General features: G+C 49.1%; 3 protein-coding genes across 10 annotated transcripts in view; all 3 read right to left on the reverse strand.

Annotated features, from left to right (window-relative positions):
* Positions 1-220: 220 nt before the first annotated feature.
* On the reverse strand, positions 221-39,449 carry IGDCC3 (immunoglobulin superfamily DCC subclass member 3). Its single transcript, XM_057303598.1, is given in 16 exon segments — positions 221-583; positions 826-1,036; positions 1,179-1,317; positions 1,838-1,942; positions 2,098-2,289; positions 2,573-2,737; positions 2,923-3,170; positions 3,496-3,661; positions 4,802-4,960; positions 6,238-6,376; positions 6,786-6,926; positions 6,928-6,940; positions 7,241-7,385; positions 36,125-36,430; positions 38,685-38,909; positions 39,368-39,449. Coding segments are annotated over 16 exon segments (2,661 nt in total). The 3' UTR covers positions 221-358.
* A 1,843-nt stretch (positions 39,450-41,292) lies between these two features.
* Positions 41,293-79,816, reverse strand: IGDCC4 (immunoglobulin superfamily DCC subclass member 4). Of its 2 annotated transcripts, XM_026478605.4 has the most exons (20): positions 79,738-79,816; positions 70,552-70,896; positions 69,744-69,885; positions 62,937-63,073; positions 61,450-61,590; positions 57,822-57,977; positions 56,623-57,036; positions 55,927-56,091; positions 55,247-55,384; positions 54,190-54,363; positions 52,957-53,193; positions 52,703-52,804; positions 50,636-50,819; positions 49,783-49,910; positions 48,093-48,263; positions 47,745-47,882; positions 46,903-47,008; positions 45,946-46,174; positions 44,991-45,152; positions 41,293-44,235 (listed from the first exon to the last, which is right to left on the reverse strand). In XM_026478605.4, exons 1-20 carry the CDS (start codon positions 79,805-79,807, stop codon positions 43,825-43,827), a joined length of 3,750 nt encoding a protein of 1,249 aa, XP_026334390.3. In that variant the 5' UTR covers positions 79,808-79,816; the 3' UTR covers positions 41,293-43,824. The 2 variants fall into 2 exon arrangements, 1 of the variants encoding a protein (XP_026334390.3); XR_008956126.1 differs by lacking the exon at positions 46,903-47,008 and having other exon boundaries at positions 44,126-44,235.
* Positions 79,817-95,175: 15,359 nt separating this feature from the next.
* DPP8 (dipeptidyl peptidase 8) overlaps positions 95,176-143,004 on the reverse strand; it is a 69,801-nt gene continuing 21,972 nt past the window's right edge. For 6 of the 7 annotated variants that reach the window (XM_044392027.3, XM_048222194.2, XM_048222187.2 and 3 more), the window contains 17 exons: positions 140,231-140,404; positions 138,297-138,465; positions 132,639-132,749; positions 130,718-130,846; positions 130,084-130,145; positions 121,845-121,945; positions 120,957-121,134; positions 119,988-120,147; positions 115,931-116,010; positions 112,971-113,123; positions 112,354-112,489; positions 110,726-110,871; positions 105,700-105,846; positions 104,306-104,458; positions 102,898-103,040; positions 102,130-102,241; positions 95,176-99,322 (listed from right to left, as the gene is read on the reverse strand). In XM_044392027.3, the coding sequence (XP_044247962.3) occupies positions 99,200-99,322; positions 102,130-102,241; positions 102,898-103,040; positions 104,306-104,458; positions 105,700-105,846; positions 110,726-110,871; positions 112,354-112,489; positions 112,971-113,123; positions 115,931-116,010; positions 119,988-120,147; positions 120,957-121,134; positions 121,845-121,945; positions 130,084-130,145; positions 130,718-130,846; positions 132,639-132,749; positions 138,297-138,465; positions 140,231-140,404 (2,277 nt within the window). In that variant the 3' untranslated portion in view covers positions 95,176-99,199. Of the gene's footprint in view, positions 99,323-102,129; positions 102,242-102,897; positions 103,041-104,305; positions 104,459-105,062; positions 105,249-105,699; positions 105,847-110,725; positions 110,872-112,353; positions 112,490-112,970; positions 113,124-115,930; positions 116,011-119,987; positions 120,148-120,956; positions 121,135-121,844; positions 121,946-130,083; positions 130,146-130,717; positions 130,847-132,638; positions 132,750-138,296; positions 138,466-140,230; positions 140,405-143,004 lie in introns of those variants that run through there. The other variant, XR_008956077.1, reaches the window with a different exon arrangement.

Consider the following 143,004-nt stretch of genomic DNA (forward strand, 5'->3'; position numbering starts at 1 on the left):
GTTGGTGGAGGGTGACAGTGTCAGGGGCCCAGCCACGGCAGGGGCGTATTTTTGGAGTCTAATTCACCTTCCTCTCCTTTTTTCTTTTTTTAAAGGAAAACATTAGTTCAGTTCCAAGTCATGTGGATACCGGGCAGAGGTGAGGGGGGACATCAGTCCAAGGGACAGTCTCCTGCAGGAACCCCTCCAGGTCCTAGGGGGGGTCCCTGCTGAGGCTACTTTAGGTCTTGACCACCTGAGGGTCAGTCAGGACAGAAATGCTGGGAAACCCCCATCCAAGTCCCACATGACAGGAGAAATCTTGCCTTTGACCTGAGAATGGGGGGTTTGCCCCCCTCCGGAGCCTGCCAGACACTGGCTACTGTCCCAAGCGAGCTGGCTGGGCAGCTGGTGCCGTGGGAGGCCGGATGGCCTGTCCTTTGCTGAGGAGGCCAGGGCCTACGTCCTGGGGTGGCAGGGCGGCCACAGGGCCTGCGCTGGGGGCCTTGGCTTCTGACATCATCTCCTCCAGAAGGCTGAATCCCTCGAGCGGCAGCATGGAGAACTGGGTCTCCTCACACAGGGCAGGGTCCCCCGGATCCTGCTGGGGAAAGGGCCAGTCACACTGGCGTCAGCATGAGGGTCAGGCCCCGGACCCAATCCCACTCAGGACTCCGGGCCACCCTGCCTGATTCAGGCGCTCAGAGAGCAGCATCGACCATAGTTCTGTGCCTGGAGCTTGATGAAGGCTGATGACCCAGGCTTGCAAGCAAGGTGAAGGGAGGGCAGGACCGGGAGGTGGTCTGAGCCAGAAGCAGGAGGCTTGCTCGAGGTGGGGGCACTCACCATGGGTCTGAGGTCAGGTCTGGGGTCTGGCCGCCCCGCTGCCCCAGCTGGGGGGAACAGCTGTTCCAGTTCTTTCATTTCCACACGCTGCTTATCTCGGCCCCGCTCTCCCCGTCCTGCCCCATTCAGTGCCAGGATGCTAGGATCCCTTGGGCTCCGGGGGCCCTGAGGAGGGGAGAGCTGGTTTTCTACATCCTTACACAAGAGGACCCTAAGGGGTGAGCCAAGAATTAGGGGGAGGGCTTGGGGGAGGGGAGCAAAAACAGAAGGCTGGACACAGTGAGCCCCCACTCTGCTTTCCCCTGCAGCAACGCCTTCTCCAGGCTACTCCCACCCTCCTGCCCTGGACCTACCTGCCCCTTTGGCCGAACAGGAGGAAGAGGACGCAGAAGATGATGCAGGTGACCCCGATGTGGATGCCAATGACGATGCCTGTGGTGGACGTCTGGTTGGCGGACTCCTCCTTCCGGCAGTCACACGGTGGGCTCAGGGCTAGGGGCAGGGGCAGGTTGGGAGCGGTGGCTCTCCCGGCCCGAAGCCCCTTTGGACACCCAGCCTCTGGGGGCTGATCCCGCCTCCATGTCTACATCCCCTTTGCCTTTGGGACCCCAGCCCCACTTTTTGTGGTTCTTTTTACCAGTTACCGAGTGCTAACTTTGTGCCAGATATTGGGAATAACACTTTTACACAGACCATTTCATCCTTACCACGGCTTTATAAAGTAGGTATTATCCTGTTTTATAGAGAAAACGGGCTCAGAGAGGTTAAGTAACTTGCCCACGGTCACACAGCTAGAATGTCATACCGCCGAACTTCAAACTCAGATCTAGGCCTATGCTCTCAAGCCCAGGGTGAGCCGCCCCCTCATGTCACATGGTTGAAGAACGGAGAGGTGCTGGGGCCAGGAGGCCCCACATGCGCTGTGATGTTCTCCTACCTTCCCTGTGTCCCTGCCCCCCCCCCCCAGCGCCTGGCCTCCATATCTGAGTCCAGCAACCCCTCCCCAGCCTACCTGTCCTCTCCGACGCCCCCCTCAGAGACACGAAGCGGACCGTGGCATTGCCCTCCCCGTGCTGGTTGTAGGCGAGCAGTTTCACCTCGTACACTGCTGCGGGCTCTGAGGGAAAGGCAGTGCTGTGCTGAGTGATCTCCCAGCCCCCACCGGCAGGTCTGCTGCAGCCGGGGAACAGAGGGGACCCCTGCGCCCCACCGCCCGGCGCCAGGCACCGCACCCCTGCCCAGCTCCCCACACGCAGTCCGTGTCCGCCTCACCGAGCTGGCTGAGGTTGTAGGAGGAGACAGTGGCGGGCAGCAGGATGGGGCCAGTGAAGGAGGCCCTGCTCGCTGGGCGGTAGAACAGCTTGAAGCCGCCCTCGTGCTGGGCCAGCCGGGGCCAGAGCTCCCACCGCAGCTGCAGGGAGGAGCTGCCCAGGACCCTCACCGACAACGGGGGCGGGGCGGGAGCTGCGGGCAGAGGAGGCCGAGATGTGAGGGGGTCGGCCACCTTCCACCCGGACCCCGAGCCCCAGGAGCCCGGCGGCTCTCTGGCCTCTGACCCAGGGCCTCTGTTTGCTCAAAGACACCTTTACGTGAATTGGAAAAAGGACGCCCCTTTCTCCAAGTAGACCCAGACCCCACTCAGCCTCGGGGCCGGGCGCCCGCTGGGGGAGTGTGGTGAGCAAGCATGCGCGCTCTTGGGCTCGGATTCCTGGCCTATGTGGTCGTACGCTCCGCAGCCAGGCCTCACCTTCGCCCAGGGTGCTGGTCAGCACGGGGGCAGAGGCTGAGCTGGCCCCCCTCGGGGTGTAGGCCTTGACGTAGAAGCTGTAGGCCGTGGAGGGTTCAAGGTCGCTCACCAGGTGCTGAAAGGTGCTCTTGCTGACCGCCTCCTGGTACTCCAGCTCCGGAGGGTCTGGGGAGGCGAAGAGTAGGCCAGGGCAACGCAAGGGGCACGGGGGCGTCCTACCAGCACTGGTGAAATGAGAGCATCCAGGGTGCAGGGGGCACGAGGGAGGAAAGGGGCTGGGTCAGGACACCAGGTTTGAAAGGGGTGATAAACAGTGAATAAAAAGATGGGGCTACGGCGCCCCCGCTCACCAGCAGCCTTCCTGATATGCAGGACGTAGCCAATAATCTCCTTGGTGTTGACCAGGGGCTCGTCCCAGGACACGCGGACCGCAGTGGACGACACGGAGACCGCCTGCACGTTGAGGGGGGGCCCAGGCAGCCCCTCAGCCCATAGCACGGTCAGCCTGGCACTGGCCTGGGAGGAGCCAGCACTGTTCTCGGCTACACACTGGTAGATGGCCTCATCCTCAGGGCCGATTCCAGAAATTGTCAGGGTGCTGCAGGGGTGGGGGAGAGAGCGTCAGATCCCCTCCTCCTCCCAGAGTATCCCTGAAATTTGGTCAGATCATCGCATTTGAGAGATGGAGAAACAGTCCCTCCAGAAGACAAATGACTTGTCTGGGGTCCCTCAGTAAGTCCGCGGCAGGCCTGGAACTCAACCCCAAGCCTCCGGGTCCAATTTAGTGCTCTTTCCTGGCAGGAGGGGCACAGCCCGTGCAGGCCGTTCGTCCCGGCCCCTCACCCCACACGTCCCCTCACCCCGCATCTTCCCCCCCCCCCCCCCCCGCCCCGGTCTCACCCCAGCACACACCCTACACATGCCTGTTGTTATTCCTGAGCCTGACGTGGCCTCCCGGCCCCAGCACCTGTCCGTTCTTCAACCATGTGACATGAGGGGGCGGCTCACCCTGGGCTTGGCAGGTGAACATGGCTGTGGTCCCTGCTGGCCTGGAGATGGACTGGGGGTGCTGGACAAACTCGGCTGGGGCTGCGGTGGGGGGCAGAGAGAAGGACGAGGAGCCATGAGGGGTGGGGGGACAAGACAGCTGTGAGTGAAGGGCTGGGGTGGGTATGGGGACAGGGAGAACTCACATGTCTGCCCCTTGGAGAATCCTCCAGGTGGGGCCCACCCTCCACCCTAACCTGGGCTTCAGGAGAGGACGGCAGGCCCCACCTCACTGGCCCCAGAGAGCCAGACCCGGGAGAGGACTCCATTTTAATGACTATTTAAAAGACTGACATTTGTATCCGAAAGCAATCAAGCTGAGCTCCCTGTTCAGGAAATTGTTAAATAAATAAATGTGCTAATAGGTTTGGCCGCACCTCCAAGGAGGTAATGACGGGAGACGGATGAGCCCTCAGTACCAGCTCCCCTCGCCCCTACATTCAGTTCCCCCTCCTCCACTCCCAGGCCTCCAGCTTGCATTAACACCCGAGAAATGAAATGCTCCATCACTTTCATTTGGACAGATGAACGGCACACGGAACACTAAACAAACAGGCGTTTACGTTCCTAATTCCCTTAGCTCCCCCCCTTCCCCAGCTCTCTGGGAGGGAACCACCCCAGAAAGCCCCTGAGAAGGGGATCCCAGCCCAGTTCATGTGGACAGTTGAGCCCCCCGTGCAGGAGGATGGACAGAAGGACGCGGTCAGCCGCAGAGGCTAACCCCCCCCTTGCCCCCGCCCCCACCCCGCACATTGGAGACCAGCTGTGCGCGTTGGCGTGGCAGGAGCTGAGGTGTGAGTGTGAGAATGACAAACACCTGAGAGCGTGCAGGCAGGTGTGAGCGTGCAAGTGCCACATGCGTGTGAAGGAAAAATGGCACGTGGGGAAGAGGGACACGTGTGAAGAGCACAGGGTTGTGGGAAGCAGCGGGGATTGTAAAATGGGAATGACTGGGGGTGGGGGGAGGGATGGCAAGGGCACCCATAACAAGAATGCGTTCCCCTTCTCAGCACTGCCTTCCTGGGGGAGAGGTGGGAGCTGCCTTTTGGCCTGGAGGCCTGCGGAGGGGCAGGCGCCAGGGTAAGGAGGAGTCCAGGGCCCTGAGCCTGGGCCAGGGTTGGCGATGAAGCAAGGAAGGAATGGGGCAGGAGGAGAGGGCGGTAGGGCTGGGGAGCTCCATACCTTGCACCACCAGCCGGCCCTGCGCTGTTCTCCTCACCCGGGTGCCCGGCTTATTGGCCGCGCAGACATAGACGCCGGAGTGCTGGACCGTCACGTCTGAGATGATAAGATTTCCGGTGCCCAGCACCTGGATGCCCTCCACCCCAATGGGGCGGCCATCTGAGGAGGGAGGGAGGGAGGGAGGGGGGAAGAGTGGAAGAGGGCAAGTGAGGAATGGTTCATATGGTTTGACATTCCACCAGTGTTCCAGGGAACCTCAGTCTCACTCTGCAGCTTTCCTCCCAAGCACCAGGGCATTGTGGAAGAAGCAGGATCGGCACTGAAAACTTGCCTAGCAGCAGAGACCTGGGCTCTAATGCTAGCATTTTCACCGATTCACTGGCGACCTTCAAGTCCCTTCCCCTCAGGAAAGTTAAGAGGCATTTCCCAGCCTGGTTTGTCTCTCTTGAAAAATGTTCCATGCTCGAATTTTCATTCCACTTGTGGACTGTCACCTTGCCCTTTAATATAAAGGCTCTGAGAAGTCCCGCAGCAAAAGGACCTGGTTAAATCTGTTTCCCAAAGTTGTTAGACGTTAGGCCACCAAGCCATTCTTTCCTCCCTGCAGATCACGCTTTGGGAAATGTTGGACCAGATGGTCCTTGCAGTGCCTATGGGCTCCTCCTAATGGTGAGGCCACTCTTTCCAGCCTCTCCCAGGGACTGGGCCCTCCCCCCACCCCAGGATCAGATTAGCACAGTCAGAATGCAAGGAGACAGCTCCCCATTCAGTCGCTGAAGTGGTGAAATCTACTCCATTATCCTGCCTGCTGCCCCCTCCTTCCCCGATCACTCAGCTGCTACAATGTGGCACAGTCTCCTTGTGAATGCGACCCCACCCCATCCCCTCCACACTCTCCTTCCCCTAGTGACCTTTCCGCTCAGACAATGTGGGCCCATCTGCACCCTTTCATTTCTCTCCTTCAGCTGCCTAGGGATTTAGGCTGGGGATTTAGGGGGCCAGGCTAGAGACTGGGGGGCCCAGAGACAGGGTGTGACAACTGGCTGAGATTTTGAGGGGTTTGGAGTTGCACTGCTGGGGAGCATAGCCAGGGTGTAGAGGGCAGGGACAGGCAGGAGGGAAAAGAACCTGGGAGAAGGAGAGCCGCTGAGGGGTTCTGGAGAGCCTGATGCCAGCAAGGCAGGACTGCCCAGACTGGATGAGGTAACCCAGGGAGCTAAGCCATCCGTGCAGGGGGAGGGAGAATGTAGTGGGCAGGCCGACCTCCCCAGTCCTGCCAAGCTAGGGAAACTTACCCCCTCCGTAAGGCCCCAGAGTGTACAGACCCCCATGGAGAACAAACAGGATTCAAAGTCCCCCACAGCTGGGTGATGAGACTGCCCTCCCAGGGGGTGGGACAGGGGTGGGAGAGGCAGGGGCTGTAGGATGAGGCTCACCCAGGCGGCTCCAGGACACAATGGGGCGCGGGTTGCCCGTGGCGACACACTCAAGCACAGCAGTCTGGTGCACCGTCAGGGTGAGGTTCTCAGGCCCCACGAGAATCATTGGCTCCTTGTAGGCCCCCGAGCCCCGAGCCTGGGAGGAAGAGGCCATGTGTTTTCACTTCAGCTGTGACCCTTCCCACCTCATCCCACCCACAACCCAGGACACGGGGAGTGGGGGAACAAGATCCAGCCCCAGAAACCAGGTCCTGTGGGGCAGAGAGGAGAGGCTAGGGGCCCCAGGGCCTCACACACCTCCACCCCCTGCTCCCTCTTGCAGGGCCCTCTAGCAGTGGGAGCGCCCGGGGCTAAGCAGACGACGGGCTGCCCGGGTTGAGCTGTGCCAGAGAGCGGCCGCATGCCTCCTGAACCCTCCCCGCCAGGCGCACAGAGCCGTGAGCTTCGGAAGTGCCCTACGCGCACTCGGCTGACAAGTCTCCAGGGCTCAGCTGGACAGAGATTGATCTGAGGGTGAGAAGTCAGGGGGCTGTTAGGGGCAGCACTAGTCAGAGCAAAAGACCCTCACCTGACACGGTGAGCCTGGCCCCGTGGCTGACCCGGACACTGGCGACATTCGAGGCCACGCAGTGGAAGACGCCGCTGTCCTCAGCCCGAAGTCCTGTGATCTGCAGGACCCCCTTTGGGCAGCAGCGTGTACCTGTTTTGGGGAGGCACAGTTGGCCACCAGCACAACCACAGGCACCATCGGCCACAGGGACACTGACATCACAGGCACGGCGCTGTCCCAAAGTCACCGTGGTCGACGCAGACACACACTGGGACTCTCGCCATTCCAGCCTTGACCGCAGTCACACACAGTCCTCACGGATAAATCACCAGCATCAAATCTGGGGCCTGCCAGCTGCACGGATCCTTAATCTCAACACAGCTGGAGAAGCACCACCCCGAGGCGGCCCGCCTCTCCGTCTTCCCTCCAGCCTTCCCAAGCATGGCTCACCTCTCGTTGTCTGTGTCAATGGGGACTCTGTTCTTCTCCCATGTGATCAGGGGTTTGGGAAGCCCATGGATTTGGCACTGGAAGCGGGCCACACCGCCCTCCTCTCCCACGGTGGCCTGGGGATGCACGTGGAAGTCCGACATGGCTGGTGAAAAATAGGGATGTGTGTAGGGAAGAGGCACGCTGCTGAGGTGTGAGGGGCGGAGGAGGGGTGAGGTGTCACAGTCCCATGTCCTGGAGGCCCAGACCTCTCCCGCCACAGGGGCTGGGAGTTTTCCTGGAGCTGGCAGACACAGGGCAAAGTCTTGGGGGGACACATCATCACCGATGCCGCCTGCCACCATAACAAACATCTCCCCTAAGGGGTGGCATACGGCTGGGACATGCCGAGAGAAGCCGGGGGAAAGTCTGGACAAGCCTGTGACAAGGAGGTCTTGGGCTGGTGATCCACAAAGACCAGTCAGAGACGGCGCTGTTCCCACGTCCTGCTCCCCGCTGTTTCAGCTCCTTTCAGATGTATTTTTATGAACTCTCCCTAAGATATTGAAGGCCTCAGTATTCTGCTGCCTGGTTTACAGAATAGGGAACGGAGGTCCAGAGAGGGGAAGCAGTTCGTCCAGTGGTGCCCAGCAGAGACACCAATCATTAGACCCTGCTTACCAGTGCCCAGCGGCCTTTATTTTATTTTTTTGCCTTTCCTCTGCACCCCCATCCCCACCTCTCCTGCAGCGTCTCAATGCACCCCAAGAGGGTGGTATATCCATCCAAGGTGACAAGCCTCTCAGAAGACTGTCAGACCTACAATCTACATTTCAATGTGTCATAAATATTCAGGGACCCCCTCCCCACCTTTTGGGGATCTGAACTGCTTGAACTCTGGTCTGACGAGGCCGGGCCAGAGGGGCTATGGTGCACCCCCACACACACCCCGTTTTAGGCTGGTTAAGTGTCCCCACCCACCCTCCTTCCCACCGATCCCCAACCCTCCCTGTGAGCCCCGGGAAGGCGCCCCTCCCACGCGGGTTCCCAGCTTCTGCACTGGGGCTGCGATTTCATTAAAATCCACTTTGCTTCAAGTGCGGGAAGGCGGCTCGCCATCTGTCCAGGCAGGCAGCCCCTCCCCTGCGGTACTCCATCAACTGGGACAGTTGTCCCCTCCCCGGAGGAGCCCTCCCCCCACAGCAGCATGGGCACCGGAGCTTGTCCCGGCTCCTGCCCCTGGCTCCCTGGTGTGGGTGGGCACACCCCACCCAGGCCCCTCAATCCCCCCGCTTGTTCCGGACTCCAGGGCAGCCCCAGAAGGCCGAGCCTTTGTGCCTTCTTCTCGGAGCCTCTGGGGGCTGACTCTTGCAGCGCACTCTCCAGCTCATTTGCATGTGGTTCATTAAATATAAACATGCATAAAAATCCCCCGCCCTGCCTCCTCCTCTTTCAGGGCCTCCTGGGAGTGCAGCTGATGGGTGTGAGCAGCTCCTTGCACACGTGTGCAGGGCTGTGTTTTCTGGGAGGATGTGGCTGTCTCCATGTATGTGGTCGCGCGTCTATGGCTGGATGTGAATGGGGTTTGTGGTCTCAGCTCCCGTGGCTAGCGTGCAGACAATCCCCCATGTCCCATGGAGGGAGAGCCTTTATAAAGTCTACCTCGGGGGGCCCTTGTCAGAGCAGGAGGTGGGGGACAGTGCCCCAGCTGGTGACCCCGTCAGGCTTGGTGAGAAGAACCCCAGAGAGCACTGCGAGGTCAGCCTGCCCTGTCTCAGGCCAAAGGCTGTGTGTGGTCAAGGGCCTGCAGGTCAGCCCAAGGGCTGCTGGGTCCCCTCTACCGCCTCCTGGCCTCGGCCTCCAGGAGGGCAGGGCTGGATGCGGGCCTATGGAGTAGAGAGGGCACCTAGGCTCCTGGCTCGGCTGCCTGTGCGCCCTGGGCTCTGCCCACTCAGGAGCTGGGGAGCGGCCCGCCCCCTCCTCGCTCCAGCTGGAGAAGAGCTCGCAGCCCCCCAGGGACCTGGGGCGGGGCTTGGTGGCTCTGCCGACTACAGATGCCGACTCATTAAGGAACGGACTCCTTTTGTGTTTCTAGCCCCAGCCCGGGCTCCCTGGGGGCGCCTAGAGCTAGGAGCTGGCCTGAGTACCAGGGGTAGAGCTGCTGCTTCGCAGGGTGCTGGGGAAGGAGAAAGTCTGGCCTCTCACCCCCTCCTCCTCCCCCACCCAAAACCAAACAAGGACAACAGCATGGGTGGAACATGTGCCGGAGGGAAGAGCTCAAGCAGGAAGTGGTCACAGGTAAGGAGCCAGCCCAGTCTTCACACAGTGGGCCACAGGATTCCTAAGGGTCCCCTGGGGCCCCTCGGACGCAGCTGAGCCCCCTCTGCCCAGGGCTCTCCAGATCTCCCTTCCACCAGAGCAGCCCCGCGCCGGACCGCTGTCAGCTTCACGGAACTACAGTTCTCCCAGACATGTCATTCGAGGGCAGCTTTGCCTTTAAAAGTACTTGAAAACCACTCATCTGAGAGCCAACCCCTTCATTTTCTGAAGGGGGCACCGAGGCCCAGACCTTCTGCAGTAGTTCTCCAGTAACTTTGTCCCTTTGTCACTCTCCAAGGGCAGGTAACCCCAGAGTGGACGGCTGGTCAGCCCAGCCTCTTCTCATGGGTTGGGGGTTGGCACCATGTCGCAGGCTGAGGGAAGAGAAGGAGACTCAGAGAGAGGTCCTCAGTCCCACCCCTCTGAGCCCCGCCGGCCGCACAGGTGTGGTGGTGGGGGCAGATGCCGTAGGAGGGGGTGGTCTTCTTTATCTGAAGCTCCTTCTTGCCTCCCCTTCCTCACACCGCTCCCCAGCCCTTTGGTCAGCCCTATCTAGTCCTTAGATGGGGGGGGTTGCCCTGAGACCCGGGGTAGGCAGCATGGACAGCACACTCCATTCATCCGTAAATGAAGGGAGCAGGTACTCCCCGGGGCCCTTCCAGCTGAGACTCCCCTGTACTCCATAAACAGGCCCTTGTCCACATCCACAATCTTGCATTCACGCCTCATTCTTTAGGAAGTGGGAGAAAGATTGTAGGGGGCCGCTCAGGCCTCCTCCCATCTCTCAGGGTGGGGCGGGTTTGATTCACAAGTTTGTTTTGCCCTGGCTTGTGCTGGCAGGCCATAGAGTCAGAGGGAAGATGTCCTTCAGCATGTCTCTCTGGGTCGAGGCTTTCTGGGAGACCATGGGCATAGGGGCCTGAGGACGGTACTTCTGAGAATGCTGAGCCCTGAACCAGCCATCCTGGAGACCATGGCGTGACTGGTCGTGGAATGCACGGTTAGCAGTGTAGCTGGAGACACTGTCTGTGGCTGCTGTTGGTAGTGTTCTGTCCGTGGACAAGGTGGTGCTGTGACTTGTGGCCATCGATGCTTTTGGTTAGGCAGGGACTGTTTTGGGTCCCTCGCTCAGGCCAGATAATGGGAGGGGGTAATGGGCAGTGGTTGGGAGGCACTTCCACTGTGAGGGCTAGAGAGAGCGACAGGGAGGACAAAGGTCTGCTTGGGGGCCATGGTGGAGAAAGCACCTTTGTCCCCAGGCAGCCTGGGAAGGACTCTCCCAGTCCCTCGCTGCTCCCACCATGGGTACAGCCAGGCGGTGGGACAAGATGGGCAGAGAGAGCCCAGCAATCCACGGGGCGGGGAGGGGGCAGGAACGGGCAGGAAACAGCTCCTGGACACCCCCTATAAATCACCCAAGGGGAGGGGGTCTCCCGAGAGCCAGATCTAGACCAGCTGAGGGAGGGGAGGGAGGACTTGCCTCCTGGTCCAGGACCTCTGGCGAGGTCAGGTCTGGATCTGATTACACAGGCTCCAGGGGGACGCTGGGGGGCAGGGAAGGGTCGAGGCAGAGTGCTGGGAAGGAAGCTGGCAGCAACCCCCAAGCCCAGCCTCCCACTCTGACTCTAGCCACACTCCTACCCGATGTATGATGACAAAAAGATCAGCGGGCAAGTTAGGATGGCGAGTTCAAAACACAGCCTTTGCTGAAGCCCATGGCACTGGGGGTCTGAGATACCAACCCCCCCCCAACCCCCAGCCAGCCAGGCATTCAAGAGGAACCACCACAAACTACAGGCTCCAAAGGCCAGCAAGGCCATCCCCTCCTTCGCGTCCATTCCCACCAAGGATCAGGGATACCCTGGAAGCCGAGCCCTTCCTCAGGCAGCTCGGGAGATTGTGATGCTTTTCCTTACACGCCGGACATGCCTGAGTCCCTCTGCTTCTACGCACTGCCCCAAACCGGCCCCTCTAGCATCACATTTTCCAATATAGTAGCCAGCTCTCAAGCCCTTGAAATGTGGCCAGTCCAAATTGAGATGGGCTGTACGTGTACAATACTTATTGGATCTCAAAGATTTAGCATAAAATAAAAAGACCCTGAGCACTAGGGAAAGGCAGAGCAAAACCGGTAAGGGGATACTACCTCGCGCCCGTTAGGATAGCTACGGTCAAAGCAGAAACAGAAACAGAAACAACAGAAGGTAACAAGTGTCGGCAAGCATGTGGAGCCACCGGAACCCTCGTGCGCTGCTGCCAGGACAGTATAACGGTGTCGCCTCCCGGAAACCAGTGTATGGCTGTTCTTCAAAAACTGAACAACAGAATTAGCACATGACCCCGCAGTTCCACCTCTCGGAATAGGCCCGAAAGAATGAAAAGCAGGGTCTCGAAGAGCTGTTGGCCTCCCCGTGCGCGCGGCCACGCCAGTCATCGCTGCTGAAAGGCGGGAACAGCCCAAGTGTCAGTCGCTGCATGAGAGGGCGAGCACCCGAGGGGACACCATTCCGCCTGAGGAAGGAAGGACAGCCCGACACATGCCACCCCGTGGGTAAGCTAAGTGAGATGAGCCCGACACAAACACTGTGATTCCACCTCCGTGGGGCACTCAGAGCGGGCACGCTCGGACGGGAAAGTGGGGCTGCCAGGGGCTGGCGGAATGGGGAACGGGCTTTCGCTTCTGGAAGGTGAGTTCTGGAGATGGATGGTAGCGGCGGTTCACACAATAACATGAAGGGACTTAACGCCACTCAACTGTACACTTAAAAAAATGGCCATGACAGTAAATTTTAGGGACGCCTGGGTGGCTCAGTCAGTTAGGCGTCCGGTCTCGCTCTCGCTCGGTCCTGATCTCAGGGCGGTGGGACTGAGCCCAGCACCAGGCTCCGCGCTGGGTGCAGAGCGTGCTTGAGACTCTCCCACTCCCTCTGCCCCTCCCTGCTTCTGCTCCCCCCCAACGGGTGCGCTCTCTAAAAATTTTTTTTTTAAATGTTAAAAACCAGTAAATAGTATGTGTATTTTACCACAATTTAAAAATTGGAAAAATTGTAGTTGATAGAAATAATAATTTAAAATACTGGGGCACCTGGGTCGTTCAGTCGTTAAGCATTTGCCTTTGGCTCAGGTCACGATCCCAGGGTCCTGGGATCGAGCCCCGAGTCTCAGTCTCGGGCTCCCTATTCAGTGTGGAGCCTGCTTCTCCCTCTGCTTGCTGCCCCCTGCTTGTGCTCATGCTGTCTGTCAAATAAATAAATTCAATCTTAAGAAATAATCATTTAAAATACTGATTACAAGTTCAAATAATATTTTAAAGACTTGGTTCACAAAAATGCAAAAAACCTTATTAATAATTTAAAAATGATGATTACACGGGGGGCACCTGGCTGGCTCAGTCGATAGAGCCTGTGACTCTTCATCTTGGGGTTGTGAGTTCAAGCTCCATGTTGGGCATAGAGATTACTTTAAAAAAAATAATAATAATTAACAAATAAATAAAAAGTAATGATTGTATGTTGAAACAGTAGTTTAGATATATTAAGTAAAATAAAATTGATTAAAATTAACTTTGCCTGTTTCTTTTTTTTAATAAACGTGACTCCTAGAAAATTAGCTCTGTGGCTCATGTTCTATTTCCACTGGATGGCGTCGCTCTGGAAGACAGAAAGTTTTGTTCTTCGCACAACAGCCCTTCAAATACTTGAGGTCTTGGGGTGCCTGGGTGGCACAGCGGTTAAGCACCTGCCTTCAGCTCAGGGCGTGATCCTGGCGTTGTGGGATCGAGCCCCACATCGGGCTCTTCCGCTATGGGCCTGCTTCTTCCTCTCCCACTCCCCCTGCTTGTGTTCCCGCTCTCGCTGGCTATCTATCTCTGTCGAATAAATAAATAAAATCTTTAAAAAAAACAAAAAAACAAAAAAACAAATACTTGAGGTCAGGGTTGCTCCCTGAGAAACATCTTCAGAAGCAAAACACCCTTCACTCCTTCAGCCACTTGTGATATGAAAGGACGTTCCGATGCCTTGGGCCCAGAGACCCTCCTCTAGCCAGGGTCTAGGTGTGCAAGGCCCCCTTAGAGTAGGGCATCTAGAAAGGGCCAGAGCCCCTTGGGGCCGGTCTGAGCTTTTTATCAGCGGAGGACCTTGAGCAGATTTCAGCCGTCAGCCGCGGTGAGTATCCGTGTGCCGTCCAGTGTGGTAGCACCAGCGGCATATGGCCATTTAAGTTAAAATTATATCAAATCGAAAAATTCAGTTCCTCTGACTTACCAGCTACCTTTCAAGCGCTTAAGAGCCACAAGTGGCTACTGGCTACATTAAGCCGGGGGCGGGGGGGGGGGGCGGCGGCACCAATAGGATATGCCCCAATAGGATATTTGCATCATCACAGAAAATTCTACTGGACAGTGCTGATCTAAATCCAAAACGAGGCCTCAGACCCCGAGCTGCCTTCCTGCTGGCTGCCCCAGCTGCCACCCCCCCTTCCTCACCACCTGCAGCACTAGGCTGGCATCGCTCCTGCCCTAGCACGGCCTCCGCTCTCGGTCCCGTGGACTCAGACTGCGGACAAGCCCATATTTGATCATAGCCTAGGGCTAGCCCGCTGCAAGCGGAGAAGGCCTTACACAGCAAGACGTCAGCTGCTAGTGGGGAAATGCTTGCTGAGAGCTTTTTGAGGTAGTGGGACAGTAAATGGTACGGGCTCTGGAGTCCTACAAAGCCACATTCAAAACTCAACACCACCACTCTCAGCTGTGTGACCTTGGGCAAGTTACTTCACCTCCCAGAGCCTCGACTTTGTCACTTATAAACTAGGGAGGGTAGCAGCTCACGTTGTCAGCCGCCGTGCTAGGGGACCCAATGAGGTATGTCTGCAGAGTGCTTCGCACAGAGTAATCCTTGCTAGCGGGTGCCGAGGGAAAGTAGTGGAATCTTGAGTTAAAGGGAGCCGAGAAGTTACGGAAGAGGACAGTAGGCTTGTGCAGAGAGGGAGTTGAAGCTGTCTTCTGCAATGGGGTGGCCCTCTTCCCTCAGAGAGGCTAAAGCCCAGAGAGTTAGTGGGAAGACTGCAAGCCCTTTAGAGAAGTGAATAAAGACAGAATCCGCAAGGCCTGAATGGTGAGGGGGCGTCCGTTCCAGGGGAGGGGGCAGCCAGGTATAAACCAAGCTCGGCTTCTCCTGTCTCACTGGTGCCTGGGGCTTCACAGAGGCCCCAATAGGCGAGCTGTCAGCTGGAAGAGGCCATTGGGTAATTGAGGCCTTGATTTCTCTAGTAAAATGTTTATGAAGCCCATAAACTCAAGTCTTTATTGGCCAGGCTCATTCCGGGGGATGGATGTGGCTCTCTGAGGTGTAGTGAAAGCACCTGCTGAACTCGGGCACCCGAGGGCTACTCTGGCCCCCGCCCAGACCCACCAGGCAGAGTGACCCCTGGAGGGCAAGGAGGCCAGCCAAGTCCTACCTCAAATGCTCTTTAAACTCCTCAAAGCACTTGTAAATGTCCTATCTCTAAACTCACGCAGGAAGGAGGGAGGTGGTGGCAGAGAACCTTGAGTCCTGGGGTTTTGCTACAACCCCCAGTGGGATCTTGGTCTTGTCCTCGGGGTTATCTGGCCCAGGCTCACCTTCCCCAGCACGCTGTCCCTGTCTCCCTCCTATCTCAGTCCCCACATTTCTCCTGACTTTGGCTCTGTTAGGGAAGAACCCCCCACATCGATTAGCCGTTGCCATTTGGGGTGGGAGAGAGCATGAACTTAGAAGACCTGCATGTACTTCTCTGAGCCTCCAAAGGGAAGTCTGAGAGTCCAGTTAAGGTTCTGAATCCACAGAGTAGGTTTTGGGGCTGGGGGCGCTCCCGGGGTTGGGTGTTGGGTGGATGTGGGTGGAGTGTCTGCTTACACACAGCCGCAGAGGACGGCAATGTCTCGGAAGCCGTGCTCGGCTTCACTGGGGGGTGATTGATTCCTCTAGGACTTTGCCCAGTGACCCTGCTCTGAGAAGCCTCTGGATCCCTTTGTCTGCCTCCTCGCCTCCTCAAGCCCCTTACCCCCTGCCTCAGCCCCGAACCCCAGCCCCTCCCACACCCACAACAGCTCACCACGCCCCCCAGCCCCAATTCTAACACAAAAGGCAACTTTGTCTTTCAAGTCAGCAGCCATAAATCCACATCGCTCCCCTCCCTCCTGGCAGCCATCTCTGACAAATGGGGGCCTGGTTGGGGCGAGGTGGGGGGCAGTGGGAGGCCAGCCTCAGCTTGGGAAAGTCCTTGCCCAGCTGCTGGCCCGCTGTAGGGCTGGCCAGCATCGAACCTTTATGGCCTGATCTTTGATTCCAGTGGACGCTAAGGCCCGAGGCACAGCTGCAGGGGAGGCAATCTGGGGCTTCTCTGAACCTCTGGGCTGGGCTTTTTATGACCCAAGAAGAATAAAACCTCTCAAAGCCCTACTTTTAATGATTCTGCCCATAATTCGGGGGCTCCAGGTCTTCCTCCAGATCAAGCCATGAGCTCCCCCTCTCTGCACCCACCAGCCTCTGGGGGGGGGACAGTCAGCACACCTGCCTTCTGCGGCCTGGGGGACGTGCCGCAGGGCGGGGTGCCTACTGCTCTCCTTGGTGGCCCCTTACACATTCAGGGACCCCTGTGACCACCCTACCTGCCCCACTGCTAGGTTTTCAAAAACATTTCAAATATTTTGCCCTGGTTTCATCCCATATGTCAGGCAAGGAGTCAGAGGATGTGTCCCGGTTTGGCGTGTGGGAAAGAGTCACCTATTGTGTTTACATAGCAAACCCACTGAGCCCACTCGACGCATTCATTCGACAGATACTTACTGACTGCTAATGGGTTCGAGAGGGTGCTCTGGCACCCCAGGAGCAAATGCCTCCCATCCCCCAGGCCCCGTCCTTAGCGGTCCCCCCCTCCCCCCGAGTTCCTAAGAAATATCAGGAGGGTGAGAGCACAGGGCCAGGATCCCGGGTACTATCCCAGTAGTAACTGCCCTGCGGAAGCCACTGGTGGCCAAAGGTCACATGTGACATCGGCATAACCCCAGCAAGTGGGGACCGCTGCCCCTCCGGGGCGCAGGGAGGTTATGTGACACAGCCAGTGACCAACGTTACGGCAAGCGTTCGAACTTCGAGCTGTCTAGCTCCACAGCCGGGGCTCTTTCCCTGCATCACGACTCCGGTGGGATGGGGTGGGCACCGGTATTCAAATGCTGCTTAGACAGGACTGAGGACACCTGCATACGGGCTCACAGAAAAACACAACATCCTCCTATTCTCAAAGCCTTAGGCGCACAGGCCGACGCAAGGTCAGAGACACCCCACGGCAGAGAAGGAACCCCCCAGGGCTTGAGTGCCCCTAAGGCAGATGAGCACCTGGTAAGATGGTGTTATCGCCCCACTGAAGTTCCCTGAGCCCAACATCTCCTGAGTTCTACGAACACAAGTGTATAAACAAGTCAGCTGCTGGACCCAGGACAGCGCTTCCCTGAGCATTTCCAAACCAGCAGTCCAGGACACCCAGTCTGGAGACCGTGCGGCCAGCAGGGCTACGCCGGCTGTCCGATGCACCTTATAAAACACAGGAGTATTCTATTTTCCTGGTTTGGGGCGGGAGGGCAAAGCCCTGTGAAATACCAGTGGCTTCTGTGGGTTGAACAGCGGGGGAGGAGGAAGTGCTCAAGGGAGGGGTAGTTGTGAGATGGTCCCTTTCCTAACCGGATGTATGATCGTGATCAAGCCAAAGCCCCTCTCTGGCCTCTGTCTCCTTCTCTGTAACATGAGGGAGTTGAGTCGGACAGTTGTGAAGGCTCACCCAGCGTCAATCTTGGAGGCACATTTGCTTCCAAGCACGCCAGCCAGGGGGACAGGGGCCGGGCCCGGAGCCGACTGGGGAATCCCTCTCTGCCTTAGACTTGAGAATGTCCAGGCCTAGCAGAGCCCCTCTCCAGAGACTGCACGTCTCTGCCCGTGTCAGGGTCACCAATCTTCCTTGTGTCAACCTGGCCAGGCCCACAACATCCTTAACTTCCCGTCGTTCTGGTCAAGACACCGGATCTCTCTCACCTCCCGGAAGGGCGTCTGGTTCAGCGGCCCAGGCTGGAGCTATTAAGTAAATTGCTTTCACATGACCATGAGGACAACTCAACAAAAACAGATACTTCCCCCACATTTCCAGAGTCATATATTAGGATATGTAGGGACTAAGACTGCAGGGGTCCGGTAATGGACAGGTGACCTGGGATCATGCCCGCCTCTGTCACAGACTCCCTATGTGGCCTTTCAGTTCCCACCCTGTAAGTGGGGCAGGGCAGACAAGATAATCTCTAAGGTCCATACCGACATTAAGATTCTAGGATAACTGGGTAAAGTAGTCCCCTCTGCTTCCATGAAAGGACCCTCTCCTATTCTCAAACCTTGATCTGGTGTTGTTTTTGTTTCATGGCCTCTACAGAATCCCTGGGGGCTCAACACCAAACCACAATAGATTAAGGCCTGCAGTTCCCCCACCCCAACAATATTCCAGAATCAGCCTCATCTGTCTGGGGACAGAGGGAGAAGTACATTCCATAAGAGGATACCAGAGTTTCCTGGTTGATATGGGGCTGCCAACTCTTGGAAATAGACTTACTTGCCCTCTAGTTGTCAGAGGTCTCCCAAAGCCCTAGCAACCATCTTCCATAGAGGGTTTCAAAAGCTTTCCCATAAATTCAGAGGAGTCACCACACCCACCCCTAAGCTCTTCCTCTCCCTCTCTTACTCATCATCATACGCCGGCTGCCCAGGCTACAGACAAACCAAGCGGTCACAACCCCATCCTTCTCCCTACTCCCCCCCCCCCCCCACCGACCAACTGGTCACTAAATCCCGATGTATTGTCTCTTCCGCATCCCACTGCCTTGGCTTAGGCTCTTGTTACTTCAGGTGTTTCTGTCATAGCTTCCCCCCTCCAGCCTTCCCACTTGCAGTCCTCTCTCCCTCTTCTTCCCCCATCCCAAGGCCATAATTAATCTTCCTAACCATCTAATATGATCATTAAACAACTCTGGTGGTTCTCCATTGCCTTGAATCAAAGCACCGTCCTTGGGATGGCATTCGAGGTCTGCATTATTAGATCTGGTTTCATCTTTCTAGCCTCAAGAGCCGGCTAATTCTGCCTTTGGGTGGTTTGTACTCTGACCGGGGGAGACAAGTTTGCCTTCCCTGGAATATGACAGATAGATGCTCACACTTCCATTTCTTTATTTCTGCTGTCCCCTGTGCCCGGAACATTTTGCTCCTTTCTCTAGCAGAACCCCCATCCTCCACATCTCCCAAAGGAGGCAGAATGAACTGTGCCTCTCTCCTTGTCCTAACCTGTATTAGAGCCCACGGTTCACACATCAATTTACCTTCTAGCCTAGAAGTCCCTTACCGGCAGAGAACAATCCGCTGTGCCTTTCTACCTCGAGTACCTAGAACAAACACTAGGTAAATAGTGATTCCCCACAAATTGTTTCCTGAATGTTGACTTTAAGGGTCCTATGGTTTGGGGGTTCCTTCCCCATCATCCTCTCTTCCCCGCAAGTCCCCACCCCACCACAAATCATTCAATGTCTGTTTTGGGGCAAGTTACTCCTCTACCAGAGTCTCAACTTCTGCAATGAAAATGAAGCAGTTAGACTGGGCCACCGTTCTCACACTTGGCTGTGTCGCAGAATAATTTAGGAGGCCGGGTAACAATGCAGATATCTGGACTCCACTGCCAGAGATTCAGTCTTTGGTCAGGTGCAGTGTTCAGGGATCTGTATCTCTATTAAAGCTCACCAGGGTGTCTCAAATGCACAGCCCGGATTGGGAACCCCTGGTCTGGCAGGTTCTTGAGAATCTGATCTTCCCTAAGGCTCCAGCATCCCAGCCTGGCCGTGTCCTCCCCCCCCCCCCCCCCGGCCCAGCTTCGCGCGAGGCCGGCTGGTCCAGGCGGCGTGACTGCGGTGCCACGAGGCTCAGAGTGGGCGGCGGGCGGGTAGACGAGCGTGCGGGAGCCCGGCCCCCGCGGGGCCCCCGGCTCAGTGCCCGGGACGGCGGGCGGGGTCAGCGCCCAGAGCCTGGGGCCCTGAGAGCCGCTCTCTCGGCGGCAGGAGTAAGTGGGACCATCTGCTCCTCTCCTCGGAGGTCAGCGCTTTGTGTCAAGCTCCCATCCCCCTCGCTCCTCACCCGTTCCCCCCCCCCCCGCCCCGGTGCCCTCTGACTCCCGGGGCTCGAAAGAAAGAAGCCCTCGAGGTCGTGATGAAAGTGGCAGTGTGATGGGGAGCGACAGCGGCCGCCGAGCTCGGGGCGCGGGCAGCCGGGGCCCGCGGGCGGCTGGCGGCGGGCGCAGGCCGGGCCGGGAGAGGAGCGCGGGGTCCCGAGCGCCGGGCCGGGCGGGCGGGCGGCTCCCGAGGGAGGCAGCGCCGGTTCCCACAGCCGGCCGGGCCGCCGGGCCCCTTTGAAGTGGCCGCAGCTGCACACCCCGACCCGCCGCTAATCCCCGCGGGGCGGGCGCCCTCGCCCCCCCGCATAGCGGTAGTGTCCGCGCTGAATGGCGCTGGCTAATTACCTCGCTCGCACCGCCGCGGGTGAATGAGAGAATCCGGCATTGTGCGCGGCGAATGGAGAAAATAAGACAGCCATTGTCCTCACACGCCAAACGAGGGTTTGATGTCGCTGGGGCGAGCGAGGCACCATTTCCCGCCGCCCCCTCCCCCCCGCGGCGCAAATTCCCCAGCTGGGCCCGGCCCCCGCGGCCCGGGGAAACTGAGGAAGCCGTGCTGGCGCCACCGCCCCGGGCTCCCTCCGGCCCCACCACCCGCTCCTCACCTGCCTTCTCCACCCGCGGGTTCCTAGGGCGCCTACTGGGCTCGCCCAGCGCTGTCCTCCACTCCGAAAACCAAGCCGGGCCCTGCGCGCACCAGCCTGACGAGATGTTGGGAACACGAGAGACAACTGGCGCGGGAGCCGCAGCTGTGTGCCACCAACCCACGGGGCTGGGGAAGTTCGGGGGATGGTGGGAGAGACGAGTACAGAAGGCAGGAGAGGAAGACCCGGGAAAGAAGGGGAAGGAAGATGAGCTGGGGCGAGCCTGGACCGATGGAGGGGCTGGCCTCCCCAGGGAGGAAGAGGGGAACGTTTGGAAAGGGGAGGTCCGAATTATAGGGGGTCAGGATGGGGTGCCCCAGGCACTGAGCCCACTGTTCTAAGGAGGGGGTGGGCTGATGGGTAAGCCTGTATCTCCAACCACAGGCCTGTGGAACCCGAGCTCAGCATCAGAAACCCTACTTGGCCCGGGCAAACTCCCCCCACCTTTTAAGCACCAGGATGTAAGATAGCTCAGCTTGGAAATCAGAACGCAAGGCAATGGCCGGGCGGATGGACAAGCTGATGAACACACTCCTGATGCACTCAGTAGATCCTGTGGGCTCTAGCAGGCGGCCTTCTCTTTATCCTCACCACCAAATAAGGCGGGGGGTTTGTTTTGTTTTGTTTTGTGTTTTTTAGAGGGGGAAGGAGCAGGAGATTACAGCCTTCAACATCAGGAAGGGTCTTATCTTTCTATGCCTGAGCCCTTGGCTCAGAGGCAGGTAGGCACAAGACAGACGCTCCTTGAGATTTGTTAGTTTGAGCATTGAGCGGCTTTAATACCCCTCAATTCCATATATCCTTTTCCTGGAAGCACGCACCTCCTAATCCCTTCTGAGGGACTCTTAGATTCTTTCTGCCTAAAGGAAGCATGTTATACACATGTTCCAAGGCCCTATCAGGCTTATCAAATGATAAAAGGGTCTGGTCTGTTGCTCTGATCAACCGTAGGCTGTTGGGCTGACCCAGTAGCCTTAGCACCACTGATCGGACGCACACCGTGGGCTCTTTCTGAGGCTGCAGTCTTCTCTGAGTGACCACAGCTAGATTATGAACCTGTTATAAGTAGCCCACAGCCAGACTCTTAAGCAGGACCAACCATCTACCTACCCGTTCACCCCTTTATTGGAGAATAAAATTAAAGAATGGAAAACACTTGTTGAGCCAAAATTCTGCCTTGCTCTGACCAACCAACCATATTTAATGGTAACAAGCATTAGCTGTTAAGGAGAGGAAATTCTAGGTATAGCTCACTGTTGTTCTGACTCAATCCTGAATCAAGGTCTAATCTAACCCTGGTCCTACCCTCAGATGTGGTCATAATGTGTTTTTCTTTATAATTCTCCTGAATCTTTATCTTAGAGTCTTTTTCTTTCTTTCTTTTTTTTTTTTTGCCTAAGGCTCTAGAACCTTAAACTTGCTAGGCATCACAGCACCTGCTGGGGTTGAATTTACTCCCTGCTTAGGCCAATCTGCCTAGTTAGTTGATCTGCCTAGTTAATTGGTTTAGAGAACAACAAAACAAAACAAAAAGATAAAGCAGAGCTGCTGTGGATGGGGTAAATGTGGGAGGCCTGGAGCCCCTCCAACCCGGCCTCCCTCTTTCCCCATCTCCAGCCCCTGTGCCCCCTCCACAGACCCAAGGTCTCTAAGGAATGATGCTTAAAGTCCCCTGATCTAGAGGAGAAAAGGATTTATCCAAGGAAACAAAAGGTAGTTAGTAGCAGTTAACTAACTGGAATTAAAAAATTGGAAAAAAAAACAGGTGGTTAGTAGCAGACAACAATCATTCTAATGCCATGCAGGCTACCAGCTTCATTTTGAAAGACTAAAATGACCATTCGAACAGAAGCTACAAACATAATTATTACTATATGTGTGCCTTATGGTTTGCCCAGATTTCAGTAAGGGTGCCTGAATGTCTAACCCCCAGAAAAATTGTACTTTGGAAAATGATCCACTATTCAAAACCAAGAGGAGCCTCCAGGCCCAAATTAGAGACTCACTACTTTTAACTGAAAAGTGGTTTTAAAAGAAGCCTATTTCTCTTCATGTCTCTTCCTTCCCCAAACTGAACACCATAAGCAAGTTTTAAAAATGCTCCATGGGTGAGAATTCCGACAGGAAGATAATGAGTATAATAATGATGGTGTGCTCCCCCCCCCCCCTTATCCATTCCCACAGCAACATGTGAATATCCACGGCAGGCTTTGTTATCATGATATGACTTTTTAAGATAACATGAAGGCTGGCACGGACATACAGGGATAGCGCTTCCAATTGGGTCACAGGAAGCCGGAGGGCAGAGGGATGCTTGTTAGCATGGAAACTGGCCTGGCCTGTTAGCACTTTTGGGGGTGAGGCCACTGGTCTGGGATTCTGGGACTTTCTCCAGCTTGCCTGGGAGGGTGTCCCACCCCGAGGTACCTGAGTACCAACAGCCATCTCTCCTGTGCTGGCAAGACCGAGGTCTGAACTTGCCAGGCCAAGCCCTTCCAACTCAGCACTAAGGAGGAGCTCCTGTGGCTCAGCTGATTCCCTCCCCTCCCGGAGGTGGCCAGCGGCGGGACCTGGGAAGTAGGATGTTTCGAGGAAGGGAACAGAATAGGGAGAGAGGGGTGCCCTTTAAGACCAGAAGAGGCTGGGATGGGAGACACAGGATACAGTTAGATGCAGGCGGGACCACTCTCTGCTCGGGACAGTAGGGTCAGAAGCTAGCTGAGAATGGCGTAGGTAAAGCCACACCTGTAGGCCCTTGAGGAATAATTTCTGACATAACTTTGTCTGCCTTTCTCCAACCCAGGCTGTTGGGCCCCAGAGGAGGAGCCCCCAGCAGGCAGGAGGTATTCCTAGCTTCCTGTTTCACGTACCCATGGCTCCCCCTTCTCTCACGCTCCTCAGGCATCAACTCCAGGCCAAGTACTGTGCCCAGCACCGAGGATGCTCAGAGGGGCTAAGCTAGCCCCTCACCCCAAAGGGTTTGCAGACCAGTGGGGAGGGACAAACTATATATTCATTGTCCCAGAAAGGACCGTGTCTCCAGATTCGCCCCACCCCCAAAAACGAAGCTGAGCATACAGCCCCATGAATGCTTCTTTAATTGGTGTAATAAAAGCTACATCATTTCATTTCAGGAAAGCCTTGATCTCATCAACGTTACACTTCCCGGCTCGCTTGCAATGATCTTGATTTTTGTCACAGTTTGATGGGAAAATGACTGATTTGAGAAGCAAAACCAGAAACACAGGAGAGCAGGAATATCAAATAGGCTCAATCGTCAGGCTCATTTTACGTGATATTACTGGTGATCTGACACCACGGAATCAAGAATATTCTAACCCAATCTGCAAGGGAGACTAAATTAGAGCTTCTCTGAGGTGCTTGAGGTTTAAAGTACAATTTTAAGAGACCTCAAAAAATTAGGGTGAAAGGAATCATTGCAGAAAGAGGGGGATGTTCCAGATAAGCCAGGATGTAAGGGGACAAACAATAACCCAAAAAGGGGGATGAGGAAAAAACAAACCAGATGTGAAGATGGCAGAAAAAGATCCGAGAATTGTTTGTCACGAGCCAAAGACTGGATTTCAATTCCCTAAGATCCTGGCTCTGAGTTAGAGCCCAAATCCCATTATGCCAATCAGCATGTTGGAAAGAACATCAGACCCCTCTGTCCCAGCTCTGTATACCCAAGACTTGGGGGCAAGGCCCCCTCTTCTGGGCCTATTTCCGCTGCAGCGATATGACAAACATGGGCAGGAGGCTGAGGAACAGGAAAGGAGAATCAGGGTGGATGAGCAACGCCTGGAGAGCTCCCCCATCCCCCACTCCTGTCTGCCCTGGGGTGAGAACACCCCCAAGCACCCATCCTGATGTTCAATCCTGCCCTTCCGTAAAGGCTCTCGGACCCTCTCTGCTTCCTTTCCCTCCTAGAGCTGGCCTGTTTAAAGATTGGCCCACAAACTTTAGCTCCGGCCCTGTGTCAGAAATCCCCGGCCTACACCCCAAGCCAATGGGGAGGAGGGGGTGGGACCTCCAGCCCTCCGCTCTCCTGCTCCATCTTCGGGCCCCAGACCAGCTGCAGGCTCCAGGTCGACAGGCTCGAGCTCCTAGGTTCCCAGGGAAAATGTCCCTTCCCACCCTGGCCGCCGCCGCCCAGGGGGGTAGTGCCCCCTAGGCACCGAGTCCAGGAAGAGAACACCCGCACACTCACAGACAACGTCCGCTCGCACACTTGCACACTCACACCCGTCCTCCGTCACACCCACACAGACACATCGGGCGCGGAGCCTCAGCAGCCAGCGACTGCGCGGCGCGGGGTTAATTGAATGCACATTGATTCTGCCGCCCGCCCGGCCCCCCTAGACCCCGGCCTGGGCGAGAGGCTGCCGCGCTCCGGGCCGGGGGCGGGTCGTCCCTCCTCCCGCGGCCGCTCCGGTGACACCGCGCTCGGCCCGGGCCGGGGAGCCAGTCCCTGCGCGCCGCCGGGCTTCCCCGGGCAGCCGGGCTCCTGGAGCGCGCGCCCCCGAACGCAGTCCCGCAGTCCCGCAATTCGGGACACTTGCACGGCCGGCCGGGAGCGAGGGAGCAAAAGCCGGTGCGTGCGACCCGGGAGCTGTTCTGCCAAACTTGGATCCTGGCATTTAAAAAAGGAGGAGGCCAAGGCCAGCGCGCCAGGAGAGCCCGAGAGAGAGAGAGCTGGAGGAGAGAGCTGGAGCGAGCCTGGAGGGGGGCGCCAAGGGGAAGGGCTGGGAGGAGGGACGCTGTGCAAGACAAAATCGAGTCAGTGTCTCCGAACCTTAGAAGTAAGAAGGCACTTGGGGAATTTTTTAATCTGGTGCTTTTCACACTACCTCCCACCTATGAGGAAACTGAGACCAAGGTGAACTGACAGGTCCAAAGTCACACACGGGTGAGCTGAACATATACACTGCAAAAGCTAGAGGTGGGATCCGGGGAGGGCACCGAAGTAAGCATGATGGTGTCCGAGTCAATCCCCGACCCGCAGTAGTGGTGGGGCGGCAGGAGGTGTCCCCTCCAAGCCAGTCCAAGCCAGGCACCTTGGGTGGGGCCCTGTCTTCAGGTCTCCTCCTCCCTCCAGCTTCCTGCCCTGCTGACGCCAAAGCCCACTAAAGCCATAATAAAGGGTGCCTCCTTTGGTGGCCAAGGGGTGGGGGGAGTAGGCCCCAACACCCCACAAATGCCTGAATCCTACTCATTCTCTCCCCTTCAAAGGCCAGGCAGGGCAGTGCTCCCTCCTGTCCCACAAAGACAGACTGAGGCTCAGCAGCTTTCAGGGGGCACAGACTCTTGAACCCAGAGCTGATCCTCAGTGCAAGTCTATCTGCATCCTGCAGGGGCTCCTCCTCCTTAAGGGTGTCTGCAGTCCCACCACCGTCCCATGACAAGAGCAAGTGGGGTTTTATTACAGGTGGGGTCTGCGGATACATTCCAGGTTGTCCTTGATTTCTCCCCCACAAAATTGTGGAGAGGCTTTGCAGACACAATCCCAGGTGGGAAGGGGCTAGGTTGGGAGGGGGACATGGACGCATGTCCATGGCAGGCAGGGCCACAGGCCAGAGCACATGCCCCAGGAGTTATCAGCCTCCCCAAACCAAGAGCCTTCAGGCTGGGCATGGGGGCGGGAATGGAGACTCGCAGCAGAGGTCAGGTTGCTGGGGAGCGACTATGAGGACGCCCTGAGCACCCAGGGATGCTGAGGGATCCCAAGAGGATGTGTTTCGTGCTTCCCAGAAGTACAGGTCCCCTGTTTCTGGCTGTCACCCCAAGACCCAATGCCCGCCCTGATCCAAGGACCCCAGCAAGAACTGTCCCCCTGCCCTTGCCAGTAAGGCCCCCTGCACCCTTCTAGCAGGCACGGCCTGCCCCTCCCTGCTGGGCTGCTCAGGTTACCAAGAAGCCGGCTGCATGTGAAGCCTGCCATACAACCCATTGTTCAGTGGGGCCAGGAGGGCAGGGGCCCAAACGCAGACCCCTCCTCCAGGTTGGGGTGGGGGCAGATTCTCCCAGCCACCCCAGCAGGCAGGGACCACAGCCTTGGGTTGTGGGAGAGAGGCATCCAACTCCAGGAGGCCTTAGGCCACCTTGCCCAGGCAAGGGGACGGCACAAGGACAATCAGCAGCCTGGCTCGGTAGGCTGATTATGGCTCTTCTTTACTCCCCCCCCCCAACAGGACCCCTGGGGAAAAGGATCCTTCTCTAGCCACACCAGTTCCTCTCCTGTGATTTGTTCTGAATTTTCAAACAAAGAGTAATTATGACAGATGTGGAGCAATCAGCGTCATTATGCGGAAACAAGAAAGGGAAAGGGAGCTGAGGGGGCCCCACGGGGGAGGGGAACTTGTCTTTCCTCCTCGGGAAGAAGCAACTCCCACCTCCACCGCCAGCAGCCCCAGCACCTCTCAGCTTCCTTTCCTGCCAGGAACCTGTATCCGCACTCAGAGTAAGGCAAGCCTTCTCAGTGCAGAGCCTCCCCGCCGAACCGGCCCTCCACACTGTGGGCTCCGGCAGAGGCTTGGGGTGGGGGTGGCATGTAGCCCAGCCTGGCCCAGCTGGAAGTGGCTCCCACTCTGGCCAGGGTTCAAGGCTGTGCTCCCGACACTCCTCATCTCCACCCAGTACGCGCCAAGGTACCCAGCTCTGTTTCTGAGGCATTAATTCTGATTATGTTCTTAAGGGACTCTAGCCCCCTCTAAAGACCCTCAGGCCATTGAACTTTGGGTCAGGCCGACCTGGGTTTAAATCCCAGCTTCCCTGCTCACACTGTGTGCCCTTGGGCAAGTTAATTAACCGTTCTGGGCTTCTGTTTACTCATCTGTAAAATAGGGCTAGTAATACCTATTAATGGAAATGTTGTGGGAATTTAGTAAATTAACACATCAGGGGCTTAGGACAGCACCGCCCCATATTACTAGGAAGACTTCAACGAGTTAGTTCAGGGCAAGTGCCAGGACATATGTGGACTTTGAATCACAAGGCTCAGCATCCAACGTGCTTTGAAAGCTTGGAGGCCCTCTGAAACAGGCCGTGGACATCAGGAGCCCACACTCAGCGCTCCCCGGTCAACACTCACATCTAGAACTGCAGCCACGAATAAAGCCTGGGGCAGGGCAGGGCAGGGCGCAAGAACAGAAGGATGTGTCCATTGTAGCGGCTTCCCCTCGGTGCCGGTGCTGGGAGCAGACAAAAGATCCCTCCCTTCCCCAACGGAGAGGCACCAGGCAGGTGAGAGGTATGCCGCAGCAGAGAGGCTCTCTTACCTGCCCAGGCTGGAGAGCTAGCCGTGTCCTTGGGCAGGTCACCTACTTGGGGACTCAGTTCTCAAGTCTGTAAAATGAGAAGCTTGGACCAGATGAGCTCCAAAGTTCGTCCCACTGCTCTGGACGCCTGTGGTCCCACTGGAGGCTGGGAAGCCCTCCAAGGTCCCAGCCAGACAGGGATTTGAGGGTTCTTTTGCTGCAGCCCGCAACTCAGTGAAAGGGCAAGGACTCGGTTCTCTCTCTCTCTCTCTCTCTCTCTCTCTCTCTCTCTCTCTCGGTGGTCTGCCCCTCCTCTCCATTTAGGTGGTCTGGTCTCTGTCTGCCCACCCTAAGGCCCTGGAGCCTCTCGCTGGTCCCCCCCTCACATTCCAATGGCCTTGGGGCAGCAGCCAGACCAGAAAGTCCAGTTCCTGCCCATTATCACTGCTCGCATCTGTACTGCAACCCAACACCAGCATTCCAGAGCTCGGCCTGGGGCTGCCCCCACCACCCACCGTGGTCAGTGTCCGGGCTCAGAGACAGGCCCCAAGCAGGGGCCAGTGTTCTCAGATTCCTCCCAAGGAAGGTCTGCCCCCAGGGGGCTCCCGCTAGCGGGGGAGGCCATGGACCATTTCCGTGGGGGTCATCTTTGAACCTCACCCTCTGTCTCTCCTCTTCTTATCTCTTTGCTCTGTGCCCAGGCCTGAGCTCACCTACTTTTGCTCCTCAGAGGGTTCTCTCTCTCCCAGCACAGCGGAGGATGGTGGGCACAGAAGTTGCCATGATTGGAGAAACAGGCAGGAGGGAGAGAACGGTAGAGAGAGGAGCTGGAGAAAGGACAGGGCATGCGAAACAGGGGCTGAGGGATAAAGACAAAGATGCTAAGCATGGCCTCACAAGAAGGCAGGGGTGGAGGGCAGTTTGTGGGAGAGTGTCAAGGGAACCCAGATCCAGAGAAGAGATAGAGAAAAGTGCGTGGGAGAACCCTTTGCATCAAATTTTTCTCCCCCTGCCTGAATTGGGTGGCTGGCTGGCTGGCTGGCTGGCTGGTAGTAGGCCCATACTCCCCACTCCCTCCCTCTCCCTGGGGTCTGGGGTCTGGCCAGGAGCTCCTCCTGCTTGCCCCTCTTCAGACCTTTGCTCAACCCCTGCCTTTCCCCCTCCACTGGTCCCAGCAGCATGTGTCCAGGCACCTTCCTCAGGAAGCCACTGGGACTGCGCCCATCTGTCTTCTGTCCTCCCCTTATATGTGAGGGCAGTCACAAAGCCTCATAAATAAATAAGAGTATGGCCTCGACTCCCAAGGTGCCCTGGCCAGGACCGCACGCCGGGAGGGAAGCCCCCACCCTCCACCAGTGACCTAGGGCTTGTCTCCCTCTCCTCTCACCTCAGCTGGCTGCATAAGTGCCAGTCCTTGCAGGACCTAAAAATCATCTGCCACCGCCTCTCGCCCTGTGCCTGCGCCGTCCACTCTGGACTTTCGGTCTGGCCACAAGGCCCAAGGGAAACCCTTGGAGAAGAGACGGACCCCACTCCTGGGCCCCATGCACCTCCTTCAGGCACACACCTGTCTGCTCAGGCCCCCACACGGGTCCACGTGGCAGCACGCACACGCTGCCGGTCTCCACATTCCCGGTTGCAACAAGGCTACGGCCGGAGAATCTTAGGGTGCCCTCGGAGATTTACACGACACAGACATTTTTGGAATCACTCGGTCCGGTCTACACAAAGACAGCAGTGAGCTGTTTGGTTTTCCATCCTGGGTGCCCTTCTGTTCCATTCTACTTTGGTGAAGCCTGTGTAGAACAGCCTTCAAGCTGCTGTGAAAAGTTTCTCTCTCTTTTACACACACACACACACACACACACACACACACACGCCGGCAGGGACTCTGGAGAGAAGAGAGAAAGGCAATACAAGAAAGCCAGGAGTGAAAAAGTCCTTTCTCGCTGGGGGTGGGGAGGGGACAGGGGGTTAAGGGGGGCTGGGGGCCTGTTTCATTTGCAGGCTGCAAATGCCTCTCCTATTCACGGGCCCACATTCCCAGCCAAGGCGCCGGCCACGGACAATGCCGGGAACAGGAACAGAGGAGATTTGCACATTGTGTTCAAGGGGCCAGCTGGCTGCCTGCGACAGTGGAGCCAAGGTGTGGGAACCAGAAGCATTCGACTTCCACATTCAAGTCCTGCGGGTGGGGGCGAGTGGGGCCCTCCCCCCTCAGCCGGGGCCAGCGTGGCTAGGGACAGGGGGCCTCCCCCAGCCGGGGAACGAAGTCCAAGGCAGGAGACCCCGAGACCCAGGCCTGAAGGGTACCAAGCACTTTGGTCTCCGCTTCACGCCCCATCTGGCGAGGAAGAGTCTCCGTCCGTCTGGAGATAAACACGCACAACAGCCGCCCCACGACCGTGCCCTGAGTGTGCTGTATTCCCCTGCCGATCCGCCCCACTCACAAGCTTCTGTCCCTTTGAGCTATGCTATCAATTACAAAGCCAGGAGACACACACACACACACACACACACACACACACACACACACACAGAAAGCAAAAGAGAAGCAGCAAGAGAAACAAGAGAGAGAGAGCTTTGCACCCGGAGGGCCACATGTTCATTTAGTTTTTACCAAGCTCCACAGGCAGGGGACGTGGGAAATACAAAAGAGAAGCCCTTTAGGAGCTTAAAATCGAGTTGAGGAGACAGATGGAATATCCAGCCACAAAACAGTTACTTAACAATGTAAGCAGCCATCGCCCAGAGGAAGGCTGAGCCTGAATGCCACAGACCGCAAACACTCCCCGCCTTACAGGGGAGAAGAAATTGCTGTAAGCTAAGTGGCCTTCGGGGAGGTACCGGCTAAGGGACAAACAGGGGCAAGAAGAGACCGGGAAAAGGCCCGCAAAGGCAAGCGCGTCCCAAGGAACGCTGGATGGCAAGCAAGCCTTCCCACCTTAGGGCAGAGAGGACCCGAGTCCAAGCACGGCTCTCACAACGAGGAACGCAAACCCCAGAGAGCGTGAGAGACTGGCCCAGAGCCACACAGGACCCCCGGTGTCCGGCGAGGGGCCCTTCCGTCACACCTGTCAGCTGCTCAGGAGTGTCAGAGGAGCGCCAGCGTGGGGTATGGACCGGCAGGTGAAAAGGGCCTGACCCTCACGCGTTTGCCCGACGCTGGGTTATGCACAGGTGAGCTGCCAGCGAGGAGAGCCGGTCTCCGCACTGCCAGCCGCTCCTCACACCGGTGACACGTCCGCGGTGACACCTGCTTCCTGCTCTACTCCGGAGGCAGATATGTGAGTCTGAGAGGCAGTGGGGAGGCTTCCTCAGGGCCACCGCAGCTGAGCTGCCCCTCAAGGAGGAGAGAAAAGCTTGGGCTCCATATGCCAGGCCTGAGGGTCCAACCTCCAGGTGACATAGGCCTCTGGGGTTCCCAGCCACTGCGCCAGGAACCACTTCCCTCCACAGCCCACTGCCCTACCCTACACTCCGGGGTCCCCTCAAGACACTGAACCCCCCCACACAAACTGTTCTCCCCATTAGCTCCAGCCCACGGTTCCCTGCCACCCACCTCCGACCTGGTTCCTCAGATCTGTGTCCAGACCCTGATCGCAGAGACACACAACCACGGATCTTACTGCTGAAAGCGGGTTCCAGAGTAGCTGGTTAAACCGCTTTCCCTCCGACGGGTTGAGAATGAATTGGACTTTAGAAGTGGGTATCTGAGGGCCTGAGAAGTCGGTGGAGGCAGCAGGAGACTCCCTCTTGCCACACCCCCAGCCTCTTTCTAGGAGTCTGGGTTCACGGGGGTCTTCCTGGAATAGCCACAAGAGGAGCTCAGCACTTCGCCTTTCTCAGAAGAATAATGCTAATATTCAAGGAACCCTTCCTAGGTGCCCTGCACTGTGCTAAATTCTTTACCCAGACTATCACAGGTAATCCTTACAACGTTCTTTGTTGGTAAGTACTATTTCCTGCATTTTGAAGACTCTGAGAGGTTAAGGGGCGCCTGGCTTGCTCAGTCAGTAGAGCATGCAACCCTTGATCTGGGGGTGATGAGTTTGAGCCCCACGTTGGGGGTAGAGATTACTAAAAAATAAGTAAACTTTAAAAAAATAAGTGATGTGTAAACAACTTGCATTGGAACTTAAAAAGATTAAAAAAATATTATATATATAAAATAAAGACCCCAAAAGGGTAAGCGACTTGCCCCAGTCCATCGAGGGGGGCATATTTGCCTCTGCAGTCCACCCTCACAGCCGCCGCGGGGCCCGCCCGGCCAGGACAGCCCCACGCGGGGAAGGAGGCATCCCGGCTCCTTGAGAACCTGGCCACCATCTAGACAGACTGAACCCCGCCCTGAATGAGGGGCCAGTACCTAGGCCTGACACCACTACTTAACGACCATTTTCTAGAGGCCAAGCCCCCGTGCCAGGTTTTACACCCAATCAGTTCATTTCATCCGCCAACAGCCCCGACCGGCTGACGGAGTTATGGCTGTTTTTCAGTTGAGGGCCCAAAGGCTCAGGACGGTTAGGAACTCACCGGTGAGCGGCAGGGCTGGGGCTCCAACCCACATTCTACCGACCTCACCGTGCCGCCCGCAGACCCCCACGCCAGCCATCGTGGGCTGGGGGTGGGCTCTGCCCTAGCCCCTGTGGGCCAGCAGCAGCCGTCGGCGTCGCCTGGGCTCCGGTGAGACACGCAGACCCCCAGGCCTTGGCCTAGACCTGCTGACCCAAAATATGAATTTTATCAGGCTCCCCAGGTACTGCACGGGCACAGTAGAATTGGAGAAGTCCTGTTCCAGATGACATATATCTTTGCTCTGATTCTCCAAGGGGCCTGAGACCAGGAAGTGAAGGGCAGGGGCTGAGGGCGTCTGCCAGAGGGGAGCTAGGGGTGGGCCCCCCAATCATCCCCCCTCCTTGTATCTAACCCATCTTTTTTTTTTTTTAAGATTTCAGTTTTGGGGCGCCTGGGGTGGGTCATTCGGTTAAACGTCCCACTCTTGACTTCAGCTCAGGTCATGATCTCAGGGTGGTGGGACTGAGCCCAGGGCGGAGCTCACTTAGGATTCTCTCTCTCAGGGGCGCCAGGGCGGTGCAGTGGGTTGAGCACCCGACTCTTGGTTTGGGCTCAGGTCATGCTCTCAGGGTCCTGAGATCAAGCCCTTCCTCTTTGGGGTCATCCAGGTGCACAGACTTTAGCAGGGATGAGTCGATGCACCTGTTCCCACCAGGTCAGGTGATGCACATACCCCCCGCGGAGCCCTCCAGAGAGATGGCAGAGGGTCTCACAGGCCAACCCAGCTTCAGCCCATACTCTGAGGCTTGGCAGAATCCCCAGGCCCTCCCAGGAAGGAGTTAAAACAGAACAAGTTGCTCTCTGGCTCCAATAATTCCACTCCCTGGTAGATTTCCCTGGTGTACTTCTCACCGAATCCCAGTGAGGGAGAAAGCTGGGGGCTGGAACGGAGTCAGGCAGTTTGCTTTTGTTGGCAATGTCAGTAAAATCACCCTTAAATGAAGAATGAAGTATTGGCTCCCACGTGCCTCCTGTGTACTAGGCGAATCGTGGGGTGTGTCAGGCCTTACAACCAGCCCACAACGGTAGGAGTATATGAGCATTTCACAGGTGAGGAAACTGGCCCACAGAGAGGTTAACTTGTCCAGGGTCTGTCTCATTATTAACAAGTGTCTCAGTTTGCAGCCTCCAAACTATAAGCACATGGGACTGCAGGGCAGAGAAACCAGACGTGCTAGAAGCATGAATACTCTTAGGACCCTGAGCCACTCTGTCCTAAAAAGGAGATATTGGGAACCGAAGCCCCCAAGGAATCAGCCAGCATTGTAGCCCAACCTGGTCAGGCCATCTTTCAATGACAGCATCTGAGACCACTGGGATGGAAGAGGGGGCGTTCCTAGCTGTCGCCTCTGGCCCAGAGCTCAGATGCCCCAGCAGGACTGCCCCCACAGACCCGGACCCCCGTGTGCCCCACTGGCGAGTCCACTGGGTGGACCGCGTGTCTGTGAGCGGTGCTTAGCATGCCACTTCCCTGTCAGCCCCCAGGGAGCAGGCAGGAGAAGCAGGGGCTCCGGAGGACTCCTCGCACCTTTCAGCACGGCACCCTCCCATGTCACACAACACCTGCGGTGCCTGTGGGCACACGGGCAGGGAGTTGTTACCAAAGGAGAAAACTCGGGCGGCTAATCAGCTTTGGAGGTTTCTAGGGACATCGGCTTGTGAAGTGAGAAAAGGAGATCCAGCCACCTGGTTGCTTGGTATCCAAGCATTTCCCCATGGGGTCACAAGCCTTGCAGGGGAGAGAGAGGCCACAGCAGACTGTGGTGTTTAGAGGCAACCCCCCAGCTGTCCCCAGGACCCCAAAGGATTAACCAGGCTGACCTCACCCACTGGCCCCCTTCCCCCAGCCAGAGCCCACAGCTGAATTTCTTATAATGTAGGAGTTTAAGGAAACCAAACATCTTGAAGGTATTACCATTTATAGAAAAGCACATTTACAATTAGCTATATATAAACACCTGGGATTTATCTCCCAGAATTCTAGGCTGGCGATGCGGGGGCCAGTGTTGACACAAGCTGGGGAGAGTGTGGGGGTCCTCTCCCTGAGAAATCTCATTTCTCTCCGCGGCAAATCTTCCTGGGGGCCCCACCCTGCGTCCACGTCCACGCTTCTCTTCCTCACACCCGGCCATCTGCTCAGAGGCTGCACCAGCCTTCCCGGCACCACCAAGGGCTGGGGGTGAGGGGTCGCTGAGCCAGAAGTTATTCGGTCTCCAGGTCCAGGGCTGCCTCCCAGAGAGCTCCATATGGGGGCCTGAATCAGCCGTCTTTAGAACAAAGGGGCATCTTAAACTCAGTTGAGAGGGCTCCTGCCTCAGAACGATTCATCACTCACCAGCCATTCTGAGCGACTGTGCAAATGCCCTCAGAGCCAGGAAGAAACTCGCCGGCCATCAGCTGGGGAAGTGGCGACATGCCATAGGAGTTAAGCAGGAGGGGTAGGGTTCCGGCTGCTAGACTGCAGTCCGGCTCCTCTGCCTACCGCAGTGTCATGGGATCCCTCTAAGTCTTAGTTTCCTCATCTGTCAAAGGGGGGGGGGCAAAGACTGCCTATTTGCCTGGGCCACTGTGATGACTGAATGAAATCATTCATGCAGAACACTGAGGCAGGGGACCCAGCACACAGCAAGGGCTTGGTAAGTGTTAGCTGGAATTACATCGGGCAGCTGGGTGGCTCAGTCGGTTAGGCAGCTGCCTTCGGTTTGGGTCATGATCTTGGAGTCCTGGGATCGAGCCCCAGGTCACCTCCCTGCCCAGTGGGGAGCCTGCTTCTCCCTCTGCCTCTGCCCACCTCCCATCCCTGCTTGTGCTCTCTCTCTCAAATAAATAAATAAATAAAATCTTTAAAAAATAGAATTATTACCAACACCTTTAAGGTGTGGCCTCTTTAAGCAGTGTCTTTAAGGGACACTCCCCCAGAAGTATGAAGTTGTGGGGTAGAGAACACTTACCACTTGCTAAAACTTTTGCCTTCTCTCAAGAGCAACGGTTCGCAAGCATGACACACACCCCGCCCCCCCGCCAGCCTGCCACCTTCAAGATTCACAGAGAATTCGGGTTTACACACCACAAATTAGAGAACAAACAGAATTTTTGCAGGACAGGGCAGCAGAACGCAGCCATCATCTCATCACAACAACTGGCGGTCCATCAGTGTGAGCAAAGCACTGTTCTAGCACCGAACACCCTGCCTGGCCCTTCCTCTCCCATGCAGAACACATCAGCTATCAAGTCACCACAAGGTACACTTTAAACACTTGCAATTTTATTGTCAATTATACCTCAATAAAGCTGAAAATTTGTTTTAAAAGTCACATTAGCATGAAGGTGAGTGGGAGTAATGTCATCGTTGTGATAACCTTGAAATTCAACTACCATGTTTTTTGTAAAACGAATTGTTGACGAGCTTCAGAATATCATTATCCTACCCAAAAGATTCGAAAGTCAGCACACAATTTAAAATTGCATGTAGCCAAATTACACTTCAACATTCTCTTAAATCACCCATAAAGCATGACAGCTGTTTCTTGAGACACAAGAATCCTGCTCAATGGACTGGGACGACCACAGTGTACAGCCACGTGGAAGCTAACACATGCTGACCCAAGAGTTGATAGAGCTGGCCCTCTTTCTCTCTCCCTCTCCCCCCAGCCGTGTGTGGCTATATTCTCGTCGAATCACATTCCAATCAATTCAATGAGCACAGGCTATAATTCCACCACCCCAAATGACTACTATGTACTTCTCAATGACCCATGCTGAGAAATGAGTCCTCCAGAAGACTGCAGAAGAGGGAACTGCTTCCCCTGCCCCCAACCCCTGGGCTGACCTGGATCCCCAGCCTGGGAAAAAAACAGTAAGGGGTGTCCACTTACTTGCAGCCTGGATTCGAGCCTTCCGGCTGACCACCAGCCCAAAGCGGTTCTGAGCCACGCACTCATAGTCTCCCTCATCAGAGGGGCTGCCTCCCCGATCCAGCCGGAAGTGATGGATCATAAGGGACCCATTGGCCAGCAAGGTGGAGTGGGTGCTCTCCAGCAGCTCCACCCCATTTTTCCTCCAGGTGATTCTCACTGGAGGGGTCCCCTCCACCCTGCAGCCCAGCACTATAGGCTGCCCAGGGACTGCGACATCATCACTTGGCTCCATAGCAAATGCCAGTTCGGCAGAGTGGCCAAGACCTATCGGGCAGGGGAGATGGAAGGAAAAGAAGAGGTTAGTGTGGATTGAACAGACAGGAAGAACTCCATACACAGGCGTCCCAAGTTCCCTGGATCTGTGCACCCAGCCCGTCTTTCAGTAATGTTAATAGAAATCTCTATTATATATAGAACTTTATGCATTACAAAGTGCTGTCTTATGCAGTATCGTTCTCCACCAGCAGACCATCTCAGAGAGAGAGATTATTTGTACCATTTCCTCTTTTTACAGATAAGGGAACTGAAGCCCAGAGATAATGAAGCAACGTGTCCAGGGTGTCACAATTAATAGTTACAAATCTGAGATCCAAAAGTAAGACTGATTCTAACACAGCAGCTGCCACTTCTGTGATCACTCTGACTAAACACCGAAGCTTCACAGACTTCCAGGGTGTGACCTTAGGCAAAGTGTTTAACCTGTCCTAGCTTCCCAGTCCTTGGGTGTTTAAATCAGGAACATAACGTAGCTTGTGTCATAGAGTTGTTGAACAAGATGAACAGACTCAGAGTGACCATGAAAACAAAGATAAAGTGAATTAGTAAGAAATCATTGCTTATTTTTGCTGGCAAAACCATCTGAGAGCTCGTCTGATGCCTGGCAGGGAGCAGGATGTGTGGGCCCAGTAGCAGGTACAGGCTAGGCTGTGGGCCAGCCCTACTGCCTCTCCCCTAAGATGCTCTGGGTTTTGGTTTGTGCTGATTGGTTTGCCTTTGACATAAGGAGAATTGAGGGGTACCAAGCGACAACTCAGCTTTCCCAAAATCCAGGAAGAGCCAGGTTTCTAGAATCCTTACCCCCAGCGACCTCACCGCTCCTGTAGAACAAAACCGAGCTGGAAGAAGAGAAAGGGAAGGAAGAGAGAGGGAAGAAGGTGATCGGCAGTCAGGAGAAGCCCGACAGGAAGGACAAGCGCTCCAATCCCAGGCGTGATGCCAAGTCCCCAACTTCTCCAGCGAGCAACTTACCAGACCAGTTACAACTTCACTCTGGGAGGAATGAACCCACCTGGTCTGAAAGGGCAGCCACAGACCCCTCGTCACATTTCCAGGGAACTAGCGATCCTGGAGCTGGCCCCTCCCCCAATAGACCAGCGCCCTCCCTGGTTGGGGGAGATGGAAAGTGGGTGGGGAGAAAGGCGGAGGGGGACTGGGGTTACGGACGATTCCCCCAAGCACAGGGATATGTAATATTTTAGGACATTTGAGGGTCACAACCTTTCAAACCCCTACCCACCCTTCCCCTGCCCTGCGTTTCAACTGTTTCAGCCCCCAACCCAACCCCGGTAGAGCAGTCGAAGGATAAAGTTTCTCCTAGATGCGGACGCGATATTCTGCTCCTCCGGAGCTGAGAGGAGAGAATACCGCCTAGACGAGTGTCTGCTGAGAACCTGGGGTGGGAGGGGAAGGGCCTAGATGTGCGCTCCTCTCCCGTGAGATGGGCCCATTACAGCCCCTGAGGGAACAGGGTGGCGGTGACGGAGCCCTGGGCAGCAACGCGGGCAGGCCCCCAAGCCTGGGGCCAGGGGCGCTCTGCCGGCGCACCCTCCGGGGACCGGCAGGCACGTGAGCGTCCCCGCCGCTCGCTCCCTCTCGGTCGGCTTCTCTTCCCCTTCCCCAGCTCGCGCGGTCTCTCTCGGGTCTCCGCCTCCCTCCGCGCGGCCCGCGGGACTCTGCCTCCTCCTCTTCCTCGGTCTCCGCCGCGCACTCCCGGTGCCAGCCCCAGCTCCAGACCCGGGACGTGCCCCCTCGGACCCGCCTCCGGCCCTCGGTCGGCTGCGTTCGGTCTCGGCCGCCTCGGGCTTCTCTGGCCCACCGCCGGGCTCCGCGCACCCCCGCCCGCCCCCTCGGACGGGACTCAGCCCTGAGGTGCCCCCGGCTCGTTTCCCCCTCTCCCCAACTCCCGCCCGCCCGCCTAGCTCCTGCTTTGCCGCGCTCCGTGCTCCTCGGTCCGGGCTTGCGTCCTGCCCGAGTCCTGGAGCCTCAGCGCACTGAGCCGAAGTCTCTCCTCGGGGGCCGCGCGCGTCCTCAGCATCCCCCTGCCGGCCCGGCCGCCGGCCTCGGGGGCCTCTCCCCGGGCTCCGCCCCGTCCCGCTCGGCTCCCCTTCTCGGACAAGTCCCTCCCGCCCCGGGTCCGCCCGCAGGTCCGCGCAGCTCTCCCCAGGTCCGCCCCCTCGCGCCCGCCTACTCCCTTCTCGCCCTTCCCGGAGCTCCGTCCGCTGCGGCCCGGGGCGCTCACCGTCGCTCGGCACGGGCAGCAGCAGCGGCAGCAGCAGCGGCAGCAGGAGCCGGCGCGGCGCGGCGCGCGGAGCAGCCATGGGGTCTCGGTCCACTCGGCTCGGCGACGCGCGGCTCCGGGGCCTCTGGCGGCTCACAGCGTCCCGCGGGGCCGGCGCCGGGGCCGGGGCCGGGGCTCCGGCCGGGGCCGAGCCCGGGCGGCGGCGGGCTGGGGCCACATGCCTGCCTAGGAGCGCCGGGGGCGCAGGGGGAGCGCCGCTTGCGCCATCTTGCACCCACCCCGGCGATCTGTCAGCCTCGCCCGGGGTGCGCGCTCCGCACTCGCACCGCCCGCGCCCGCCCCGCCCTCCTCCCTCCGCCCGCCGCCCCCCTTCCCTCCCCTCCCGGTCCCCTCCCCCAGCCCCTCTCCCCGGAGGCCGGGTCTGGGGAACAAAAGAGCCGGCGAGCGCTTTAAGCGGCCGGACATTCCCGGCTGCGCGGCGGACGCGCCCCCTGCGCTTTGAACTGTGGCTGGAGCGGCCGGCGCCGTCCCGGGCTGCTGCCCTGTACCCCCTGCCCGCGGGCCAGGCCCGGACTTGGGGGGCTGGGGAAGTGAAGACCCAGCAGACTGTCAAGTGGGTCCGGGCTGCGGAGAAACACGCAAAGCCGTGGGGTCTGCTCTGACCCCCACTCTTTCTGCTGCACCCTCCTCCACCATGTCCAAGTGTGTATTTTCGAAATAATCCCCTAAAAGCTGCACAAACTTGTCAAAGGTTCGGTTTTCCATGGTTTGTGGTCCTGCCACCCAAGGGCTGGGACGTTTAGCTACAAGACTGGACTCTCTGCACTGCAGAGTTCTGGCGCTCGGGTGGACCGGAGGTAGAAGGGGTAGGAAGGCAGCTTCCCCCAGGGCCCTGGGATAGCAGATGCAACAGGGACAATGAGAACGCAAAAGTAACCTGGGTTCCGACTCCAGTTCTGCCTGCTGTCTAGCCCAGCCAACCAGGGCAGTCACTCTCTGAGCTCATCTGAAAGATAAAGATAATCCGATCTCTCCTGCTCACCGCTACGGATATTTAAAGGACAAGGGTCCTAACAAATGACCTGGTAACTGGAAAAGCAAACTGAAAGTCAAAACTCTCAATAACATTTCTATGTCACAAAGAAGACTCTCCATGTTTCATGTCAGAGAACACATGAGCAAGGAGCACCCGAATTTTAGGGAAAATAGACATGTATTACCTCCTGGGAGCTACATACCCATTTTAACCCTCAGAGGTCTTGAATCTTGGCCACTCATGATTAAATGGTCTTCTGTTGAGTCCAGCATGATGAGCCAGTCCATCTGCTAAGTTCTAGGAGCAGGGGATTTAAAGACGGTAGTCTTTGCCTCACTCAGCTATTTCTTCCTCTCACATTGGACTGGGATGAGACTAGGTCTCTCTATTGATACCAACTCTGGAATCTTGGAATCAGGAACCATACATAAACCTAACTTTGGTGCCGATGAGTGAAAAAGTGCAGGCCTCCAGAGATCGGATAAGTTTACTAATGATGGGGTTTGCGCAGCCCAGGGACTCCTCACTCTGCAGTAGCGACTGGCAGATGAGTCTGGGAGGCAGGACTTGAGGCATATGAGTGAGCAATGGGAGGCAGTGGAGAAATTCAAGGTCAGGGGACACACCCAAACCCCAAACAGATTTCATTGTGAGGAAGGGCAGGAATGATGGTCCTCCACTGGCCACAGTAGAGGGAGGGAAGAGGGGGGCTGCCTGGGCCCAAAGTCCTGGACCTCCCTCCTGCTGGGCTTGAATTCTCAACAGCCCCTTCTTGGCTTGTCCTAGACTCACAGAGGTCAAATTGGTGTCCTGAGTTGCTGTCATTTTAAATTCATTTTGACAAGTGTTTAATTCTTCTTTATCACAACCCTTGGTCTGAGAGTGATATGCAAATAATGGCTATTCTGCTGCATACAAAATGTGCAGTATCTCTCCCTATGATCTGTCAATTAACACGGGTCTGGCCCATCAGCCACTTTAGGGGTGGTCCCGGCCAAGGCAGCCTCTGGCTCTTGATTCCATCAGTAGAAAAGCATGCACCAACCAGGCTGTAAAGATCTTAGCAGAGCATCTGCCAGCCACCGTCCTGAGATGCATGCGAGGTGTGGGAGCGGAGTTTTGCGTGTGGCTGCGTGCCCGTGTTTGAGTTAATGGATCCGAGGGTGTTTGTGAAGGTGAGCATGCACGCGCGGGTCTCTAAGCTCGTAGGCACACTGCCCGTATGAGTGAGTATGCAGCCAAGGAGCAAGTCTGGAGACCAGAATTATACAGAAGAATAGTTGTTAAGCCCAGATATCTGGAGTTGCTCGTTCACGCCTCCCTTGCACCCAAGGAAGTTAAAAAAAAAAAAAAAAGTGTGCCCAGAGATCCCCAGAAAGCCTAAAAGAGTGCCGTCAAAGAAAGCATCTTTCCTAAGTTTAAGTCCTTTTCCTAAGTCCCTACTGAGGGAGAAGGATGGTCCGGTTTTTTCCCATGACTACCTGCTCTCCACCCTCAAAACCCCAGCATTTCCCATCCTGGCAGGAAATACATTCTCTAGGGCAGAAGGACTGAGGAAATTCTAGTCATTCCACGTTTTTGGAAAATAGTTTATTAATTCATTATAGGGACAGATACATGATCAATGCCTTGGCTTAACACTAAAGAATATCATAGTTGTGAGGAGGGGGAAAAAAAGGCTGGAAAAAGAATTAAATAATATGGCGTAAACTAAATACAGACAAATAAATGAGCAGGTACCGATTACACTTGTCATGCATCAAGAAAAGGAAGGTTTCTAAATGAGACTCAAAAAACGTAAGGCATCGATGGTAGGTGACAAAGGGATTAATACCCTGTAAAAGGCCAATAGACTCTTTTCTAATAAAAATACTGCTACAAAGACACAAACCTAACACTTCCAAATTACCCAGAGCCCAAATCATATATAATGCTAGTGAGTAATGGCCACTTTCTTATCAACTGTGAGTTATAGGCAGATACCAGATTTATTACTTATTTGCTTTTGAGAAACAATTTTCCACCCAACCTAATGGGTTATAAATTGTCTCATTTGCAGCTATTTAATTTAAACCAGAACCTCAGTGCCTGTTAAACAAGAACATGAAAAATGACTATGTGGTGTAATGCTAAGAGCCTACTGTTAAAACAGCCATTTGATTCAGGGCAGTGTTTTTTTTTTTCCTTTTGGAAAAAAAAAAAATCAAACCAGCAAAATAAAACGAGGCTTTTGACCTTCAGAGCAATGGCGAAACACATACAGTGGCGTCGGCCACGGTGACGCTGGATGCCACAGAAAGAGTACAAGTGACAATTCCGTCTTCAACGAGCTACAGACCAGCATGAATTATCTGCGGCGCTCTCACAGGCTGGCTGAAGCAGGGGAGGGGAAGGAAATGTAGGTGCCGATGTCAGTCGGAGTGACACCCGAGTGTAATAAACACAGATGCTGAAGGGTCTGAGGGCGCTGCAACTCTGCTTGAGAGACGTGTCACCATTAAAAAAAAAGAAGGAAAGATAGACTGGTTATTTCTAATTTGGCCCAGAAGCCGGAGTTAACCCTTGATGTGCCAATCAGTTAAAAAGATGCATTTAGGGAGAAAAGCCCCCACATCCTATGCTCCAAGGAGAGGCTGGGGCGCAAAATCAAACAAATGACCTTGTCTTCTCTACACAGGAGATAGAAGTCCAGCTTGTCCCTGTGTGACAGGTCAACAGAAAATGACTTTACGATTGAATTTAAAGAAAACAACAACAACAACAAAATGAAATGAGCCAATTACCCTTGTCCTGTGCAAAGGCCTCAGTGCCAGCCCCCAGAGGGGGAAATTCCTCTCACCCCCATCCATCAGCTCCTGTTCCAGGGGCAGAAAGTGGGAGGGAAGATGCTGGGCAGTGGTGCCCCTAATCCCCACTCTCCTTCTCCCCCCATTTTGGCTTCAGCTGGGAAGGAAGGTCCCAAACCCCTCCATCCAGGAACCTTACCTCCCTGCCTCAAAGGGAGGGGGTCACTTCCCCCCTTTCCCTGTCTTAGAAGTCCCCCTCTGTGACATGGATCCCCCAACTCCAAGGAGAATCCTCCTATCTCAACCCCAGGGAGAAAGATGCAAGGGAAACTGGACGATTTTCTCCAAACCCACACTGGGAGCGGGCAGTCTGCCTGGGGAGGGGGTATATGGCGGCACAGAGAAGAGGGGCAGGAGGATGGCCCGGGAAGCGAATGGCGGACACAGAAGTCACGCTATGGCCTCAAAGCAGACATGAGGTAGTCATGTTGTTAGGGAAGGAGGCGGAGATTGAACCCAGGCAGGTGAACCACGTGATGTGGTCCGGGAGAGATGTGGGAGACAGCAGAGACAGACAGGAGACAGAGAAACGGAGGAGGAGAAAGGAAGGAGTATGTGGGAGGAAGAGGAGGGCAGCAGGACTGGGAGCAGGGCTGACCGGAGACAGAGCCCTAGAGCAGCAGAGGAGAAGGGAGGACAGGAGAGCCAGGGCAAGCGGATTTCCAAAACCAGGCACTTCCCAAACGACAAAAGGAACTGCAGAGTTGCTCTGAGGGGAGCCAGAGTCACCCTCTCAGCCTGGGCAACAGGGATGCGGGCAACGGGTAGTGATGCGACGAAGATGCCAGGCATTCAGAGCCTACTGCGCTCAGCCCAGCCAGACCGGAAACTGGGCCGGGGCTGTCTTTGTCAGACAGGGCATTGCAGACACTCTCAGAGTGCGTAATAAACGGCTGGGTGACAGAGGTGGGGGGCCCCCAGGGCTGGGGGCTGACCACTCTGGGGCACTGTCCTGACCTGGAGGATCAATTAGGCCACAGTGACCGCTACCTGGCCAGGGGCTCGAAGCCCACCAGCCAGCACACGCATACATCAAGTACAGCCGGCCCCCAGGGCCCTCCCACAGGACATGTGCCACAGAGCGCGGGGGGAGTGGCTACTCCATTCATGCCTCTCCCCACAGCCACAGCAGCCAGGCAGGCTCCAGACGGCGTGACGATTTTCCGGAACGGCAGGTACACGGGCGTACATACTCAGCCACACGTGCCACGTCCCATGATCCATACTAGCCTGCCCCAAACTGCACCCTCTAGGGGAGCTAGGCAGAGGAGGGGACCGGGGCTCTGGGCAGGCCTGGGCTGGTTCCTAGAGGGCAGGGGGCCTTTGGCTGGCAGCTGCTCCCGGGGGCCTCCTCCAGAGCCTCACTGGGCTGGAGCTCGGGGTATGGATAAGAAGCGCCGGCCGCCTCTGGCAGGCAGGTGAGTCTGTCTGGCCCAGTGGTTGCCTGCTCACACCCTCCCAGCTCCCTGTCCAGCCAGTCTGCCCCCTGCCCTAGATCCACGACTCCCGACGTGAGGTCAGGAGCCTCCGGAGGCAGGGGATCTTCAGGTTCCAGGTCTTGGAGGTGGAGGTCAGGGTTCCCTTTGGATGCACTAAAGTCAGAGTGGACAATGACTTCAGCCTCCACCTGATTCCTGCAGGCCGGGGGCGGCTTCTTCCTGCCATTGCCCTGGTCAGAGCAGAGAACATAAAGACAAGGTGACCATCGCTGAGAGTGACCATCAGAAGAATGACCAACAGGGGCGCCTGGGTGGCTCAGTTGGTCAAGCATCCCACTCTTGGTTTTGGCTCAGGTCATGGGTCCGGGGACTGGGCTGGCTTTTGGCTCTGTGCTCAGCGGGGAGTCTGCTTAAAGATTCTCTCCCTCTGCCTCCCCTCTCCATTCACTCTCTCTCTTTCTCTCTCTCTAAAATAAATAAATAAATAAATAAATCTTAAAAGGAAAGAAAAAGAATGACCAACATACTTGGGGCAGAAAAGGACTGACGCACTCCCCCAAGCCCCAGAGCGCAGTGACTGTCATACAAGAGATGAGATCAGGCCCATGCGAAGGCAGGGAAAAGGGCATACTACCCATTTGCCCTTGCCCAGAGTTGGAAAAGTACCAGATTTAGTCAGAGCCTCAGTGCATAGGAGGAAAGGCAGATGCCCTCAGCCCAGGCTCACCCGCAGATCCATGGTAATACTGCTGGGGCCCACTTAGGCATCAGGAGAGGAGCGGTGTCTCCAATCCAGAGGAGACACAGATTCTCGCAAACGGCCTACCCTCCACCCACCCATCTTTAGAGGCTCCAGGAGCCTCCTAGCTAGACTTCCATCCCCATGGAAGTTACCGTCGGGGGTCACCAGAAAAGTCACTACTTGCTCTTCACAAGCACAGAGCCCCTTCTCTCCTTTCCTCCCCGTCCCTCCCAGGGCACTGACCTTTATGGCGTCATACACCAGAGCCTGCAGCAAGAGCGTCTGCCCCGTTCCAGCAGGGGGCAGCAGGGCCCGGGTCAGAGAAGGCATGGTGCCTGCTTGGGGCAGCTCACAGCCCGCCCAGGAACCTGCCCAGCTTGGCCCACCTGGCTGAGCCCAGGAGATCTGCGAGCAGAGAAAGACATGGGAGCGCTGAGGGTTTGGCTGGGAAAGGGGAGCCTAAGAGAGGCAAGTAGATGGAGACTCTTGGCCTCCTGGCCACCTCCCCGCTAAGGCTGTGAGGAGGGACCAAGAGTCTGGGGGTGAATGTGAGAATGGAGAAGTCCTCCTGCAGAAAAGCCCAGTACCACAGGCTCTGGCAAAGCCTAGAGGTGTCCAAGCCAGGCAGGGTCTCCTTCACCACAAAGGCAGGGAAAGAGGGAGGAAGCACCCAAGGGTCTGGGCAGGATCCTCAGAGAAGGGCAGGACGAGCCACCACTGCTGGCATGGAAGGGACCTGCTCTACTTGGGCCCACCTTATCCAGGTCCTGGTCTCACTTGGTCACGGCCAAGCTGACCAGCCTCTTGTCTTCATATTGGGGAGGGCCGGGTCTTAGAGGTTTCTGCAGCTCCCAGGATGAGGAGCGTGTTGTTGGCCACACTGAGTCACCAGGAAACAGTCCACTGGGTGGGCCTTCCCTCCTTCCCTCCTTCCGTGAGAACCAGGATGACCCATTCTGCCAGGGATGGAGGCCCATCTGCTTCCCTACCCTGCCAACCTTTTCAGGGAGGAAAGAGAGAGAGCGGCTTTTCTTCTGCAGCTGGCCCTAGGAAAGGGCGGGGGGGGGGGGGTGGGCGCGGGGAGGAGGGCGGTAGAGTTTCTCTCAGGGGTCACACATTGTACTCTCGCGCCCCCTGGTGTCCTGTTTGGGAATGAGCTGTAGGGCAGGGCTCTGACCCACCCAGGCTCCAGGCTTACCTTTCTCTTGGAGTGGCCCCGGCAGTCAGAAGTACCGCCCCCCATAAGGCTGTGCACTTCAGCCCTGTCCTCCATGTCTGAGGGCGGTGGAGACCAGTCCTGGGGACGGGGGTGCACCAGGGACTCCAGTTCATGGGCAGCTGGGGGACTAGGGGGGCCAAGGCGGGCTCGAGAGTACAGTGCGGGGTTCCCAGTGTTGGCCGTGGAGGACAGGCCTGGGAGGGCTTCCCTGGAAGGGAAGACAGAGAATCAGACACAGTGGTCAGAAAGTGAGGGGTGGAGGCAGGCCTGAGATCTAGTCCTGCCTATGTCCTCAGGCAGGTTCCTGTCCATCTCTGGAATTTTGTTTCCCTGTCCGGGCAATGATTAAGAAACCACGTTCAGGGGCGCCTGGGTGGCACAGCGGTTAAGCGTCTGCCTTCGGCTCAGGGCGTGATCCCAGCGTTATGGGATCGAGCCCCACATCAGGCTCCTCCGCTGGGAGCCTGCTTCTTCCTCTCCCACTCCCCTGCTGTGTTCCCTCTCTAGCTGGCTGTCTCTATCTCTGTTGAATAAATAAATAAATAAAATCTTTAAAAAAAAAAAAAAAGAAACCACGTTCAAAACAGCTGTGACATTGCAAATGGGACCTTTCCTCCTCCCCTCCCCGCCCCCCAGGACCCAAGTATCTGGAGGTTTGGGGTCCCTCTTTCCAAGATGCTGGCAGCTACAGAGGCAGTGAGAGAAGGCAGCTCTGCCTAAGCTCACCTTTGCCCAGGAGGTAGGCTGGGGCTCCCCCAAACTCACTCTCCATTCTCATGAGGACATCACCCCCAATCCCTTCACCCCAGAGTCTTAGTTTTAGTGGGGCCTCTGGGGGTGCCTCAGGCAAGTCATGGCCACTTTCCCGGCCCTCTCATCTCTGCCGCCCTTCTGGAAATCTCTCCTCTCTGCAGGCAGACTGGCTCCTTCACCCACCTGTGGGGGCTGCGGCGCAGGCCAGCACACATGCAGGCCAGGAGGCAGAGAAGGCCCACGCAGACACCCACAATGATGCCTGTGACTGAGTGCACGTCCAAGGAGTCTGGCAGGGGACAGAGAGGTGACAGAACAGGTCAAGGCCAGGACAAGGTCCAGGATTCAAAGCTCAGGATTTCTGTGGCTTCCTCAGGAGACGACTGGCCTGAGTCTCACCCTGTGGACACTCAAAATCTTCTGCTGCAAGAAGGGATCCACCGCTACTCTCCCTCTCTGACTGTCCTCACCACCGGACATCGGAAGTTCTGGTCCCTCTCTGTCAACCTGGCCTCTCCGTGAAACACGCTGGGGCTGGTTTCGTGGGAGGGCAACAAGAGCGGTTGCACGGGACCCACACTTAGAAGGACGCCACGCTTGGTTTAAGGTTCTGCTATCACCATCTTGAAATTCCCATTTTTTAATAAGGGCCCCACATTTTCATTTCACACTTGGCCCTGCAAATTACATAGCCAGTCCTGCTACCCTCTCCCACCCCATAAAGCTCATCACCTCTCCAAGCCAATCCTCCAATCGAAGCAATCTGCCGAAGGACCAAGCCAGTCTCCCATAAATCTGACCTCTTGACTGAATCAGCTCTGAACTACATCCATTCCTCCTTCAAAGCTGTCCTCTCCCCACCAGACTACGAAGCCAGCTGTCCAGAACAATGAAAGGGTAGCTGTGCCCGGGGGCAGGGCCCCGGCAGAGACGACTTCAGCATTAGAGGTCAACTCCAGGGGCCTCAGAAGACCTGAGGCTGTCCCGGGGTGGACCCACTCCTCCCTCCCAGGGTGCCCTCGTACCCGACAGCTTCTCCTGGAGAGTGATCACATCCTGCAGGCCAGAGAAGGGCCCAGGCCCCACCTCTGTGCGCGCCCCCATCTTGAAGAAGTACCTAGTGTCGCTCTCGAGGCCATGTACCTCAGCACTGAAGATGTTTCCTGGGGGCAGGGGGAAGCAAGGAAAGTCCGGTTGGGAGGTTGGCTGAGTGCGGGATGCAGGAACAGCCTGGAAAACGGGACTGAGAAGGTCCGCTCTCCCACCCCTAGAACAAACCTCAGCCACACTCTCGCTACTAACCCAGCCACTGGAGTGGTTGGAAAGGGAGAGCGGTGGGGAAGCCCTTGCTGGACGGCCTGGGGGGTCCTCACCGTCCGTGGTGAGCAGGGTCCACTGGTGCTCGGGCTGGGTGTGGTTGTTGCTGTACAGGATCAGATACTCCACGATCTCTCCGTTGGGCTCCGTGGGGGGGCGCCAGTGCAGCCGAACGGTGGACGGCGTCAGGGGGCTCAGGCGCAGGTCAGATGGGGGCGTTGAGGGCCCTGGGGTGCAGAAGTGGAGATAGGGCGAGGCATGGTCCCTGAGAGCCCCAGCTCCGGGGGAGACGGGGCATGAGGACAAACCACAAACCACAAAGCAGAATGAGATCGGATCTCTAACTGGGGAGTTTCTGGAAAACAGCTGGGGGGGTGGGTGGGTGTGTTCAGTACCATTCCTCCCCTCCCAGAAACTCTTCTTCACTCCTTGGAGCAGATCTCAAACTTCTACACCCAAATACTTCCAAAGGCGGAGGACACTGTCTGGTATTCCAGACACCTGGGGGCAAGGCTCAGAACTTTCTGGAAGCCTTACATTTTATTTTGAACTCTCATACTATGTTTCTCTTCCATTCCATGGTAAAGTTTAACATAAAAATAGTGTTTAAAACTATCATTGAAAGTTCCTAACTCACCCTTGCTACCCCCAAATCTTCAAGTAAAATCAGTTGATGCCCTGTATAGCCTTGGTCTATGTTTGCTCCCGACACAGGTCCTAAGGGTCATGGGAATCCCAGTATAAGAAGTACAACCTTTTTGGTTTTGCTTGTGTTTTGTTTTTAGAGAAGAAGCTGATCCTGGGGGTAGGGGTGAATGAGGAAGGGAGGGGAGGAGAAGTAGGGACACACAACTAGTGAGTTGGAAAGGGACAGAGATTTGGGGTTTCAGGGCTTCCAGGCCCAGCAGAGGGTGGGATGGGGACCCAGGGCTTAAGGCATAAGACAGCCACAGCCTCACAGGCTGCCAGAAGCCTCCCTGCCTCTCAGCTTCTCAGCTCCAGTCCCCCCATCTGCAAAAGGAAAAAACACCCCTGTCTGTCGCACAGCCAGTGGTGCTGGGGAGCCAACGTCATAAAGCCTCCTCTGAGAAAACACCAGGGCCCCTAAACTCCCTATGCAGTTTCAGACCATAACTGAAGTCATGGGTCGGTGAGAGACAACTTGTAAGCAGTTTTTTTGAAGAGCAAATGCGTGAGAGTGCATGGCTTTCACACCCCAGCCCACACACATCTTCCTATCTCAGATCCTGAGACAAAGATCTTCTGTAGACGGGAAGGTGAAGAGTGTCAGGGCCAGCAGAACCGAAGAGCCTCTGCTATGAGAACAAAAGTCCCTCTGTCTTGGAATGGCATTTCCAAAGGTTCTAGAGTCACGGATGTGCACAGCACATGGCTCCGTCCTTTGACAGAAGGGAACACAGAGGCCCAAGGCAGAAGGGACCTGCCCAAGCCTGTGTGTCAGGGGCAGGATGGGGACCCCAAATACAGAATCCAGGACACCTGCCTCCCTGACCTGGCCCCTTGTCACCAGCTCAGTGAGGTCTTGGCAGTCTCCTTAAAGAAGCCCCTTCTCTAAATCTCATTATGTTTAGGAGTAAGTGGTTAAGACCAGCCCAGGACTGGCCAATGTGAATGCAAAGCCAGAGATAGACAGAAATGGGTTCTGAGGGACATGTCAAAAAAGAGGGCCGTCGGAGCAAGAAGCAGGGGGGTAAAAGATGGGTTGGTGGCAAGGGGGCCACTCACGGTCAGGCAGGGTGGAACGTTCCACCACGGAACCGAAAGGCCCGTCCATGTCCACGCCGTGGGACTGTACCGCGAACTCGTATTTGGTGAATGGCTTCAGTCCACCAATGAGGATGTCTTCTCCAGAGCTGCCAAGGCAAGAAATGCGTTCAGTGCTCTCAGGCGCACCTCCCTGCTGGGCAGGCCCGTCCAAATCCGCTCCCCCAGCCCCAGGCCCTACCCTGGGTGGGGAACCTACTCACTGGCACCACCCAGAGGTCCTGCAGAGAGGTCTGGCTGTACGCTGCTCCCAGGGTAGTCCGGCCAATCTCCAGACCAGGCCCCCTACTCCAGGAAACCTTCCTGGATTCATCCAAGTCATTGTCCACCCAAGGATTCATCGCTGATGCATGTTTTCCTCAACTAAATGGTACTTCAGCCACAGCTGTACGTATCTATTATGTTTTCCTACTTTATTCTGTTTTATTTGCTTTATTGTGTCTTCCATGATATTTTCATGTGATTTTTCCTCTGCCTAACCAGCCGCTCCTTGGGGCAGCGGCTCTGCCTCGCCATCTGACCCTCTCAGCACGGCATCAGGGCTGCCTCCTCCCCATCATGTCGGGAGGCCTCTGAGGTGGAGAAATGGGTCTGTCCTGCTCACGTTCCCTACGGTTGAGTGCGAGGCTCTGTTGGGAGGGGACGGGATAGGATGGACCCCCTTTTCCAGCTGGCACCAGCAGGACCTCAGACCCTCAGAGTGCCCCCATGCAACACGTGAGCCAGGGAAGGTTCCTGAATCCCCGGGGTCCCTCCCGTCATCACCGTCTGCTACCCCCCACCCACCCCGCGGCAGCATCGGCTGGCTTCCCACCTGGTGTAATAGGTGACCAGGGAGGCGTTCCTGAGCCCCCAGGGGCTGAAGCGCACAGTGTAGTTGACAATCTTGACCGTGGTGAAGTCTGGCTTTTTCCACCGAAGCCAAATGGACGTGGAGCTGTTGGATTCCGCATGGACGTGGGCGGGGGGCAAGGGTGGTCCCCTCTGGATGGGCAAGTCTGGAAGGGGAACACAGAGTGTGGGGAGAGGAGGGAGGACACTCACCCCGAAATACGGGTAGTGGTTCGCGGTTCCAAGGCACGTTTCTTCACCCTCTGTCTTCTGGTCCTGTGAGCTGGACCTCACAGCTGAGGAAACTGAGGCTCCCAAGAATGTGAGTGATTTTTGCCAAGGTCATCCACAGAGCAGACTGTACCACAGAGAGGCAGCGAATTGTGGCAATTTCAGAGCCGGGTGGCCCTGGTTCCGGTTTCAGCTCTGCCGCTGTGTGACCTGGGAGAAGGTACTTAACCTCTCCATGCCTCCATTCCCTGTTCTGTCAGTGCGGCTGAGAACAGTATCCCTTCACAGCGTCGTTATGAGCATTAAATTAGTTAATATTTGTTAAGTACACAGGAAAGGGTCTGGCATGGTGTTACGGACTGAATGTATGTTGAAATTTGAACGGGGTGGGGGAGGCCCTCATGAACGGGATCGGTAGCCTATCTCGGTCCATCCGGGCGCCTACAGCAAAGTACCACAGACTGGGCGGCTTACAAACGACAGAAATTCCTTTCTCACGGTTCTGGAAGCTGGAGTCTGAGACCAGGGTGCCAGCATGCCCAAGTCTGGTAAAAGCCCCCTGGTGGGTTACAGGCTGCCAACGTCTCATTATATGATCTTCCGGAGGAGAGCACAGAGAGGAAGTGAGCTCTCTCGTGACTTTTAAAAGGGCACCGATCCTCTTCGTGAGGGCTCCACCCTCCCGATCTCATCTAACGTTATTTACCTCCTCCTCCATCACACTGGAGGGTAGAGTTTCAATGTATGAATTGGGGGGCAGGGGAGGAGCACGAACTTCCAGTCCGTAACTCTGCCCTTATGGAAGAGCCCCCGAGAGCTCTCCAGCCCCCCTTCTGCCACGTGAGGACCCCGTGAGGAGATGGCTTATGGTCTAGGAACCAGGACGTGGGCCCTCGCCAGACACTGACTTTGCTGGTGCCTTGATCTTGGACTTCCTCCAGGGCTGTGAGAAAGAAATGGTTGCTTCAGCCACCCAGTCTGGGGTATTGTCGTTACAGCAGCCCAAGCGAAGACCTATATAGTAAGTACTATGGGGTGATGTGCTTATTACACAAATATAAAATAAAACAAACGCCATGACAGAGGGTACCTTATCTGTACTGTTCATCACTAAGCTTCCAGAACAGGGTAGTAGACAGTAAAAAAGATTTGGGGAATGAACAAACTGGAATTAGAACCCAGGTGTCTTGGCTCCCGGATGAGTGCTCCCTTCGACAAAACCACATGGTTGAAAATCAGCCTGGGACGTCAGGGGTGAGGGGGTGTCATGACGGGCAAGCAGGGTGGCCCACACAGAGCCACGGGGCAGTGTACTAGAGTGGACAGGCTTCTGATGGGTGGCCGGGAGTCCCGGTTCTAGTTTAGGCTCTGTGTGACTTTGGGCAAGTCCTTTTACTTTTCTGAGCCTCCGTTTCCTGATGGGCCACAGAGGACACCCTCCGCGCCTCGAGTGGAGGGACAATCAGACAGTATGTTGTAGGCGGATGTGTTTTAAAAATGTTTAAGGATCAAACAGGGTTAGGAGTCACTGATCAACCATGGGGTTTCTCTCCGTCCAAATCTTCCAGATCAGCGCTGCTCATGGGTAATGAAAATCCAGTAGCCGGCCTGAAAGGCAGGGCACCGACGGAAGCTTCCCTCTACCACAGAGGCTGTCTGGGTCTAGAAGAGGACCTTCGAGCCTAGGAGAATGGGCCTGGGGGTGGCTGAGGCTACTGGATGGCCTGAGCACCAGGGCTGGCCCAGAGGAAAAGGAAAGGAAGCGGCACACAGACCCCTCGCCAGAGCCCTCCTCTCTCTCCTTCCCCAGCCCCCTCACCTGGGGTGGGAGCCTTTTCTGTCTTGCCCTTCCACACTGCTGCATAGCCGTCCTCGTGTTTGTTGAATGCCACAAGCTTCACCTCGTACAGCCTGCCAGGGGCTGGGGAAGGTCATGGGGGTCACCGGTTAGAGGGACCTCCGAGGCTACTCTTTCATCCCCAGAGAGCATTCCGTTCCCAACTCCCCTGCCCAGCTTGCCCCGTCCCCCACCGAGGCTATGTCTGTCTCGCTCCCTCCCGCAGCCCTCCTCACCTAGCTGGGTCAGCTCATACTGCTTCACTTTCTTCTTGAGCCGGACAGGCCCCACATCCCAAGCCTGGTCTCCGCGGCCCCCCGGGGGACTCTCGCCATCGGCCTCCTCCTCGGCCCCCACCTCCCGCCAGTACAGTTTGTAGCCAGAGATCTGGGCGGGGTGAGGGGGCGGCTGCCACGACACCACCAGGGACTCCATCCTTGCCCGGACCTTCAACTCTGCAGGGGCAAAAGGGACTGGGGGCAGAGGAGTGGGATGGAAAGAAGGAGTGAGAGATGGAGGAATGAGGAGAAGGAAGCCAGGGGTGGGAGAGGGGAACGAGGCAGGAGGAGGCCAAAAGCAGGAAACCAGCACTGAGCGAGAGCCTTGCCAGCCTCCTCGCAACGCGCTGGCACGCAGCCACCACCCCCGGGGCCAGCCCTGGGTCAGTCTGGAGGTGCACTCCCTGTTCTACACGCCCAGAGTGCTGAGAACGCAGGGATGTCTCGGGGCATTTGCAAAGAGGTTAGCAAAGAGCCCCTCTCGGGCAGGACTGATAGTGCCTGGCACAGCGTTGGGCTATGCAATTCTTCTGGAGGAAGGGATGCATGGGTGCTGAGAGGCAAGGGGGTCACCGGGGTTGCTGAGGCTGCGAAGGAGGGAAGGAGCCACTGGTGTGGGTAGCCTACTTGGAGACTAAGAGTGGGGCCTTACTATGTGTCAGACACTGTTCTAAGCTCCTTGTATGTGTATTTTAACCTTATTCTCACAACCCTATAAAATGACAAAAATACTATTGTCACCATTTTACAGAGGAGAAAACTGAGAAGTTAAGTAACTCGGCCAAGGTCACACAGATAGTATGCGTGCCAGGTTCTGTCTGTTCTTAATCACCCTATTATTGGGCCTCTTGACAAAACCAACAGTCCTCATCTGCAAGCAGCTACTATCTGACGAGTTCTTATCACGTGCTAAACACTTGTTTACGACGCATTAGTAATCCTCACGCCACAAGTGAAGCCTCACAGTTGTGAATGGCTCGTTCAAGGTCCCACAGCAGATAGAAGGGACACCGGCGGAGCCCAGGTTTGTTTGTAAAGGCCAGCCCTCTGCCTGTGCACCTGGCCGCCTTCGCCCGTCAAGCAGGGGCAGCCAGGGAAGGTCTCTGATGGAGAGCGTGCTTGAGGCTGCGTGGGACACGCACACCCACACGGTCACACACACCATCTTTCGTCTCCCCTCGGGCCCCATACCGTGGCTCTGGTTGTGCACACTGGGCGTCCGGTGCTGCATCCACGGGGAGGGGGTCCCGTAGCCAGCCCCGGTGCCAGCCGAAATCCGGACTCGATACACCTTGTTGGGCTGAAGGGTGCTCAGCGTGAACTGCGTCTCATTTCCAGGCACCTCGGTGGAGAAAACCTGGTCGGCTGAGACAGAAAACATGGCTGCAGGGCGGCCACCTGAGGACCATGGGCCCTAAACTCCCCTACACCAGCTATTCCACCCCAGTTCCTGGTTCCTCAGTGCCCACGAGAGCCTGAGGCCCTCTCAGCATGGATCCCTCGGTGCCTGGACGGCCTCCGTGGCTCCAGAGCAGACTCCTATGCCTCCGGCCTGGGCGGACGCAGGCCATCAGCCTCAGCTCAGAGTGGAGAGAACCATGGCATGGACTCCACACTTCCCCGTGAGCTGTCTGTGACTGTCCCCTTACACACACGCTAGGGCGCAGGGGCAAGGGCTTGTCTCTGAAGGCCATCAGGCACCGCTTCCCTTCCAGAGCCCAAGCCCCTTTCTCAACCTTCCCTCCTTCTTCACTCTCACCCTGGCCCCCAGCCTGTTGTCTTCCCCTAACTCTATCCCTTTCAAACCCTCTTACCTAGATCACCTGTATCTGCCCTAACATGTCCTCCCCAGTGCTCTGTTCCCCAAACCCGCAAGCACGCCCTCCACCACGCTATCCCTCATCTGCTTTTGGAGTTGGAAGGGATCCCAGGGATTACCTAGGTTACCTGCTTCGTTTCACAGATGAGGAAACTGAGGCAGGGACTTAATAGCATTACCCACTATAGCTATGGAGGAGGTGGGGCTGGAACCCGGGCCTCCCTCTGTCTTGAGCTTTGCCTCTTTGCCTTTCCCTACACCCAGACCACACTCCTCTTGTCCACGTTCCTATTTCCCTACTCCACGGCTCTGCCTCATTTCCTCAGACTTCTCCCCCCACCTCCGCTTGGATCCTCAGCTGCTGCTCTGGTAAGCCCTTCGTATCAACAATTCCCAGCCGGGTGGAGCCCTCACCCTGCCCCCACTTACCTTCCTTTCCCAAACCGTACTCTATCTTGTACTTCACCACCTGCCCATTGCTCAGGCTGGGAGGCAGGGGCAGCCACGCCACCCTGATGTCCAAGGGGTTGGGGCTGGACAGGGAGAGCTGGGGCGCTGCACTGGGGACTGAGACAGAAGAACATCAGCGTGAGCTCTGCTCCACCGACGTGGAAGGTGAGGCCCAGGAGCGGTCAGAGACTTGCCCAGGTCACACAGCAAGTCAGAAGTAGGCCCAGGACCAGGATCTGAGGGAGGAAAGGGAGCCTCTCAGGGGAGCCCCAAACTGGAGATGAGGGGATATCCTTCCCACACCAAAGACAGAAGAAGGTTTGGGGCACAATCTTCTACATCCAATGGGTTCATGTCACCGGCCCCTGCCTGACTGGAGGGTACACGGATATTGAGAAGGGCCATATGACACAGGGAATCAAGACCTGGACTCAAGTCCCAGCTGTACGACTGACCTTGGGCAAGTCACTCTCATTTTCTGGGCCTCAGTTTCCCAAACTGTAAGTTGGGAAGAACCCTCACCCACCCCTTATAGGGCACAGAAGATGACATGAGGCAGGTAAAAGTGCCTTGGCATACACTAGGAAAAAGAAGCGAGCTACCATCCCCAGGGAATTCTCTGGAACCCAGAGTGCCCATTGCAGGTTTAGAGGCCCTACCATCATCCAGTGTGTGGACCAGCGCTGGGGTAGAGGTGCGGCTGGCCCCCAGCTGGGAGTAGGCCACCACGTAGAACTCATAATCGGTGTTGGGTTCCAGGTCCCGAACCTGCAGCTCTGTGGTGTCATTGTTCACTGCAAACTGGTATTCCATATTGTCCACACCTGGGGCAGTGACACAGGAGACAAAAGGACTGTCACAGCCACCCCCAGAGGTCCGCCAGCTGGAGGCTGTCCAGGGATGCTTCATATTGTCCCAGCCTCTGGAATAGTCTGGGTATAACCAATCATCAGATCATCTGAGCTGGAGGATATAGACTTCCCTGGCTTCTAGCCTCACTGTATTAATTCCACCATCCGTTGGGAAGTTCTTTCTGGTGTCTATTTGAAGTGACTCTTGCTGCAGTTAATACACCGGCTCCAGGAATACCTAGGCATTTTCCCTGGGAGGAAAAGCATCCTCTTCCTCCTCTGTCATAATGGACTGTGGCTGAGGGGGAAATGGGCCACACACGTTAGCCCTTCCAGCCCGGCATTGAAGATTATGGCCCAGCCCATATTCACGCGGGTCCTCTCCCGCGGGCTCCCACCCCATCCCATCCTATCCCCAAAGGTACCCCCCCAGGCGGCAACCTTTCCGTCATCTAACCTGTGCCCCCCTCCAGGCGCCCCCGCACGGGTCCCCAGCAGACGTACCCCGTGCCTTCTGGTAGTGGAGGGAGAAGCCGATGATCTGCTCGCTGTGCAGCTCGGGCCGCTCCCACGCCACGAGCACCGCGGAGCTGCTCAGCGGCGTGGCCGTGACCCGCGTGGGGGCGCTGGGCAGCCCCTCGCGCACCACTACGGCCAGGGGCGCGGCGGCGCACGCGGTGCCCGCGCTGTTCTCGGCCACACACTGGTAGTAGCCGGCGTCCTGCAGGCCGATCTGCGTGATGACCAGGCTGCCGCCGCCGCCCTGCACCTTGACGCGCCCGTTGGGCCGCAGCGGCGCCCCGTCGTGCAGCCAGCGCAGCGCTGGCCGCGGCTCCCCGGCCGCGCGGCACACGAAGCGCGCGGTGCTCGCCCGCGTCCGCGACAGCGCCTCGGGCGCCTGAGAGATGGCCGGGGCCGCTGCGGGCGGGGAGGGGGACGCTGAGCGCGCGTTCCGGCCGCAAGGGGCTCTGCCGGCTCCCGCGTGCCCTCCACTCGCTCCAGCCTCTCCCTGGGTCACCCCGCCCCCCAAACCCTCGCGGGCGGCGCCGCTCTACCTCTGCTCCTCCCCGGTTCACCCCAGCCCCGCGTTGGCCGGTCTCCTCCCCGCCCCAAATTGTCCCCGGGCCTCCTGAACCTCCCTGGGTACCCTAGCTCCTCCTGGGCCTCACCCCACTCCCTTAGGTGCCCTAACCGCCTTCTCCCCAGGTGTCCCCTGCACCTGGGAGACTTACCTCTCTCCAGTTATCCCAGCCCTGGGCAACCCCGTCCCCCAGTGTTTCGTGTCACTCAGACCACGCCACTGTCTCCCCGAACTCTCAGTCCTATCCTTCCCCTCATGACTTAGGTCCCACTCAGATCTCCCCTCACCACCCCGCATCACCCCAGCCATGTTCTGATCACCCCTCTCCTCTCCCTGCCTCAACTTCCCCCACCCCATCCTCCAATCTCTTTCCCCCACTCCCCCGCCTCCAGTCCTCTAGCCTGTCCCCTCCAGTACCCACTCTCCCCTGAATGCCGGCCCCCTAGCTCCAGCCCTTTTTCATCCTCCAGGATCGCCCCTCGGCCCTTCTAACACACCCACTTGCCCATACCCCCCCTCCCTGTCCCCAACCTCCCTTCGCTGGCCCTAGCTGATCTGCCCCACTCCTCCCCACCTCCCGCCCCGCCCCCCCCCCCCTGCAGGGTCCCGCAGCCCGCCTTACCCAGCACGCGGAGCTCAGCGGCGGCCGTGGCGAAGTGGCGCGTGCGGGGCTTGTTAGCGCGACACACGTAGACGCCCGAGTGCCGGGGCTGCGCGCTGCTGATGAGTAGGTTGGTGCGGCCCAGGACGATGACATCCGTGGAGATGGGTTTGCCATCTGCGGGAGGAGATGAAGATGGGTGGAGGAGGGCACCGAGGACTGCCCCTCCATCTACTTTCCGGATCCGGGGTGGGGGGCCCTCCACACCCGGTTAAGAGAACACAACAGTCCCTTGTTTGAATCTCCGTTCCTCCACTTGCTAGAGGCGTGACCCTCTCTGAGCCCTGGTGTCTCCGCCTGTAAAATGGGAAGAGGATAGTCCCTAGCTGGAAGGATGCTGTGAGGGTGGGACACATAAAGCTTGTGAGAAAGCCAGGCGCAATGCAGGCAGGTAACAGGTGCTCAGTACACTTGTCAGTTATTACTATTACCATTATTATTAAATTCATTTCTTTCAAGAAGGACACGCTCCTCCTGTATGGTCTTATCCCAATACTGTGATGAAGGCATGGCTGGAAAGGTCTGACCAGAACCAAAGATTTGAATATATGCAAGACTTTTCATCTTGAATCTGAAATGAGAACCATTTTTATTTTTATTTTATTTTATTTTATTTTATTTTATTTTATTTTATTTTAAAGACTTTATTTATTTGAGAGAGAGAGAGAGAGAGTGAGAGAGAGAGAGAGCCCAAGCAGGGGTTAGAGGTAGAAGCAGCCTCCCCACTGAGCAGGGAGCCCCGCCACGGGCTTGATCCCAGGACCCTGGGATTATGACTGGAGCCGAAGGCAGACACTTAACTAACTGAGCCACCCAGGCACCCCTGAGAACCATTTTAAAAGCCCCTGCTTTCTGAACATGAACAGAAAATCCAGAGAAGAAATGCAAATGGCCAAGAAACACCAAAAAAGTGTTCAACTTCACATAATCAGAGAAATGCACACCAAAACACAGATGTTAATTTCTCACCAACAAATTGAGAAAGTTCTTTAAAAGGGTAAGCTCCCAGAGGAAGGGTAAATGCTGAGAGGGGCTCCACCTTGACTTTGACCCAGAGATCCCTTTGTGGGCACCTGTCCTGGGGAGATACGAACAGGGCTGATCACTGCAATGTTATGTAACAGCGGGCAATGGAAAAGGACTTAAAAATTCAATGGTAGGAACTGGCAAATTGCATTAGGCTATATTCAAATGATGGAATATAGTCATTAAAATTACTTTTTGAAAAAGCTTTAGAGATGGGGAAATGGTTATGATATACTGTTGAATTAAAGTAAGACTTGGTCAGCATGCTCCCAATTTCTGGGAAAAATGTACGTGTACATAGGAAAAAATCCACACTTGTATGTTAACTATTTTAATCTTTTTGAGTGGTGGAATGTTTTCTGTTTCTGCTTTTCCCTAGTTTTTACAATGAACACACACAAGCTCTGCAATCAGAAGAAAACAAAACAAAAGGCCAAGTCCCTTCCCTGCCTTGGTGGAATAAGTTTCTAGAAAAGGAACAGTGGTGGGCGTCTGGAAGGAAGTCCTTTCCCAGCCTTTCTCTTCCCAGCCCCTGTCCAGGGGTGCTATGCGCAGACTTTCTGCAAGAGAGTTTCCAGGACCACCCGTGTCAGGATTCTCTGGGACAGCAATCCTCAAATCCTCACTGTGCATTTGAATCACAGAATCTCAGGGGACCTTGTTAAGATGCAGAGGCCTAGGGCAAGCCCCAGATTCTGCATTTCTAACGAGGGCAAGTGGTGAGTCCAAAGACCACACTTTCAGTAGCAAGGACCTAGGGCAGTTTAAGATTCCTGGGTCACAACTGTCCGGGCATGAAGAGAGGGAGTCTGCAGTTTTAACAACCCCCCTAGCTCATCCTGATGCAAGGTCAGGATTTGAGAAACATTAATATTAGAACTTCCAGGCGACACCACAGGCCTATCCTAATAATGGTATGAGGGTCCTGCTGGCGCCAGGATCCCCCTAACTAGGCAAGTGTCCCGAGTCCAGTGAGGCGTAAGGTCTCTTTTGAATGTGAGATAAAAACTTACGAGAAGGAGATAGTATAGGATAACAGACTGAGTCAGGGACGAAAGGTACAGAAAGTGGGGTTTAACACTTCTGCCGTCAACTTGGGACAAGTCACTTCTCATGGAAAAATGGACACAAATGGAAACAAAAATAATCCTTGCTGGGACGCCTGGATGGCTCAGCTGGTTGGGTGTCTGACTCTTGATTTCGGCTCAGGTCATGATCTGGGGGGGGGGGGTTGTGGGATCAAGCCCCACATCTGGCTCCATGCTCAGTGTGGAGTCTTCTTATCCCTCTCCCTCCCCCTCTGCTCTGCCTCCCCACTTTGCATGCCCCCCCTGCACTCTCTTTCTAAAATAAATAAAATCTTTTTAAGAAAAGATTTGACACAGAAAGAGAGAGCATGAGCAAGGGAAGTGGCAGGCTTCCCGCAGAGCAGGGAGCTGGGTGCAGGGCTTGATCCCAGGACCCGGAGATCATGACCTGAACCGAAGGTAGCCGCTTAATCATCTGAGCCACCCAGGTGCCCCAATAAATAAAATCTTTAAAAAAATCCTTGTGGGGCGCCTGGGTGGCTCAGCTGGTTAAGCATCTGCCTTCGGCTCAGGTCATGATCCCAGGGTCCTGGAATCGAGTCCCAAGTCGGGCTCCTTGCTCAGCGGGGAATCTGCTTCTCCCTCTGCCTGCCTCTCCCCCTGCTTGTGCTTTCTCTCTCTGACAAATAAATAAATAAAATCTTAAAAAAAAAAAATCCTTGCTTTTCTTCCATACAGGACTGTAGGAAGTGGTGTACCCGAAAGAGAACAGGCTCTAAGGTTTGGGTCTTGGCTCTCTGGGCCTCCGTTTCCTCATCTGTCCAATGGGAATAAGAGTCCTCACCCCTACCCCCTTCAAAGGGCTCGTCCAGGCTCTGGCAGGAGGGCGGGCTGAGCGCTCAGTAGACGGCAGAGTGATGTGTAGCCAGCAGCCTCCCCACCCTGATAGCAGCTGCTGCAGGCAGTCCCGCCTGGCACGTAGCTCTTGCGGCCCGATACGCCTGCACTTAGCTCTTGCGGCCCGATACGCCTGCACTTAGCTCTTGCGGCCCGATACGTCTGGCACTTAGCTCTTGCGGCCCGATACGCCTGGCACTTAGCTCTTGTGGCCCGATACCGTCAGACCTCTCTTCCTGGGTGTGTGTTTTATCTATGAGTTCACTGTGCCCAGCACGAAGCCAAGGACACAAGGCAGCAGCCATCTGAGCGGACCGAGGGGCAGCTCTGCAGACCGGTGGCGGAGGCCCGCATTCGCCTGACTCTAGCTCTCACACATTCACCTGCAACACCGCTGAGCGCACCCTAAATAAGGTCTCAGTGACGATTTTGTGAGTGGCAGAGGCCAAGTGCTTCATAAACGAAACGTACTACCCAGATTGATGCCTAAGTCTGTCCGGGTCCCCCCACCCACACTCCACCCTGGGAGAGGAGTTCCGACCACATGGAACGGTCACCCTTATAGCTTCCCAACTTGGGGACACATGAGATGCCACACCCTCCTTTCCCATGCCCTCGGGTCCCCTCCCTCCACTTACCCTGTCGGACCCAGGACACGAAAGGGGTGGGGTCAGCGGAGGCCACACATTCCATCACCACACTCTGGCCAGAAACCACGGTGGTGTTTTCCGGGGCTGCCACAATGATCACATCCTGCCCCCTGGTGGACGCCAGGGACCCTGGGGAGAGGGCAGGCCAGCAAGCAGCCTTACCATTAGGTGTCTTTATGTGCAGTCCCTCACCTGATGCTCACAGTCACCTGGTGAGGCAGGTGAGGCAGGAACAGCCAGGGTTTCATCTGACGGATGGGGAAAGCAGCTGCATAGTTCGGCAGAGCTGGGACTGGAACTCAGAGCTCTTTCTCTTGGAGCCAGGAGAGGAATAACCTGGCCTCTGGCATACCATCCCCATTCTTCCCTGCCAAATGGAACCCACCCTCCAGGCAGAGGACCATCAGGGTCATGAGCAGACTTGGAGCCTAGAGTTGGAGTCAACAGTCATAGTTTCTGGTTCCAGCACTGCCATTAAGGCAGTGTGACCTTGGGCAAGTCCCTTCTCCAAAGGGGTTTGGGTTTCCCTGTGGGAAAGGTAGGAGGTAGGCTCGAGTTTCCACCAGCTCGGCAGCTCCCTGAGCACTGATTCCCGGCCAAGTTCTCCCTGTGACCCTGGCCCGTGGTTCAGCAAGGGGAATACCTAGTTTGTCCAGCAGGCGGAGACAGAGACTCCCCAGCTCAGGAGGGAGAGGGAACTAGACTCCCAGACCTGCCTATGGGCTAAACCACAGGCAAACAGGGTGGAGTGGAGGTGGGAGGGATGAGGGGGATGGGAAGAGGTGTGCAGAAGGGCAGGGTGGGGGAGGAGATGCCATGGCAGAGGAAGACAAGCGAGAGGCCCTTGGGGAGGCCTGCACTAAGAGCTGTTGAGCACGTGCCAGGTGCCAGACACTTTTCCACTCTTATCTCAGCTAATTCCCACAGCCCTCCTGAGCTAGACATTTGATAACGGCCCAGGGTCACACAGATGGTAAGCAGAGAGGCCAGGATTCAAACCAGGTCTTTCCGACCCCAAACCGTGTGTGTGCCCTTCCTACTGCATCACACTGGGACAGGAAATTTTCAGAGAAATGGAGAGGACAGGAGCGCCAGACTGCAGGGAACCAGATGTGCAGTGTCCAGCCAGCAGCAAGGGGCAAATCCAAAGGGCAGGGATCAGGGGTTCCTAATACCCCTCTTCAGACACGTCCCCTCCTCCCTCCCCCACCCTCGTCCCTAGCCCAGGATGCCCCACCCAACCTTAGGGAGCACAGAGCCTCTGCTGGAAGACGCCCTGAACTGGGAGCCTGGAGTCTGGGGTTCCAGCTCCCGCTCTGTCTCTGATTCCCTGGGTGGTTCTGCCTTCTCTGGGCCACACCGCATCTGCCCAATGGCAATTTGAAGGCAGAACTTGGACCTCAGGAGGCGCCTGCCAGCTCTGAGTGGCTGATGCCAGAAAGCCCCAGGGTTCCCTGCCCAGCCTGCCCCCTTACCTCTGTGGGCCACGCTGAGTACGGCCTCCTGGCTGAAGCGCTGGCTCACGGAGCTGGTGGCCACGCAGCGGTAGGAGCCTGCGTCACTGTCCTGGATGTCCAGGATCTGGAGGACCCCATTGGGGAGAGTGATGAGCCTTGGGAAGGGGGAGAGGGCACCTGTGAGGTGGGCAGGAGCTCCGCAGGGAGCTGTCCTGCCCCCCCCTTCCAGCTTGAACTACCTCCAACATCTTACTTTCAAGCCTTATTCATAATTTAAAAAATGCAAATTAAAGCTGTGAGATACCATTTTCACCCACCAGGCTGGCAAAGATCCAGAGGTTTACTCACACCCTATGTGGATGAAGGAATGGGGGGAAAGTACTCCTGTCTTGGTGGCCATGCCAATCGATACACCCTCCTTCAAGGGCAAGCTGGTAATATATTAAAATCCACTCTGCACGTGCCTTTTGACCTAGCAACACCACTTCGAGGATTCTATCCCAGATAGTCCCAGACATGTACACAAAAACCTGTTTAATGATATTCACTCCAGCACTGCGATGGCAATGGCAGAAGACTGGAAACAATGCAAGTGTCCGTCCGTGGGGTGGGAACTAGCTAAGTCGGTTTGGGAACGGTCACACAGTGGAATGCTAGGCAGCTGTGAAGAAGGAGGCGGCTCCACGTGGGCTGAAATGGGACGATCTCCAACGTGTGTTTGGTGCAGAACGGTGTGTGGGGATGTGCACACTTACATGCTTGCACAGAACGTCCCGGGTAATGGGGGTTGTCTCTGGGGCGGGGACCTGGGATCCCAGGGGCGGACCGTGAGAGACTTACTTTTATCATAGAGCCTTCTATACAGTGTGAATCTATTTGCCCTCTGCCTATAATACTTCTCCCCTCCCTGATAAAACTCCCTTTTATTCACAGAATATCATCTGACCCTCCAAACAATCTGAAGAGATAGAGGGCATCACAACCTCCATTTTACTGGTGACAGAACAAAGTCTCAGAAGCACTGGGGCGGGGGCGCCTGGGTGGCTCAGTCATTACTACTCGGCTCAGGGCGTGATCCTGGAGTCCTGGGATCGAGCCCCACATCAGGCTCCTCTACTGAGAGCCTGCTTCTTCCTCTCTCACTCCCCCTGCTTGTGTTCCCTCTCTCGCTGGCTGTCTCTGTCTCTGTCAAATAAATAAATAAAATCTTAAAAAAAAAAAAAAAAAAAAAGAAGCACTGGGGCGTTATTTTCCCAGGGACTCACAGCCGGAGCAGTGTTAAAACTTGAACTCAGGTCTTCCAGAGCCAAATCCCATGTCCTTCCCACTTGCCTGTCTCAGCAGCCATCAGATGGCTAAGAATGCCCAGGAAGGGTCCACAGGAAGACCCAGTCAACACATGCACTACTTAGGAGGGGTCAGATGGATGAAGGTGGTATTCTCTGCCCTCTTGGTTAGAGGGTTGGAAAGCGGCTCAGGTTAGAAAGTCTGGAGCCCTTGCTTGGGAGACAGTGCAAGGCTGTGTCCTTGCAGAGGACACTGGGGTGGTGGTAAGTGAAGCAAGTTCTCGCCCAAGTGCGGGGGTGGGGGGGTGGGGTTTCTTCCTGAATCCTCACCTAGGATCCTTGCATTGTTAGCTCCCGGTCAAGAGTCCCAGTTTCTCAATAGAGCAAATGGTGCTGGTCCCTGGATGTTGGCTAGGCCAAGGGTGGAGAGGGAATGGGACAGCAGCGTGCTTGGTGAAGGTCCCTTGGCTCATGGGGAAACGGGGTATGAAACAATTTAAACACAGGAGAGAAGAACTAGCTCAAGGGTGTTGGGAGAAAATTCTGGCCACAGGCCTGGAAACCTGCTGTAGCCCAAAGACTAAGAGAACGAACATAAACCTGTTTCACTCCCTCCCTCCCTCATCTCACAGGCAAACCGCACCTCTGCCCCAGTGTCTTACCCTCAGCTCCAGCAGCTGCCCATATCAGTGCTGGGGTCAGCAGGGGGGAAGGGACATGGAAGCAAAAGGTGGTGGGAGGTAAAATCCTGGGCCAGGAAAATTTGATGGAAAAGCACAAGTGGGGAAGGACAAGCAGAACCCGGCTGGGAAACAAGACCCCCATCTCCATCCAGGTCTCCTCCACCTAATAAACTCCGCCTCCAAGACCCTTCTTCCTCCTCAGTCTAGCCCGCTGACCTTGCCTGCAGGGTTCCCACCAGAGCAACCCACATTACCTAACCCCAAAGTTTCCCAGGCTTTCCATGGAAATTGTGCTCCAGGTCCCCAAGAGCCAATACCTCCTTTGACAAGGATCATTTCCTTATTATGTGGGAAAGGAGGGAGGGAGGGAGGAAGCAGGGAAGGAAAAAAGGGATACCTCTCTTCAGATGTGGTGCTGTCACTGCAGCCAACAGAGTTGGGATGGAACCACTTTTAGTGTTCATCTAAAATCTGTTCTGTTTTGTTAGAATGTGTTTTTAGAAGCTCTGTCCTTGGGAAGATGTCCAAGATATATTGGTTAGTGGGGGGAAAAGTCACAAAACAGTGTTTATGAAGCAGTTCTATGTTTGGAAACGAGATAAATGATATGTTAGGATGTGCACAGGGAGAGTCAAGGGCGGTAAAGCTCACATCATTCAGGGAGATTTTCTCTGGCAGTGTGATTACTGGGAATGCTTATTTGTTGTATTCAAAAAAATTTTTTGAATACTTATTAGTTTGGAAATAGAAAACTTTTAAAAAATTGAAATTGAATAAATAAAATCTTTAAAACATAAATAAAAAAATAAAAAATAAAAATTGAAATTGAAAAAAGCACGCCCTTGAACACTTTGTGGTGGGAACGCTGGCTCTAACACGGAAGAAGCTGCGACACAGGGCAGAGCCGGTTCCGGCAAGATGTGATTGTACCAAGCGACATCCCACGAGTGGGCCTCAGGCTTCTCATCTGAAAAATGGGTTAAATAATTCTGTCCTACCTTCTTCACAGCCCCGGCCCTACTATGTTATGAGCTCACATTAGATAATGGACATAAACACTATCCACGAATCACAGATTCTAAACACACGTTTACAATGATATAAACTGTAAACCTATTTTAAAAGACTGGGGGGGAAACAATCACAATAGTAACAACTGTCTGTGTCCAGTTGGTAGGTGACTTTTCCCCACTAAATTGGTATGTTTTATTATTTTACAATTAATTCAAATTTCAAATAAAACAAAATAGCTACTGATAGAATGAAAAGCAACCTCTGTCCAAAAGGAAAGGATCATGTTCTTTCCAAGCCTGAGCTTGGGGCCCCATCCCCAAAAGGTCACTTGGAACCAGGGATTCAAGAACACAGCAGAGGGGCGCCTGGCTGGCTCAGTTGGGAGAGCACGTAACTCTTGATCTTGGGGTCATGAGTTTGAGCCCCATGTTGGGTGTAGAGATTACTTAAAAAAAAAAAAAAAAAAGAACACAGTGGAAATGACACAGTTGCTCTGAATTTCAGAGGGGCCAAGGAGCCCCCACCCTGAGCCCTTCAGAGATCCACCTAGGGAAAAGGGCCATTGGCCGAGGGTCGCACGAGGCTGACAGACCCCTGAGCTTTGCGAGATGGGTAGGGCAGAAGACTGGACTAGGTAGCCCACGGTACTGAGGTCCCTTCGTGGCACGTTTTTAAAGTGCGAGTGAATGGTGATGACAAAAATGATTTCAAGCGGACCCGGACGCCCATTTTTCTATGATTTCAAGCGGACCTGGACCCCCATTTTTCTATGATTTCAAGCGGACCCGGACGCCCATTTTTCTATGATTTCAAGCGGTTATGTGTTTACTTTTATGGCTACCTTATATTTATAGTTCGTGTTGCTGGTTTTCCATGTTACTGCAGTGAGATAATGTTCCTTTTTAGTATGCATTAAAGTTACAGAAGAGAGCTGATTTAAAGAAATGTATTAAGCAAGCGATTGAATAAATGGCTTAGGAGTGGCCGAAACTATAAAGGGGGTTTGTGAATGCCTGGGATTTGGGAAACATTGCTCTCATTGATTACTGGTTCCCGTGGAGGGAAAATGACCTCCTATCGTTAGAAATTAGTGTTAAGTACCAGGGAATTGCCTTGGGGTCTAGTCTTCACCACCAGTTCCAAAACCATGCACCTACCCCTCGACAGAGTGCGTTAGTTAACCGCATGTGCGTACGGCCCCCAACAAGAGGCACGCAGTCTCCCGACCACGGCACTGCGTTTACGAATCGCATATTTGTACGCGTCCTATATCTGGGCATGTGTGACAATACATACCTTGGGCATAATCAAGTTGCTGTTTTAGACACATTTCTTTATTTCCCCCACACAATGTGCTGCGACATGTGAGCCTGGCTTATTTATAGCAAAGGATCACTTTTCAGAGGACTTGGGGGCAAACACTCCCAGAGCCCAGGAACTGGCAGCTCCAGACTTCTGGGAGAGGCCTGTGGCTTCATCGAATGATGCCCGAGCTAGATGTGGGGAGGCGACGGAGCCCTACCGTTTGCCGGGAAACTCTGGGGGGAGTAACTCCTCTGCTCGGAGCCACGGCTGGACCGCCTGACCTCTAAGCCCATCTGTGGCATGAACTTCTTTGGAGCCTGCAGCTTCCCCACCCCAACCACCGAATCACAAGAGGCGTGTGTGTCGTTGGGGCAGACCCCTGGCATCCCACGCTCCGTGTCCTAGCTGTGTGACCTGGGCCAGGTTCCTTCTGTCTCCGATCCTCGGTTCTCTCTCTTCACAATCCAGATAATAATATCTGCCATAACCATGTACGCAGACCTGGGAAGGTGCTCACGACGTGTTAAGTGAGAAAAGAGGAGAAGTTGCTCTATAATCCCATTTTTGTTTTGGAAAAACAGTGATTGAGCAAAAAGACCCAGTATGGGCACACCTGGCTGGCTCAGTAGACAGAGCACGTGACTCCTGATCTAGGGGGTCGTAAGTTCCAGCCCCACACTGGGAGTTTACTTAAAACAAACAAACAGACACCCCAGTGTGTACAATATAATCCAAATTTTAAAAGAGCGTATTTATAAACATATAGGGGGAAATTCCAGAAGATAGACATCAAAACTAACAGAGGCTTTCTATGGGTGATGACTGTTTCTTCTGTTTTGCTTACATGAATGTGAAAAGGCATCTTCCAGGAATATAAACTAAAAGTAAATAGAGAAAAATATGGAAAATAAGAAATACCTACCTTGAAGGATGATGGGAAGGATTAAGTGAGAAAACAGCTCTCATTAAGTGGGGCCTATCATGTCTTTCAACACGGGGCGACTTCTCTGCTCTCTCCTACTCTCTCTGGGGGCTGCCAGGAGTGGGCTCTCCCTTGGTTCTCACTCAGCAACTCCCAGGAAGCACCAACCGGACAGCAGCAGGGGGCCCACATTTGCAAGGCTCAGTGCTAGAAAGGCTGGGTCAGCGCTTCCAAGGTCGCTCCCTAGAACGCTCATGCTCATTCATGGGATGTTAACGGGGTTGTAGCAAAAGGAGCTGTGGGCAGATGAGTCTAGGAAGTGCTTGGTTCAACAAGTTTAACAGCTTTCTGTACAGGACTTCTCAGAGCCTTGTCAACTCCAACAAAGGGATTTAGAGGCAGTTTTCCCGACGTTATTTGACCACAGAATACTTTTTCTCGAGAAGCACCTTTAATGACTAATGTTCTCCAAAGAACAGTGATCTAATCCAACCCCTTCATTTTTTTCTTTTCCTTTAATTTTATAGATGGGGAGAATGAAGCTGAGTGAGAAGGGCCCCTGCAAGGAGCAACAGGCTAAACCATCATCCAAATCAGCAGCTTGACCCCCTGCCCTTCTTCCTCCCTCCCAGGGATGTGCCCTGTGGCTTTGCTACCCAGAAGTTTCTCCTATACCTTCCCCCCCACCTAGATGTGGGCAAAAGTCAGAGGAGCCGGGACAACTTAACACACTCAAGACAAGTTAGTTTCAGGGCAGGGAGACCTGGAAACCAGTGTTTCTGAGCCCACAGAACCCCACCTCCAGCAGGAGAGAATGAGAGCGAACGAGCTGGTAACTACAGCTAGATAGATGGAGTCAGAGACTGGGGGTGGGGGGTGGCTGGGAGGGGCCTCGGACTTACATCTCCAAAGAGGTAAGAATCCACAGGGTGACAGCCGTGTCCTGAGACCAGCTCAGAGTCCACAGAAGCGACCGAGCCTCGCGCTTTCTGCTCCTGCCGCAGTAAGGGTCAAGTCCTGGCTCTAGCTTCTGTTTCTCTTTCACCCCGAAACTCTCCCCTGGGACTGCGCCACCTACCTGCTACCTTTATGGGGAGGGAGGAGGGGAAAATGGGAAGGACCTCCATAACCCTACAGCAGATACCCATGGGGTGGAACTGAGAGACAAGAGAGCTGGTGCACCCTGGGTAGCACCTCCAGAGGAGCCCTGCAGAGAGAAAAGCCTCCCGGCAGCCTCCGCACTCTGCTCTTAACCAACAACAAACTTCCTGCCACTGACTCACCGTGTGGCCTTGGACAAAGCACAGCTGCTCTCTGGCCTCAGTCTCCTCTTCAGTGAGGCAAGCGGTTGGACTAGGTAAGCTCTGAAGGGCCCTATCACGACTCTACCCGAGCTCCGTGGCTGAGTGGGCACTCTTGGCAGGGAACAAAACCTCTTGCCCAGCTTCTCTTTGGGGTCTCGGTGAGCCGAGAGCCAGGCCGTGGTTGGCTCCTAAGCCAGTCTGGGCAAATGGAGGCACCGCGGCTCTAAGAATCCTGGTTCCCGAGCACAAGCCGGCGCCCTCTCTGGTCAGCCCCCCCGGACCCACTCCCCAGCCCCCCACAGGACACTCACCGAGGCTCCTGAGGCACCGGCACCTGGTCCTTCTCCCAGGTGATGACGGGCGCCGGCAGCCCTTCAATGTGGCACTCAAACCGAGCGGTCCCATTCTCCTCCACCACCTGAGACTCCGGGTGCAGAGAGAAGCCTGCGAGCGCTGGGGGCGAGGATGGCGGGACGCGGGCAGGGGCAGGGGAGGAGCGCGGGAAAGAGAGGGGGCGCACACGGTGAAACCCACATACACATATGCCCGTAGGAGCGCACACACAGACACGTGGGGCGGGGGGACAGAAACACAAGCAGGGCAAATTCCAGCCAACAGAGACAGTTGGAGAGACAGCAAGGGGATAAAAAGTGGTGATTACTGGTCAGACGCCGGGTCAGAATGGATTGCAACGCCCCACGCCTAACATCACCATGAAGGTCAGACTGCAGTAAGATGGGCATTTTCTCCTGCCCTAAAATTATTTCATGGTGATCGATGCCTCTTGAGAACTCCCGAGGGGGTGGGCTAGATGATGGGGCTTGACACCAGGCACTCCACCTGCTCCAGGGCCCCACACTCTTACAAGCCTTTCTGGCAGGCTTCCTGGAGGAAAGCACAACCTAGACTCTCAAACTCACAGGGAACTAAAAGGAGGAGGAAGAAGAGGAGAGGTGGGAAGAAGGTAGCCATACCAGAAGGGACCTACTGAGTGGGACGAGAGGCAGGGAAAGGGGAGTGGGCTCAAGAGGCAGGCCTATGTGCAAGGAGTTAATGGGGAGCCCACACCCCCCCCCCGGCCTCCTGGTTCTCAGCTCAGCCCCCAATGCAGGCACTTACTGGCGAGCTTGACCACCGCAGCCTGGCTGGCCACCACTCCAAGGGGGCCATGCGCCAGGCAGGAGTAGCTGCCCTCAATGACCTCTAAGGCCCCGGGAGCTGCCTCGTCACTGCCATCGGGTGCTTGCGGCTGGGACAGCCACAGGGAGCCATTGGGTAGCAGGCGCAGGTGGTCGTGCTCTGGCAGGGCGCCTCCGTCCTTGCTCCATGTGGTGCTGGTGGGGGGTCCGGCAGCCCCCAGACTACAGTTCAGCACTGCAGCTTGCCCTGGGCCCAGGATCACTTGCAGTGGCCCCGCACCACAGCTCAGCTCCACGGTCGTCTCCTGGGGCCACGGCAGCTCCCCTGCACAGAGAGGGCAGGCCCCAGGGCCATCAGTGTGTGTCCTCCCACCTCCCACAGCCTCCAGATCCTGAGTCACCCACCCAGGGGCTGGGGCAGCTCACTCATGGAGAGACCCGAGTCTGGATCCTGGCTCCGCCCCTACCGCCTGTGATCTTGGGCGATCTGCGGCTCTTCTCCGTGCCCACCTTCCCTGGCAGCTCAGTTTCCTCATCCACCAAAAAACACAGCGCCTAGCAATATTCGTCATAATAGGCAAAAAGGAGAAAAAACGCACATGCCCATCACCTGGTGAATAAATAAATATCTCATTCAGCCATCAAAAGTAATGAAGTACGTGGAGGAACTTTAAAAGCTATTGCTAAGCGAAAGAAGCTAGTCACAAAATGCTACATGTTATATGATCTCATTTCTATGAAATGTCCAGAAGACACAAATCCACAGGGACAGAAAGTAGATTAATGGCTGCTAGGGCCTGGGGAGAGGGAAGAATGAGGAGCGATGGCGAAAGGAGATGAGGTTTCTTTCTGGGGTGATAGGAATGTTCTGGAATTCGACAGTGGCGATGGTTGTGCAACCTCGTGAACATACTCAAAACCACTGATGTGTATACTTTAAGTGGTGGATTCTGTGGTGTACGAACTGTATCGCAATTACAAAGGACCCAGGAACTGTTTCCTCCTAGGGCTGTTGCGAGACTCGGGGTGTGAAAGGAGCACAGCGCGGTGCCTGGCCTGGCACAGAATTGGTGCTCAGTAAGGTCCTGTAAACCTTACAGATCATCTTGACCACGATCACCCAACCCTCTTGTGCCTGGGGGGCAGGCGGGGCTGGGCACTCCTTCCTACCCCTCACTTTCCCTGGGCCCCCAGCAAGCCAGGAGCCCTACAAAAACCTGCAGGTCAGCACTGCCCCTGCCACAAAGGGGAGAGTAGGGGAAATGGAGGGAGGGAATGTCATCCTGCGGCCAAGGCAAAAACACACAAACGCCAATCCCTATCACGTTAACCAACATTTCAACACGGCCCAGTAGCCATTATTCACAGAGAAATGGTTGGTTCTCCCAGTTGTGTCTACCTCCCTGTCCCATACAAGCTCAGCGGCCCGAGGTCCCTTCTCATCCTCTGGCCTGACCCTTGGCTCAAAGGCAGAATGGCACATCTGAGAGCGAACCCAAGACAGAGGTGAGTACAGCGGCACGTCCTCACTACGAGGCAGGTCCGGGCAGACAGCCCCGGGAGGGCGTGCAGAAAGCCGAATGGCTTGGGAATCAGGCAGCCCTCAGTCCTGGGCCTGGCTCTGTCACCGTGTAGCTGGGCAGCCTTGGGCCAGTCACTTCTCCTTCTGGACTTCAGTTTTACTCCGACGTAGCAGGTGCTGTGTGAGATTCTAGGATGTTAGGACGAGTCAGTGGATAATCATACCCGGACATCCCTATTCCTGAGCAAACCGACAGAACACCACCTAGACACACGTACAAACTGTCGACATGACCTTCCACACCCGAACACGTACCCCAGTTTCTGCCATACTTGTCAAAACCCGGACGTATCTACGCGCACACGTAGAACCCCCGGCTGTCCCCAGGCTCTCTTCCCAGCACTCCTAAAGAAAAGCAAGACTGAGCGGCAAAGAGATAAGGAGGCCAAGCAGAAGCCGGGGCTCTGACACTACGGTGCGAAGGACCGACAGTGTGGGGGCCCGGCCGGCCTTCCTTTCTCGTTCATCAGGAAGGCTCTGCCGGCACCTCCCAGGCTCGCCCGGCCCGGCGCTTCTACTGGGTCAGCGAGAGGCCGGCCTTGCCCTGACGGGGAACCACACTGGCGCTCCCATCGCCTGGGGCTGTCTGCTGGGTGGAGAAAGCACCTGACCTTGGGGCGGAAGATCTAGATCAGTCTCCTGCTCCACCTCCCAGCAGTGTGACAAGCCACCTCACCTCTCTGGGCCTTAGTTTCCACATCTGTAAAACGAAGACGACGCTACCAAGCCTGTGAGGAGTGAACAAGATGACGGATGTCGGCACTGTCAGCCAAGGGACGGGAGCTCACGCTTTAAAGGCACTTCATAAACTGAACAAGTGTTTGGTGGGGGTTTTTTTAATGAAAGTGGGTTTTTTTCTTTTCTTGTACTAATGTTAATGTTAATGTTAATTACTGTTCTTAACAACCAGCCCCTTCTACCTCTGAGGCCGCCGCTTCTGTGACTCAAACACAGGGTAGGGGAAGGCAAGCCCGGGCTCTCGGCCCAGCGGCTTCCAATCGCCTGCTTCCAGCCGCTGCGCAGTCCGTTTGCACTTCAGGGGAGAAAAGCCCCACATGACACGAATCCCGGAGCCCTCCGGCGGCCTCCCCGCCCCCCAAAGCACGTCGGGGCCTGGAAAATCCCCGCCGTGCTGGACAAACAATGTGAACAGTTGGGGCCTGAGCAGCTGCTGGGTATGTCAGCAGCCTGGGCTCTGGCGGGCAGGACGGCAGCCAGAGAGGCCAGAGGAGGCTCCGATTCCCTTCCTGAATATTCATGGATCAGCAGATGTCTGGCTTCCCCACCTCTGAGGAGCTGAGCACCCAACAAGAGAGCACAGGGAAACCAACAGGGATGTAGACGTGGAGGGAACCGGGGTTCCCCCTCGGAGAAGACCGTGGTGGTGGAAATGTCTTGGAAGCGTGAGATTCCTCACTGTATATAAGTGGGGAAACTGAGGGCCAGAAAGAGGTGGGGGCATCTCATCTCCCTGGGAAACAGCCTGGGGAAACTGTCCTTTGACCTTCTGGGGATGAATCCAGCACTGAGGAGACAGAGGGTCCTCTCTGCCGCAGTGCCCAGCCCAACTTCTGCGCCCAGGACGTGCCCCCCCACCGCCCCGGCTCAGCGCCAGTGCCAGCCCTTCGTGAGGGAGCTTTATGTGTTTCCTATCACAAAGCCACTTGCATGCAGGTCCCTTAGCCATCCTTCCTCCTGCCTAAATGGACAACAGGGTATGGCGGGGACAAGCCTTGGTCTGGAGTCAGGGTCCTTCTGGGTCATTCGCTATATGGCCTTGGGCCTGCTACTTTTCCTCCTTTCAGCCTCAGTTTCCCCAGCCTGAAAAGGAGAAGTCTCCACTTTCCTCATTTTCACCAAAATTCTCCCAGTAGCAGAGGGGAGCATACGCGGGAGGCTTGCTGACTGCCCCAAACGTTTTGATTTTTAAACCTTTGGCACATCTTGCATGCTGCTGTTACATAGCAGTGCTTCTTTTAATGTAAATGGAGGTTCCTACACCACCAGATCTTTCCGTAAAAGTGATGCTCTGAGGAGTGCACCTTGTTTTTCCAGTGGCTTCCTGACCACCCCTTTCCTGCCCACCCCCAGCCCACTGCCATGGCTGACCCCCAAAGCCCTTCCCACAAGCAGTTCTCAGCAGTCCTTCTCAGAACTGGGGACATGGTGGACACTAGCTGCCCACCAGCGTTCTGCCTCAATGGGGGGCTCCTCTGCCACAATTCCTTCTCCTCAGGCTCCTTGGTGAGACCCTGTCAGAGACACAGAGCTTCTACGCTTGGGAGGCCTGAGGCCATCTCTCAATCTTTTTCTAACAGATTATTTTACCCACTTACAGGATAAATTAGATTTTATGAGGCCAGTTAGAACCCAGACAGAAAGGAGATTCGCTGCTGAGCCCCAAGGCCCGCTCAATGCTATTTCGTGGGGTTCGTGGGACCTGGTATGAGCCGGGGTTCCATTTTCCAGTGAACTCTCAGGAAAGGGGCCAGCGGCTGGAGGAGGGGAACCAAGTCTAGACGTCTCCTTCATTAAGCCAACAGCTTGCCACAAACATCAATGCCTTGTCACGTCTGAATTTCAGGGCCCAACAGATTTACAACTTGTTTTCAATGTAGGGGCAGTTCTCCATGACCCCCATCATCACTCTCTTTTCTCAAGAGACCCAAGTCAGTGTCTTCCAGAAACTTCTCTCCCCACCCCCCTCCTTGGCTGCCTCCCTTACCACACGCTAATCCCCTCTCACCAACAGCTGGAAGGAGAGCTTGGGACAGTTGCCTGGGACATAGGGAAGGCCACGCAGTTGCCTTCATCTGTGATCCTGAGAGGCCCAGCGTCAGTGGACCTGACAGCAAAGCTGCACTCAGCTCCTGTCTACCTCCTGATCCCTGCGTCCCTCTGTTCCCACCAGACCAAACCACTTTCAGCTCTCTGAAAGCCCACTGCTCTTGCACGTTGCTCCTGCTGCTCCCTCTCCCCTCGGGAGCTATGCCATCTCAGGGTCTGACTGAGTTGCCTCTCCTTTTTCTGCCCTGTAGGACCCTGGGCACCTTGGCCACTGCGGTTATCACTCTAGGTTTTTCACTTTCTTTTCTCCCCAATTAGGCAACAAGCTCAGCATCATGTACTAGTCAACTTTCTAAATTTCCGGTCTCTGAAACAGCGCTTGGTATACAGTAGATGCTCAATAAATATTCCTTGAACACATACGTGGACATGTGGAGACATGGCCCCTTATGCTTTTCCAAGCCTCAATTTCCTTATCTGTAAAAATTATAGGAACTCCCTTAAGGGCTGGACATGATGGGAATAATACATGTGGGAACTGCCTATCTGGCGACCAGTAGACATTTAATGAAATGCTTAAAAAGCACAGAGACAGAACAGCAAACTCACACTGAGAGGAACTCTTGTCCTTAAAGGTTACCAGGACTGGGGAGCTCACTACCTCACCCGTTCTCCTGTTGCATGGCGCATAGGATTCAAAATATCTTTCTCTTGTGCCCACCTTTCTCTCCCTGTATGCTCTGATCACTTGCTGGAACTTTGTCCTCCAAACTATGTGACAAGGTAATGAGCCTCTTATCGAACCATCCAGAAGTCTTGGCTCTGCACCAGCTCACATGCTTAGGTCTGCATCTGAAAGAGAGCTTACTGAGCCTCTGCTTCCCTAACCTCAGTGACCCCAAAGCCCCTCAAACCCAGAGGTGCCTCGGCCTCAGCAGGGAGGTATAACCAACAGCCCAGCTAGCCCAGAAGACAAGGATTCTATTTCGCCGCCTGTCAGGGCCAGAACATTATCTCTTTGATTTTCCTCCCAACCCCAGCTCCCATCACCCTCCTCCCACCAGGCTAGGGCTGGCGTCCTCCTTCTTCAGAGCTGCTCTTACTCCTCCTTTCCTCTCCCCTCACCCCAGGGAGCTGGGAGCCCCCAGGCCCACCTGGTAATAACATTTGTTCTGCATCTGGAATTTGGTGTCAAGTCTGGTTGCTGTACCTCAGAAACCCTGGAGGCCGAACAGGAGGTAGCAGGTGGGGAGGAATGGAGAAGGGTGAATTCCAGAGCCCAGACACACCAACTGAGGGAGGCCCAGCCCAAAGTTGGAAACTTCTCATGTGCAGGGGAGGGGGTGCAGAGACACTAAACTTGGGTATTTGTGTACTAAATCCAGCGAAAGTGTGGCTCCCAGAGCCAGGAGCCTGGTTCCAGCCCCAGCTCAGTCCCTATCCATGCAACTTTGGGAAGTCACTCAGTTTTCTCATCTGGAAAATGGGTTCATGCTAAAATTATTTCTAGGGAGGTGGGTGGAGGATGGGCTAGTGGGTGATGGGCATTAAGGAGGCACTTGTCATGAGCACTGGGTGTTATATGTAAGTGATGAATCACTAAGTTCTACATCTGCAACCAATTTTATTATATATGTTAACTAACTAGAATTTAAATAAAAACTTAAAATTGAAAAAAATTATTTCTAAGTTCCCTTCAGTGCTGACATTGGATGACACTTCCAGTTGTGAGACAGCTTAACTTGAAAGAGGTAACTTTAGGAGAAAAGAAAGGAACTGCTAATTTACACAAAGCGCATGATGAACTGGGCCCTGAAAATACCTAAAGGACCAAAGAAGGTTTAGGAAACTTCTGGATAAAATTCACTATGAAAAGAAACTTCTTTAACCTACTTCCTAACCTGGAGATGGGGTCAGAGAGGGCCGCCCCAAATGGAGGGAGGTGGGCCTCTGAGTCTCTGGGCCGAGAAAGAGATGGGGTGTGGGAGAGTTTCCTGGTGAGGAGAAAGCAGCTCTCATGTTCTTGGAGCCTTCCTATTACTGACCTCTGGCATCCCCACCCCCCCAAATTCTGATTCAGTGGAGGGGAGAGCCCCACGTCTTACACTGATGAAACCAGCACTCAGCATTCTACCACCGCCGCCAGACAGGAGTCCCATTCCTATAAATCTCCCCAGTTCCCAAACCCTGGCTGGAGCAGTGTTGGGGGACACCAGCCCTGAGTTTTGCCATGTTCAGGTTGCTTAAGCGTCTATTATTCTGTACCTCCCCCTTGCCACCACCCCCTGCAAACTCAGTCTATCCTCAGATCCGACTGATTCTAAATACCTCTAGAAGCCAGCTACCCTGGCCACACCAACTGCCATGACGCTTGTTGCCACCATCCTCTCTTCTGGAATACCGCAACAGCCTTCCAGAAAGCTGGAGTTCCTGCCTGCAGCCCTGTCCAACTGATTCTCCACACTGGCTGCAGTGAGCGGATGCAAAGCTGATCTTAAAACTTGCCAAGGGCTCACAGTGGGGGCAGGGGGGGGGGCTTTCAGGCCAAAACCTTGGTGGGGATCATCAGGCCCTTCAGGAGCCCCCTTCAGCCTTCTCTGTTGACACTCTATGGCCCCTGTCCCATCCCGCTCCAACCTCCCCCACTCTCAGCCCTGTGCTCTCCACTCCAGCCAGAGTGAGCTGCATTCAGCGGTCTAAACGAAGTCACCCCTGAGCGCCTACGCTTGTGGTTCACTCTGGAAGACGTTGCCCATCATCGTTCTCCTTCTACAGGGCTAGCTGACCCTCTGCCTTGAGCTCAATTATTCATCACTTCCTAAAGATGACTTTCCTGACCTTTCCGGACCACCTGTCAGTCTCCCCCACACCAGAATGCAAGCTCTGTACCAGGGACAAGGGCTGCCTCCTTATTTACTATATTCCAGGCACCAAGCACATGCTAGTCAAAAAGGGTGCTCAGTAAATATTTGTTGAATGAATGAATGAATGAATGAATGACCTTGGTCCAGATCAGGATAGCTAGTCAGAACTCTATAGGACTGTCCCCAGGCCTGCTAAGCTTTGTACACTCGGAGGGTTTGGGGGACTGAGGGCCAGTAGCCTCGCTGCTTTAGCCATGCACACTGCTGCCAAGGGAGCCCCAGTTCCGGCCCTGCCCCTGCCTTGTGCTCTCAAGAGCAGGGAGAGGCCAGGTCTCTGAGGCAAACTGAGCCCCTTTCAGGAGGCCCCACCGGTATAGTATAGTGATAAGAGCGGTTCCCAGCCCTCATCCCGCTAGGCTGGGTGACCCTGAGCCGGTTCCTGGGGCCCCTGGGAGAGCTTAAGAAGGTAGGCACAACTATTTCTTAATCCCCTGGGCTCCTGGAGGACTGAGGCCTCTCCCGCACTTCCCCGCCCCCTTCACCTGACAACCCCGAGTTCCGAGTCGGAGCTGGAGAGGGGCGTGTCTTTGTCGGGAGAGAAGGGGTCCGAGCATTTCCCGGCACTTTCCCACCCGCTGTTTGGGTTTCCTGGAGATGGGCCTGGGGCCGGCCAGACGGTGGCTCCTTCCCCTCTCCGCCGTCCCTGCCTCCCTCCCACGTGGCCTGGCTGAGTCTCTCTGGAAAGCCGCAGCAGCTGGAGAGAAATCCCCCTCCCCACCCCCACCTCCAAGTCCCTCCCCGACTCGCCCCGGACACATCCTCAGCTCCCCCCTCGGCAGGGAAGGCAAGAACTAGGCGAACAAAGCGGGCAGCCCATCCCCCTCCCCAGCCCTGCCACCTACCTTCCCCAAGGGCCGTCCCCCAAACGCACACAGCACGGAAAGCGAGAGGGCTAGGGTGGAAGAAGGAGCCCTAGGCAAGAGCACTGGGATTCCGCCACCCCAGCCCCAGCCCTTTCTCCAGAGTGGATAACTCTCTTACCCCCACCCCCACCCGGCACTGAAGTGGGGGACTGGAAGGAGGCCTTGCTGACCTGGTCAACGCTTCCCTGACCTGCCCCTGGTGGGTGGGGCAGGAGTGACACGCGTCCCATCCCGAGAGCGAGTGTTGGACAAGTCCACGAAAGCAACTGGTTTCCTGCCCCCTCCCCCAGCCCGCTCCGAGCCACGGGTTGGGGGAGAGACATTACACCCCCCCCCGCCCCAACCAGCCCCAGGGACCACACCCACTGGGCAAAGTTGAGTGTTTTATCACCTCTACCCTCAGTCAATCCTGAATCTCCTGTCCTGTTCTCCCCACCACCGGCAAGGACACTCCCCAAAAGCCAAGGCCAAATATTAGCTCAGCCCCATAAACACAATTACACACGATCTCGACACAAATGGAGGTGCTGACACACACACCCCCACACACCCCTCGTCTTTCACACACTCTCAACCCAGGGACACGCGCGGGCAAGACAGCCCGCCCGGTGCAAGCCACCGACCCCGCAGCCACGGCCCCGCGATGCCACGCCGCGACCGTGACACGCACTGCGGACACGTACGCCCGCAGAAGCCCCCCGTCCCCACCCTCCGAGAAGCGCGCGCACGCACACACTCACACACACTCACACTCCAGACTCCGCAAACCAAGGACACACACCCCCTGCGGCCAAGTCCGCGCCGCAGCCGCCCCCTCGCCCGGGCCGCAGCTCGCAGACCCCCCAGCGCAGGCATCAGAGGCACTGGGACGGGCCGCCCGCGCCCCGCGGCCCCGCACTCGCTCGGGACCCGGGACGCACGCCAGCCCCTGCAGCCCGGCGCAGCCCCGGGGCGCGGGCGCACCGACACGCCGCAGCCGCTCCCGCCACTGCCGCGGCGCCCGCCCTTACCGCGCGCGGCCAGCAGGCAGAAGGTCAGCGCCACGAGCCCGCCGCCGCGGCCAGCGTCCCCCCGCGCCATGGGGCCCGGCTCGGGCCGCCGCCGCCGCCGCCGCCTCCCCGCGCCTGGGCCGCCGCCGCCGGGGGAGGGCGCGCCGGGCGTCAGTGGCCCGGGGAGGCGCGGCGCCGCGGGCGGGGGCGCGGCCTCGGGGGCCCGGGCCCGAGCGGGGGCCGGCGCGGGGGCCGGGGCTGCCGCCGCCTCGCCCGCCCCTCCATCGCCATCTTGGGCGAGCAGCCGGGGCGGGGGCGCCCAGCGAGTGCGGCCGCCGGGCCCGCCGGGGACCCCGGCCTCCGCGCATCGTGACCCCGCGCCGCGCGGGGCTGTGCTCCGCCGGGGTCTGCGCCCCGGTGCCTCGCCCTGTCTGGGTCGCCTTGGGCCCCAGTTGGGCCGCTTCTTTCTGGGTCTGTCTCTTGGACTCCCTGTTTCTGGGTCTCTTTCTGCCTCGGTGTGTCCGTTTCTTTTCCCTGTCGCTGCTTCAGGGTCGCCTCCATCTCGGTTCCAGGCTCAGTGGAGGCAGAGTCAAGGTCTCCATCCCGCGGGCCCATCTTGCCATTGGAGCCCAGTCCATTCCAGCCCAGATCCCGACCTGAATCCTGGTTAGTGCACATATGCACCGGGAGATGCACTGAGGACAGGACAGTGTCCTCCTCAGCCGCATTGCCATGACCATTCCAAGCTGGAGACTTCTCTGGCCTCCTTCTCCTGCTCTTGCAATAATCAAGCCGGGCAGAGCATACTCTGCCCCAAGCACTACCGCATTTAGACCTCTCTACAACCCTGGGAGGGACAAGGAAGTTTTGATTGCTCCCATTTTACACACAGGGAAACTGAGGATGGAGGAGGTGAAGTGACTTGCCTGAGGACACGAGGCTAGCGAGCAGCAGATAATAGGATAAGAACCCTGGTTTTCGGACTCAGAAGGTCATTTCCCTCTCATTCTTCAATGATGCCTTCCCTGCACTGGCCAGACTGGTTGCCTCAAAATGCCACAAATTTTTCTTGTTCTAAGACTAGGATAGGGAGAGGAGCTCAGATTAAATGACCTATTTAAGGTGCCTTCCAAGACCAAGATGCCATGATTTTTCATTCCTTAGGTCTCCAGTATTCTCATGACTTAGAGCCATTTTGTCCCTGTACCTGGCAGGTGCCTTACCCGTTTGTTGCTAGTTACCCTTAATAATGGCCCTTACTTTGCCGATCTAACAGAGTCTGGCATATATTTATTTATTGTCAGGCCCATCGGCAGCATTTGACTTAGGTGAGCACTCCCACTCGCTTCTCTTAGTGATCTCATCTGGTCATCAAGGCTTTAAATGACATCTATTTTTCAAGTTCTTGGTTTATTAATTCTCTTATGAAAACTCTGCACCATCACCACAGATAAAGGCACTGTGGAATCTTTACTTCTTCTGTTCCGTGTCTTGCAAATTGAGGTTTGGGTTCATTTTTCTTTGCAGGATCCAAGGAGTCCTAAATCACACCAAAGCCGGTTGTCTTGCCACCACCAAAATGGGTTCTGAATCCAAATACAAAGATGATGTCTGGTGTAGTCTTGTACGTTTTGGCTAGTTTTCCTGAATTTCTGCCTTTCCAGGCTGAAGAACATCAGTGGCCACTTGTTTCTGCTGAAGTAGTCTGTTGGTCATGAACTTCGTGGGCCAGATAGTTGCTGTCGTTCATGATGCTGGCCGGCTTGAGGCAGCCAGGGAGGAAAAGAGCTTAAATGACATCTTTATACTGAAGATGCCCAAATACTTTCAGCCTGGACCTTCTCCCCTGAACCCCAGACTTATATATCCCACCACCTGCTCGGTATTTCCATTGGCTGTCTAATAGGCATCTCAATTTAACATGTTCAAAATGGAGCCCCGATCTTCCCTGTTAAACTTGTGCCTCCCACAGTCTCCCCATCTCAGGTCCTAGCAACTCCATCATTCCTGCTATCACCTGATCCAAGTACCATCACCTCTCACCTGGGTTATTGCAGGAGCCCCCTCGTAAGTCTCTTTTCTCTGTCCTTGTGCCCTTCAGTCTTTTCCCAATGCAGCATGAGTCGTCCTGTTAAAATGTGCACAAGATCATGTCACATGTCCGCTCAAAACCCATCAGTACCTTCCATCTCAGAGCAAAAGCCAAAGTCCTTCTTAAAAAAAAAAAAAATTATTTATTTATTTTAGAGAGAGAGCACGAGAGCATGCGCATGAGAGAGGGAGAGAGAGAGCATGAGCAGGGGGAGGGGCAGAGGGAGAAGGAAAGAGAGAATCTCCAGCAGACTGTCTGCTGAGTGACCACCAGGGGCTCGATCCCAGGACCCTGAGATCATGACTCAAGCTGAAATCAAGGTTCAGATGCTCAACAAATTGAGACACCCGGGCTCCCCAAAAGTCAAAGTTCTTTTTATGATGAGAAGCCCCATGGTAGTCAGCTCCCTCCCTCCATCCTCTAGACCTTTGCTAGAGTTCAGTCTGGAACTCTGTCTCCCCACCCCTCCTGTCCTCACAACCTCCCCCTTCTCCTTACCCCCCTTCTTTTTAACATATTCTACATTTTAATTATTTTATTCTTAGTCTGTTCACTCAACAGAATGAGAGCTTCATGAGGACAGGGATTTTTGTCTGCTGGGTTCCCTGCTGAATTCCAAGCAGCTAGAGCAGGACCTGGAGCTGTGTAGGTGCCAGGGGGCCAAGATAAAAGAAAGAAGTCACTGCCCACAGGGACAGTAGTGTCCTAAGTGACATGAGAAGGGAGGCAGAGAGAATGGGAACAAGAGGAGGGACTGTGTGGTGGGGAGAGGGAGTGAGGAAGAAGGCTTCACACAACTATTGTTTATTGTAGATGGTTGACCTGGGTCTTGACAATTGAAGGAGGGTAGAGCTGACGGTGAGGGAAGAAACGCGCTCTGTGGAAACCCAGTGGTCTGAGGGCACAGGAAATGGCCAATCCACTAATTTGCTGCACAGACATCCATGGACCACCCCTGATGGGCCAGATCCTGCTCCGGGCACCAGGAGCATAGTGGTGAACAAGATGGTTCTTGCCTGCATGGTGCTTAGTCTAGCACCAGGAGGGAGACAGACAAGGAGGCAGGCGACTCTAACACTGTGTGATCTAGGCTGTGATGGGGAACGGGGAGGAGGGGCACTGAGGCCAGATCTGGAGGGAAGAAGGCTTCTGGAGGAAACAAATACCTGAACCCCTGTAAGTGGAATGTGGCAGGTATGAACTGGGCAGGAGGGCAGGGTGGGAGATCAAGCCAAATAAGAAGGCTAGGGTTAGACGGGGCAGGTCATCACTGCTTAGTGAGCAGTTGATGATTCAACCGTCAACTGAATGAATGAGTCAATGAACAAGGTGTCACCATATAAAGAGTGTCACTAAATCCATAAGCCATACACAAAAATCCAGTTAATTCCTCTGTATTCATATTTGAGCACACGGACTGTGGTGGGGAGTGGGAATGAAGTGTAACAGGCTCAGGCCAGTCAAACCCAGTGTAAGGAGTAAGAGCCATGGTCCTTGGCCTGCCTCTCAATTGTGACCTTGCTATGTGACCTTGCCCAACTTCCTTCCTTTCTCTGGGCTTCACTTCATCATTGAGAAAAATAAGAGGTCTGGGGTCTGATGCACATTTCAGAGGAGGAGTTCCAAAAAGTTCACGCCATTAAAAGTGGATGTGGTACCCACCTTAATTTCTTTCTTTTTCAGTCCGTCGATAAAATTCTCCATTATATCCCCCCTTTCAAATGGTACCATGGAATGCCTGCAAGGGGGGATGGGGTGGTCATGAGTGCATGACCACAGATGGCTAATGAGCGTGCTCAGGTGAACATCATTAACCATTGTCAGATTTTTACCACTGAACGGGTTAAACTGTTGTTCATCTTAGCTATTTATATATTGTTTAATTTATAACCACACTGGACCATGAGATAGTATGAGGAGCATTGATAGCTATACACTACAAAAATCCGATGCTGAGGAGAGAATGATAATTTTGCAAATTAGCCTCAAGCTGATCCTCATGAGAAAAGAATGGTACAGTTTTCTAATCAAAAGTCAATAGTCACGGGGTGGTTCAGTGGCTCGGTCAGTTAAGCGTCTGCCTTCGGCTCAGGTCACGATCTCAGGGTCCTGGGATGGAGCCCCAGTCTCTCCCTTTCCCTCTGCCTGCTGCTCCCCCCGCTTCTGCTCTGTCAAATAAATGAATGAAATCTTTAAAAAACAACCCGCAAAAGTCATTAGTCACTAATACTCAAAGCCAATATTTAAAAATAAAATTTAATGATAATTCAATCTCATTTGGCATTTTGTTTATCAGAAAGGCAGACTGACTGTATCTACAATGTTATTTGTAGAGAAGTACTTCCTAATAGATCCGAAAATCTTTTATTTCACATTTCAAAAGTAAATAGAATTCAAAAATGTTAAAGCTTTTTAAATTTTAGCACAATATGCAATCATATCACGAAAGCAAGTTCTGTCTTCTTTTGATCCTGTAACATGCGGTTAGATTTCAAAGTACATTTGGTCCCCAAATTTGATATATAGTCTTGTTCTTTGACAAGTCATGCTTTTTTTTACAATTAATTTAAAATTAGCATGTGTCACTTCTTAAATGGGGAAGAGGGTTTTAAAAGTCATCAATTTAGGGGCAACTGGCTGGCTTAGTCGGGAGAGCATGTAACTCTTGACCTCAGGGTTGTGAGTTTGAGTCCCGCATTGAGTGTAGAGACTACTTAAAAAATAAGAACTTTACGGGCGCCTGGGTAGCTCAGTCAGTTAAGCGTCCAACTCTTGGTTTCGACTTAGGTCCTGATCTTAGGGTCGTGAGATGGAGCCCCACCTCTGGCTCCGCACTCAACAGGGCATCTGCTTGAAGATTCTCTCTCTGCCCCACCCACAACTCACATGCACTCTCTCTCTCTCTCTCTCTCTTTAAAATAAATAAATCTTTGGGGGGCCTGAGTGGCTCAGTCAGTTTAGCATCTACCTTCAGCTCAGGTCATGATCCCAGGGTCCAGGGATCGAGCCCCAAGTGGGGCTCCTTGCTCAGTGGGAAGCCTGGTTCTCCCTCTCCCTGCCCTTTGCTTGTGTTCTCTCTTGCTCTCTCTCTCTCTCAAATAAATAAATAAAATCTTTAAAAATAAATAAATCTTGAAAAATATAAATAAAAATAAATGCCTTTAAAAATCATCAATTTAATTAAACGTGTTTTTTAAAATTGCCTTCAATTAACAGCATATTGTTATAATTTTTTTAAGAGATTTTATTTATTTATTTGTTAGAAAGAGAAAGAGAGTGCACAAGTAGGGGGAGTGGCAGAGGGAGAGGGAGAAGCAGGCTCCCCACCAAGCAGGGAGCCCAATGTGGGGCTCAACCCCAGGACCCTGGGATCACGACCTGAGCCGAAGGCAGACGCTTCACCGACTGAGCCACCCAGGTGCCCCATATAATTTTTTCTTTCTTAAAATACCTCCCTTGAGACCATTCTAAGACAGAAATAACATGTTGGGGACCAGTCAATGTAGAGGTCGAGAGACCCGGGACTGCAGTTTCTCTTGGTTTGCCAGGCGGGTGGGATGCTACCCAGCAAAGAGGGCACGGGGAAGAGCAGGGCAGTGGAGGGGGGCTGAGATGAACATGCTGACCGGGAGGGGCCCACATGGCGTCCAGGTGAACATGTGAAGTCCCTAGAAAAGCCGTTTTCACCTGAGCAGAGCGATCAGAACTGGAGAAACTATCTTGTGAGCACCTCGCACACTTCATTGTAATGTTCTTTGTGAAACTGTCCAGCTCTGCTGCCAGACAGCTCCTTGTGGCAGGGACCACATGCATCTTGCTCACTCCTGTTGTCCTGGCATCTAGACCGTGCACAGCGTATAGTCAGATCCCAACTGATGTTTTTAAAGTGAATGTTAAAAGAAGTTGCTCGTTTATCATAGGCCGTGCAAAACGGATGCAAGTTTTGAATCACCGAGGGAGTCCTCAGGATGGCATATTACTGTGAAGAGGGTTCCAGCAACGTCGGCAGCACTTGCCTGAGTAGCGTCTGAGATCTCAGTAGGCTCTGCGACTCGAAATCCAGAACTGAAGGACCACGTGCTCTGTAGGACCCACAGTGGCATTCTAGAGTAGATGACAAAATCTAGAGGAGATGACAAAACCTAGAGTAGATGACAGAATCCACCACTGTGGTGATTTTAAAACATGAGTATGAGTTCTCTAGCCCTTGTCCCTTCAAGAAGTCGAGTCTACTTACCCTCCCTTTGGATACAGGCTGGCCTTAAGGACTCAGGTCTAAAGGAGAGGGTGTGGTGGAGGTGATACTGCTTGGCTGCTTGGCTTCTGAGGTTAGTCACAAAACTAGACGCTGCTCCCACCTGGCTTTCTCTGGGGGGACTCGTGCCTTTGGAGCCCTGAGCTACCATGTGAGAAGTCTGGCCACCTTGAGGCTGCCATGCTGGAGAGACCATGAGGGGAGATCACATGGACCCAGAGATGCTACAGGGGTCCCAGCTGTTCCAGCCCAGGAGCCAGATGTGGGAGGACACCTCCATGTCCAACCCAGGCCCTGTCTGACCACAACCACGGAGGAGACCCCGAGACCAGTCAACCCCAAGCACTGTGAGAGCCAGTAAAATAATAACACATGGCTGCTATGGTTTCATGCCACTAAGTTTGGGGTGGTTTGTTACCTAGTCCTAGATAACCAGAACTAGTGCTGGAGTCTTTGCTGGGCTGGCTTCACTATTAGAACCGCTCGCTGCCTCCCTCCCCCCATCATCCCTTTTCAAGGAAGATACACAAGTTAGATATGTTTATGGAATCTTCACCCTTCACATTCGAAACTCTCTCCCGCATTGTGCCTTTGCTCAAGCCCTCTGAGCCCATGGGCTGCGTCTCCTCTGCACCTGACAGGCCTTTCCACCCCTCACCACTAAATCGCTAACCAATTTATGGAATTATGGGATGTTTTTCTTTTCTTCTTTGTGCTTTTCTGTGTTTTTAACAATTTGTTGACCCTGGACACATGTTATTTCTGGAATCAGAAATATTAAATGTAACTTAGAGGTGAAAAAAATAATCTTCAGATGATGAGAAAGTTCTGGAGATAATAGTGGTGATGGCTGCACAACAGTGTGAATGTACTTAGTGCCACTGTACCCTGTGAACTGTACCCTGTAAACTGGCTAAATGGCAAATTTTATGTGATGTATGTTTTACCACAATGGAAAAAATGTATACAATCCCTTAAAGCTCAACTCAGATCCCGGCTCCTTCAAAGTGACCACCCCTGGGCGCCTGGGTGGCTCAGTGGGTTAAGCGTTCACCTTGGGCTCAGGTCATGATCCCGGAGTCCCAGGATCCAGTCCTGCATCCGGCTCTCTGCTCAGTGGGGAGTCTGCTTCTCCCTCTGACCCTCCCCTATCTCATTCTCTCTTTCTCACGCTCTTTCTCAAATAAATAAACAAAATCTTAAAAACAAAAACAAAAAAACAAAAAAACCCCAAAGGGACCACCCAGGCCTCACCCATGTGCCTGTACCACTTAATAGGCCCTGGATTATTTCTGCCTCATACGGGGATTTCTTCATTTACATAATTAGTTTGTCGCAGTCCTGTGTCTCAGATGACACTGGAAGCCCCCTGAGGGCAGAACCTGGCATCATACAGGTGATCACACCTACGGTACATTCGTAAAACAACTGCCTGGAAATGGGAACACATTTCCCTAAAGAACTGCCCAGACAAATGATGGCTCTGTTCTCAGACTAGCCAATCAAAACCTCTTTAACTCATTAAATATCTGAAATGTTGTATGTTGGCAACGAAAATGCATTGCAGAAAACAATGGAAATACTGGCAATTAAACAAAACAGAAAAATCAGTGGAAAGGTTGACAAGTTTGGGATTGAATTAGTAACAAATATATATATTTAAAAAGAGGTAATTATTAACTAGATAAAACAAAGCTATGCATGAATGAAAATGACTCCAAGTTTATTACATGACTCCTGTCTGAATACATTTACATAGTTATAATGATGTGTAAGCACTGAATATTAGTCCATGTCAAATTACAATAGCATTACATTGAAAAGATGAGGGGGATGGGAAATGTGTGTGTTTGGTGAAAATGGGAAGGAAAACAGCTACATGCTAAGCTTGCGTAGCGGAAATGCCACTAAATAATGCATAAAAACTGAAAAAATCAGTAACATTACACACATTTTATTTAGAGAGTTGTTTTAGAACTTGATTCTATAAAGCTATGTGTCTGTGAAATTGGGATAAAAGTAAACCTAAAAAAAAAAAAAAGGTGGCACAATTCTCTGTAGGGTTCAGTCAGATGGCCTCCTGCCCTGAATCATCCTTCCTGCTTAGCTCTCCGGGCAGACACGGCTCCACCGCCCCGTTCCCATCACGGCCTTGCCGCGCCCAACAGCTCGCTCCTGTGCTCGACGCCCGCCTCTGCTCACTGCTGGCCTGTCCCAGCAGGCCTGGGGTTCAGACGGCTCCTTTCTGACGCCCCTCGCTGAAAACCCCTGCACACGTGGCATAATGGGGGGGAGACCCGCTCTCTCCCAGGGGTTCTGGATGCTCTGTTGCCTCCGAACGCACCGACCTTGGCACGATGGGCACGCCGCCTTCAGCAGCACTGAAAAGTGGGTGGTACCAGTCACACTGTCCACCCCACACCCTTTTCGTGCACATAGGCTCTACACCCAATGTGGGGCTCGAACACACAACACGGAGATCAAGAGCTGTCTTCTCTACCGACTGAGCCAACCAGGCGCCCCATCTGCCCCTCTTTGGAAGCTGCACCCCCTCCTGCTGGAGACTCTATCCATCCACAGCCTCTGGGGGCCAGGGCCGTTACCCCCAGGCCAGTCCTGCTCAATAACGTTTTTCCTCCTCACTGTTCCCCATCAAAGCGTGTCTACCCCAAGACCCGCCCCCTCCCGTGGTCTCCCAGACAAACCAAGCCTGTGGAAGCCAGGTGGCCCCCTCCCGTGGTCTCCCAGACAGAGCAAGCCTGTGGAAGCCAGGTGGCCCCCTCCCGTGGTCTCCCAGACAAACCAAGCCTGTGGAAGCCAGGCGAGCAGAGGAGCTCGGGGCAGATGCGAGCACCCTTGGCACTCGTTATTCCAGGCCCGTCACACTCTAGCCCGAGCCTTCCCGCCTGTTCCTTTCATCGTCCCCCACACTCAGGTGCGCACTACCCAGAGCACCAGCTACCTCCCCCAGCCCCTGCTTCATCCCTTCATGTCCGTGTGGAAAGTATGCTCTTTGCCTGGACCGACTTCCTCCCACCTGGGGAAACTCATTCCTCAGAACTTAATCCAAATGCTACCTCTTTCATGCAGCCTTCCCGACCATCTTTTTACCATTGCCCAGAAAAAATAACAGCTTGCGTTTGTTGAACGCTGTGTGCCAGATACGAGGAGCTTGGTGAGCATTTCTGCAGACCAGAGCTCATGGCAACTCCACCCAGCAGTACCATCACTAGTTCTAGGTTATACAAGAGGAAGCTGAAGCATAGAGAGGTTAAGTAACTTGCTCAAGGTCACACAGCAGGAAGTGACTCAGTGGGAGTCGGGACAGGTCAAAGCCCACACTCCTAACTGCTGTCCTGCTCTGCCTCCTGGGAGCAAACACAGCACTCAACATATTTCTCTGTGTGCTCGCCCTCTTTTGTTTACATGGCCATCTCCACTTCTGGATTGAGACTTTTGAAAGTAGAGAATGTGTCTGGCTCCTCTGAACATCCTCAGATCCCTGGATCCCTCAGCATGAGCCAGGCCCATGGCAGCTGTTCAATTCATGTTGCTTGCTAGTGGAGGAGGGAAGCCAGAATTAGCATTCCATTTCTTCACTTGACCTTGGGAAAGACATACAACCTCTCTGAGCTCTAATTTCTTTCTCTGGGGAGCGGGGTGGAGAAGCCATGTGGGAAATAATGCTAATACCTAACTGATGTCTCCTAGCTTGTTGTGGAGATCAAACTGAACAAGACACTGCCACGAGGAAATGCTCTGTAAGGGGTGGGATGCTGACCATTACAAACGGTAGCAGTTGGTACTGAAGGCAATGCGTTACCTGCTCCCGGGTAAAACATGGTATCCCTACAAGGGCCTTACCGTTAATAACTTCATCCTAATAATGTGCAATACTGGAAGATCAGCTGTTGGGTCAGGCAGGTGGGAAGTATCTGAGACCAAAGCAGAATCTAATCACCCCCATGGCAGGCTTCTGTACCTACCCTCCTTGCTCACATTCCAGAACACGCTGTTCTCCCAAGATCCTTGGGCTGAGTCATGTTCTTCTCCCCACCCAGCATCTCCCTTCTCCCCAGGGCTCCGGCCTGACAGCTCAGGTCCTGGAAAGCGGATTGCTCCCACTAGGAGCCTTGCACTCTTTGGAGGCGGGGTCAGACCAGTGGCAGGAGGGCCAATATCAGCTGCATAAACCACCTGTAGGCCCCCGTTTCATGTCAGGCCTGTGCCTGGCACTTTGGCCTCACCTCAACTCCAAGAAGGAGGTATTAGAACCCCACTTTGTCCAAGATTAGAGGAGCAAAGGGCTTACTCAAGATCACAACTATTGGCCTTGAACCCAAGTCTATCAGGTTCCAAATTCTCTAGTCTTTCCCATGCTCCCCCTTCTTTCTCTGGGCAAGTTCAAGGAGATTTATATCCAAGATCCACCCAGTGCTTGCTTCCTCAGCATGAGCTCAGTCCTTGAAGGAACTCCGATTCCAGGCAAATACCATATTTCCTTGGTTCTAAAATACATTCCTATTCACAGTTTTATATTTCTGAGATCAGGATCTTACAAAGGGAGGAGCCCTAGAGACTGTACCCCACTGTCTCTGTCCAGCTCCCAGCTACTCTTGTGTCTTTGGGGGAGTCACCTCACCTGCTGGTACCTCAGGGAGTTTAGTCAGCCTGACTTTGGGTACCAGCTCTGCCACTTGACAGCTGAATGGCTTTGCAATCTTCTCTGGGACTCAGTTTCCCCATCTGTAAAATGATGGGAGGGGTCACTGATTTTTTTACCTCTATATTTAAGCTGCAGAATATGTTCATTTCCCCAGTTACACGTAAGTCAGAAGCTAAGCTGCCGTTGATAAAGTAGCGGCTGGAGGGCCTGGAGCCCTGAGGTTTCCTCTACTCCCTCCACTCCTGTGGGAGCCTTTCTGGCAGCCTCGGCCTCCTCACTCTGGCAAATTCCTCTGCTGAGCCCTGGTTTGGGAGAACATTGCTCTGGGAGGTGAAGACATGGCCGGAAGATCTGGGCTCAAGCATGGACTGGAAGCGGCTGGGACGGCTTCGGTATAATCACTTCCTGGCTCGGGGCCTCAGCTTCTCATCTGTGAAGTCAAGCAGTAGGTGAGATGTTTTCTAAGAATCTGTTCTGGTGCGAACGTTCCGTGAGCACAATGTTCCTTTGCTCTACCTGTAACTTTGGTTGCATAGCTGGATCAACCTAGGGAGCTCCTAAGAAAATGAAAAGATGGCAGACTTCCTCCCCACCTCCCCGTGTTGATACAATTGATCTTAGGAGGGACGCGGGGACATCAGCATTTTTAAAACCTCCCCAGGCAACTGTGACAGCCACGGGCTAAGAAGCATGCTCCTCCAGCCTGAAAGCCTCAGTGGGGCACAAAGAACAAAAATTCCAATGACATTTCAAAGAAAGGGTCCTGAAAGCTTAACTTAGGGAGAATTTGGGGTGTTTTTTTCTGGCAGTCCTATTAGTGAATTGGAAGATGGGTGCTTAGGAACCTAAATAGTAAGGTCAAAATACTCATTTGAAAATTGTTTGAGGGGCCTCTGAGTGGCTCAGTCGGTGAAGCATCTGACTCTTGGTTTCGGCTCGGGTTGCGTGATCTCAGGGTTGTGAGATCCAGCCCAGCCTGCCCTGGGTCTCCTCACTCAGCAGGGAGTCAGCTTGGGATTCTCTCGCTCCCTCTACCCCCCCCTGCTCACGCTCTCTCTCAAATAAATAAATAAATCTTAAAAAAAAGAAAATTGTTTGGTACTGAAGTCTCTAAGAAGCCATTCCTGGGTGGGTGACTGTATGATGGGGAGAGTTTGCACGTTTAAATACAGTGCTTACTCTCAGAGTCTGTAAACTAACTGCAGAAGCAACAGTATGGTGTAAAATTAAGTGTTAAATCTGAGATAACCTTTTACCGAGCACTTGTACCATACGCCGGGCACCAAGTGCTTTACGCTAAACAAATTGAATCCTCACAACCGTTGAGGAGGGTTTGGGTGTTATTCCTGTGTCATACTTAAGGAAATTGAGGGTCAGACTGTTATGTGAACATGCCCAAGCCCATAAAGCTAGCGAGTGGCAAAGGTCGAAGCCAGGCGCCAAAGCCAATGCTGGTGTCATTTGGCCATCCCGCTGATCTTGGGTGGGGAGGTTCCCATAAGCTCTGTCGGAGGCCTAGAGGAACCTAGCTCTGACTTCAAAGTATGTGTTCTCTTAATTGAAAGGGGAATCCCTCAGGATGCTTGCGGTGACTGAAGAGGCTAGGTGAGGGAAAGCGAGGAAAGGTCGGTGACACAGGGCCTTCGATTTGATTAGGGACCGGAGCAGGAACGCGAGAATATACAGTTCATTTAAGAAAGTGGCAGTGTCCCCCCTGGGTGTGTTAGTGAGGCGGGAGGTGGCTCAGTCCTGAGAACCTATCTGGGACAAGGGCTGTGTCCTCTGCTGTTTTCTCGTGGCCTACCAAAGGCCTGGCACATGATTGTTACTGAATATTTCCTGAATGAACGTTGAGGGCAGCTTCTTTGAAGTCACTAGGAATTTTTATTTTTTTAAGTAGGCTCCGCGCCCAGCATGGAGCCCAGTGCGGGGCTTGAACTCACAACCCTGAGATCAAGACCTGAGCTGAGATCAAGAGTCTGACGCTTAACAGACTGAGCCACCCAGGCGCCCCCCAAAGTCACTTGGGATTCTTCTTCTTCTTTTTTTTTTTTTTAAGATGTATGTATTTTAGAGGCTGGGGGGAGGAGCAGAGAGAGAGGGAGGGAGAGAATCTCAAGCAGAATCTGTGATGAGCACGGAGCCGGACGCTGGGCTGGATCTCAATCACAGCCAGAGCCGAAACCAAGAGTCAGATGTGTAACCAACTGCGCCACGCGGCGTCTCTCACTTGGAATTCTTCATCTTCACCTCCAACCCAGGCTAGAGAGCTGTTACAGGTGCCCACCATGACCTTACAGGTACTAGATTGAGGCAGGAAGAGCAGCAAAAGGGACGAGGAGGAATGGACAGCTGAGGCAACACAAAGCAATGAACTGGCCAGGCATCCCATCCTAAAGCTCCCACCCCAACTACACACTCTAGCATTTACATGCATGCTTAGGGAGGCAACTGTGACCACATATATGCCCAGAAACCCAGCTAAGAGTTCATTCTACAGAAGAGCAGTGTGGTTTCTAGAACTTACCTGGTTACCTGGCCAGAGGACCTTCCAGCAAAGAATTGTCACCTGTGACTAGAACGTTAAACTCTGCCACTTCTGCAGGTGCTATTCCAGTGAAGACAGCAGGGGACTGGGGTTGGGGGGTGGGGAAGAGTCCTGAAACTGGCTTATAGAAACTTCTATTTCAAGAACTCAAGTTTGGGAGCCAATTTAGAGCATCTTTCAGTAAGGAGCACACAGCAAACTCAACAACTCAGCTGAGTCAGAGCTGAACCCCATCTAATGCATTTCAGTGGGAGCTCACCCTTTCCAGGGTGGCAAGGCCAGGGCACCAGAGCTGTGGACAGAACCAGGCTGATAAACATTTACATCCTGCTAATTCCGGAAACCCCTCCCAGCCCAAAATAAAATTATGATCATGAGATTCTCACACTGCAGTTACTTCAACTGCTCCCCCTCAGAGCACCAAGGGATCAATGATTGCTTCCTCATAACCCGAGTGGGTAAGGTTAGGCCAAAGGAAGTCCAAAGCCTTCACGGCCCTGATAGGACTCAGGCGCTCTGGAGGGATGTCTGCACCTCCAGCACAGTATTTGCAGGATGTTCATGGCCAGGCTGAAAGCCGATTTTTTAAAAAAAAATTAAATTTATTTTTAAAGATTTTGTTTTTAAGTAATCTCTACATCCAACGTGGGGCTCGAACTCACAATTCTGAGATCAACAGCCACACACTTTACCGACTGAGACAGCTAGGAGCCCCCAGAAATCTGATTTTTGATTAGCAATAGATCTCGGCTGAGCTAAAGACACCAAGGAAGGGGTGCCTGGCTGGCTCAATCAGAAGAGCATGTGACTCTTAATCTTGGGGTTAGGAGTTTGAGCCTCACTTTGGGTGTAGTGATTATTAAAAAAAAAAAAAAAAAAAAAGCTTAGGGGAAAAAAAGAGAGACCAAGGTAGTCTGTCAGTCTCCCAACCAGAGTGCCATAAATGAGATTAAATGTATGCTTCAGAGCCTGGGGGGCCTCACTGGTCACTTCCCACTGCAAGCAGCCTCAACTGGTTAACCCAATGTGCCTCAGTCTATCCCAGGGTGTCATACAAGTGCCTTCTTGTGTGTGTGTCATGAGTGAAATATTAGGAAGCACTGTCATAGCACTGCCCTGTTTAAAGATCTTTATTTTTTTTAAAGATTTCTTGTTCATTTGTGTGTGTGTGTACATGAGAGAGGAGGGGGGAAGGGGAAGGGGCAGAGGGAGAGGGAGAGGGAGAGAGAGAAGCAAACTCCCCAGTCAGCGGAGCCTGATGTGGGGCTCCATCCCACGACCCTGAGATCACGACCTGAACTGAAATCCAGTCAGACACTCATCCAACTGAGCCAGCCAGGTACCCCAAGATCATCTTTATTTCTAGTAATTTCTGTATACAAATTAAAGGTTTAAGACCCTGGGGTGCCTGGCTGGCTCAGTCCATAGAGCGTGCAACTCTTGATCTTGGAGTTGTGAGTTCGAGCCTTACATTGGGTGTAGAGATTAAATAAAGGGGCATTTGGGGCGCCTGGATGGCTTAGGTCATGATCCTGGGACTCAGGGAGCATGCGGAGACCACTATTTGGAAGCTCCAAGAAGCATCCCTGAGAAAATCCCAGCTGCTCAGGAAGGACATGCTAATCACTGGCTCCAGGCACCACCTACCCCTGCAGTACAAACTGCTGGCTATTGGGAGCCATTTGCAGGCAGAGAACAGTTCTCTGCACACCGCCCCTTGGGTCTGGATGCATTTTTGGCTAGTGTTTATACTAGAAGCCCCATGTCATCACCTTGCAGTCTTCCTTTCTCCATTGCAAGCACATGACCTTGTTTGGTGTATTAATCACTCCACAGTTGTCACTAATCAAGTTAAGATTGTACAAATAAAGAAGGGGGGGAAGGAACATTTACATCAATTAATTTTAGCAGCATCTTTATTGCAACAAAGAACCTGTAATAAAATGCAACAAAACTAGTGTTTCACTTTACATGATTAAAAGCCATGTAGCTGAAAATGAGAAAACCCATAAACTTATTGGAGTGAGACATGCAATTCTTTTTATACAAGTCAATGCTTAAAACAGCAGGCACTTTATGTTCTAAAATTAAAGACCTGAACTCCAACTGTGCTGAATACAACATAAATTTGTATTTGGGTTATTCAAAAATAAACATACAAATATTACTTTTTCTCTCTGTGAGGGACTTCTGAAATGATTACCTAGAACTGTCTCTTGACCAAATAAGAAAAGCAGGAGCCAGCACCTCACACTAACATGTCTCCATATCGTAGGTTGCAAGACAGATCGGTGAGGCTGGGTAGGGTTGGGAAAGTGGGAGTCAGGGAAGTTTCCTTATTCCTTTATGTCTGCTGGGAATGGACACTCACCTGCAAATCTCTTAGTTTAGATATGGCCATGTCTCTTTTCTTACTTCAAATAGCTCTAAGTTAGGCTCCCAGGCTTAAGTAAGCACTCTATTCTACATCCCAATTCCCAAATCCCCCACTACTAGGAAGACACATTTAGTGTAACAGCTTTAATTAACTTCAGAATGTCATATACTAATTAGAAGTACTGCTTCATTAATAAGCATGCTTAGCATTTACTTTAGAATGGAAAAATTAACCATTTTATGTTATCTTTAAAATGTTTCATAGGAATATATTAATAAATACTTCTTTAAAAATTTGCCTTGTCTACGTATCATTTAACTACCATGAGTCAGGGCATCTGGATGGAGTCTAGTACCAACTGAACACTACCTGGCTGCATGGCCATGGGTATATTTTCTCTTCTCTATACGTAGGTTCCTCCTCTAACCAATGAGAACATTAGATTATATCAAAGATATAATAGCCTGAAAAATTTATGATTCTACAATAATGAGAGATCTTATAGGAGTCATTCCACCTAAAGAGAGAATTATGTTACAGACAGGTGGGATATACCTTCTGGAAGGAATAAAACAAGTAGTAAAAAAAGTAAGCATCGGTATCTATATCTCATCCTGTAAAAAGTAATGCATGCATTGTGACTCCATCCTCTCGTACGAGGCTTTCGAAATGAGCCAACAACGGCATCGAGGGAAGAACCTTCATTCCAAAATGAATCTCCAGACAAAGAGGATACATAGTTCGCGACACCTTCTGCTTCTTTCAGAGAAGGGCCCGACAGTGACCACAGGTGAGCAGCTTCGTTGGCTATTGCTTTAGGTGTTTGTAAATCAGTCCAGTGTAAAAATCACCTGTTATTTTCTCAATCTAATTCCATTCTCTACAGAAGACTCTGTGAAAGTAGCCCATGAACAACTTTAGAATCACCCTGGAAAGGCTGTTAGAAATGCAGATTCCTGGTCTCCACCCAAATCAACCAAATCCAGACTTCTAAGAGTAAGTTCAAGAATGCACTTCTTTTTAGTAATAAGCATCCCAGATGAATCTTCGATTCTGAGTCCCACTGCTCAACAACGCATGAGCAACTGTTTATCAAGCCTGCCAAACCCACCCCATCTGATGGTTAACCCAGTGCTTTCTGGCTCTTACCAGAAAGTGTTGCTACTTTTATACACTCTTAGCCTTTTAAGATGTTACCCATAGACAGGGTACAAAGAGTTTTAGTGAGATTTCTTGAAATGACTATGTTTTCCATGTCAGTTTTTAAAATGAAACTCAGTCAAACTGTCTTTCTGCACGTGAATTCAGTCACATATTTTCCCCCTATAGAAGAAGAATGGCATTTAATGCACTGGGGATTATAACAGAGGCATCCCTTGTCATATGAGGAAAGGACAGGCAAGATGCAAAAGGAAAACACTGGTGAATTCAAGAGTACATGAGGTTCTTTAAGGTTTGTTTTGGTAAAATGAGAGATGCCATTTTGAAGAAACAGTCCTAACGGGTAAGAGGTTTCAAATGAGTAAATGTCTAAAAACCACTGTATACCATTTCCATTTTGCATATTATATAAGGATTGATCCCCGGAGGCCAATCAGTTCACAAACAAAAACCACCTTCGATAGTCAGATATATACTTAAATCAAGGGGGAAAATACTTTCTTGGGAAGAAGAATTACCCAAATCAATTTAATTTAACATTGAAAAAAATATAAACACACCTTGGCATGGGAAAATATCATAAACAAGAAAATCAATACATACATAGACAATAGGAAAAGTGTGGTAGCTATGATACAGTATAAATACACAAACAGCAAAACCCAATCCCCTTCCCAAGGGCAGAACCACCAGGTCACTCTGCCATTTCTGGACCTCCCCCACCTCCCACCTGGCCCTCAATGATGAATTCACCTCTGATACACAGTCATCACCCTTACCAATGGAAGCTGTGCTTTCTATGGGAGAAATCTACTCTGTAGTGGTGAGAAAGAAAAAGAGCAATTTTTCTTAGAGCGTTGTTTAAAAGTACTGGAAACAACTTTCCAAACACTGAGGCTTATGATAAAAAGGGTCAAACTCATAGGTGCCTTCTCTGCCACTGGCAAAGTGACCCAACAACACCCCAAGACTTTAAGATGACAGATTCCAATCAGCACCTGAAAGCCTATGAGCTCCCTTAACAGTCGAGTGCTAGGGCTAAACCAGGAAAATGTCATGGCCATTTAAGACATTGCCTAGAGGCTCTGAACACTTAAAATAGAGCCATGGCTTGCCGGCGATCCGTTTCTGGTGAGGAGGTGGTCTGGAAACCTCTTTACTTTAAGCTCGCAATATCTAAATGATGCTGAAATAATTTAAAAAGTTTAATTTATAAGGTTACCGAAATAAAGATGAAAATAACAAAAAATGAGAATTACAAAAATAACTAAGGAATGTTAGTCTGTAACTGTGTTGGCAAGACAGTGATTTCTTCATTCTGGTTTCCTTAACTAACATTCTAGCAGTTTAAATTTCACCCCCCAAACTTTTTCATGAGGATTTTTGGTCAAATTTTACTTCTACTTAGTTCTCAAGCAGATCCTTTCCTTTCCCTCTCCCTGTCATTCTCCACACCCTGGTATCTCCCACCCTACCACGATTCCCTTCCATCACCCTAGAACTCTGGAACATTTCAGTAAGGAAATACCCAATGGAAACTGGCCCCATTAAATATTCTGAAGAGTACAAGTCAATGTGTACTTTTCCCTTTTCTTAACGGAGAAGAAACTGCCTGCGAATATTTAAGCTCTAACCATTTGATTAAAATTTTTCTGCCTGTAATTATCAATATTATAAGACTAATTGAACCATGCTACATGTACAGTTACTTGCCTTTGCATGAAAGGAAAACCCACTCTGTCATATCATCAGAGAGAACTATTTATACTAGATACAGTTGAAATTGGCTAAAATTGGTCAGAGCTTGAATGAAACAAAATAAGTGTTTTTAGGAGGCCACTAAGTTATCCTTGAAAAATCACTAATGACTGGTTAAGTCATAGGTTTAATAGTGATTAGTTCATAACATGCTGGATACACCCCAAGCAATGAAGCATAAGCTATTCAATTACAGTTAAGTGCTATCAAATCTGTAACTAGTCAGAGTTTCTGGAATTGAACCAAACCAATCACTAATATCATCGTATTTTAACAAACTCAGAAGTATACTGTAAAAATACACTAATTAAGTCCATGAGGTTTATAATGCTATTAAGAAGTGAAAATAAGGTAGTATGGATACATGGTGCTAATGTCTTTCAGTAATTCTCATGGTATTTCTGGGTTCTTTAGAAATATGTGTCATTCAATTTTGTGTGTGTGGTTAAGGTATTAGGTTACTATCCACAAGCTGCAGACGCCTGCATGGCACCAAATATACTTTCAGAAGTAGATGTTATGTGGCAGGTACCAAAATGTGATGACCAAGTCCACGTTTTCTAACGATTAAAGCCCCTCATTTGGTTGAACAGCCAGTGTATACCAGAGTTCTACTCAGGTCAGAGTTATAGGACTTTGAGAGCAGCAATATGCGACCCAAGGTTTTCTTGAAGGTAGTGCAGGAGATGCAGTTCATAATGTTCTCCGGATTCGGGGACTCTTATGCTGTGTCTCTCCTGAGGATAGATCTTCAACAACAACAACAAAAATCCAAATACAGAAAGTGAGAATTTAACAATACATCTCCTTCCAAAGCTTTCCACAGAGTTTCAACAGGATTAATAATATGGAGCACAGCCTCTCCAAGATATTACACACATATATCCAATAGAAAGGCCCCTCCCCTCTTTTTATCATTCCTTATATACCCCAAGGCTTATGGAAGGATTTATCTATAGATCACTGGGTCTTCAAGTGGGATCTAGAGACTTCTGGCGAACTCAGAAGCCTTTCAAGTGATACAAAAGGTCAAAACCACTTTCAGAACAATTTGCCTTCACTCACTCTGTTGCCATTTGCACCGATAACGCAAAAGCAATGACGGGTACAAGTGCCTGTGCCTTAGTAACATCAAGCAAGGCAGTGACATTAAATTGCGCTGGGTGTCACCGTGTTCCTCACCACCACACACTTGCAGTAAGAAACAAAAGTTTATTAAATTACAACCCTTGAATAGATGGCTTTCTAAATTCTGTGGTGATGCAATGTGAAGAAAGCAGAAAGCACTTCTGTTACAGGATGGCTAAAGGAAAAGCACTTGTGAAACTGAGTTGCAAGTTCTTAAATGGAACCTCATTTTTCAACTTGAAAGAATGACTGGTGACTATGGTGATTCTGACTGGGTATCTGGCAATCATCTGCTCAAAAATGAATGAAGTGAGCTGGTCACTTCAAGGATAACACTGACAATATTCATCACCAATGATAAATTTTGAGCTTTTAAGTAAAAATTAGAATTTTGGAAAACTTGCATCTCCCACAACTAGCTCAGGAGCTGCCCCAAACTTACAGACTTTTCTGCTGGGATCAGGGGTATAATATTAATATATGTGATTTTAAAAATACTGTAAAATGAAATAAGTCAATACTGAGAACCAGTATTTTCCAGATGACCAATGTATGTGTAAAAGACCCATTAGAAGTACAAGATCCAACAGCTTTTAATGTAACACAGTATGAAATGTTTTAGATATGGCGTCAGACTCCACACTAAAACTAACCTTTAAGAAGCTAAAATCTGTCCAGTTTTGGTGTAGTATCCAAGAAGAATATCCACAATTATCTGAAAAAGCGAAAATATTCCTCCCCTTTCTTAACTACATATTCTGTGAGGCTGAATTTTCTTCATACAGTACTTCCCCTTTATCCACAGGGGACACACTCCAAGACCAAAACTGGATGCCTGAACCATGGATAATACCAAACCCTATAGATACTGTTTTTTCCCCGCACGTACATACCTATGATAAAGTTTAGTTTATAAATTAGGCACACTAAGAGATTAAAAACAATAACTGATAATAAAATAAAACAATCATAACAACATACTATAATAAAAGTTACCTGAATGTGGTCTCTCCCTGAAAATTATCTTGTAATATGCTCACTCACCCTGTGATGATGTGAGATGATAAAGTGCTTAGGTGATGAGATGAAGTAAACTGAGTGACACAGGCACTGTGATACAGCGTTAGGCCACTAGCGACCTGACACTATGTCAGAAAGAGGATCATCTCCGTCGTCGTCTTTTTATTTTGAGAGAGAGAGAGTGTAGGGTGGGAGGGGCAGAGGGAGGATGAGAATCCTAAGCAAGCCCCACGTCCAGCATGGAGCCCAAGATGGGGCTCCATCTCACAACCCTGAGACCATGACCTAAGGAGAAATCAAGAGTCCGATGCTTAACAGACTGAGCCACCCAGGTGCCCCAGCGATCATCTGCTTCTGGACCTCAGTTGACTGAGGGTTAACTGAAACCTCAGAAAGCAAAACTGCACATAATGGGAAACTACTGTATACTTTAGCCCAAACAACACTTCCCGACAGATTGCATGTGGAAGCAGATATGAGAATCCAGGTGTCTTCCTTAAGCCAGACATTAAAGGAATTTTACAAAAATGTAAAAATAATGGTATTTCTCTATTTTTTTTGTTTTAGAAAATAGTTTTTCTCCCCCACAAAAACTGTGATTTGTGTTAACATGTAATAGTTTATTATTTTTTTAATATTTTAAATTTTTCTTAGTTTTGGGGGTGCCTAGTTGGCTCAGTTGGAAGAGCATGAAGCTCTTGATCTCAGGGTCGTGAGTTCGAGTTCCACACTGGGTATAGAGGTTACTTAAATAAATAAATAAACTTAAAAAAAAAAACAATTTTTCCAAGTTTTAATATCTTCTATGAGAAATATTGACAGACACAACCTACATAGACGAAAGCTCTTTGGTGTGCATAGGGGTCCTGAGACCAAAATGCTTGAAAAGACAAATAGCTCATAGTTTATCGACAGAAATGTCAATTGAAACATAAAAGAGGAAAAAGTAATATTTTTCATTTTTATGAGCACATAATCTGTGAAACAAGTACAAACGAGGAAGAAACAAATAGGTTATCTTTTAAAACCCCTTTTTTGAGTAATGGAGCAATGGAGATGGTTAAATTGTGGCTTTCTATTTCAATGTCAATATAAGATAAAATTAAAAGACCACGTAAAGAAAAGCAAAGAAGGATACTGAATGGACTCCTGTCATCGTCTCCATGATTACAAACTAAAAGCAGTTACAGATACACAAGTCATATAATCTAATAGGCCAGTTCTTAGCCCAGCTTTTATAGAATCTTAATTTTTACCCAACTAGAGGCACTACTAACTATGCCTATGACTGTAGATCTCATAAGCAGAGAGTGGCCACAGCTGAAAATTCAGCCTTACTCCATAGTTTATTGTATTTCAAAGTAATCACTAATTATTACTTAATTCAATCAGAAAATGAAGAACTCACCTGTAAATCATATGGCTTTCCAGCCCTCACTAAAAAACTCAGTAATATACTGGTGTGTGCAAAATGGACATTCTCATCCAAGAATCCATGTAAAAGTAGTAAACGATTTGGTCTAGAGAAGTGGAAATAACACAGGATTAGGCAAAATAGAGTACTTGGGAAAACCATTTAACTCCTTTGATCACAATGAACTATTAGTTAATATTATAATTATGTAATATGTACAACTATCTATAGTTATATAATATACAATATAATTATATAAAAACATATATAATATAATAATATATATTTAATGTTAACAATAAAGTTAACTTCCTTATACCATAATATTAAAATAAGAATTCAACATTTTCAATAATAAATTTATAATATAGTAACCACATACTACATGTAATGAAAAATTATGTGTTCAATTTCTTATGAAGATACTAGCATATATCAATAATCATAACATGTCCCTAGGGAAAGAAAAATCATAAACATTGTCTATAGAATATATTTAAGCAGAAACAGAATATTTTCCACCTTGAAAGAGTTATATACTTAAACTTCTTGGCAGTAATTGCTTCAAATATAACTTGTAAAAAAAAACCAGGTTATATGAACTGGCCTGTAATTCAGCTTTGAGAAATAGCCATGCCATTTGAGTAGTCTATAAAATATTAGTCTTGGTTTTGCAGTATTTGTAGTTTTCATTGTTATTAAAGACAAATTTTTACACTATAATTTTAAATTTATAATCTTAATTTTAAAGCTTGAACTTACTCAGAGGGGAACTTTTCTGCTTGCATGGCCACAGATCCTAAGTAATAGCCCTGTTCATTCTGGTCAGGGTGGCCCATATAACGTTCTGTGTAGCCTGTATCATAGAAGATCCACAGAGTGACCGGGGCCCCAGCAATAGCAACCTACAGAAGACAATAGTAACAGTGAAGTGTGGTCCAAAAAAAATGGCTAGCAATGAGAACGTGTAATTGCAAATTTATAGGCTAAATTATCCTTAGGCTTTAGCCCCACAACTGGGGCATACATGGTCTCAGGCAACTCAGAAAATCAACGTGGAGAGCCAAGGTCAAGAGAATTTGATACTTTGTGAGTCAGTTAGCTTCATGTTCCACAGGCATGCCACATACCAAACCCTTAACCTGGGCTAGTTGAAATATACACACGGGCCCCTTTGTTAAAAGGGGAGACTGAACTAGAACATATGAATGCCTCAGTGTAAACTCATTCCTGTTACTAGGGAAAAAAAGTGTGACAAGTGTCAGCTTTATATAGGAAAAGTAGTCATTTCTTTTTTCTTTTCTAGCCTCTGTTGGCAGTACAGAATTTTTAACAATGAATGAAATATATTTAAGCACTAAACACTTTCCTCATTTTAAGGTTCCCACACACAGTTTTATATTTAAATATTCTAATTTCTTTCTTGACAGCTGCAAGCCTGGGAAAATTATGGCAGTTTTCAGAGTTTATTTCGTGGTTATTATAAAGATTATCTGAATATACATGCAAGAACAAAAGCCCTATCATTTTAATTCTTAAAATTATTTTTTACTGTAAGATAAAATCATGTTATTGAAATAGTAAAAAAGAAAAACACTTCATAACTGCCATTCTCTTAACAACTTTTAACATCTTTATATATTTCCTTCTAGCATATTTTTCTAGGAAGTTGTTTATAAAATTGTAACCATCATTTATATACTTACTACGTTTCATTCCATAAAGATCTACTTAGGACCTACTATGTGCCATGCACTGTGCTTGGCTACTGAGGATACAGTGATGTGAAGGGCACACAAGTCCCTGCCCTCAGAGCTTGCAGTCCAGCAATTAAATAAGTATTTACAATCCAATACGTGTGTGTGTGTGTGTTTTACTAATCGTGACTATCTCCCATAATCTTTGGCATGTCTATAAATAGCCAACAACTGGTCATCAAGTTGACAAGTGTTTTTTAATATGTATATATAGATACGTAAATATATATCTCACATGGCTATTACAAGTTGAGAAGATACATCTACTATGTCACATGACTGTTAGATACACAAATCCTAACATTCCATAATATTGCCAACTCTGTAAACCTTTAGAAAATAGGCATTTTCTCGTATCCTCAATTAATAGAAAATTCCACCCCTACTGCAAAAAGAAATAGGAAGTCACATACCCTGAAGATATCTGATCTCTGCATTAATGCCATCAGGGAGAGGTATCCTCCATAGGACCAGCCATGGATGCCCACACGATCTAAGTCAATGAAATCATATTGAGAAGCTAGATACTGCAGTCCTTCCACCTGATCGTCAATTTCTATTTGGCCCTGTCAAAAAAGGGAGAACATTTCACTGATTCTGATGAATAGAAGTCTCATTAGCAGAGTGTTTTTTAAAGCTGATAAATGGTTTTTACTAAAAATACCTGTAGTTTTTTTAAATTATCAATTGAGATTCTGTTGCCAGAAAAAAAATTTTTTAACTCTATTTAGACATAGCTTCTGTTGCTAGCCAGCCCTAGAGTTTAGTTACCGCTTAGTCACAAAGTTCTTTCCTACTGAGACCCAAACTGTTCCTTGCTATATGGGTATTTCCCCTTTCCATTTGTTCTGTTGTCTGCTAAGAGGTCAGCATCTTCCTTGTAACAAGCCTTCCTATACCCAAAGACAAAAAAATTAGCCTCCTTAAGTGGTTGACTAGTTTTACTTCTTTTTAAAACTTAATGCAGTAAAGCAGAAGGAATCACTCTTGAGGTCATATCCTCCTATTTCCCCATCATCTACTTCTAGGAACTGAATATATGCTATTTCTTTAAGGTCCTATTAAGTCCTAACTCCTACCACCACCACCCTGTCTGTATTACTAGGCCTGCCAGTGCACACAATCTCACTTCACTGAGCCAAAAACAAAAATAAAAACAAAAAAACTTACATGAGAATACAACATAAGTTCAAAGAACTGGCTGTGGGAGAAAATCCCATGTCTTACTCAGCATGTCCAATACACTGGCAAACACAGTAACTGCCTTACTGTGTAAAAGGAACATCGGATTCTCATCATTTCCCAAAGCAGCAGAAAGGACATGGGGCATCTCTAAAAGGTAGCATTTAAAGCTTCCTGTAGAGAGAAAGAGGCTTGTCACAAGGAAGGCACTAACCAGTTGGTTTCTCTCTTCACAGAGGACAGAACAAATCTCAATTATTCCTCTCAATAGGGCACAGGATGCTGAAAAACTACGGTGCTACTTGCTGGCTAAGCTGGATATACAACATAGAAAGAGAGGGTATTTCTGTGTAAAAATGGTTCTATCTCAACTCCCCGAAGTTATTTACAGGTAGACAGGTAGACGTGAGCTAGCCTAGTGAACAGCAAGTTTCATCTTCCCTCCCACCCCTGAACTCTAACACAGACATAGACACACACACACACACTCTCTCTCTCCCCGCCCCCCTTCTCTCCCACTCACTCACAGCCCTTTCCCCCAACTTGCTCTCTGAGATTTCACACCAAACAATGAACCAGTACATGTAAATGTCTTTAAAAGAAAAATGTTTGTATGCTCACACACCATTTTGTATTTAAAGGCGCCTTCAAATTTAAGCCCTCGGTGACAGGATCCCCTGTTGTCTATCACTACAACCACATAACCCAGAGAGGCTAGGGTATTCAAGCGGAAATACTTGACTCCTTTAAACCGATTATTCACCAACTGCACCTGAGAAAGAAATACAACTTCAGTGAAATTTATTATACAGTAGCATAAAAAAGCATAAGAGGAAGGATGCTGTGAAAAGCAGAAAGCTTGAATTTTTTGCATTATTCTGCTTTTAAAATGAAGCTTAATTTTCTTGTGGCAAGAACACTTACCACAAGATGTACCCTCTTAATGAAATTTTAAATGTACAATACAGTATCATTAACTATAGGACAGTTTTGTACAGATCTCTAGAACTTATTCATCTTGCATAATTGAGACTTTGCGCTCAGTGATTAGCAACTCCCCGTACCCCCTCCCTGACTTATTTTTAAATTAACTTAAATTTCTCATGTTTATGTTGTTTCTTTTTCTTTTTTAACTTCACATTCAAGGTTCAGGGCAATTACAGAGCAACTATAGACTTTAAAGATATTCATTACGTACGAGACAAGAGATTTAACCTACTCCATGGAAAAAGTTACTAAAGTTACTAAAATCGTTACTGCTACCCTGAAGAACTGTGTCATTCAAATGACAGAGACAAGGATAAGTGAGATCATTTTTCTTCCCTACCCGTCTCTTCCGGGGTTGTCTCTGACCAGCTGCAAAAAATTTAGTATTTTAATGAAACACTGTGACCAGTCCAGCCTCCTTTTTCCTGTTACACAAATCAGTGCAAAAGGTAGGATAATTCTTAAATCATTCATCATGCCATCATACTTCAAAATGACTGAGAACTAAATGTAGTTTAGTGCCTCAACAGAAATAAACTAGTGAAAAGAGGACTTCATCGTTTAAAAAATTTTTCATTTATTTAAGTAATCTCTACATCCAACGTGGAGCTTGAACTCACGACCCTGAGATCAAGAGTCACATGCTCTTTGACTGAGCCAGCCAGCTGCCCCAAAAAGAGGACGTTAATTAGTAGAGAGAGAATTTCCGGGTTTAGTAGACACTAAGATACACATTAAACAATGACAAAAAAGGGTTCTGGCAAAAATGAAAGAAGTTTATTTATTTATTTTTTTAAGATTTATGTATTTAGAGAGAGCGAGCATGTGTGCGATTGGGGGGGGAGGGGCAGAGGGAGAGAGGGAGAGAGAATCCCAAGCAGAGTCCCCACTGAGCATGGAGATCTACGCAGGGCTCCAACTCACAACTGTGAGATCATGACCTGAGCCAAAACCAAGACTGGGACGCTTCACAGACTGAGCCACCCAGGCACCCTAAAAATGAAAAGTTTTTTCTGGCCAAAACCAACGGGAAAACCAAATCAGCCACTTAAATAAGAATCAACACCATCTTCACGCAATAAATACATACTGAGCATTTATTAGGATAGACTGGGGTGTACATGCTATGTGTAGAGAATCTTTTCTCTTTGAATTTCTGTATATTCAGTACCTTTATAACAACTGCCTAACTGGTCTTCCTGTTTCTACTCTTGTCCTCCTACAGTCTATTCACACGGTAGCTGAGGGATGATTTTAAAATGTAAATTACATAAGACTTTATAGCTTAGCTCCCTCCAATCGTAAAGAGTTTAGACCTTACTCTAAGATCCTTAACATTGCCTTAAGGCCTTATATTATCTGGCCCTTGGCTATTTCTGTGGCTTCATCTCATACCAAATCCCTACTGTACACTATGCTCTAACCTTATTATCAACTACACCAACTTGATTCTAACCCCCAGGACCTTGACATTTACTGTTCCCTCTGTCTGGAATGCTCTTCCCTCAGATCTTTAAGGTAGTTCACTCCTTCTCACCTTAGGTACCCTCAGAGACCTTCCCTGAACTTTCTATCAGAACTCCCATTTTAGTCTCTGCCATCCTCTTTCCCAATAATTATTCATTGCACTTCCATTATATTAAGTTATATCATTTACATGTCTAGCCATTTATTATTTTCCTCATTAAGCTCCATGAGGGTGGGACATTAGTCTGATTTGTTCACTATGGTATCCTCACCCCCTAGAATAGTACCTGGTACATAACAGGAACTCAATGACTATTTGCTGAATGAATGAATGAAAAATGGAGATAGGAGAATAATGTTTTCCCTTTCTTTTTAAAAAAATTATTTTTTGTTTTAATTTCATTATAGTTAAGAGTGTTTTCCCTTTCTCTCTTGGGAAGAGGGGCAAAAAGGGAGGGAGCTGAAAAAAGAAGTACTAGGCACAAAACACTAAAATGAGGATTTAAAGAAAACTACTTCAGGGTGGCTGGGTGGCACAGTAGGATGGGCGTCCGACTCTTGGTTTCTGCTTGGGTCCTGGTCTCAGGGTCCTGGGACCAAGCCCCATGCCTGGCTCTGTGCTTAGAAGGTAGTCTGCTTGAGGACTCTCTCCCCCTCTCCCTCTGCCCCACATCCCCCCAGTGCTCACACTCACTCTCTCTCAAATAAATAAATAAATCTTTAAAGAAAAAAAAAAAAGAAAACCACTTCATTTCTTTGCCTGTTGCCACACACAAAAATGGCCTCAATTGCCTGATACGAACATTTCCCCCAAGAGCCAGTGTTTGTGCCTTTGCAGCCGGAGGCCTGCTACTTCTGGAGGAACGTACTTAAACATAATGCCCTTTGGCATTGAGAATTCAGAAGTCTCCAGCATCAGTTCTTCAAAACCTGTGGCCTGCTATCACTTAGCCTGCTTTCTTGTACATTTATATTTATAAAAGTATCTGGCACATAGGAAACATCACAAGGATTTGTTAAAAAAAATTTTTTTTAAAGCATACAGCTGTTATCAATAAAGAGTTTAAAGAACTAAGCCTATTTGTTTTTCTTGGATTTCATTTTTGTCCAACTATAGACACTGCTGCATTTAGCAACAAAGTAAATCACTTCGTATTACAAATTGTTGACACTGTTGCCAATCAACAGATTCCCACTTTGACCTGAATATACACCAAGAACGAACACAGTTTGGACTGATAATAAGATTTAATAAAAAATTTATTTTTATTTATTTATTTTTTATTTGAAAGAGAGAGAAAGAATAAGCACAAGCAGAGGAAGAGGCAGAGGGAGAAGCAGACTTCCCATCCAGCAGGAATCCTGATGCGGGGCTCAATCCCAGGACCCCAGGACCATGACCTGAGCTGAAGATGGACGCTTAACCGACTGAGCCACCCAGGTGCCCCCTGTGGCTTTTTAAACATAATTAGTAATAAGGAGTAATATAAAGGAGTCCCCTAGTTTTAAAGGTCTACATAAGCAGTTTATGGTGTGTTTGTCACATATCTCATATATCATTTCTTCACTGGAAACGAGAAGCATCCTTCTTACTTAGCCTTAATATCAAAATAATATACTAAAACACGTAAAGCTTCTGAGAGTGTTTTATAATTTCTCTCTTGAATTTCTTTGTATTAAGGCTTTATTTTTTTAAGGATTTATTTATTTGAGAGAGAGAGAGAGAGAGAGAGAGCACGTGGGCAGCGGAAGAGAAGCAGACCCCCTGCTGAGCAGGGAACTGGACACGGGGCTAGGGCTTGATTTCACCAACCTGAGGTCACGACCTGAGCCAAAACCAAGAGTCAGATACTTAACCAACTGAGCCACCTGGGTGCCAAGACTTTTAAAGTTTACAAAGATTTGGCTTCAAGTTTTTAACAGAAGGCTAATTTAACTGTTTATAATTTTATCATTTATGTATAGATGAGTATAATACAAATGTGAATCATGTTCTGTTTGTAAAACACACTTAACAATGGCAAAGTGATTTAACTTGATATATGATTGCCACTGCTGAGATTTTGTGGCTTATGCAGTTATTTTGCTTTTATTTTATTTTTGGATGTCTTTTTCTCTTTTTTTCTGTTTTTAAAGTAAGCTCTACACCCAAAGTGGGGCTTGAACTCATGACCCTGAGATCAAGAGCTGAGTGCTCTACTGACTGAGCCAGCCAAGGGTCCCTATTTTTTGGATGTCTTAGCATCTAGATACATTTCCAGATACTGAATAACTGGATATAATTATAAAGGATATTTACAGGAGTCAAGAGCTACGTTATAAAAACAGTATAATTATATTCTAATTTCTTCAAGGGCCCAACAATAAGGTATATAATCAATAAACATTTTTTAAAAAGTGCCAATTAACCAATGTACCTACCCCAAATACTTTACTGAGAGTCAACAGGATTTACTTAATATTCACATGCTAATATTTAATTCAGAGAAAGGAAAATCCAGGTGTAAACTTCTTACAATGCTGAAGAGTAGTACAGCAGTTGCCTTAACTAGATGATCAAAGTATTCTAGTCTGTCTGAGAGATATAGACTTAGCATGTACAGGGGGAATTCATTAGGCTACCAAGCCTTCTGAAAAGATCTATTAAGGTTCTTTTTATTTACTAAGACAGTTAACTATTTAATTTCATTTCCCAAACAAGTTTTTCTCTACATAAAAGACAACATATTTACCTGCTGACATGAATATTACATTCCCCATGACAGTTACAGTCCTACTGTGAATTAAGAAATTGACACTGATTTATAAATTAGCCATGTAACAAAACCCAACTTCTAAATAGGAATTAGGACATAAGCCAGAGTCAATAACAGCAGAGGCCCAACAATGCTCAAATCTTAACTTGAACAACTGACTAGACATTTAAAAAATAAATCACCTAAACACACACACACACACACACACACACACACACACACACACACACGTATGTATATAAATATGCCCACCTGAGAGGTGGGTGGGAGGACGGGTGAAATAAGTGATGGGGATTAAGGAGTGCAGTTGTTGTGATGAGCACTGGGTGATCTACAGAATTGCTGAATCACTATACTGTACACCTGAAACTAATATAATGCTGTATGTTAACTATATGGGAGTTAAAATAAAATTAAATTAAAAGAATTAAATATGCCCACCTGAGGACCACCATATATGAACAGCACAGTGGGGTATTTCTTTCCAGGTTGCAGATCATGAGGTTTGTACAGCATCCCATACAATGTAAACCCAGTAGTACTTTCAAAAGAGAAAATCTCTGGAGGGGTGTAGTCAGGAAGAGGACCTATGAGAAGAAAACAAAAAAAAGTACATAAAAGGAGTTTTTATGGGAGCTCTGCAATCTGAGAGCAAGGAAAAGAAACCATAAATCCACAACCCCCGACACAAATAAATGACCATCCCCCTTTCAGGTGATCAGCAAGAAATTACGCAAGAACATTTATCTTTAAAAAAGAAAATCTAGGGGGCGCCTGGGTGGCTCAGTCGTTAAGCATCTGCCTTCGGCACAGGGCGTGATCCCAGAGTCCTGGGACCGAACCCCATATCAGGCTCCTCCTCTGGGAGCCTGCTTCTTCCTCTCCCACTCCCCCTGCCTGTGTTCCCTCTCTCACTGGCTGTGTCTCTCTCTGTCAAATAAATAAATAAAATCTTAAAAAAAAAAAAAAAAGAAAATCTAATGAACATATTATTTGAAAAGTAGATGCATAATATTCTGAATAATCCTTGGAGCCTAAGGCATTTAGATGCAGAACTATACAAATACTTCATGCTTGGTTTAGTGTAACTTAATGATGGGTACGCCATATACCTGATCAGAAAACTCAATTTAACTTGCTCACAGCAGGTGCTCAATAAACATCTGTTCCTGATCATTAGAGAATAAGCCTAACCAGGATCCAGAAAAAATGAAAGTCATGATCAGTCTTTGGTTTACCAAAGCTATACAGACCTATCCTAAGTCTGTGTACACTGGATGATGTTAAAATCCAAACAGAGATCATCACCATATTACAAACTCTACTTGTGGACATTAGAACCTACCCTGTGGTTTTGCACTGATTTCTTAATCCCTTAGCACCTATTCATGAGTGAAAATACTTAATAGGAAAAAGGATTTGGGGAGAAAGTAAAGATACATAAAATTATTCTATTTTTTGTTTTAGAAATCAAGCATTTAAAAAATACATAATTCACAGTGCCCTTCACTCCCATACAGAACAAGTGTTCTATCTTTTATTAAGATAGCCTATAGTAAGTGCTTTAAAAGTTAAGTAAGCTACCAGCTGGTTATTCCCTAAAGCTGCAGCTTCCCTGCTCAGTCTTACTAATTCTGTGTACATTATCTTCATCTGTTTATCTAGGAAATTACCCAAACATGTGAACAAATAGTTTCCTAGCTGATATTGTGACTATTTTATTCTTATTTTCAAAAAGGCCTCCGGGGCATCTGGCTGGTTCAGTTGGAAGATCGTGCAACTCTTGATCTAGGGGTCATGAGTTTGAGTCCCACATTGGGTGTAAAGATTGCTTAAGTAAAATAAAATAAAATTAGAAAACCTCAAAAGGGCCTTCCAGATCTGCTCCTGCCTGGAATGGGAGGTAACCCATCTTATCTGGTAGTTGATAGAATAGGAAGGGTGAGATCCTTCAGGAACTCAGCAGCTCAGGGAAAGTGGTGGTGAGCAATGAGAAATGTGGACACAGAACAGGTTTAGTGCACTTATGTACTAATCCTACTGAAAATCAGGTTCAGGGAGATGAGTACCTGCTGAATCCAAAATGGTGGCCCAAAATTCCTTTGTTTTACAAGTTGGGTCATCTTCAGGACTTGATAGCTTGTAAAGGGACACACAGTGTGGATTCTTCTGGTTACTATACTTGCTTATGAAGAAGTCACAATGCTAGAGAAAGGAGAAACAATTACTTTTTCCCCATGGAAAAGTAAAAAAGCTGCTACATCTGTACCGGTGCTAGAGCATGAGTAAGGTGAGGTCTGACAATTTATGTCCATATGCAATGCTGAAGTTAAGAGCAGACTTTTTAGTGGCACCTGAGTGGCTCAGTTGGTTAAGCATCTGCCTTTGGCTCAGGTCATGATCTCAGGATCCTGGGATCGAGCCCCACATCGGGCTTCCTGCTCAGCCAAGAGCCTGAGTCTCACTCTCCTTCTGCCTCTCCCCCCTGCTTGTGTGCACTCTCTTTCTCTCTCTCAAATAAATAAATAAAATCTTAAAAAAAAAAAGAGTGGACTTCAGTTTTTCCTCAGATTATCAGACTTGTGCAAGACAATTTCACTGATTTTCACATTACTCTAAAGAAGTATTACATGAGCAGAAGGTTTTTTATATGATAGGAAACTGTTTTCCAACAGGGACTTAATACCTGGCTGATGCAGCAAGAGTGGGAATAGCCACGGTCAGTCAGCCTTGTCACCTCTCCAGGGTTTACATAACTGACCACATATAGGTGATGTTCCAAAGGAGAGTCCTTGGTGCCTTCAAAATATACCAGCTTCCTGACTTCATCAACCTGGATCTATCAAAAAAACAATAGAAAAATCAGCGCTAGCAGGACCCTGACCAGGCTAGTAATTCAACAAACAATTCCCAATTTTATTTAGAACCATCTGAGTTACCCTTTGACTTGTGCCTCTTAAAAAATTTTGCCACCAATGGTAATAAACCTGAGTTGGTTTTGCTTATGACTTTTATCTTAGAATAGATCTTGTCCACAAGGAAAAAGGACACTTGAATTGCATGCTATTGTTAAGTTTCCTATATGGTTGAAATATGGGCTTTTCTTAAAATGCAAGAGTTATTTCATTAAAATGACAACACTTCACAGGGAAAAAACATAACTATATTGCAGCTTAGGTCAACCATTCATGCACACTTAAGAGAGTCTAATTTTAGAACCCTGTATATTTCTCAGTGCAGTATTATCTTAGGCAGTACTTTTTTTGGTCTTTTGTACAAACCTGCAAAAGTATTTTATCTTTTGGGCTGGGAAATAACTGAACTCAATGACAGTTTCAATACTGGTAGAGTTTATAAATAAGTATGGATAAGATCTTTTAAGTTTCATTCAGAACTCAAAAAAACTATAAGTAAACTCAAAGCTGAATTCATTTAATATTCTTCACAAATTACAGTAAGAGTCTAAATAAATGGCTTTTATTGTTCCTTTAAGAAATCTTCTACCAGCCGACTCAAACAGTGTTTAATGAAATTCAAATTTTTTTACACAGCAAAGAAAACATAGACACATTTCCAAAAGCAAGTATTTTTAAATGCCACACTTTCTCCAGGAAGCTGCTTCATCATTAAATATTTTTTAGCATACACAGGTACAGAAATAAACACAGTTGAGATTAAGTAGGCCCACATGACACATACAGAAAGGATACAAGAGAGAGGAAATGCCAGAACAAACATTCATGAAGTTTCACAGGTATGTGTTAATCTGCGCAGAAGGTTAGGACAGGTTCTGCTCTTGACCTAGCAGCTGGGAGTCAGGCCTTTCAAAACTGAAGAAATAACTGGTTAATTTCTCACCCCTGATTTAAAGGTTCTTTTCTTTGTTTTCATGCGGCTACTTTATTAAACAGAAGTATCAGAATCACCTTGAGGGGTTTGTTAAACAGATTGCTGGGTTCTGCCACCAGACTTTCTGATTCAGAAGGTCTGGTGTGGGCCCAAGAATTTATATTTCTAAAATGTTCCCAGGTGATGCTTAGGCTGTGCAGCTGGTCCAAGGACCATACTTTGAGAATCACTCACCAACAGTGAGGAGCTCATGGGCGTAAAGGTCTCAAAGCTTTACCCAATTATTGCCATTAAAAATCTTTGGGTGGGAACAAGGTCACTGGCAAAAGCAGAGAAGGCAAAGGTAACTTAAAATAAGGCTAGGATAGAGGGGATATGGAAGAGTAAGAAAGAGAGGCACAAACGCATTACTAAGTAAGCACGACAGAAAGAAAGAAGAAAACGGATGCACGTAACTGCAAATAAGAGAAAGACGTTTCGGTTGCCGAAATAAGACTCAGATCTGTGTAAATACAATTCTGTGGGTTCCCTCAGCATTACCAACCATTGCACAGCAGGAAATTAACCACAGCGTAATTTTTTGTTATCAGAACTTAGAATTCCACGGTAAGATTCTTCTCAAATGACAATAACACCCAAGGTCCCTAAACAGAAAAAATATATCTGGATATATAACCAGAAGGCCATGTGAGACTCTCAGTGGAAATCAGACTTTAATGGTTACCTACAATATCCTAAAGTTTTTACCAACAAAACCAAACCTGAGACCTGGATCTTCACTTGTTCTCCTTAACCACCTTCGGGACTGTAAGTGACTTCCACAGCAGCCAGTACATAACCCTTTAATAAATCTCCAAATCAGGGGCGCCTGGGTGGCTCAGTCAGTTAAGCGCTGCCTTCGGCTCAGGTCATGATCCCAGGGTCCTGGGATCAAGCCCCACATCAGGCTCCTTGCTCAAAAGGAAGCCTGCTTCTTCTCCTCCCTCTGCCTGCCACTCCCCCTACTTGTGTGCTCACTCACTCTCTTCTCTTCCTCTGATAACAAATAGAATCTTGAAAAAAAAAACACCTCCAAATTAATTTGAGGAAATCAAAGGCCTTCCCTAAATCCTGATGGCATACATCAACTTAACTGAAGGTATCACACACATAAAGGATGGAGTTCTTAGAGCTCTCAGGAAACTGACCACCTAACTAAAAGTTCAAACAAACACAAGGTACTATGAAAGGCAAAAAAAAAAAATTAGAATTCATTGAATTGCTACAGAAAGCTGCATGCTGGGGGGTGTGTGTGGATTTTCCTCCTTTTCCATATCAACATACACTCTGTATGTATGTCCACCACTCTTTGAGGGTTGTGGATAAAACTTTAAATTTGTGACATAAGATAAACAGGTAAGTTTAAAGAGAATCACTCCCTCGGAAGTAGTAAATGCAATTTCTAATGTAGAAATGACACGAGCAGTCTATAAGAGATATAAAAATAATTTTCAAACGATATCCCACTCACAACGTTTGCAGACTCAGAAAATGTGGACCAGCCCTTTCCTTATTAGGTAGCAACACTATATTTGAAAATGGTGAACTTAAGTAACCAGAACACATCTAATAGCAGGACTATAAAATGAGTGATTTATAATTTAAACGAAGATTCTTCCTTTCTAAAACTTGAGTTCTTGTAGGCCCTAACTTAATATTGTCAACACTGGTGTCATATGAAGTTGTAGTACTGCTTTTTTGTACTGAATAAACACAGCAAATGTTGAGCAAACATATCAGTAGAATAAAAGAGCATACATTAGATCCATGCCGGCCAAGAACTTCCCATTCACCACTGGTAATTGCTACTTCCTCTTTGACAGGACACTTGAAATCACCTAAAGATAGACATAGTTATCATTCAGCACTCTGTATCAGACTATAAGCAAACGAAACAATGAAGAACATTACTCTAAAACTCCTTTTTCCAAAAGTACATTAAGCAATTCAAGTTATACCTGGGGTAATGAAAATGTTTTGAAACTAGACACAGGTGGTGACTGCACAACACTGTGAATGTACTAAATGCCACTGTTCATCTTATTTTTCTTAATGTTTTAACTTTTAGTTTTTTAGAAAAAGTAATCTCTATGCCCGAGGCTCGAACTCAAGACTCCGAGATCAAGAATGAGATGCCCCACCAACTAAGCCACCCAGGCGCCCTGCCACTATTCATTTTAAAATGTTTGTTCAAGGGGTGCCTGGGTGGCTCAGTCGGCTGAGCTTCTGACTCTTGATTTCAGCTCAGGTCATGATCTCAGGTTTGTGAGCTTGAGCCCCGAGACAGGCTCTGCACTCAGTAGGGAGTTGGCTTGAGATTCTCTCTCTCCCTCTCTACCCCGTAAATAAATAAATCTTAAAAAATAAAATTTGTTTAAAATGTTCATTTTAAAGTGGTGAATTTAATGTTATGTGAATTTCACCTTAATTTTTAAAAAGGCTGTAGTTAAAAAAATTCCAAGCTATGAGTCTTCACAATACAATGGAATAATGGTTGAAGGATCCATATAAATCAAGTGAAAACAGCAAAACAGATTTTGATGGCAAAGCCAAAAAAGAACTCAAAAGCAATTGTATTCCTAGACCTAGAAATCTAATGGGTTGACAAGGCATTTCCTCTAAAAATGCAACAAACTACTTAAAAAGCCATAAAAGAAAAATTTTTATACAATTGTTCTGCATCTGCCAAAAAATACACTGGGTATTACCACGGTGAATGCTAACATGCCCCATTTGTCTTTATGAGAGCCTGTCTGGTAAAGAAGACTGTCTCAGTGGCCAGTGGCCAAAGGAGGAGGTTAAAAAATGGAAACCATTTCTCTTTGCCTAGTAGCACTGTGGGAAGAGACAGTTGGGGACAGGCTGAGATGGTGAGATGGTACAGGGTCTTAACTAGGGTCCCCATAAGGTTAAAAAAGTTGATTTATTTTTTCTTAGACACAAATTCATGTCCAGAAAATATTATTTAACATATACATACCAAGTACTAATTGTTTCACATTACAGCCACTTGAGGAAGAGGGAGGAGGAAGATATAGTGGATATCAAGGAAAAAGGAAGATTTGGAGCAAGAAAGTCTAAGAAGAAAGGAGGGGAAGGGAAAGAAGAGACAGATAAACTGAGGGGCCCAGAAAGAGACGCTGAGAGGGAACAAAGAGGCTAGGCTTCAGAGACAAATGTTAACTTCCTACACTCTTCAACAGGAGTATAAAGTTTTAAGTTACATTAAGTTAACATTTTATTACTGTTCCCCAAATATTGTTTTAGTTAATTAACTACTATTCACAGCTCTTTGAACAGTCTTCATCACTAAAATTTCTGGAGGGTGCCTGGGTGGCTCAGTTGGTTAAGTGTCTGCCTTTGGCTCAGCTCATGATCCCATTCCTGGGATGGAGCCCTGAACTGGGCTCCCTGCTCAGTGGGGAGTCTGCTTCTCCCTCTTCCCCTTCCCCCTGCTCATTCACTAAAATTTCTGGAATTTCGTAAGTGGATTGAATTTATCAACAACAAAAGAGCTGGTAAAAGCAATTTCACACTAAGGGTCAAGTTAAACTAAGGCTGTCAAGGAAGAAATTCTTCATCTTGGATATACAAGATCCAGTTTGCCTTAAAAAAATTAGGCTAAGGAAAGGAACAGAGTCATGGGCAGTATTTGTTTTGCTAGTCGTAAGATGTAGCTCATGTTCCCCAAATAAGAATGATATTTAAAAGGCCTTGTTGAGAAAAACACGCAACCCACTTGAAAAGCTGGCACAGGACTCAAACAGACATTTCTCCAAAGAAGATATACAAATGGATAATAACACATGAAAAGATGTACAATGTTAGTAGTCATTAGGGAAATGCAAATCAAAGGCACAATGACATACCACTTCATACCACTTCACTAGGAGGGCTATATCCAAAACAAACATACAAACAAACAAGTCACACAGAAAATAACAAGTGCTGGTAAGGATGTTGATAAACTGGAGCCCTTGCGCACTGCTAATGGGAATGTAAAATGGTGCAGCTGCCCCAGAAAAGAGCATGGTGGCTCCTCAAAATATTAAAAATAGAACTGTCATATGGTCCAGTAATTTCACTTCCGGGTATACACCCAAAACAACTGAAAGCAGGGTCTCAAAACAGATATCTGTACACCCATGTTCATAGCAGCATTAGTCACAATAGCCAAAATGTGGAAGGGACCTAAGTGTCTGTAGACAGATGAATGGAAGATACAATGTGGTCCATACATACAGTTGAATTTATTCAGCCTTAAAAGGGAAGGACATTCTCACATATGCTATGACATGGATAAAACTTGAGGACATTATGCAAAGTGAAGTAAGTCAGACATAAAAAGGCAAATACTGTATAATTCCACTTATATGAAGTATCTAGAGTAGTCAAAATGATAGAGACAGGAAGTAGTCGCCCGCGGTTGAGGAGAGGGGGCAATAAGCTAAACTGGGTATTATTTATTGCACCGTTTCAGTTTTTTTTTTTTTAAAGATTTTATTTATTTATTCGACAGAGATAGAGACAGCCAGCGAGAGAGGGAACACAAGCAGGGGGAGTGGGAGAGGAAGAAGCAGGCTCCTAGCGGAGGAGCCTGATGTGGGGCTCGATCCCGTAACGCCGGGATCACGCCCTGAGCCAAAGGCAGACGCTTAACCGCTGTGCCACCCAGGCGCCCCTGCACTGTTTCAGTTTTGGAAGACGAAAAAAGTTCTGGAGGTGGATGGCAGTTACGGTTGCATAACAATATGAATATACTTGATGCCACTAAACAGTACACTGAAATAGTTACAGCGGTAGATTTTATGTCTATTTTGCCACAATTTTTAAAAAATGGCTATGTTGAGTCTGTTAAGTTACAAATGGAGGTTTAACATATAACATTATCATAAAGTGCCTACCATTCCAACACTAACTCCGTATTATTAAAGTAGAAAACTGTAACTCAATTAAAAAAACAAAAACAAAAACAGGAGAGCTACTGGATATACCATTTCACTTTTTCTCGGCTTACATCTCCTTTCTGTATTTCCCAAAAGGAAAACCGTCACTTTTTAAAGAGAAATCAACTCCAGCTGACATAATATTTCATTTCACTTTGGATAACATAATTATATCAATCTGAAGAGCTATAGCCATATTAACTTCAGTGTAGGTGTAGACAGTATTAAAAAGAAAAAAAAAGACAAAAAAACTAGTAGGGGTGCCTGGGTGGCTCAGTCAGTTAAGCAGCCAACTCTTGATTTCTGCTCAGGTCATGATCCCAGGGTCCTGAGATAGAGCCCTATGTTGGGCTCCCTCTCAGCGGGGAGTCTGCTTCTTCCCCTCCCTCTGCTCCTCCCCCTGACTCGTGCTCTCTCCCTACACTGGTGCTCTCTCTAATAAATAAATAATCTTTAAAAAAGTATGTAAAAAACAAAAACAAAACTAGTATGTAAAAATATCTAATAACCAAATAACATTTTAAAAACAGCTTTTTAAAATCTAAATAGGACATGGGCTCACTTTAAGCAAGGCAAAGTAGAAAGCAAAAATAAGTAATTCCATTCCCAGAGATTACTCACTATTAATGGTTTCTTACATATCCATCAAGAATTTTGTCCTGTGATTTCATGTATGTATTTATATTTTAGCTTAACTTACGTATTAAGTTTAATGAAGCAAGTACCGATACTTATAAAGTATATAAAGTATACAAAAGAGACATTATATTACCTTGCCCCTCCCACTTTCTGCCCCCAACATATATATATATATATATATATATATTTTTTTTTTTTTCCCTTTTTCTAAATAAAAAAGGATTTCTTACTTGGGGCAGGCAGCCCACCACTGGATCGTTTGTATTTGCTCTCCTTTAAAATGGATGTGATTTTGTATAAATGACGGAAACCTGTTTTGCATTCAGAGGCAAAAATAAATTCAATTTCGTCTTCATGACTTTGGGGAAAAACATGAAAGATGTCATGGATCTGTAAAATGAATAGCTTAATTTACTACACACATTAATGAAAATACTACACAAACAATTCAATTAAGTTAGAGAAAGAAGAATTACTTGATAAATACATTCTGAAACGTAAATAACTGTCAGTGCTAGGGGGTACTGTATATTTACAATATAGATTTTGTCTGTTCCTTTCAGATTTATCTCACGTTATGTTCCCAAATAGTGAAAAAAGAAAAATACGACCAAAAGCTTTTTCTTACTCATCATCTCTATAATCCTTTGAAACATGGCATGAGGCTTAATGATATAAATCTTATTACAGAATCTTATTACTTATTCTTATCCAAAATCTTGTTACTTTTCTTTTCCAAAGAGAAATACTGTAACAGTTGAAGGGTGAATCATATAAAGCCTGTACTCAGCCAGGGCGTGACCTGGCTTTATTTATCTTATATCTTATTTAAGTTTTTCCCACTAAATTGGAAAATGAAAAATTCAATCCCAACTGGTAAATTTTGGTATAGTTTGCCAACTTAAAAGAGAGAGTCTCTTCCTGACTTCTACGGAGGTCCTCCTCAGAGGCACTGATGAGGCTGTTTTTCAATACCTGATGTGTCCAGGAAGAAGGGCAAATTTGCAGCCAAGGAGATGTCATTTCAATGACATCTACTTTCCATCTACAAACATTCCAATTTGGAATGTTCAAACTAAGCAAATAATATTCATGGTTACTCTGAATTTAAAAAATCCGTTTTGATAGTTTGCTATAAATCTTTACTTGCTTTAGCATTCTAAGAAAATACATAACCAAGTACAGTAAAGCATACATACATTTATCCAGATGTCTGTAGTTTCTTCATAGATAATTAGTGGTGTCACAGAGTCAGGCACCGACTCGATGAGTCTCTGTCTTTCCATGGCATCATCTTCTACTGGGATAAATAATTCAGGTGAGATCAACACTATCTGTAGGCGAGTCTGGGAGCGATCTAGTAGAATGGACCAAGCACTATTTAAACAAACAAACAAAAAAAGTACCAAAAATAAAGCCATCTCTCAGAAAATGAATATTCCCCTACTCTCTCCTCTAGTACCATCCATTATTTCTGTAATCACAATTAAAGAATTGCTTTAGTAGATGTTAAATTATCACTTACAAATGGCTAATTAAAAGTATTAGCTTATTCTGTACTTATTTTTTAAAGTTAGGCTTGAGTTTTTTAAAAATGAGTTTTTTAAAAAATGGTTTTCTTTAAACTCCTAAAACCACAGTTGACCTATGAAATTGTTTTCTCCCATTAGTGTCGACAATTGGCGGCCTTGTGAAACTCCTGTTGTCTATCTTAGGAACTATATGTAATCACCTTCACATAAAACTCTACAAAAATTTTTGCTTAAATTATATAATAAAAAAATATAGACACCCTTACATGTGAGCCCTAAAGTCATACAATTTTACCACACACACAAAAAAAAACCCCACTGAAACCACGACTGGCTATGTAAAAGACAGAATGAAAATGCAATGCCCCCGTGCTTACAGGATTACAAATCCGCAAGTCCACTTAGCTCAGGAAAAATTCTCTGTGCAGAAATAACTACTCTGCAAATTTACATGTGAAGGCATCTCCAACTGAGGGGCGAGCCTAATAACATAAACATTTCTAATGTTTTGGATTCTAAATTACTTGTAAAGAAGTGACAATTTAACATACGCACTATTTTCCCTCTGGAGTCCATCCAGCTCTGGCAATATATTCAACTCCTTCAAACAGAATCTCAAAGGGTTGAATCAGTTCCTTATCTATGACATCGATAATCTATTAAAAAAGAAAAAAAGACATTGAGTTACAGAAGACTTAGATCAGTAACTAGTTTACTAGTCTCCCTAAATCATCAACTTTAACAGCATGACATTTTTTCAGACTTAGGTATTTAAAAAGGCATGAGGGACACAACGAAACCGGCAGTAAGTTGTGGGTTACCTATACGGGTGTGCTCTTCATTTCTAAAAAAGTTCTAAGCACAAGAATTAGCACAGTCTAAAAGTCTTTTCCTATGAGTTTATACTAACAGAGCCCTTGCTACTAACTAGTAAAAACAAGTTTTAATCACTTTATTTAGACTCTAGTATCAAAGAAAAATAATAATCCCTAGTTTCTTATATTTTAGCCTAAAATATGGTTTGTGTAATATATTAGTGAAATAGCCCTAAGTAAGCAAACTTTTCTCCTTTAAAAATCCAGCCAACACAAAAATCTTTTTTTAAAAAAGGGCAAAGGATCTGAATAGATAGTTCTCCAACAAAGATATACAAATGGCCAATAAGCACATGAAAAGGTGCTCAACGTCATTAGCCATCAGGAAAATTTAAGTCAAAATCACAACGAGATACAACTTCAAACCTACTAGGATGGCTATAATAAATAAGACAAACAACAGAAGTGGTGATGAGGATGTGGAGATTGGAACCCTCACACAATGAGAATGTAAAATAGTGTAAACACTTTGGGCAAACAGTCTGGCAGTTTCTCAAAAGGTTAAACATGGAGCTATCATATGGCTGAGCAATTCCACTTCTCGGTATCTACCAAGAGAAGTGAAAACATACACACACATTCATGATTATTCATAAGAGCCAAAAGGTGGAACGCCCTAATTGTCTGTAACTGATAAGCAGGTAAATAAAATGTGATACAGCCACGCGATGGAATATTAGTGGGTGATAAAAAGCAAGAAAGTACTGGGGCACTTGGCTGGCTCAGTCAGAAGAGCACGAGACTCTTGACCTCGGGGTTGTGAGTCTGAGCCCCATGTTGGGTATAGAGATTACTTAAATAAATAAATAAATACTTAAAAAAAAAAAAAGGCAAGATAGTGCTGACACATGGTGCAATACAGATGAAGCTTGAAGACATGATGCTAAGTGAAAGAAACCAGACTAGATACTGTATGATTCCATTTATATGAAGTGTCCAGAATAGGCAAACCTACAGACAGAAAGTAGATCATTGGTTGCCCAGTGTCATGGGACATAGGAAGATTGGAGGGTGATGATTAAGGGATGTGGGTTTTTTTTGGGGTGATGAAAATGTTCTAAAATTGACTGTGGTGAGGAACTAAGATGGCGGAGGAGTAGGAGACACCGTTTTCAGCCGGTCCCCCGAGTCGAGCTGGATAGGTACCAGACCAGCCTAAACAACCACGGAACCAGCCTGAGACGCAGGAAGATGCATCTGGATCTCTACAAATGAACATCTCCAGCGCTGAGTATTGAGGTACGAAGCGGGGAGCCATGAAACTGTGCACAGATATCGGAAGATAAACGGAAGGGGGAGGGAGCCGCCGCGTTCGGGCGCCGGAAGCGGTAGCCACTTGCACGGGAGAGCGGGCCTGGCTCGTGGTCGGCACCCGCAAAACAGCAGACTGTGACCGTGAGCTGGGTGCGCGCGCCACCAGGCATCTCGCGGAACCCCGGAATCCCGGTGCGTTCACTGGATCCAGACTGAGACCGGGAGATCCGGGAGCGCGCGCGGGGCGGCTGGCGGCGTTAGAAACACAAAGGACAGAGACGCGCCGGCCCTGGAAGTGAGGGCTGGGACGCCGGGTGTGGGGCGCACATCCCGGGACGCTGCAGGGTTGAGCAGCACCAACAGTAGCAGAGTTAAAGTGGCCAGAACATTCGTAGAGAACGGGCCGCAATCCCTCTGTTCTGTGACAGAGGCTGAAATTCGGCCGCTGCTGCTCTGACTCTCAGAAGAGGCACAACAGACCGCCAGGGAAAGCCGCCAGAGAACAAAAGCCTGGAAATACCGGCTCACAGGGTGCCCATCCCCATCCCCCTCACAGGGGACATGGAGACTCTACCCAAACATGGCTGCCTGAGTATCGGCGCGGCAGGCCCCTCCCCCAGAAGGCAGAAGGCAGGCTGAAAAATCAAGAAGCCCACAACCCGGGCGCCTGGGTGGCGCCGTCATGGAGCGCCCGTCTTCGGCTTAGGGCGTGATCCCGGCGTTCCGGAAAGGAGTGCCTCATCGGGCTCCTCCGCTGGGAGCCTGCTTCTTCCTCTCCCACTCCCCTGCTTCTGTTCCCTCTCTCGCTGGTTGGCTGCCACATAAATAAATAAATAAAATCTTTAAAGAAGAAGCCCACATCCCTAAGATCCCTATAAAACAAGGGGCACGGCCTGGGACCCAGTCAATAATTTGGGCTCTGGACAACCCCGCAACCTCTCCTCATCAGAATGACAAGAAGGAGAAGCCCCCCCCCAGCAAAGAAAAGACAGTGAGTCTGTGGCCTCTGCCACAGAAATAATCGATATGGATGTAACCAAAGTATCAGAAATGGAATTCAGAGTAACGATGGTCAAAATGATGAGTAGAATTGAAAAAAGTATTAACGAAAAGGTTACTGAGAATATAGAATCCCTAAGGACAGAAATGAGAGCGAATCTGACAGAAATTAAAAATTCTATGAGCCAACTGCAGGCAAAACCAGAGGCTCTGACGGCCAGGGTCACAGAAGCAGAGGAACGGGTTAGTGAATTGGAGGATGGGTTAATAGAGGAAAAAACCAAAATAGAAGCTGCTCTTAAAAAAATCCAAGCCCACGAATGTAGGTTACGGGAGATTACTGACTCGATGAAACGATCCAATGTTAGAATCATCGGCATCCCTGAGGGGGTGGAGAAAAACAGAGGTCTAGAAGAGATATTTGAACAAATTGTAGCTGAAAACTTCCCTAATCTAGCGAGGGAAACAAACATTCGTGTCCAAGAGGCAGAGAGGACCCCTCCCAAGCTCAACCACGACAAACCTACGCCACGTCACGTCACGGTGCAATTCGCAAATATTAGATGCAAGGATACAGTATTGAAAGCGGCCAGGGCAAAGAAATTTCTCACGTACCAAGGCAAAGGCATCAGAATTACGTCAGACCTGTCTACACAGACCTGGAATGAGAGAAAGGGTTGGGGGAGCATATTTAAAGCTCTTTCAGAGAAAAACATGCAGCCAAGGATCCTTTATCCAGCAAGGCTGTCATTCAGAATTGATGGAGAAATAAAGACATTTCAGAATCGCCAGTCACTAACCAATTTCGTAACCACGAAACCAGCCCTACAGGAGATATTACGGGGGGTTCTATAAAAGTAAAAAGGCCCCAAGAGTGATACAGAACAGAAAGTCACAGCCAATACAAACAAAGACTTTACTGGCAACATGGCATCATTAAAATCATATCTCTCAGTACTCAGTCTTAATGTTAATGGCTTAAATGCTCCCATAAAACACCACAGGGTTGCAGATTGGATAAAAAGAAATGACCCATCCATTTGCTGTCTACAAGAGACTCATTTCGAACCCAAAATGCATTCAGACTGAGAGTAAGGGGATGGAGTACCATCTTTCATGCAAATGGACCTCAAAAGAAAGCTGGGGTAGCAATTCTCATATCAGATAAATTGGATTTCAAACTACAGACTATAGTTAGAGACGCAGAAGGGCACTATATTATTCTTAAAGGAAGTATTCAACAAGTGGATATGACAATTATAAATATATATGCCCCCAACAGGGGAGCAGCAAGATACACAAGCCAACTCTTAACCAGAATAAAGAGACATATACATAAAAATACATTAATAGTAGGGGACCTCAACACTCCACTATCAAAAATAGACAGAACACCCTGGCAAAAACTAAGCAAAGAATCAAAGGCTTTGAATGCCATACTCGACGAGTTGGACCTCATAGATATATAGAGAACACTACACCCCAGAACCAAAGAATACTCATTCTATTCTAATGCCCATGGAACATTCTCAAGAATAGACCATGTTCTGAGACACAAAACAGGTCTCAACCGATACCAAAAGATTGAAATTATCCCCTGCATATTCTCAGACCACAATGCTCTGAAATTGGAACTCAACCACAAGGAAAAATTTGTAAGAAACTCAAACACTTGGAGACTAAGAACCATCCTGCTCAGGAATGACTCGATAAACCAGGAAATCAAAAATCAAATTAAACAATTTATGGAGACCAATGAGAATGAAAATACAACAGTCCAAAACCTATGGGATACTGCAAAGGCAGTCATAAGGGGGAAATACATAGCCATCCAAGCCTCACTCAAAAGAATAGAAAAATCTAAAAGGCAGTTTTTATATTCTCACCTCAAGAAGCTGGAACAGCAACAGAGGGACAGGCCTAATCCACGCACGAGGAAGCAGTTGACCAAAATTAGAGCTGAAATCAATCAAGCAGAAACCAGAAGTACAGTAGAGCAGATCAACAGGACTAGAAGCTGGTTCTTTGAGAGAATCAATAAAATTGACAGACCACTGGCAACACTTATCCAAAAGAAAAGAGAAAGGACCCAGATTATTAAAATTATGAATGAAAAAGGAGAGGTCACGACGAACACCAGTGAAATTGGAAGGATTATTAGAAATTTTTATCAACAGCTATACGCCAATAAACTAAGCAATCTGGAAGAGATGGAATCCTTCCTGGAAACCTATAAACTACCAAGATTGAAACAGGAAGAAATTGATTCCTTAAACAGGCCAATTAATTATGAAGAAATTGAGTCAGTGATAAACAACCTTCCAAATAACAAAACTCCAGGCCCGGACGGTTTTCCTGGGGAATTCTACCAAACATTCAAAGAAGAAATAATACCTATTCTCCTAAAGCTATTTCAAAAAATAGAAACAGAAGGAAAGCTACCAAACTCATTCTATGAGGCCAATATTACCTTGATCCCCAAACCAGGCAAAGACCCCCTCAAAAAGGAGAATTACAGACCGATCTCCCTAATGAATATGGACGCCAAAATCCTCAACAAGATACTTGCTAATAGAATCCAACAGTACATTAAAAGGATTATCCATCACGATCAAGTGGGATTCATACCTGGGATGCAAGCGTGGTTCAATATTCGCAAATCAATCAGTGTGATACATCATATCAACAAGAAAAGACTCAGGAACCATATGATCCTCTCAATCGATGCCGAAAAAGCATTTGACAAAACACAGCATCCTTTCCTGATTAAAACCCTTCAGAGTGTAGGAATAGAAGGTACATTTCTCAATCTCATAAAAGCCATCTATGAAAAGCCTACTGCAAATATTAGTCTCAATGGGGAAAAGCTGGAAGCCTTTCCCTTAAGATCAGGAACTCGACAAGGATGCCCACTCTCGCCACTATTATTCAACATAGTACTAGAAGTCCTTGCAACAGCAATCAGACGACAAAAAGGGATCAAAGGTATTCAAATCGGCAAAGAAGAAGTCAAAATGTCTCTCTTCGCAGATGACATGATACTCTATATGGAAAACCCAAAAGAAGCCACTCCCAAACTATTAGAAGTTATAGAGCAATTCAGTAACGTGGCGGGATACAAAATCAATGCTCAGAAATCAGTTGCATTTCTATACACGAATAACGAGACTGAAGAAAGAGAAATTAGGGAATCCATCCCATTTACAATAGCACCAAAAACCATACGTTACCTTGGAATTAACTTAACCAGAGACGTAAAGGACCTATATTCTAGAAACTATAAATCACTCTTGAAAGACATTGAGGAAGACATAAAAAGATGGAAAGATATTCCATGCTCATGGATCGGAAGAATTAACATAGTTAAAATGTCCATGCTACCCAGAGCAATCTACACTTTCAATGCTATCCCGATCAAAATACCAAGGACATTTTTCAAAGAACTGGAACAAACAGTCCTTAAATTTGTATGGAAACAGAAAAGGCCCCGAATCTCCAAGGAACTCTTGAAAAGGAAAAACAAAGCTGGGGGCATTACAATGCCAGATTTCGAGCTGTGATCACAAAGACAGCATGGTACTGGCACAAAAACAGACACATAGACCAATGGAACAGAATAGAGAGCCCAGAAATGGACCCTCGGCTCTTTGGGCAACTAATCTTTGATAAAGCAGGAAAAAACATCCGTGGGAAAAAGACAGTCTCTTCAATAAATGGTGCTGGGAAAATTGGACAGCTACATGCAAAAGAATGAAACTTGACCACTATCTCACACCATACACAAAAATAAACTCCAAATGGATGAAAGACCTCGATGTGAGACAGGAATCCATCAAAATTCTAGAGGAGAACATAGGCGGCAACCTCTACGACATCGGCCAAAGCAACCTTTTTCATGACACATCCCCAAAGGCAAGAGAAACAAAAGATAAAATGAATTTATGGGACTTCATCAAGATTAAAAGTTTCTGCACAGCCAAGGAAACAGAAAAACTAAGAGGCAGCCCACGGAATGGGAGAATATATTTGCAAATGACACTACAGATAAAGGACTGGTATCCAAGATCTACAAAGAACTTCTCAAACTCAATACACGAGAAACAAATAAACAAATCAAAAAATGGGCAGAAGATATGAACAGACACTTTTCCAATGAAGACATACAAATGGCTAACAGACACATGAAAAAATGTTCAAAATCATTAGCCATCAAGGAAATTCAAATCAAAACCACACTGAGATACCACCTTACGCCAGTTAGAATGGCAAAAATAGACAAGGCAAGAGACAACAATTGTTGGAGAGGATGTGGAGAAAGGGGATCCCTCCTACATTGTTGGTGGGAATGCAAGTTGGTACAGCCACTCTGGAAAACAGTGTGGAGGTCCCTTAAAAAGTTAAAAATTGAGCTACCCTATGATCCAGCCATTGCACTACTGGGTGTTTACCCCAAAGATACAGACGTAGTGAAGAGAAGGGCCATATGCACCCCAATGTTCATAGCAGCAATGTTTACAATAGTTAATCATGGAAGGAGCCGAGATGCCCTTCAACAGATGACTGGATTAAGAAGTTGTGGTCCATATATACAATGGAATATTACTCAGCTATCAGAAAGAACGAGTTCTCAACATTTGCTACAACATGGACGGCACTGGAGGAGATAATGCTAAGTGAAATAAGTCAAGCAGAGAAAGACAACTATCATATGATTTCTCTCATCTATGGAACATAATAACTAGGATGATCGGTAGGGGAAGAAAGGGATAAAGAAAGCGGGGGTAATCAGAAGGGGGAATGAAACATGAGAGACTATGGACTATGAGAAACAAACTGAGGGCCTCAGAGGGGAGGGGGGTGGGGGAATGGGATAGGCTGGTGATGGGTAGTAAGGAGGGCGCGTATTGCATGGTGCACTGGGTGTTATACACAACTAATGAATCATCGAGCCTTATATCGGAAACCGGGGATGTACTGTATGGTGACTAACATAATATAATAAAAAATCATTAAAAAAAAATTGACTGTGGTGATGGTTGCATGAGTCTGTGAATATACTAAAAGCCATTCTAAACTTTAAAAGAGTGAACTATATTGTATATGAATTATATCTCAATAAAGCTATTAAAAGAAGTCGAGCAGAGAAAACTGGGTTTTTTGTTTTGTTTTGTTTTTTAAGTAGGCTCCATACCCAGCATGGAGCTCAATGCGGGGCTGGACTCACCACCCTGAGATCAAGACCTGATCTGAGATCAAGAGTCAGATGCTTAACTGACTGAGCCACCCAGACGCCCCAAGAAGACTGTTTTAATTAATCTTGTGTGAATTCAGCTTAATAAGCATATGACTATCCAAATGGAAAGCAGCAATACAAGAGAAATGTGGGATATCCAACACAGAAGGTAAGTCAGAGCCAATGACTGCTATTTTGTAAACACTGATCTAGAGAATTAACAATGGCAAAGAAGAAAAACTTTTGGAAAGGAGTGGTTAAGTATGCATATCCCTATATTCCTATCTTGGAAACCAGCAAAAAGTTTCCAAAGCACCGTCCACAGATATCTCAGCAAGCTAAATGAGTTCAAAAATTAAGAAGTATATCTAAGATATCTACTAGACTGACCAGTTAAGCGACACAAAAAGTTAGCTCAACATTTTATACTTACCCTTCCTTCAGCATCAATCATTATTTCTGACATCTTAAAGGTGACTTTTGGATTTGCTGTGCCTTTAGAAAGAGACATGAATAGTAATGCATAATCAAAACTATTCAAACTAATTTTGCCAGATCAATCCCCTTTATACTTCAGTTAAGTCAGAAATGTTGTAGAGTCAGGGCTTTTACAGTGTTAGAATCTCAGAACTCCAACTCAAATTCATAATTCTCAACATAGGTATCAAAAAAAAAAAAAAAGAGGGAGAATGGAAAACGTCCAGAGTCCATATGAAATAAATAAGAGAAATTCTGTATCATTTTGTAATTGAAATGTAAACAGCAAAATAGGAAAAAAATTACTAACTTATTAAGAACATAATCCCTTAAACATCTTTATTTCCCAGCAAAAACTCCTCTTTTTTCATTCCTTCAAGTAACCAGCTTTGTGCACTTCCCAACCTTTGAGAAGAATTAAATAAGAGCAGCCTATAATTAAGAGATCTACTTCAGTGACAATTAATGAATAACCTACCTTTATTAAGGCTGTAAATATCTGATGTTGACCATACCTTTGGATGACTGCAGAGAGAATCTTGTTTGGAAAGTAGAAAGGAGTGACTATAAATGTCAATGGAATATAGTACCTGTTTTAGGATAACGGAATGAATCTGCCCTCCTTGTTTCCAACATAGGGGATGTAACATGAATAATTTCCACCTCGGACTCATCATTTTCTTCATATAGAATTCTCAGAATTTTGCTGCCACTGGGAGCTTTTAAAAGGAATTTAAATATTGAAAATTTAGAAGAATTACTCCAGAGAGTAATCATAACTGACCATTCCCTCTAGTGGTATATTTCCCATAGTGAAAAATAATTTATGTATAAAATATGCTGCCTTTTGTATATGAATGTATCACCAGTCTTTGCACTAGGAAGGTGAGTTACTACTAAACCACTTTTGCTGGTTAAAGGAAGGCAAAACCTGAACATAATTATGTACATGTACATATATATGTATACATTTAAAATTTAAGTAGGCTCCATGCCCAACATGGGGCTTGAACTCATGACCTGGTGATCAAGAGTCACATGCTCTACTGACTGAGTCAGCCAGGTGCCCCTGTACCTATACGTATTTAAAACAGGGGAAACACACTTATGAAGGACTTCAGTCCGTGTACTCCTTAAAATGCATTCCTTGTTGAAAAATGAATTACTCAATTATATTTATAATATTTCCTATAACAAAATAAATGCTTTAAAAAAAAAAGATTTTAGGGGCGCCTGGGTGGCACAGCGGTTAAGCGTCTGCCTTCGGCTCAGGGCGTGATCCCAGTGTTGTGGGATTGAGCCCCACATCAGGCTCCTCCGCTATGAGCCTGCTTCTTCCTCTCCCACTCCCCCTGCTTGTGTTCCCTCTCTCGCTGGCTGTCTCTATCTCTGTCGAATAAATAAAATCTTTAAAAAAAAAAAAAGATTTTATTTATTTATTTGAGAGAAAGAGAGAGAGCAGAGGGGAGAAGAAAAGGGAGAGGGGGAGAGAGCCCCAAGACCAAAACCTGAGTCAAAACTAAGAGTTGGACACCCAACCAACTGCGCCACGCAGACACCCTGAAAATAAATGCTATTTAAAGAGTCCAGTTTTCTCTTAATGGTTTCTCTAATTCACGTCAAAATCTTGTTCTAACAAACAGTTATGGCAAAACATTTTACATCTTAAAATTAAATGCCCAAATCTAAGACATGGCTTAAAAATAAGTATTTTTCATGCTCCCTTAGAGAAATGTTCAAAATACGAGCTGCTGGGGCTCTTAGTCAGTAAAGCAAGCAACTCTTTATCTCAGGGTTGTGAATTCAAGCCCCACACTGGGAAAAGAGCTTACTTAAAAAAACAAAAATGGTAGCTGCAATCCGTTACTGTGTCATGAAATTTATTAATGGGTAATAACAAGCATTTAAAATATACAACGAACAAAAAATATGCAATATCAGAGTACATTACACATAAAGGTAAGTACTGCTTCATGAAATTTGTTTTTAGTTTTTGTATATAATATATGTATCAAGTATTAGGCTACAATATAAAGCAAATTTCTAGCCGGATCTTCAGAGAAAGCTGTTTCACAGGCAATAAAATACTTGTGAATTCATCCAGAAAAGGGAGGAATTTGTGCCCTTTTCCTGATCCATTCCATACACTAATTTGGCCATACATTCATGCAGACACTCAAGTCAATCCTAAGTTTTTATAGCATTGCATCAAGGTATAGTATTTTTTTTATTTCGTCACCAATATTGCCACCAAGACCAGCCTCTAGATGAAAGACTGGCAAAGAGCTGAAGGACCAGAGGCACTGATGCAATTACTTTTTTATTTTTTATTAAAATTAATTCTGCAATGCAATTATTTTTATTAGAATTCATTATGGTGGGATATAGCATATTTTTCTAAATAACTACTGGTAGGATCTAATCTTCATGACTTCATAATCTACTCTTCAGGATTTGGCAGTTGAATCTCATAATACTTTAATTAACTTATATTATTTTAAACCCCCTTACTTGTTTCAGCTTCTGGACACCACCAGTAGCCCGAATATCTATCAAATTCTTCTTGAAGAACAAAGGTAGCAACTCCAGCTGATCTGGGATCTTCTTCCATGTTGGCTAGCTCTAGACAAACACAAACAGCAAAATTATCACAGAAAGTTCTCTAACTTTTCATAGGTACTAAGCACAATGATTTAGCTTATTCTGAAATGCAGCTGTAGAACTATGGCGAACTCTGGAGCCAGTGGACGGGATATAAATCTGAGCTCCATCATGTACTGACTGACTGACCTTGGGCAAATCATCCAACCTCTTTCCACCGCAGTGTCCCATTTGTAAATGGGAGTAAGAATGTACCTCATAAGGTTGTTAAGATTAAATGAGTTAATTCACATAAAGCACTTAGAACAAAGCCTGAACCAAACCATGTGCTCCATAAATGTCAGTTATTATTTCCCCATTTAGCTAGCATCACGGAAAAAAAGAATACATGGAAAGGGTCACAGTGACTTTTAACTTCTACCCAGAAAAGTCCAACTTTAGTCCTAGAATGGGTCTTACACATCACATAATCTTCATCATTTTTCCTCCCTCCCCTTCCTCCAGTCAACCAGAATTTCAACTTTTATCTGTTTTACACTTTCCAGCAAATAGTTTGAAGGGAACTCTTGCTTTAAAAATAAGCCCCCCAGGATGCCTGGGTGGTTCAGTCAGTTAAGCATCTGCCTTCAGCTCAGGTCATGATCCCGGGGTCCTGGGATCCAGTCCCACATCAGGCTCCTCGCTCAGCTGGGAGCCTGCTTCACCCTCTGCCTGCCGCTCCCCTTACTTATGCGCTCGCTCTCTGACAAATAAATAAATGAAATCTTTATAAATAAATAAATAAATAAATAAAATACCCCCCCCCAAACCACAAAACCATAATTTTATAAGATTTCATGACACGGAAGGCCGCCTGAGTGGCTCAGTCAGTTAAAGCATCTGCCTTCGGCTCAGGTCATGATCCCAGGGTTCTGGGATTTCCCTCTGCCTCTGCTGTTCCCCTGCTTGTGCTCTCTGGCACACACACACGCGCACGCACACACACACACACACACACACACACACTCTTCTCTCTCTGTCAAATAAATAAATAGAATCTTAAAAAAAAAAAAAAAAGATTTCGTGACATGGAGAAATGTTTGTAATATACCTGGATTAAAAAAAGCCCTATTACTAAATGGCATGTACACTATAATTTCATTCAAAAATGTTAAATATATATTTTATTTTATTTTTTTTAAAGATTTTTTATTTATTTATTTGACAGAGATAGAGACAGCCAGCGAGAGAGGGAACACAAGCAGGGGAAGTGGGAGAGGAAGAAGCAGGCTCATAGCAGAGGAGCCTGATGTGGGGCTCGATCCCATAACGCTGGGATCACGCCCTGAGCCAAAGGCAGACGCCCAACCGCTGTGCCACCCAGGCGCCCCTAAATATATATTTTAGAAAGTGTTGGGATATAAACCAAAATGTGGTTCTCCCCAAATAGTGAGACAGACTATGGAGAAGCATTTTAATAACTGCTTTATAATTTACAAAATCTTAGGCATACTGTTTATTTGTAAAAAATGTATATACTTGTGTAACCAATCACACCTTATCAAGACAGAATATTTCCAACACCCAAAATGTTTTCTCATGCCTCTTCTCAGTCAATGCCCATTCTCACCCCAGAAGCAAACACTGATCTGATTTCTGTCACCATAGGTTAGTTTTGCATATTCTAGAATATTATATAAGTGAAGTCCTACTTTGTCTGCTTTTTGAGATTCACCTATATTATTACAGCATCAATAATTCATTCCTGTTTATTGCTGGGTGGTAGTCCATAGTATACCACAGTTGTTGTTGTTTTTTAATCCATTCACCTGTTAATGGGTATCTGGGCTTTTACTGTTACTGTCAGTTATTGGCAATATGACTAAAGATACTATAATCTTTCTTGTATAGGGATCTTTGTGGTGTATGCTTTCTCTTGAATAAAAGACCTAGGAGTGGAATGACTGGGTAGTATGATAAATTAACTTTGTAAGAAACTGTCACATAGCTTTCCATAGTATTTGTATTATTTTCTATTCTTACTAGCAATGTATGAAAGTTCCTCTCCAACGTTTGTGTTCTTTATCTTTTTCACTTTAGCCAGTCTAATGCGTGTATGGTAATATCTCAGAGTGATTTCAATATTATAGACAAGTTCCAATGTATTATTTTTGGTTATCTGTATTTTCTATATATTGTCTGAAACAAATATATAACATGAGCCAATAATCCCCTACCCAAAAATTTTGAGTCCAGAAGTGTTTGGAACTCAAAATTTGGAGGATTTTTCATATTTATCATATATCTACCATATAATTATGTAACATCTCTGGCAGGGTAATCAAATACTCTGTAACTGAATACACCAATATTCTTGCAGCAAACTTATGAATAGACACACTAAGTAGGATTAAGATTATAAATATCCTCAGGTCAGTTCAGGACAGGTTTCGCCACCAAATGAGTTTCAGCACCGAGCCAGCGAAAACTAAGCCCAGTTTTCAAGAGTTTTTTGAGTTTTGGAATTACTGATATAGGCAAAACCAGTGTTTGGTTTTCTTGGATCTGTCAACTACCCCAAAATTAGACCTACTATATTGTTTCATATTTGTTCTCTTTTGGATGTGAGAATAGGTACCATTCATTTCTATTTCCCTTTCACTTACTATAGACCTCAATTATCAAGAGTTATTTATTAAATGAATAAAAGGTATCGCTTTGTTCTTCTGATATGTCAATATATCATTTGAAAGTAGAGTCTGGTCCTGTATTACTTCTACATTCCTTTTCATACTAGGCAGAAAATAAACACATGCACATGCTCACTGACTAACCCCATCTAAAAGCAGACTTTTACTTGGAAACTTATTGTAAGCAGAGTAGGACTGAAGATGCTTACTCTGTACCTACCTCTCTCCTTAAACACATCACACTTACTATGTTTCAGACACCATCCTAAACACTTGACAAATATAAACTCATTAGAATCTCATAAGAGACTATAATAACACGCCTTTTTAGATATGGAAACAGAGACCAGTTAAATAACTTACTGAAGGTCACAGAACTAAAAATGGTAGATCTAGAATTCAAACTAGATGGTTCTAGACTGCATTTTTAATGAGTACATTAATCTTGAAAATAATAAAATATACCACATACCTATATGCACAGAAAGGAAAATAATAAAAACAATATTATAGCATCCTGCAGGGTGCCAGTGCTTTCTACTTTCAATTCTGTCACTTTTTTTTTTTTTTAAAGAGAGGGAGAGAGAGATAGGGGCAGATGGAGGGAAGAGAAAGTCTTAAGCAGGCTCCACGCCCAGCACAGATCTCACAACACTGAGCTGAAATCAAGAGTTGGATACTTAACCAACTGAGCCATCCAGGTGCCCCTAAATTCTGTCCATCTTCACAATAACCCTGTGTGGAAAAATAATTCTACAGAACAAAAGCTAGACTAAAAAACATCTTAATTCTGTTGGTTACCATCAGAGCTTTGCACTCCCAGCCTCAAGAAGGATAACTAGTATACAGTGAGTGTTCAATGTTTGTTGAAAGCATGAAGAAATGGCTAGGATTTCCAACCCAGATTTACTAATCATCAACCTAATCCTATAATTGGTAGCCATTCTGATTCCCTGACTCCAAATGGAGACCCAAAACATGCACCTTTCTTTACTTTAAAAAATATATTTATTTATTTGAGAGAGAGAGAGAAAGAGAGAGGGAGCAGGGGGTTGGTGGTGGGTGGAAGGGCAGAGGGAGAGGGAGGAAAAGGAAGCAGGCTCCCCACTGAGTGCGGAGCCTAACACGGGGCTTAATCTCAAGACCCTGAGATCATGACCTGAGCTGAAATCAAGAGTTGGACGCTTAACAGACTGAGCCACCCAGGGGCCCCCAAAACATGTACTTTTCACTTAAAAAGTTCCTACTCCATCCCCTTTTGTCTATCTGATGCTCTACAGAGTTTCAGACCACTTAAACCTGGATAATTTCAACAGTCAAATTTTGGTGTCCTTGCCTCTAGTCCTGGGCTTTTCTTTTTTTTTTTTTTTTAAGATTTTTTTTTTTTTTTTTTTTTTTAATTTGACAGAGAAACAGCCAGTGAGAGAGGGAACACAAGTAGGGGGAGTGGGAGAGGAGGAAGCAGGCTCCCAGCGGAAGAGCCTGACGTGGGGCTCGATCCCAGATTGCCGGGATCACGCCCTGAGCCGAAGGCAGACGCTTAACAACTGTGCTACCCAGGCGCCCCTAGTCCTGGGCTTTTCAAATACAACTTTCACAAAGTATTCAGAACAATTTATCTATAATATGACTCCGACCACACCACCCAATTGTTAAAAACTTTCATTGGACTCCCACATCATGCTAGAGACTGTTGATTTCCATGAGATAGTTAACCCTTCTCTTGGCTCTCTTTATCTGCCAGCCTTACCTTTCCCTTCTTCTTGACTCATACCTTACGCTTTAGAACCATCAGACTGCTTTTAACTCCTCATACACACCACCTTCTGCATTAAGACCTTTCTCATGTGGTCCCCTCACCTGGAATGTACTGATTAATGTGCAGTCATATCTAAGATCAGTTTAGGTGCCAGTTAGTTGTCCTCTCTTCTGGGAAGCCTTACCTGACCACTACCCCAAATTGATGCCCTCACAACATTCTATGTTTGCTTATCACTCTGTTTTATTATTCATATAGTTTCCTTGAGGGCCCAGGTTATGTCTTATTCAATTTTGTATCCTTAGTTTCTGCCATGTTACCTGGTGCACAGGAACTTAACCTATCTTTGTTGACTGACTAAACAGCTAGAACAAGATTTCTTGACTCCTAATTCAGTGTTCTTTCTACCAACACAAATTGTTCAGGAAAGGGCTTCTTCTATAACACTGATTATCCTAATAATGAAAAAAATGTATGTTGTCAATACACTGTTGTACTCTAAAATAATTTATTAAGAAAGATGCCCATCCTTCACTGTGGAACTTACTAATCTTAAACTCTGTTTCATGTGTTCAAAGAAAAAGCAATACACTGTTTCCCATCTTGCATTTGTATGAAAGCTTTAGAGGAAAACATCTACATCTTTTCTATGCTTTGAGCAGTGCTTAGTATTACTATAATCACTTTAATGGAAATTAAGTATTTCCACAATACACACAATTCTATAAAGTTTTGTTTTTCCTATTATGACAAAATAACTAAGGAGGCTCCCTAAAAAAGGGAGATAAATTTTTGTATATTAGGTTTTTGTTTGTTTCCCAAAAACAAGATTAGTTTTTTTAACTGAAATTTCATTTTAATGAGAACAGTTCTGGGGAAATCCTGACAGCCTTGGTAAGCTAAAGAAACAATCGTGTCAGAGGTGCTGCAGTGGTATCTGAAAATGCACATTAAAACAAGGTAGCATTATGCAGGTGGTACATACTATTTATCCTCTGTACTTTTTTCTTTTTTAAAGATTTGAATTTAAAACATAAAGATCACCTACTTTGCCTCATTTTGCCTAATTTCAAAAAGTGAGCAAAAGCAAAATTTAAAAAATACTTTTCAGAAAAGTAGATTTGAACAACTATGTGTTACCATTGTGCACATAGGTGAGCCTTCTTTCTTCTCTGGTTACAATGTTGGATATCCAAATATCATTGCTATGTATAAAAGCAATCCAGTCTGGATCAGCTGGGCATAATTTGGGATCCATGCGAATGTTGGGACAGCTAGTCTCTACTAAATTTGGCCGTAAGGGTTGTTGCTAGAAAAGAAAAAAAACATTTTTAAAGCAAGTATTAGGCCAACAGATGCATATTCATTTGCCAACACCCTTCCTATAAAATGAACAATAATTCCAAGTACAATGTCAACTATGATAAATGCCCATCAGAAAAATACACTTTTGCATGCCTTAACTTACAAGGATGGATTTTTCTTTAACACTATGAATTAGAAAGCTAAGGGTAATAGGAAAGTAAATAAAGATTTTTTAAAAATAAGATTTACTTATTTGAGAAAGAGAGAGAGAGAGCAAGAGAAAGAGAGAGAGCACTTGAGTGCAAATGGAGGGGCAGAGAGAGAGAGGGAGAAGGAGAAAAGTAGACTCCCCGCTGAGCACAGAGCCCCACATGGGGTGCAATCCCACGATCCATGAGATCATGACATGAGCCAAATCAAGAGTCAGATGCTTAAGCCACTGAGCCACCCGGGTGCCCCAACAGGAAAGTAAATAAAGACAATATAACAGTGCTTCATAAATTTTGTTGTCCAAACTTGTTTAATAGAGTAATGACTGCTTATTAAATACTTTCATTAAGCACTTATTGAATATTTATTAAATATTTCAAATTAATTTTACCAATATAAAACAGTTTTGCTGAAAAAGATGTAATGAAAGCCAGGATCATACAATTCTAACAAAAGAATAGTTCTTTTCTTTTCTTTTTTTTTTTTAAAGATTTTATTTATTTATTTATTTGACAGAGACAGCCAGCGAGAGAGGGAACACAGCAGAGGAGTGGGAGAGGAAGAAGCAGGCTCCCAGCAGAGGAGCCTGATGTGGGGCTCGATCCCAGAACACCGGGATCACGCCCTGAGCTGAAGGCAGATGCTTAACGACTGCGCCACCCAGGCGCCCCTCAAAAGAACAGTTCTAATACCATGTAAAGAATTGCCTGGAGGGGCACTTGGGTGGCTCAGTCGCTGAGTGTCTGACTCTTGATTTCGTTGAGTGTCTGACTCTTGATTTCCACTCAGGTCATAACCTCAGGGTCATGAGATCAAGCCCTGTATCAGGCTCCGTGCTCACTGGGGAGTCTCCTTGAGATTCTCTCTCCCTCTCCCTCTGGCCTCCCCCACTCATTCTCACACTCTCTTCTGTCTCTCTCTTTCTCTAATAAATAAATAAAACTTAAAAAACAAAACAAAAAAAACCCCAATTGCCTGGAATAAAACCAAACATTTAAAACCATTTATTAAGATGAATTAAGTTTTTGGGGCGGCTGGGTGACTCAGTCAGTTAAGTGTCTGCCTGCGACTCAGGTCATGATCCCAGGGTCCTGGGATGCAGCGGCATCTGGCTCTCTGCTCAGCAGGGAGTCCACTTCTCCCTCTCCCTCTGCCTGCCACTCTACCTACTTGTGATCTCTCTCTCTCTGTGTCAGATAAATAAATAAAATCTTAAAAAAAAATGAATTAAGTTTTTAAGGGAACCAAAATTAGATTGCCTTGCGATAACATTATCTTCCAAAATCCCCCTCAGCCTTTATTCAGAAGATGGGCATTAACGCCCTTTACTATATCTTCCTACATAGCAAGTGTTTTTAAGCATTTAAAAAATTACATATTAATGTCAGTGTAAAAATGATTAATTCTTAACATTGGAAATTAGTACTCATATATACTGTTTTCTTTACTATTAAATTTCTCACTTGGTGGGTAAATATAATTTTTTGGTTTAATTACCTTTCTGATGCAAATAACCTTTAGGACCTAAAAACATTTAACAAGTAGTAACACCAACTTACAGTAAATCCTTGTGGCCCTCCATCTTTTACATGATAAATTCCACTACCAGCTTGAAATAGAAATGTTCCACTTCCTTGATGATAATCATAGGAAGCAATTCCAACAGTTCCAATGCGTTTTCTTTCTCTTAATAATTCTTCTTCCCGAGAATACATTCCATAGTCCAGTGTTGCCTAATACAAAAGGAAAAGAGAAGTCACCTACTCCAGTCTTCTGAAAGCTTGCTATTTGCTTTTAGCAAAAAATTTCCACTGATATCCTAGCATCTCCCATATTCCCGAGTCTACATGTTGAATGACTCCAAAATGTGCCAGTAACTTTAAGCAAACTAATTTCAAGAAGTCTGCTTAAAGATTTCCTGGTAAAGGGTCTCTAGATGATTACTGCATATAGTAGAGAACAAGAATTGTCTCATCACCTTGGCCTGACATGCTAGACCACTACAACTTAAACGTACTTGAGCAGTGTTGCATGTAGTTAAGAGCACAGACTCTGAAACCAAGTGGTTTGAATCTAGGCTTTGACCCTCACTAGATGTCTGACTTTGGGAAGTAGCTTAATTTCTTCAAAAGTAATTGTTCTCACTTTCAAAATAGTAATATATCATCTACTTCAGCTTTGTGAAGATTAACCTAGTTAAAAACATGTCAAGCATTTAGCACAATGATTGGCACAGAGTAAGTTCTCAAGTATCAGCTGTCATTAATACCTTCCCACCACATCTATTAATACTCTTCTAATGAAACCCTAGATCAGGATGGTCATTTCATTGACATAAAACTCAACATATGAGTTTCTGCCTCCTGGTCTTTGTGTTCCACTGTCCCCCTTTGAAAGGCTATTTTTCTTTCATTCATCCAAGTTTTATCATTATCTCAAAATCTTAGCTCTGATTCAGTCTTGCCAAAGAAAGTTTCCTGATCCACTATGATGTACAGTTATCTCTTCCTTGAGATTTATATAAAAGTTACTACCTCTTTTACTTATTTGACTATGGTACTGTTTTTCACTTTTTTCAGTATTTCTGACTATAAATAGTTTCAAAAAAATGAGCAGAATCTGTGTCATTTTGTTTTCCTACCTGCAGCAGCTGTTAAAATCTCTCTCAAAGACTATTTGTAATTAATGACTGGTGACAATAAGGGCTTTTCCTAAGCTAGAAATATTATTTGATATAGGTATAAAATTTAAAAAGGAATATACAGAAAACAAATTTAGTAAGTGCTAACAAAAAAATTTGCATCCACATTTTCCCTATGAGCTCTTAATACTTCATTTGAGCATGATACATAAGGAAAGCAGACATGGTTTCTACTATCAAGGATACCGTACAAAGGAATCTAGATAAGTTTACTGGCAGGAATGTATCACTCCAAAACTAAGCTAGCACACTGAAAGTAAACATTGTTTAAGGATGGCAAATACATGTGTGTACTTGCAAACCTAAAATAATGTTAGGTGAGGATAAAAATGAGACAACCTGGAAATCTTGCTAAAAAACCACCCACTTTTTGTATTCATTGTATCACTTTTTTATTAATAATTACATGTATATACATTTATACACTGTGTTAGGCTCCAATAGAAAACCTGTAAATTCAATGAACATATAGTTTTATTAATTCTGATCTCTTTAAGTATCTCTTAAGACTCTTTCAATTGAAGCCAAAAGCAATTCTGAGAATATGATTATATTTTAATTTCTTCCCTCTTATTCTCCCTTAATGTCACTGGACTTGGTCTGTACTTAATATGTCTTAATGGTTAATAATCAGAACACAAGAAATTTCAGAGTTAAGAAATTAACTTTTACAAGAGAACTCTATATTTATAACTTTTTAATTATAAAGTTTGTTATCTGAAAGAATAACCCTGAAAAAGATCAATTATGGGGAACAAGGCTCACTTTACTAGATATTTAAAAATTAAAACATGAACAGACATAATGAACAACAGCAATGGCAGAAAACAGAAAATCTAAAATAGAAAGCTGAATACAGAAATTTATAAGAAAAAAACAGTAGGAAAAAGATATGACTTTTAAAATCAGTGATTACTGATTTCAATTTTAAATCAGAATTATTGCATAGCCAAATGCAAAAAAGATAACACTGGATTCACTTCTCACATATTCCAAATACATCTGAGATTTAAATGTTAAAAATGAAACCAACTTCCATTTTTAACCAAAATGGAATAACAGGGACTCAGCTTATCCTCCCATCTGAAACAACTAACAAAATATATGAAATAATGTTTTCAAGACACTGGACATTAGACAACAAAGGACAGTGATCTCTGTGAATGGGACCCAAATGAGGTGAACCTTACAGTTCACCCAGCTAACTGCCCTGACAGTTTCCAGATGTTGGCCCAAGAAGGAGTAGCCAATGGATCAAAGAAGAAATCACAAAGGAAATCAGAAAATACGTTGAGACAAATGAAAACACTATACCCAAACTTAAGGCATGCAGCAAAAGCAGTGCTCGGAGGGACACTTACAAATATCTGCATTAAAAAAGAGATCTGAAATCAATAACATAACCTTCCACCTTAAGACACTGGAGAGAAAGACCAAACTAAGTCCAAAGCAAGCAGAAGTGAGAAAATAATACAAAATAAATTGGAAATAAAAGAGAGAACAGAAAAACAATAAAGCTCAACTAAACCAAAAGTTCGTTCTTTGAAAAGATCAAATTTAGCTAGAATGAAAAAAAAAAACCAAACAAAACAACAAAAGAAGACTCAATTTACTAAAATCAAGAATGAAAGA

The sequence above is a fragment of the Ursus arctos genome, unplaced genomic scaffold, assembly GCF_023065955.2.
Source record: "Ursus arctos isolate Adak ecotype North America unplaced genomic scaffold, UrsArc2.0 scaffold_28, whole genome shotgun sequence".
In the NCBI taxonomy this organism is placed as follows: Eukaryota; Metazoa; Chordata; class Mammalia; order Carnivora; family Ursidae; genus Ursus; species Ursus arctos.

Coding starts and splice junctions, on each gene's coding strand:
- IGDCC4 (XM_026478605.4), bottom strand. CDS start 79,807: ATGGCGCGGGGGGACGCTGGCCGCGGCGGCGGGCTCGTGGCGCTGACC. Junction 53,194..54,189: donor TGTGCACAACCAGAGCCACG/GTATGGGGCCCG, acceptor CTCTGCCCCCAG/TCCCTTTTGCCCCTGCAGAG. Junction 52,805..52,956: donor GTATGAGCTGACCCAGCTAG/GTGAGGAGGGCT, acceptor GACCTTCCCCAG/CCCCTGGCAGGCTGTACGAG.